Raw genomic sequence first — 140,848 nt, 5'->3', positions numbered from 1 at the left:
AATACACATTTCATGACATGGAGACCTAACCCTCTACTTTGGCTGAAGAAAGCAGTACAGTCAGGAAACCGTCCTCATATACGTGCAGAAAAGGCGATTCCAGCACTTCAGAAGAACGCAAAGGCTTTAAAACGGCGGCAAACGCCATGCAGTAAACTGATAATGTGACAACCTTGGGATAATTATAAAAAGACATTTCTGACATGAATCACAGTTGCTATGTCATAAAACTGAAATAAATACACATTTTATGACATAGAGACCTAACCCTCTACTTTGGCTGAAGAAACCAGTACAATCATGAACCCGTCCATAGATACGTTCAGAAAAGGCGATTCCAGCACTTTACAAGCACGCAAAGGCTTTAAAAAGGACGCCTACGCTATGCAGTAAGCTCATAATGTGAAAACCTTGGGATGATTGTAAAAAGACATTTCTGACATGAACCACACTTGATATGTTATGAAACTGAAATGAATACACATTTTTTGACATAGAGCCCTAATCCTCTAATTTGGTTGAAGAAAGCAGTACAGTCATGAAACCGTTCATATATACGTGCAGTATATGCGATTGTAGCACTTCAGAAGCACGCAACGGCTTTAAAAAGGCAGCAAATGCCATGTACTATGTTCTTAACGTGAAAACACTGGGATAATTATGACAGACATTTCTGACATGAATGACAGTTGCTATGTCATAAAACTCAAATAAATACACATTTTATGACATAGAGACCTAACCCTCTACTTTGGCTGAAGAAACCAGTACAGTCATGAACCCATCCATATATACGTTCAGAATCAGCGATTCCAGCACTTTACAAGCACGCAAAGACTTTAAAAAGGCGGCCTACGTTATGCAGTAAGCTCATAATGTGAAAATCTTGGGATAATTGTAAAAAGACATTTCTGGCATGAATCACAGTTGCTATGTCATAAAACTGAAATAAATACACATTTTATGACATAGAGACCTAACCCTCTACTTTGGCTGAAGAAACCAGTACAATCATGAAAACGTTCATACATACGTTCAGAAAAAGCGATTCCAGCACTTCAGAAGCTTTCAAAGGCTTTAAAACTGCAGCAAATGCTATGCAGTATGCACTTAACGTGAAAACACTTGGAGAATTATAACAGACATTTCTGACATGAATCACAGTTGCTATGTCATAAAACTGAAATAAATACACTTTTTATTACATAGAGACCTAACCCTCTACTTTGGCTGAAGAAACCAGTACAATCAGTACAAAACTAAAGATTGGTTTACTTAACATAAGATCTCTAAATTCAAAAGCAGTAATAGTGAATGAAATCATAACTGATCAGAAATTTGATGTGTTGTGCCTCACTGAAACCTGGATTAGACCCGCTGAATATTTAGCATTAAACGAAGCCACCCCTGCAGGCTATAATTATATACACAACCCCAGATAGTCCGGTAGAGGAGGCGGGGTCTGCATAATTTTTAGAAATTCCCTAGCTGTCAATCAGAAACACTATGATAATTTCACTTCTTTTGAGCTTCTTTACATCAATATAATTAATCCAATTACAAAACAGAATGCATTTTCTTTAATTAATATTTACAGACCACCAGGACCCTATGTAGAATTTTTAAAAGAATTTAGTGATTTCGCTGCAGATTTAGCAGTTTGTAGTGATAAAGTAATTATAGTAGGAGACTTCAACATTCATTTTGAAAAAGTTGATGACTCATTAAAAAAAGGCTTTTGCATCAATTCTAGACTCAGTTGGTATTGCTCAAAATGTAACAGGACCTACGCATTACTGTAATCATACTCTGGATCTGGTTTTGACCCTGGGTGTTAGCATAGATAACCTAGATATTCTTTCTCAAACCTCAGTAATCTCAGATCATTATCTTATTTCTTTTAAACTTCATCTTAGTCATAATATACGTACATCCCCCAGCTACTCTATGAAACGTTCAATAACGCCCTTTACCGCTCAACAATTTACTGATAACCTTCCTGATTTATCAACCATAGTGTACTCTCCAGGTAACCCAGCAGATCTAGACAAACTAACTGATTGTTTAGAAAATACCTTCCGTTCTACTTTAGATGGTGTAGCACCACTTAAACACAAAAAAGAGAGACAGAAAAAACTTGCGCCGTGGTATAACGACCAAACTCGTACTTTAAAGCAATTAGTACGAAATTTTGAGCGAAAATGGCGATCAACCAAACTGGAAGTATTCCACTCTGCTTGGAAAGACAGTATTGTTGAATATAGAAGAGAAATTAATAAAGCCCGCTCAGAGTATCTGGCCTCTCAGATCGAGATTAATAAAAACAACCCTAGAGTTCTCTTTAGTGTTATTTCTAAACTGACTAAAAATCAGGCAGGTACTGATCCTCAGATTCCAGCAATCCACACTAGCAATGCTTTTATGGACTATTTTGATAATAAAATCGAAAATATTCGGGACAAAATTCAACAGATAAATATCACATCTTGTCTGTCATCTGGTGTGGCTGATATAGAACAAAATCCAGCTACCGAAGTCAGGTTGGAAGTTTTTAACCCACTACATCAGTTAGAACTGGAGAAAATTATCTCCTCATCAAACTGCACAACCTGTACACTTGATGCAGTTCCCACAAAACTATTAAAACAGGTATTACCAGACATAATTAAACCACTATTAACAATAGTAAACTCATCATTAAACCTGGGGCATGTTCCCAAAGCCTTTAAACTAGCAGTAATTAAACCTTTGATCAAGAAACCAAATCTTGATCCTAGTGTACTATCTAACTATAGACCTATTTCAAATTTACCATTTATTTCTAAGATTTTAGAAAAGGCCGTGGCCCAACAACTTGGCTCTTATCTGCAAAGAAACCAGATCTATGAAAAATTCCAATCTGGATTTAGGCCTCATCATAGCACTGAGACAGCTCTAGTTAAGATAACAAATGATCTGCTTCTTGCCGCTGACCAAGGCTGCGTTTCTTTACTGGTACTTCTTGATCTGAGCGCAGCTTTTGATACAATAGATCATAATATCCTCCTAGAAAGATTAGAGAAAATGGTCGTTATAACTGGAACTGCCTTATCGTGGTTCAAATCATACTTGACCGATCGTTTTCAGTTTGTGAGGGTAAATAATATACCCTCCAATTATACAAAGGTTAGATATGGAGTTCCACAAGGCTCTATCTTAGGACCGTTATTATTTACGTTATACATGCTCCCCCTGGGCAAAGTTATTAGAAAACATAATGTTAATTTTCATTGTTATGCAGACGACACGCAGCTCTTCATATCAGCCAAACCTGATGACAAACAGAGAATAAAGAAAATGGAGGATTGCGTAAAAGATGTGAAATCATGGATGTCACACAACTTTCTTCTATTAAATAGTGATAAACCAGAAGTTCTTCTATTAGGCCCTAAAGCTGCTAGAAATAAATTATCACACCTAATGTTGAATCTGGCCGACTTCTCAGTCACACCTGGTTCAACAGCTAAAAATCTTGGCGTTATCATAGATTCAGATCTAGCATTTGATAAACACATATCTAATGTTACTAAAACAGCTTTTCTACATCTCCGTAACATCGCCAAGCTAAGAAATGCTTTATCCTTACATGACGCAGAAAAATTAGTACATGCCTTCGTTACGTCAAGGCTAGACTACTGTAATGTGCTACTGTCAGGATGTTCTAGCAGTAACTTAAATAAACTTCAGCTAGTTCAAAATGCTGCAGCCAGGGTCCTTACTAAAACTAGAAAATTTGACCATATTAGTCCAGTCCTATCAGCTCTTCACTGGCTTCCAGTCAAATTCCGCATAGACTATAAAATTCTCCTGTTAACGTATAAAGCCCTACATGGGCTCGCTCCTGAGTATCTGAGAGACCTTATCTCCTATTATGAACCACCACGATTACTTAGATCACAGGGTGCTGGCTTCCTAGTAGTTCCCAAAATTCAGAGAAGCTCTGCAGGAGGAAGAGCTTTCTCTTATAAAGCGCCCCAACTCTGGAATAATCTCCCCGATAATGTTCGGGACTCAGACACAGTCTCAATCTTTAAGTCTAGACTAAAAACTTACTTGTTTAGTTTAGCTTTTGGTAGTTAATGTTAATTCCCTTTAGATAAGGCTGCAGATCCAGGGGTTCATGGACATAGTGAATTGTGGGTAAACTGAGATGCTGGTGCTGCTGTCACTCACTACATGCAGTCACTCAGGTTTGTGGACGGTGGAGTGGGTGAATGCCAGTGTCTCAGGGAGCCTCCGTGTCTATGTTACCTTCTGGCTCTCTCCCTTTAGTTAGGCTGTTATATTCAGACCTGCCGGAGTCATTAGTCACACTCTGATAATTTTTTACATTTTCTGTTCTTCATAAATCCAGTCTAAACTAATTCCTAAATCTTTCCTTCCTCCGAGTTACTGACTGTCCACCGGTCCGGCCCAATACTGATGGATGTCCCACCCTCAAGTCCCCCTGTCCCCCTGATTGACCAGACTGATGGAAGTTTCTGGAACGCAGCTTCTCCACTACAGATCACATCCAAATCTATATGAACTCTAATTGTTTCCACTGTTGATTATACACACCTGAATATATTAGAACTGCGTGGATGTAAAATTGACTTTTCAATGTTTAACTTATAAGTTGTCTGACCAGTGGTAGGATGGTCCCCCCTTTAGATGTGAGTCTTGGTCCTCCCGAGGTTTCTTCCTCCTCCAGCTCTGAGGGAGTTTTTCCTTGCCTCAGCGCTCACGGGGGTTCTGTATATTCTGTATATTCTGTATATTATGTTCAGTGTTTTGTCTGATTCTCTGTGCTGTGATTCCCATTTTTGTAAAGCTGCTTTGTGACAACATCAGTTGTAAAAAGCGCTATATAAATAAATTTGATTTGATTTGATTTGAATCATGAAACCGTTTTCATATACGTGCAGAAAAGGCGATTCCAGCACTTCAGAAGCACGCAAAGGCTTTAAAACGGCGGCAAATGCCATGCAAAAAGCTGATAATGTGAGAACCTTGGGATAATTATTAAAGACATTTCTGACATGAATCACAGTTGCTATGTCATAAAACTGAAATAAATACATATTTTATGACATAGAGACCTAACCCTCTTCTTTGGCTGAAGAAACCAGTACAATCATGAAAACGTTCATATATACGTTCAGAAAAAGCGATTCCAGCAATTCAGAAGCACGCAAAGGCTTTAAAACGGCAGCAAATGCTATGCAGTATGCTCTTAACGTGAAAACACTTGGATACTTATAACAGACATTTCTGACATGAATCTCAGTTGTTATGTCATAAAACTGAAATAAATACACTTTTTATGACATAGAGACCTAACCCTTTACTTTTGTTGAAGAAAGCAGTACAATCATGAAAACGTTCATATATACGTGCAGAAAAGGCGATTCCAGCACTTCAGAATCACGCAAAGGCGTTAAAAAGGCGGCCTACGCTATGCAGTAAGCGCATAATGTGAAAACCTTGGGATGATTGTAAAAGACATTTCTGACATGAACCACACTTGGTATGTCATGAAACTGAAATAAATACACATTTCATGACATGGAGACCTAATCCTCTACTTTTGCTGAAGAAAGCAGTACAGTCATGAAACCGTCCTCATATACGTGCAGAAAAAGCGATTCCAGCACTTCAGAAGAACGCAAAGGCTTTAAAACGGCGGCAAACGCCATGCAGTAAGCTCATAATGTGACAACCTTTGGATAATTATAAAAAGACATTTCTGACATGAAACACAGTTGGTATGTCATAAAACTGAAATAAATACACATTTTATGAAATAGAGACCTAACCCTCTACTTTGGCTGAAGAAACCAGTACAATCATGAACCCGTCCATAGATACGTTCAGAAAAGGCGATTCCAGCACTTTACAAGCACGAAAAGGCTTTAAAAAGGCGGCCTACGCTATGCAGTAAGCTCTTAATGTGAAAACCTTGGGATGATTGTAAAAAGACATTTCTGGCATGACTCACAGTTGCTATGTCATAAAACTGAAATAAATACACTTTTTATGACATAGAGACCTAACCCTTTACTGTTGTTGAAGAAAGCAGCACAATCATGAAACCGTTTATATATACGTGCAGAAAAGGCGATTCCAGCACTTCAGAAGCACGCAAAGGCTTTAAAACGGCAGCAAATGCTATGCAGTATGCTCTTAATGTGAAAACACTTGGATACTTATAACAGACATTTCTGACATGAATCACAGTTGCTATGTCATAAAACAGAAATAAATACACTTTTTATGACATAGAGACCTAACCCTTTACTTTTGTTGAAGAAAGCAGCACAATCATGAAAACGTTCATATATACGTTCAGAAAAAGCGATTCCAGCACTTCAGAAGCACGCAAAGGCTTTAAAACGGCGGCAAACGCTATGCACTATGCTCTTAACGTGAAAACACTGGGATAATTATAACAGACATTTCTGACATGAATCACACTCGCTATGTCATGAAACTGAAATAAATACACATTTTATGACATAGAGCCCTAATCCTCTAATTTGGTTGAAGAAAGCAGTACAATCATGAAACCGTTCATATATACGTGCAGAAAAGGCGATTCCAGCACTTCAGAAACACGCAAAGGCTTTAAAAAGGCGGCCTACGCTATGCAGTAAGCTCATAATGTGAAAACCTTGGGATGACTGTAAAAGACATTTCTGACATGAACCACACTTGGTATGTCATGAAACTGAAATAAATACACATTTCATGACATGGAGACCTAATCCTCTACTTTTGCTGAAGAAAGCAGTACAATCATGAACCCGTCGATATATACGTTCAGAAAAGTCGATTCCAGCATTTAACAAGCACGCAAAGGCTTTAAAACGGCGGAAAACGCTATGCAGTAAGCTCATAATGTGCAAACCTTGGGATGATTGTAAAAAGACATTTCTGACAAGAACTACACTTGCTATGTCATGAAACTGAAATAATTACACATTTTATGACATAGAGACCTAACGCTCTACTTTGGCTGAAGAAAGCAGTACAGTCATGAAACCATCCTCATATATACGTGCAGAAAAGGCGATTCCAGCACTTCAGAATCACGCAAAGGCTTTAAAAAGGCGGCCTACGCAATGCAGTAAGCGCATAATGTGAAAACCTTGGGATGATTGTAAAAGACATTTCTGACATGAACCACACTTGGTATGTCATGAAACTGAAATAAATACACATTTCATGACATGGAGACCTAATCCTCTACTTTTGCTGAAGAAAGCAGTACAGTCATGAACCCGTCCATATATACGTTCAGGATCGGCGATTCCAGCACTTCAGAAGCACGCAAAGGCTTTAAAACGGCAGCAAAGGCTATGCAGTAAGCTCATAATGTGCAAACCTTGAGATGATTGTAAAAAGACATTTCTGACATGAACCACACTTGGTATGTCATGAAACTGAAATAAATACACATTTTATGACATAGAGACCTAACCCTTTACTTTTGTTGAAGAAAGCAGTACAATCATGAAACCGTCCTCATATACGTGCAGAAAAGGCGATTCCAGCACTTTACAAGCACCCAAAGGCTTTAAAACGGCGGCAAACGCCATGCAGTAAGCTGATAATGTGACAACTTTGGGATGATTGTAAACAGACATTTCTGACATGGATCACAGTTGCTATGTCATAAAACTGAAATAAATACACTTTTTATGACATAGAGACCTAACCCTTTACTTTTGTTGAAGAAAGCAGTACAATCATGAAAACGTTCATATATGCGTTCAGAAAAAGCGATTCCAGCACTTCAGAAGCAAGCAAAGGCTTCAAAACGGCAGCAATTGCTATGCAGTATGGTCTTAACGTGAAAACACTTGGATAATTATAACATACATTTCTGACATGAATCACAGTTGCTATGTCATGAAACTGAAATAAATACACTTTTTATGACATAGAGACCTAACCGTTTACTTTTGTTGAAGAAAGCAGTACAATCATGAAAGCGTTCAGATATACGTTCAGAAAAAGCGATTCCCGCACTTCAGAAGCACGCAAATGCTTTAAAACGGAAGCAAACGCCATGCAGTAAGCTGATAATGTGACAACCTTGGGATAATTATAAAAAGACATTTCTGACATGAATCACAGTTGCTATGTCATAAAACTGAAATAAATACACTTTTTATGACATAGAGACCTAACCCTCTACTTTGGCTGAAGAAACCAGTACAATCATGAAACCTGTACTGTTCATTAAGAAAGGCTTGTGTTTATATTCTGTTGATTTACCACCCCCTTGTGGTCGGATTTGAGTTAGGTTTCGTTTTTTGCTGAAAGTCAGTCAGTCGAGCATTATCGCCTGCAGCAGAGAGACAGTGTTTCCAGCGTTTTTAAGCCTTGGAGTATCTTTGTCCGTAAGTTGACTACTGTTATTATATGAGAACGTTGTTTTGAGGAGGAACAATTGAGATGTTGTGTTGCTATGCATAATGTTTCTGTGTTAGCCGTAACTTGGCCGAATATGTTTCTAGCTGCCTTAACAGCTATTCAGGTAAGCTAATGTTAATAAGTAATGCATAGATTGCTAACAGGCTTCTGTAGGTGATTGTGTGAGCAGGAATGGGTAAATCTGCATCATGTTTAGTTGACAAGGTTCACACACTTTGTTTAATTCATGTGTTTATTTAAAGACCGTAAAATTTGAGCTGTGCGAAATGTTGATGTATATGTTTATGTTTATTTTCCTAGTTTTACATAAAAGATGAAAATGCACGCAACGCCTGAAGTCTTTTTTGTCAGCTATCTGTCTAGCATGGTCCAGAACGCTTGTGCGAGGACAGAATAAAACCGTTTTCATATACGTTCAGAAAAGGCGATTCCAGCACTTTACAGGCATGCAAAGGCTTTAAAACGTCGGCAAACGCTATGCAGTAAGCTCTTAATGTCAAAACCTTGGGATGATTGTAAACAGACATTTCAGACATGAATCACCATTGCTATGTCATAAAACTGAAATAAATACACTTTTTATGACATATAGACCTAACCCTCTACTTTGGCTGAAGAAACCAGTACAGTCATGAACCCGTCGATATATACGTTCAGAAAAGGCGATTTAACAAGCACGCAAAGGCTTTAAAACGGCGGAAAACGCTATGCAGTAAGCTCATAATGTGAAAACCTTGGGATGATTGTAAAAAGACATTTCTGACATGAACCACACTTGGTATGTCATGAAACTGAAATAAATACACATTTTATGACATAGAGACCTAACCCTCTACTTTGGCTGAAGAAACCAGTACAATCATGAATCCGTCCATAAATACGTGCAGAAAAGGCGATTCCAGCACTTCAGAAGCACGCAAAGGCTTTAAAAAGGCGGCCTACGCTATGCAGTAAGCTCATAATGTGAAAACCTTGGGATGATTGTAAAAAGACATTTCTGACATGAACCACACTTGGTATGTTATGAAACTGAAATAAATACACATGTCATAACATAGAGACCTAACCCTCTACTTTTAATGAAGAAAGCAGTACAATCAGGAAACCGTCCATATATACGTGCAGAAAAGGCAATTCCAGCACTTCAGAAGCACGCAAAGGCTTTAAAACGGCGGAAAACGCTATGCAGTAAGCTCATAATGTGAAAACCTTGGGATTATTGTAAAAAGACATTTCTGACAAGAACTACACTTGCTATGTCATGAAACTGAAATAATTACACATTTTATGACATAGAGACCTAACCCTCTACTTTGGTTGAAGAAAGCAGTACAATCATGAAACGGTCCATATATACGTTCAGAAAAGTCGATTCCAGCACTTTACAAGCACGCAAAGGCTTGAAAACGGCAGCAAACGCCATGCAGTAAGCTGATAATGTGACAACCTTGGGATAATTGTAAAAAGACATTTCTGACATGAATCACAGTTGCTATGTCATAAAACTGAAATAAATACATATTTTGTGACATAGAGATCTATCCCTCTACTTTGGCTGAAGACAGCAGTACAATCATGAAACCGTTCATGTATACGTTCAGAAAAGGCGATACCAGCACTTTGCAAGCACGCAAAGGCTTTAAAACGGTGGCAAACGCTATGCAGTAAGCTCATAATGTGAAAACCTTGGGATGCTTGCAAAAAGACATTTCTGACATGAACCACAATTGGTATGTCATGAAACTGAAATAAATACACATTTTATGACATAGAGACCTAACCCTCTACTTTGGCTGAAGAAACCAGTACAATCATAAAACCGTCCATATATACATTCAGATAAGCCGATTTCAGTACTTAAGACGCAATAAAAGGCTTTAAAATGGCGGCAAACTCTATGCAGTAAGCTCTAAACGTGAAAACACTGGGATGATTATAAACACACATTTCTGACATGAATCACACTTGCTATGTCATAAAACTGAAATAAATACACATTTTATGACATAGAGACCTAACCCTCTACTTTGGCTGACGAAAGCAGTAGAATTATTAAACTGTCCAAATATACGTTCAGAAAAGGCGATTCCAGCACTTCAGAAGCACGCAAAGGCTTTAAAATGGTGGCAAATGCTATGCAGTAAGCTCATAATGTGAAAATCTTGGGATGATTGTAAAAAGACATTTCTGACATGAACCACAATTGGTATTTCATGAAACTGAAATAAATACACATTTTATGACACAGAGACCTAACCCTCTACTTTGGCTGAAGAAAGCAGTACAATCATGAAACGGTCCATATATACATTCAGAAAAGGCGATTCCAGTTCTTCAGAAGCACGCAAAGGCTTTAAAATGGTGGCAAACCCTATGCAGTAAGCTCATAATGTGAAAACCTTGGGGTGATTGTAAACAGACATTTCTGACATGAAACAAACTTGCAATGTCATAATCCATGTAATACAAACATATTTTATGACATAGAGCCCTAATCCTCTAATTTGGCTGAAGAAAGCAGTACAGTCATGAAACCGTCCATATGTACATTCAGAAAAGGCGATTCCAGTTCTTCAGAAGCACACAAATGCTTTAAAAAGGCTGCAAATGCTATGTAGTAAGCTATGAATGTGAGAATATAGTGATTATTACAAATAGACCTTTCTGAAGTGAAACACACTTGATATGTCACAAACCATGTTATAAATACACATTTTATGACATAGAGCCCTAACCCTCTAATTTGGCAGAAGAAACCAATAGAATCATGAAACCTTGCATAATTACGTTCAGAAAAGGCTATTCCAGCACGTCCCATGCACACAAACGGTTCAGAAACATGGGAAACGCTGTGCAGTAAGCTCTTAATGTGAAAACAGGATGATTATAAATAGACATTTCTGCCAGGAAATACACTTGATATGTCACAAACCATGTCATAAAAACACATTTTATGACATAGAGACCTAACCCTCTAATTTGGCTGAAGAAACCAGGAGAATCATGAAACCGTGCATACTTACGTTCAGAAATGGCTATTCCAGTACGTCCCATGCACACAAACGATTCAGAAACAAGGGAAACTCTGTGCAGTAAGCTCTTAATGTGAAAACTTTACGATGATTATAAATAGACATTTCTGCCATTAACCACACTTGATATGTCATAAACCATTTAATAAATCACAGTTAATGACATAGAGAACTAAATCTTTAACCTGGCTGAGGAAATGAGTTTAATCCTGAAACCGTCATTATATGCACTCAGAAAGCCTGAAAAAAGGATGCCAGCACGCTACAGGAGCGCCCAAACGCTTTAAAACGGCAACAAACTCTATGCAGTAAGCTCTAAACGTGAAAACACTGGGATGATTATAAACAACCATTTCTGACATGAATCACAGTTGCTATGTCATAAAACTGAAATAAATACATACTTTATGACATAGAGATCTATCCCTCTACTTTGGCTGAAGACAGCAGTACAATCATGAAACCGTTCATATATACGTTCAGAAAAGGCGATACCAGCACTTTGCAAGCACGCAAAGGCTTTAAAACGGTGGCAAACGCTATGCAGTAAACTCATAATGTGAAGACCTTGGGATGATTGCAAAAAGACATTTCTGACATGAACCACAATTGGTATGTCATGAAACTGAAATAAATACACATTTTATGACATAGAGACCTAACCCTCTACTTTGGCTGAAGAAACCAGTACAATCATAAAACCGTCCATATATACGTTCAGATAAGGCGATTTCAGCACTTAAGACGAAATAAAAGGCTTTAAAACGGCGGCAAACTCTATGCAGTAAGCTCTAAACGTGAAAACACTGGGATGATTATAAACAGACATTTCTGACATGAATCACACTTGCTATGTCATAAAACTGAAATAAATACACATTTTATGACATAGAGACCTAACCCTCTACTTTGGTTGGAGAAAGCAACCAAAAAAAGGCGTACAATCGTAAAACCGTCCATATTTACGTTCAGAAAAGGCTATTCCAGCACGTCCCATGCACACAAATGGTTTAGAAAAAAGGGAAACACTGTGCAGTAAGCTCTTAATATGAAAACATTAGGATGATTATAAATAGACATTTCTGCCATGAAACACACTTGATATGTCATAAACCATTTAATAAATCACAATTAATGACATAGAGAACTAAATCTTTAACTTGGCTGATGAAATAAGTTTAATCATGAAACCGTCATTATATGCACTCAAAAAGCCTGAAAAAAGGATGGCAGCACTCCACAGGAGCGCCCAAACGCTTTAAAATGGCGACAAACTCTATGCAGTAAGCTCTTAACGTGAAAACACTGGGATGATTATAAACAACCATTTCTGACATGACTCACAGCTGCTATGTCATGAAACTGAAATAAATACACATTTTATGACACAGAGACCTAACCCTCTACTTTACCTGAAGAAAGCAGTAAAATCATGAAACCGTTCATATATACGTTCAGAAAAGGCGATTCCAGCACTTCAGAAGCACGCAAACCCTTTAATAAGGCGGCCTAAGCTATGCAGTAAGCTCATAATGTGAAAACCTTGGGATGATTGTAAACAGACATTTCTGACATGAAACACACTTGCTATGTTATAAGCCATGTAATACAAACACATTTTATGACATAGAGCCCTAATCCTCTTATTTGGCTGAAGAAACCAGTATAGTCATGAAACCGTCCATATATACGATCAGAAAAGGCAATTCTGGCACTTCAGAAGCATGCAAAGGCTTTAAAACGGCGACAACCTCTATGCAGTAAGCTCATAATGTGCAAACCTTGGGATGATTGTAAAAAGACATTTCTGACATGAACCACAATTGGTATGTCATGGAACTGAAATAAATACACATTTTATGACATAGAGACCTAACCCTCTACTTTGGCTGAAGAAAGCAGTACAATCATGAAACCGTTCATATATACGTTCAGAAAAGGCAATTCCAGCACTTCAGAAGCATGCAAATGCTTTAAAACGGCGGCAACCCCTAAGCAGTAACCTCATAATGTGAAAACCTTGGGGTGATTGTAAACAGATATTTCTGACATGAAACAAACTTCCAATGTCATAATCCATGTAATACAAACATATTTTATGACATAGAGCCCCAATCCTCTAATTTGGCTGAAGAAAGCAGTACAATCATGAAACCGTTCATATATACGTTCAGAAAAGGCGATTCCAGCACTTCAGAAGCACGCAAACGCTTTAAAACGGCGGCAACCCCTATACAGTAAGCTCACAATGTGAAAACCTTGGGATGATTGTAAACAGACCTTTCTGACATGAAACACACTTGCTATGTCATAAGCCGTGTAAGACAAACACATTTTATATACGTTCAGAAAAGTCGATTCCAGCAATTCAGAAGCACGCAAACGCTTTAAAACGGTGGCAAATGCTATGTAGTAGGCTCATAATGTGATAACTTTGGGATGATTGTAAACAGACATTTCTGACATGAAACTCACTTTTTTATGTCATAAGCCAAGTGATAAAAACACATTTTATGTCATAGATCTCTAATCCTTTAATTTGGCTATAAGAAACCAGTACAGTCATGAAACCGTCCATACGTTCAGAAAAGGCAATACCAGCACTTTACAAGCACGCAAAGGCTTTAAAACGGCAGCAAACGCTATGCAGTAAGCTCATAATGTGAAAACCTTGGGATGATTGCAAAAAGACATTTCTGACAAGAACCACAATTGGTATGTCATGAAACTGAAATAAATACACATTTTATGACATAGAGACCTAACCCTCTACTTTGGCTGAAGAAACCAGTACAGTCATGAAACCGTCCATATGTACGTTCAGAAAAGGCGATTCCAGCACTTCACAAATGCTTTAAAACGGCGGCAAAGGCTATGCAGTAAGCTCATAATGTGAGAATATAGGGATTATTATAAATAGACCTTTCTGAAGTGAAACACACTTGATATGTCACAAACCATGTCATAAAAACACATTTTATGACATAGAGCCCTAACCCTCTAATTTGGCCTTGGCTGATTAAATAAGTTTGATCATGAAACCGTCGTTATATGCACTCAGAAAGCCTGAAAAAAGGATGCCAGCACTCTACAGAAGCACAAACACGCTTGCTATGTAACAAGCCATGTAATACAAACACATTTTATGACATAGAGCCCTAATCTTCTAATTTGGCTGAAGAAACCAGTACAGTCATGAAACCGTCCATATATACGTTCAGAAAAGGCAATTCCGGCACTTCAGAAGCACGCAAAGGCTTTAAAACGGCGAAAACCTCTATGCAGTAAGCTCATAATGTGCAAACCTTGGGATGATTGTAAAAAGACATTTCTGACATGAACCACACTTGGTATGTCATGGAACTGAAATAAGTACACATTTTATGACATAGAGACCTAACCCTCTACTTTGGCTGAAGAAAGCAGTACAATCATGAAACCGTTCATATATACGTTCAGAAAAGGCGATTCCAGCACTTCAGAAGCACGCAAACGCTTTAAAACGGCTGCAACTCCTATGCAGTAAGCTCACAATGTGAAAACCTTGGGATGATTGTAAACAGACCTTTCTGACATGAAACACACTTGCTATGTCATAAGCCGTGTAAGACAAACACATTTTATATACGTTCAGAAAAGGCGATTCCAGCAATTCAGAAGCACGCAAACGCTTTAAAACGGTGGTAAATGCTATGTAGTAGGCTCATAATGTGATAATTTTGGGATGATTGTAAACAGACATTTCTGACATGAAACTCACTTTCTATGTCATAAGCCAAGTGATAAAAACACATTTTATGTCATAGATCTCTAATCCTTTAATTTGGCTATAAGAAACCAGTACAGTCATGAAACCGTCCATACGTTCAGAAAAGGCAATACCAGCACTTTACAAGCACGCAAAGGCTTTAAAACGGCGGCAAACACTATGCGGTAAGCTCATAATGTGAAAACCTTGGGATGATTGTAAAAAGACATTTCTGACGTGAACCACACTTGGTATGTCATAAAACTGAAATAAATACACATTTTATGACATAGAGACCTAACCCTCTACTTTGGTTGAAGAAAGCAGTACAATCATGAAACCGTCCATACATAGGTTCCGAAAAGGTGATTGCAGCACTTAAGAAGCACTCAAAGGCTTTAAAACGGCGGCAAACGCAGTAAGCATAGATCTCTAATCCTTTAATTTGGCTATAAGAAACCAGTACAGTCATGAAACCGTCCATACGTTCAGAAAAGGCAATACCAGCACTTTACAAGCACGCAAAGGCTTTAAAACGGCGGCAAACGTTATGCGGTAAGCTCATAATGTGCAAACCTTGGGATGATTGCAAAAAGACATTTCTGACATGAACCACAATTGGTATGTCATGAAACTGAAATAAATACACATTTTATGACATAGAGACCTAACCCTCTACTTTGGTTGAAGAAAGCACTACAATCATGAAACCGTCCATATATAAGATAAGATAATCCTTTATTAGTCCCACAGCGGGGAAATTCACAGTATTACAGCAGCAGCAGAGTAACAGGAGTAAGGCACTCAATAGTAGAAACAGGAAACAGTATAAACATTATCAACATTGTAAATAATAAAAATTAAAGCTAAATCTCTAGACTATTTACAACAAAATAAGGATAATAATAAAATAAAATAAAATAAGAGTTGCATATAAATCTGTATTGCACTTAGCCTATTGCACAATGAAAAATGTTCGCATTCTGAATGTAAGTGTATATTGTATTGTATGTGGTCTACTGGGAGCAGTGCTGGTTGTACAGTCTCACAGCAGCAGGAAGGAAGGACCTGCGATAGCGCTCCTTCACACACTTGGGGTGAAGGAGCCGGTCACTAAAGGAACTGCCCAGTGCTGTCAGAGTCTCACGCATGGGGTGGGAGTCGTTCTCCAGCATGGATGCTAGCTTGTTCAGCATCCTCCTTTCTCCCACCGCCTGCACTGGGTCTAGAGGAGTCCCTAGGACCGAGCCGGCCCTCCGGATCAGTTTGTCCAGTTTCTTCCTGTCTGCAGTGGAGATGCTGCCGCCCCAGCAGACCGCTCCATAGAAGATGGCTGATGCCACCACTGTGTCGAAAAAGGTCCTCAGGAGTGGCCCCTGCACTCCAAATGACCTCAGTCTCCTGAGCAGGTAGAGTCTGCTCTGTCCCTTCCTGTAAAGTGCAGCTGTGTTGTCTGACCAGTCCAGTTTACAGTTAAGGTGCACACCCAGGTACTTATAGGAGTCCACTTTTTCAATGTCCGTTCCCTGGATGTTCACTGCTGGAGGGGGATGTGTGCGCCTGCGGAAATCCACCACCAGTTCTTTGGTCTTCCCTGCATTGATCTGTAGGTGATTCCGCAGACACCAGTCCACAAAGTCCTGAATCAGTACTCTGTACTCTCTGTTGTCCTCATTTGTGATGCGGCCGACGATCGCTGAGTCATCAGAGAACATCTGTAGGTGGCAGTTGGGTGAGTTGTACATGAAGTCTGCAGTGTACAGGGTGAAGAGGAACGGTGCTAACACCGTCCCCTGTGGGGCCCCTGTGTTACAGACCACCATGTCGGACACACAGTCCCTTGTCCTCACATACTGTGGACGGTTGGTGAGGTAGTCCAGGATCCAGTGTGTTAGGTGATGGTCCACCCCTGCCTGTTCCAGCTTGTCCTTCAGGAGCCCAGGCTGTATGGTGTTGAAAGCACTGGAGAAATCAAAGAACATGATTCTCACAGTGCACCCAGGCTTCTCCAGGTGAGAAAGAGCTCCATGCAGCAGGTAGATGATGGCATCATCCACCCCAATGCCAGGCTGGTAGGCAAACTGAAGTGGATCCATAGATGAGCTCACCATAGGGCGGAGTTGTCTAAGGACCAGCCTCTCCAGTGTCTTCATCAGGTGTGACGTCAGTGCCACCGGCCTGTAGCTGCTGAGGTCCTTTGGGTGCTGTGTTTTTGGCAATGGCACCACACAAGATGTTTTCCACAGTTGTGGTACTCTCCCCAGCTTCAGGCTTGTGTTCAGAAAAGTCGATTCCAGCAATTCAGAAGCACGCAAACGCTCTAAAACGGTGGCAAATGCTATGTAGTAGGCTCATAATGTGATAACCTTGGGATGATTGTAAACAGACATTTCTGACATGAAACTCACTTTCTATTTCATAAGCCATGTGATAAAAACACATTTTATGACATAGAGCCCTAATCTTCTAATTTAGCTGAGGAAACCAGTACAGTCATGAAACCGTCCATATATAGGTTAAGGCGATACCAGCAGTTTACAAGCACGCAAAGGCTTTAAAACGGCGACAAATTCTATGCAGTAAGCTCTAAACGTGAAAACACTGGGATGATTATAAACAGACACTTCTGACATGAATCTAGACACTCACTTTCTATGTCATAAGCCAAGTGATAAAAACACATTTTATGTCATAGAGCCCTAATCCTCTAATTTGGCTATAAGAAACCAGTACAGTCATGAAACCGTCCATACGTTCAGAAAAGGCAATACCAGCACTTTACAAGCACGCAAAGGCTTTAAAACAGCGGCAAACGCTATGCGGTAAGCTCATAATGTGAAAACCTTGGGATGATTGCAAAAAGACATTTCTGACATGAACCACAATTGGTATGTCATGAAACTGAAATAAATACACATTTTATGACATAGAGACCTAACCCTCTACTTTGGTTGAAGAAAGCAGTACCGTCCATATATAGGTTCCGAAAAGGCAATTCCAGCACTTAAGAAGCACTCAAAGGCTTTAAAACGGCGGCAAACGCTATGCAGTAAGCTCATAATGTGAACACCTTGGGATGATTGCAAAAAGACATTTCTGACATGAACCACACTTGGTATGTCATAAAACTGAAATAAATACACATTTTATGACATAGAGACCTAACCCTCTACTTTGGTTGAAGAAAGCAGTACAATCATGAAACCGTCCATATATGGGTTCCGAAAAGGCGATTCCAGCACTTAAGAAGCACTCAAAGGCTTTAAAACGGCGGCAAACGCTGTGCAGTAAGCTCATAATGTGAAAACCTTGGGATGATTGTAAAAAGACTGGTGAATTTGATCTTATTGATTCTATAGTCGTAACATTAATTTCTATCATATTGGGCCTGGTTGAGTTTATTTAGTGGGACCTCAGGGTTTCAGTGGAAGCTGATACAGGAGGCAGCTGGACAGGAAAGGGGCCCCCCTGAATGATAACAAATGCTATATATGGGGGTTAGACGACCGGAGCCATTCTGGAGAAGAATGTATGTTTATACCTAATTTGGCTTGAGAGGAGCCATACATCGGACTGAGGCTATCTTAACTGAAACCAGATGTGGGCTATACGTAAACAGCGGGTACAAAACCAGGAGCTGAAATGTATGTGTCAGAGACTATTGGCTGTTCTCTCCAAGCTGTTTCGCGAAGGCTTGTTTGTGACTTCGACCTCTCCATGCTAATAAACATCTTTATATGCAAGAGACGTGTGTCACCGAAGACTTTGTTCCTACACCTTCACAGCATCACTACTAAAGAAACCACAAGAATTTGGCGTCACGAACCTCGGACGTGCTGTGGCCTGCAGGTGCAGACGACTGCCTCGACGCATCTACCTCCGCTCCTATTGTCGACAGAAAAGGGTGAGTTTTTCTCACATGTGTGAGCGCTGGTCCATTCGGTGAGGCTGTGCTGTTCTGTTGTGCTGTTTGGTCGCACCGTTAAAGAGCTTTGTGTGGGTGTGCCATGCTGCCTTGGTTGTGGGTTTGCTTCTTCGTTCTAAATTTTGTTTTGTTGCGTTGTATTACGCAGCAACAGGGGGGAGTATGGTAGAATAAAGGGAAAAAGAGTAGAAAAGAGTAAATAGAGTTAAGAAGAAGTTAATACCCTAGGAGAAACACTTTTGGGATTGATTGACACCATGCAAGCGTAACGCAGATTAGGGCCCTTTTTATCTTGTTAACAGTAAGTCATGTGTTTTCCATTCGCCACAGTGTGAAACTTGGGCCTTGAGAAATAAGTGTAATAGTCTAAATTTGGGGGAGAACACCCTGGGCCTAGGGAATTCGGTAGTTAAAGGTAATAGAGAAAAGTGAAGGAACAAAGAGAAGAAGTAAAGTGAAGTGTAAAAAGGAAAATGAAGATATAAGTAAAGTGTAAAGAGAAATAAGGAAAGGAAAAAAGTAAAGGGAAAAGGGGCTGCAAATGGGGAAATAAAGCCCTCTTGTAAGAGATTGCAATAGGCAGGCCGATAAAAACCTTGATTATTATTAGTTGATTCCAAGGTCAGTTTTATAATGAGTTTATAAAACTGGAGGTTAAAGTTGCAAATCCGGCGTAGAAAGAAGCCCCTCGCTTGTTGTTGGCCACTCGGGACTGATGCTGTCTTGTCGTTAGGATAACTTTGTCTCAAATGTAGCATATATTTAGAGTTTTTAAAGGATATGGAAAATAAAGGGAATGCGGCCATAAAGCATATGCTTCTGGTTGTATGAATGAATGGGAAATATTCAATCCCTGTGTGAGAGAATTTTTATGTTGAATTTGTATGTGTTTTGTTGAAATAATGTGTGTGTTGTGAAAAAAACTAGTCATTCTTTCTCTCTCTCTCTCTCTCTTTCTGCGAAAAAAGGGGGGGCAATTAACTTGTGTGTGTGTGTTCAAGGCAGTGTGTGCCTCCTCTGCTTCTTTCTCAGTGTGTGTGCTGCTTGAATTGTTGAAACTTTATGAGCCTCCAAGGGGACAGTTTAGAATTTGTTAATGTGTACTTTATGAATATGAATAAATCTATGAGCCTTTGTAGGGGACTTGATAGAAATACATTTATGAGCCTCTTATAAGGAGGACATAGTGAGATTAAAGTTATAAGCCCCACAAAGGGCGTATTAGGAGTTTTCATGAGCCCTAAGGACTTTTATTGTTTAGGGTAAATGAGGAGAGTATTTGTTAATAAATTAGGAATAAAAACCATGAGCTTTCAAGGGGGATTTGATAGAAAATGAGCCTTTTTGAAAGGACATGTAAGTTAAGTGATCCCTATAAGCCCCTGAGAAAGACTATTTAAAATAGGGTATATATGTTTGTTTGCTGGTTAGTAGGAGAGTATTTGCTAATATAGGTGAAAATAGTATTGGGCTGGTGCTGGGTCTGTTGTCTGTGTTCGTGCCTGGTCATCTCTTCTTGAGCTTTTTCTTTTCTGGGGTGCTGTGCTGTGTAGCTTTTGTGCCTCTCTCAACCTGATTGGGGTGACTCTTAAACTGCAGAAATCCTAAGACAGTCTCAATATACCCAGGGCTTGAGTACGGTCTCCATGGGAATGGTCCCAGGGGGTTCCAATGCTGGGGTTACTGTACTTGGGCTGGTCATTTTTGAGTATGCTCTGAGGGTGACCACTGAAAAGTGGCCCCTGAGGGTTCAAATTTGATTTTGCTCGGGTCTCTAATTGCTGGCTTGGTGCTATTCTGCAGTCACTCTCTGTCATGCTGTCAGGGGGGCGAGCGGGCTTCACGGTGGGGTGCCGCTGAGTGGGGAGTTCTGGAGAGTATGTTCAGGTGTGGATGCGAGAGTGGACAAACCTTTGTACAGTTCCAAAAGTTTAAAATATACCTTAGGGTTAAAAGAGGAGATTTGAGAATTATTAGGGTTGTGTGAAAAGTTTTGTTCTTGAAAGTTTGGAAACAAGGGCAGTGTGGAAGTGATGTGTATGAGAAATTGTGGGTGCATGAGGTATGCTAAGCCCCTGTTTTATGAGTGGTATAGAATTGTTTAACTGTGGAGTTGTGGGAGTGTGCTTGCTGTGCATGAATTGGAGGGTTTGTGCTGATGAGACTGAAGTGGTTGGTTCCGTTCTGTGAAATGTACTGAAGTTTTTGCTTGTTCTCTGCCTTATATGTATGCTAAATGATAATTGCTGTTTCTGATACACATTTTACTAGCTTTTGTGGAAAATAATAATAGCATTTTTTAGTTTGGGTTTAAATTGCACATTCATTTGTTCACATATGAGTAACTTAATGTATGCTGTAGTAGTAATTATGTTGTAGTAATTATTACAAAAAAGGGAGAAAATAAAACACAGAGACTTGGCAACAGACTGAGCTATCCTATTTGAGGTATTGTTTGGTTCAAGGTTGTTGGTGTGAGCCTGATTGTTTAATTTGTTGGGGTTTTAATTGGATTGAAATTTCGCTGGAGGTATTGGTATTGTCACTACTTGGCACTTATTGATGGACTTTTGATTCTTCTGAGGTTGGCAAGTTCCGCAGTGTGAAAGAAGGTACACAATGTGTACACAAGTGAATGTACACAAGTACACAAATAGAAGGGTTAAGTAGTTTTAAAATAGTTTAAGTAATATACTCTGAACAACTAGTTTTTAATTAGAAGGAGTATAAGGGGGCTGTTACAATGTCAAAACAGGTTACTCAAGTTTCAAAGGTAATTACTCCTGTTGATGTGGTACAGAAAAACAATCCTTTAATTAAAGGTATAACAAAGGTATCAGAGAAATGGTATAAGCGTTGGCCTGATATTGACCAACCTTGGCCAGTAGAGAGGACACTTAATTTAGATGTAATTAAAACAATGCAGGTGCTTGTGTCTACATACAAGGCAGATCAAAAGAAGGGTAAAAAAGGGGAGAAGCGTAAAGAAAAGAGACAGGTAGAGCTTGGTATGCTACAGCTGTTTGAGCATGAGGGACAGAAGCGGATGAAAGCTGCGCAGGAGAAGAGAAAGGGAGGTGAAGAAGAAATAGGGCAAAATACAAGAGAGACAGAAACTAATGGCAGAAGTTAATATGCCTTTTTCACATGTGGACATGTGGAGGAAGTGAAGTGTGAGGATACCTATCCCCAGCTTCCTGTGATCAGTCAAGAGGGCAACTATCATATTAGAGATGTGGATGATCGAACAATAGAAACAGGATGAGCGGAAACAACTATAAAGATGTATCCAACCTCCAAAAGCAAGAAAAAACAGAGACGTTTTGAGACAAAGGGTAAATTAAGAATCAGGAGGATGGAATCTGGAGATGAGGGTGATCAGAGTGACTGTGAGATCAAAGGTGGATATGACCCAGCAGTGAGGCGGATACTGGCTAGAGCGGAAAAAAGAGGAGACATAACTTGGAGGAAAGATGATTCAGGAAACGACAGCTCTGATAAAAGTGAGAATGGAGACAGTGATGAGGATCCAGAAAGTGAGGGATTTTCGTCATTTTTTCGTCAGGCATTTTTTCCGGCAACATCCAGTACCAGAATGGAGGAGGACAGACAGAGAGCCGTAAAAGAGGTTGAAAGAAGTATAGAGCAATGCCTTTCATATTTGGACAAATCTACTGGATTTGAAAGCCGAAGAGCACTGGAGAACCAATTAGAAGGACTGCAGAAGAAAAAGTTGCAAAAAGAAGGCTCTAAAAAATTTGATATGAAATATGTGCTGTGCTCCAGAAAAGGGAAGACACCTGAGAAGATGTGTCCAGTGGTCATTCGGGGACAGAGTTTGGAGTATAAGCCTTGGCAAAATACAGATATGTCAGATATTCTTGAGAAGCTGCCAACTCTCCAGGATGGAGCATATCCTTGGATTTCAAAGCTGGAGGAGATTATGGTGGGGACACAGCCTGCCATAAGAGATATTAAGATACTTTTAGCTAATCTCCTAGGTGTTCCAGCTATGGAAGAAATTTTACAGAAAGCTGGACTTAATCGATATGTGGGGACTGCTGTGAATGATCCAGAATTGTTCTCTGCGATTAGAGGTCGGATGTGGAGAGCGCTGAGGGAAACGTTTCCAACCAACGTGCATCCCGATAATATCTTTATTGAGCCATTGGGACAGGAAGAAAACCCAAGAGCGTATGTGTCAAGAGCTCATCATGTGTGGAGAAATGTTACAGGAAATGATGCAGATTTGAATCAAATGGAACAGTCAATTCTGAGAGCTAAGATACAGAAGGGTTTGCCCCTGTCAGTGAGAAGTTAATTGGCAGAAGTTGTTGGACTTGGAAGTATGGCCAAGGGTATATATACGGATCATATTGCACATCAAGTGGAACTGTATAGGAAAAAGGAACAGGAGAAAAAAGAACAGGACCAAGAGACTTTGAGGAAACTCACTCAAGTTCAATTAACAGACAGTAAGAAGAAGGAGAAGAATCAAGCAGTAGTAATGCAGAGTCAATTCTCAAGAAACCAAATAGCATCACAGCCACAGCCAAATCAGGGCCAGCCACAAGTGTTTCAACCATCGTCAGTAGTTCCAGTTGTTCCCAATTCACAGCCAGTCTTTGGTCAGGAACAGACCTGGAGAGGAAGAGGTCGAGGAACCTTAGGAAGAGGAAGAGGAGGACGGTTTAATGTGAATTTTCAACAGTTTTCAGAAGTATGCTACAATTGTGGAGAGTTTGGCCATTTCGCCAGGGAGTGTAATAGACCTGGAGGAAACTTCAGAGGAAATTTTAGAGGGAATTTCAGAGGAGGATTCAGGGGCCAATCAAGGCCATCTGCAGGGCCGGTGAACCTTTGTAGGGGTCCGGAACTGGGGTTTTAGGGGTGCCCAGAGAATCCGGAGGGGAGGTGTCAGCTGGTAGCGTCAGGGCCGGAGAAAGATCCAACGATAAAAGTGAAAGTAAATAACCAATCATTGGAAATGATGGTGGATAGCGGAGCTGCTTTCACATGTATTCGGCCTGAAGATGCTATACATTTCCCTATGTCTGGTCAATGGATTCGGACAATCGGATTTGAGGGAGTGAAACAGCTGATTCCTCTCACAGAACCAACTGAGCTCTGCTATAAAGATCAGAAAATTACAATACCCATACTGGTATCAGAACATACACCTATGTGAGGCCTCCAGAGTATCATTTTCATTGTACACTCAAGTATTTTAAGGATACTACTAAGTCAAACCCAGAGGAATGGTTGAGTCGTCAACCAGAGTGGACTCAACTACGGTCATGTTGTATAATTTTGGGACCACAAGGTGCTGCTATGAAAGTGGACAGAGATGACTATATGCAAGAGTAGTTTGATGTTGAGAGCAGTGTACCACATGTCACTCTGTGGGTGTCTGAGGAGTATGAGCAGAAGCATATTGGACAAATGATGCTAGAAGCAGAAGAAGCTGTTTTCATGCCATTGAAGGAGAATCATGCTATATGGAGAAGTGAGGATCAGAGATTTATTAAGATCATGATTACTGCTCAAGGTCAAGGGCAGCCGCAGACTGTGAGAATGATGCATGAAGCAATTTGTAGTGCTAAGGAAGATTTTGATCCTAAAAGAGAGAAGATGTTGCGGGAAGTTCCTGAGTGTTTATGGTCTCAACACAGCACTGACATTGGGCTTGTGAAGTCAGCTCATCCAGTGAGGGTTGAACTTCGGCACGGGGTTAAGCTTCCCTGGAAAAGTCAGTATCCATTGAAAGAAGAGGCAATTCGAGGGAGTGAACCACAAATTGAAGGACTTTTGAAGGCAGGAGTACTGAAGATTGCACAGAATCCACAGTGTAATACGCTGTTGCTGCTTGTGAAGAAGCCAGATGGAACGTATCGCCTGTTTCATGATTTGAGAGCAGTCAATGAAGTAGTAGTAGATTTTCCTGCAGAAGTGCCAGATCCGCATACTTTGTTAGCTCAAATTCCTTCAGAAGCAACACACTTTACAGTGATAGATTTATGTGGCGCATTTTTTAGTGTTCCACTTAGTGTAGAGAGTGAAGGTTTGTTTGGGTTTACGTATAACGGACGGTTCCATGACTACCAGAGATTGCCACAAGGGTTTAAACAAAGTCCTCATATCTTCAATAAAGTATTGAAGGATGATTTGACAGGAATAGATCAGATAATAAAGAGTACAGTAATTCAATATGTGGATGATATAACTGTTTGTTCACCAGATGAGAAAACATGTCAAGAGGATTCAATTAGGTTGTTACAGATATTGGCAGAAAAGGGACATAAGGCGTCTCAAAAGAAGTTGCAGTATTGTCAGGAGAAAGTAGTTTATTTGGGACAAATTATAACACTGGGACATAGGAGTATTTCTGATAGTCAGCTAGAGGCTATTTGTAAAATACCTAAGCCCAGGACAGTAAGGGAAATGTTGATGTTTCTTGGCATTGCGGGTTATTCTTCGGCATGGATAGAAGACTATGCTAGTTTAACGGGGCCTTTAAGAGCAATGGTTAAAGATACTGGGAGTGCTCAGCTTCACTGTAACCTTGTTTGGACGCAAGATGGTCTTTTAGCATTTGAGACGATCAAACAGAGATTACAGGAAGCCCCAGCATTAGCACTTCCAGATTACTCTAAGAATTTTTTGTTGTATGTGTCTACTTCTACAGGGGGTAAATATGCATGTGCAATTCTTTGCCAGCCAACGGGCACAGGGACAAATCCTCAGCCTATTTCATATTACTCAGCTGCATTTTCAGATGTAGAAATGGGGTTGCCGTTGTGTTATAGAGCAATGGTGGGAGTTTTTTTGATGTATGATAAGGCATCTTCTGTCACGATGGGTTATCCGGTGACAATTCTTACCCACCATAGCCTTAGAAATCTTTTGAACTATGGTAAATATATGCTGCCTATGCCTAGACTTATAGACTATTATAGGCTCTTAGAGCAGGAAGATGTTACCCTAGTGAGATGTGTCACAGTTAATCCGGCGGAGAATTTGCCAACTTCAGAGGATGGTGAGCCACATGATTGTGTTCAAGAAGCAGAGAGATATTCAAAGCTTAGGTCAGATTTGCAAGCTCTTCCGTTGTGTGAGCCAGATTTGGAATTTTGGACTGATGGGTCCTGTTATCGTGTGGGGGACACATTAATTGCATGTTATGCAGTGGTAGAAGCTCAAGGAGAAGACTTTGTTGTAGTAAAGGCTGGAGAGGTGCCACAGCCTGCTTCAGCACAGTTAGCAGAACTAGTGGGATTGACAGAAGCGTGTTTGTTGGCGGAAGGTAAGAGAGTGACAATATATACCGATTCTGCATATGCACATAATGTCTGTCATTTGTTTGGAGCGGTGTGGAAGAGCCGAGGGTTTAAGAAGACAGATGGATCTCCCATACAGCATCATGCTCAAATAGTGAAGTTGTTGCAGGCTATGATGAGGCCTAAAGAAATAGCAATAGCAAAATATGCAGCACATCAAGCAGATATGTCAAAGGTTACACGAGGGAATAAAGCAGCTGATGAAGCAGCAAAAGCAGTTACAGGAGCGAATAAATTGGGTAAGGTTTTCTTGGTTACTCATGAAGTGAGTATCGCCATGTGTTCTATGGGAAGCAGGAAAGGCAGTAATGCGGGGTAAAATTATTTCTTACTGCGCACATAAGAAAAATAAAGAAAAAACACATATTAGAATTGGAACAGTAAATTAAATCTTTAGAAAATGCCTATGCTGCATCACCACAAGAAAATATAATTAACAGCCTGAGGAAACTTAAATTGGAATTAAATGAAATACTTGATAAGAACACACAATTTATGTTGCAGAGGTTGCATCTGGAAAACTTTGAACATGGAAATAAATCTGGAAAATCCCTGGCCAATCAGTTAAAACTGAATAAAGAACAGCTATTCACTCTATTAAAGACTCGGTCGGTAATATTACTCATGTCCCACAACAAATAAATAACTCCTTTAAAGACTTTTATGAAGCCTTATACTCATCACAGATTAATCCATCTGATGCTGAAATTGAAGAATTTCTTAATGACATAAATCTTCCTAAATTAAATGAGGATCAGATTACAACTCTTGATTCACCGTTTTCATCATCTGAATTCTATAAGGCAATACAGCACCTTCCAATTAATAAAGCCTCAGGCCCAGACGGTTTCCCAGAATTTTGGCCTGTGTTAGAACCTACTTTTTTCAGGATGGTGACTCAAATCAAGAATAACCACACAATCTCTCCAAACATGAACTCGGCCAACATTAGCCTGCTTCTTAAACCAGGCAAAGACCCAACACTTCCATCTAGCTATCGCCCAATCTCTCTTATTAATGTAGACCTTAAAATTATTTGCAAAGTTCTCGCAAGAAGATTAGAAAAAATCACTCCATATATTATACATTCGGACCAAACAGGTTTTATCAAGGGCCGGCACTCGGCCGATAACACACGCCGACTAATAAATATAATAGATTTCTCTTCCATTAACAAATTAGAAAAAATAGTAGTCTCTTTAGATGCAGAGAAAGCATTCGACAGGGTAAATTGGAAATTTCTGTTAGCAGTTCTACATAAATTTGGATTTGGCCCATCCTTTATAAACTGGATCGAAACATTATACAGCTCTCCAAATGCACGGGTTAGGGCAAATGATCTTATCTCAAAAAGCTTCAGTCTGAATGTAAACATCAAAGGAATCCAAACAGAAAATACAGACCATAAAATAAGCCTTTATGCTGATGATGTATTACTTTTCCTCGGGAACTCACAAACCGCTCTTCTAAAGACAATCACACTTATAGATAAGTTCTCATCTGTATCAGATTACTCCATTAATTGGAGTAAATCAACAGTTTTGCCTCTGAATTGTAAATTTCAGAACATCATAACTACATCACTACAGTCGGGCAACATTAGATATCTAGGTATAATTTTTTCTCCCAGGCTGTTATATCTGGTACGACTGAACCATATTCCTCTACTAAAAACAATAGAGGACGATCTCAAACATTGGAACTCTCTACCTATATCTCTCATGGGGAGAGTTGCCACAATAAAAATTATGATTCTGCCTAAAGTAAATTATCTGTTCTTAATGATCCCTAATAAACCTTCTATTGCTTGGTTTAAGTCGCTAGACTCATATATTTCTAAATTTTTATGGAAAAGTAAAACATCTAGAATAAGCTTGAAGACTTTACAAAAGCTAAAATGCAGCGGTGGTCTAGAACTACCAAATTTTTATCACTATTTTTTAGCCAATAGAATACAGTATGTTTCAAGGTGGATGAAATCAAACCGTTCAGACAGTCCATGGCTGGATCTGGAACAAACACTCTGTGGGAAATTGAAAATATCTGACTTACCTTTCATTAGCTCCAGCATTAAACATTACAATTGCTTTAAAAGCCTTACAATAAGCACCACCCTGATAGCCTGGTGGGAATTCTTAAAGATGTCTAAGTCTTCACTAATCCCTTGTAAATTAACACCCATTTGGAACAATCCCGATATTTGTCGGAAAAAGACAGTACTGAATTTTTCAGAATGGCAAGAAAAAGGAATAAATAATTTAGAACATGCTATTCATGATGGGACCTTTATTTCATTTGAAGATCTTATTTTAAAATATGAAATTAGCAGTAGCAAATTTCTGGAATATCACCAATTGAGGTCCATCATACAGGCAAGATCTAATCTAAATAATCTAAATCTAGAAATCCCTGTGTGGATAACAGACTTTCTAAACCTCTATACCCCTAAACTGTTATCAAAAATATACAAGTTAAAAATTAATGATTCAATATCCCTTCCAATTACAAAATGGGAGAGAGATCTTTCCATCATCCCGGATGAAAACTTCTGGACACAGATATGTCTAAACACTTTTAAAATGACTAAAAATCCAAATTTACAACTTATACAATACAAAACTCTCCATAGAATACATTAAACAGGGCACAGAATGTTCCAAATGGGCCTCAGAGAAACAAATATATGCACTAACTGCACAGGTAATTATACTGAAAATTATATGCATGCTATATGGTCTTGCATGCCTGTTCAGAGATTTTGGCAGATGATATGTGAAGACTTATCCACATGGTTCCATTGTGATATCCAAGTCTCACCAAAATTGTGCATTTTAGGTGATATAAGTGAATTAAACATAGAAACGAATATATCACATATAGTTCTTACTGCCTTATGCATCACCAAGAAAACTATCCTCATGAAGTGGAAATCAAAAAATGATTTATGTATCACTCACTACAGAAACCTACTTTTAGACCACATTAGTCTGGAAAGAATGTCTGCTACCACTAAAAATCAATTGACTACATTTGAATCCCTCTGGTCCCCACTGATCAGCTCCATCACGTGATGGGGTAACCGGCTGTAGTCTTGTCTTGTGGTGTACCCAGCAGGTGGCTGGGGGTGGGCAGGGGGATTTGGGTGTCTGATGGCTCTTGGACTGGAGATGGGGGCTGCCGCTCTGCGGTTTCTGTGTGCAGGCCCTGTTGTTGATGGTGGGGGGCCTGGATGTGTGCGCTCACGGTCTTGGGGTGGGGATCTGGGGGCCCGTGGGGGTGGGTGCTGGCCCCGTCCGGGGGGCTGGCCTCCTCTGTGTGGGCCGGGGTGCGGGGTCTAGGGCCTTGGCGCCTGGGGTCGCCCGTCTCCCGTTTGGGCTCCTCCCTGCGCTGGAAGGGTCTGTGCCCCCCTGTGCGCACCGCCAGGTGGTGGGGGGTTTGGGGCGCGCCGGGGTGTCTGTCTGGCATTCCGGGATTCTGGATGCCTCCCGGGAGGAGGGGTGGGGCACTCAAGTAGGGGGACAACCACATAGGGCCGGTTGGTTCTGGACCCAGGACCACTGTGTCTGCGTGTATATGGGTGGGTGTGAAGTTTGTTGCGGGTGAGTGTGTTTGTGTTGGTATGTATGTGTGTGTGTTTGTATGTGTTTGTATTGTAATTGTGAGTATGTGCATTGTCATTGTGAGTATGTGTATGGTAATCGTGAGTATGTGTATGTGCGATAATTGTTGTCTCTTGTGTGCGTGTGGGGGTGTATGTTTTGTGCTGTGTCAGCTGTGTGGGCGGGCGCCGGCCTGGAGCGCGGTGGTGTCCTGGGGGCGTGGCCGCTTCGGGCCCTGGGCCGGCCTTCCCTGCGCCGCGGCCGGGTATAGGAAACCGGGGTGCCTAGTGAGCTAGCGCCAGCTGGCTCTCTTCCTCCGAGGGGTAGTTCTCTGCCTCTCGGTCTTTCTTATCCTGACCCTTCCCCTCCTCCCACTCAGTCAAACATCACACTACACATGGGGGTTCTGGGGGAGGGGGGCCCATGCTGCAGTGAGTAGAGCCACCTACCTGGCTCTGCTCGCTGTGATGCGTGATGTCCCACTCCTCCCCTTTTTTCCCCCCTTACAATGACACATTTCATGACACAGGGGGTAGGTGTGTCACTCAGTGGATGGTGGGTGGCGCTGCTGAGGTGACCTCACTTATCTGCTCACTGCTACCTGCCCCTCAATTTTATTTACACATTAGACATTGAGGGCCTTGGGGGGCAGTGTGTCAGTGTGCTGTTATTCAGTACTGCATTGCCTCTGTCCCTCCAATTTTAATTGCACTGTAGCTCGCACACATTCTTTTCATTTCGCACACATATTGAGGGGGGGGTGGGCGGGTCCTCTCACACCCCGGTTTGGTGCACCCTGCCTGGTGGGGGGACTGGCCGGTCGTTCGGGGCCGGGGTGGCTGCCTCCCTGGGTTGCCGCTGGCCCGGTGCTGGTGTCCGCCCGCCGACACTGTGAGTCCATGTATGTTCCGTGTGTGTGCATGAGTGGGTGACTGGCGTGTGTGAGTGTGGGTGTGTGTGGGTGCATATGAGCATGTGTGTGTGGACAGTTGGGCCTGGGTCTATGACTTGCTGAGCCTGGACATCTGTGGTACATGGTGGTGGGCAGGAGTTACCCCTCCCCGCTGCTTGCCGACTCCGCCCGCCCCCAGGGTATGGGTGTCCTGTGGGTCCCTGGGTGCATGGCTGGACATCTTGGCATGGTCCCTGCCCTGCTCCCTTGGCGGTTGTGTCCTGGGGGTGGTTTGGGCCTCTTTGGCATGGGGGGGGTCCTGCCGGGGGTCGGCCGGTCTTGGGCGCCGGGGGCCGCATGCTCGGCTCATGCTGGGGATGTTGGCCTGCCGGGGGGGTGGGCTGCTCTCTCCGGTCACTTGCCCTTTGTCTGTGGGCGCTCTGTCTGGGGCCTCCATTCTTCGTCCTCTGGGGTGTGCACGCGGTGGCCGTCGGAGCGTGTGGCCTCAGGTCTCCTGAGTTCCTAATGGGCTGTGGATGGTCCGGGTCCCCCGGGTCCTTCCCTATCTGTCTCTGGACCACGGGGGCATGGTTGCGGCTTCTTGCCCTCATTGCTGAGCACATTCCATGACACATGACACGTGGACGCGTACACACACATATACACATTGCTGCAAACAGTAGAATTGTGTGTGGTGGGTGGGTGTATATGTGTATATGCATATGTATAGATATGTAAACATGTGTATGTATGTAGCAGCAAATAGTAGAATTATGTCTGGGTGTATATATGTATAATTGTTTTTTTCCCCTTCTCTTTTTTATTTATTTATTTATTTTTATTTAGTTGTCTGTTTATTTACTTATGTTATTTTTTCTCTTTCTTTCTTTTTTGTTTCTTTTATTTATTTATTTTTTTTCTATTTATTTATTTACTTATTTAATTATCATTATTATGATTTCTTATTATTATTATCTTTTTTTTTTTTTCCTCCCTTCTTCTCTTTCTTTCCTGTCCTCTTTTTTATTGCCTGTCAGGCCTGGCCAAACAAATAAAATACAAACTTTAACAAGAATAGGCTTTAGTAACCTATAGAGCTTTTCTTGTGAAAACAAATATGTTTGGTACATCAGTACATTCGGATAACCATTCCGATTGCAAAAATTGCCAGACATGACAGGTTTAAAAAAAAAAGAAAAAAAAAAAAAAAAAAAAGAAGGAAGTGTTATAATGAACGACGTGAAGGACCGTTTGAAGTTGTTCGCAGTACAGGAACCGCAGTCCAGGTTAAAGGGTCTCTAACGTGGTATCATTTCTCACATTGTGTTAAAGCACCAAGCGATGAGTTGCCATGTTTGCAGAGTCATGATGAGGGTTCAAGACAGTCAGAAGGGAATGCAGAACGATGTGAAGAAGTCGAAATGCATAAAGATTTCCAGAGTCAAATTTCAGAAGGTGTGATTGTCCATGGGGTGGAAGATGTTGATGATGTTGTGTACATTTCTGATGATGCCAGAAGTGACTCTGCAGTTAATGGACAGGAAGAAGGTTTGGTGACATTGACTTCCAATATGTCCCAGAAACAGCAGAACCTATTTCAGTGGAGTGTGAAGCGTCAAAGGCCACAAAGGGCAGTAACTCAACTGGAGGAGCATTTGGGGGTTCAGTTAGAAGGAGGAGTCCAAGGCCAGTTCGGAAAAGAGTTAGACCCAAAGGGTACGAGAATTGAGGGAGAAAGGATTTTAGATAATTTAACTCTGCTAGATGAGTCATTTTCAACTACAGAAGCTTCTCAGATAATTTTGACAACACCAGATCCTTTAAAGACGGTAGTTAGAGCTAAAATAGGAAGAGGGGTTTATCTTCCCTGTCGATGTGAGAGATTTAATGTTGGTGGTAATAATCCTCCTCAGTGGAGAAATAGTCGTGGTGAAGATGTGCTGCTAGAGGGACCTGAAGTTGATGCAGTTCCTCATGATAAGAGGAAGTATCTTTTATATAATGCTATGAGGTGGTTCAAAGTTAAGAATGATTGTTCGCTTTTTGTGCGTAATGTCACATGGGAAGATCAGGGAGAATATACATGTACTTATTTCAAGCCACATTTTAAGTTTGTGCCATCTGGTAATGGGTGGAGAGAAGGCTACATAACTCATAAGGTGGTAGTTGTGTTAAAAGATGTCCTACTGGAGTACTTACAGCTGTGAAGAGTGTTCAGGGGGAATTACTTACAGCAACCACTCCAAGGGTGAATAATACACAGATGAGAGTTACTATTTTAGCTCCGGAAATAACTAAGAGTGTTAATACATCAATACAGGCTACTACTTTAGCTATGTCTCTGAAGGGGTTGAATGTTACTACAGCAATGGTGACAGCCTCTACTATTGTCACTTCAGGAAACATTACAAGTGAAGTTTGGACAAGGCTAATTTTGGCTAATGAAACAGAGACAACATCTTTGTTGCCTATGAACTCTGTAAATGTGACCCAGACATTTGATATGACATCATTAAAATTTAAAGAGGGGGTAAATGTAACTCAGAAGTCTATGCTAAAGATAGAGTCTAGTGTGAAGACTGGTAATGAGACTTTTGAAATTAGAGAACCAATGGTGGATGATGAGTTTTTTTATTCTGATTGGATATCAGAAGATATGATTGACCATTATCATGCATTACAGAAGAGAGAAGCTAAGTGGAAAGCATATGGATTTGATCCCTCAGCAATGAAAATAGCAGACCCATTTGCGGGGAGAAATTTATGGTTTCAGCAGTTGACTCATTCTGTGAGATCAGTGAGTAAAGTGGATGGTCCATGTGTAGTGAAGATTCCAGCAGCAGGTTCATGGTCTTTAATTTTAGAAGCGGTGCCGGAACCATTAGCCATCAAATGTCAATATTATGTAGTATCGTGGTTGTTATACCATCAACACTCGCCACATAATAGATGGATGGCTATATCATCGAATTTGTTTAGACCTCAGTTAGAATGTGCTTGGTTAAGCACATTGGTACTTGCCATACATAAATTTACTTGATCAGCATGAGGATGTGACGACGGCGATTCCTGATGCAATAGAGGTGAAACCAATGCAGGCTGACAAGTGTTTTTGCTCAAATAACACTCGTGGAGGTCCAGGGGTGTTTATGGGAATATCAGAGTGTAAGACTTATATGATGACTTTGGGTGATCGCACAAAGTATCCTTGGGAAAACTTATATGAAGTGGTTTTTCATTTACCAAAGCGAAAGTCGAGTGTAACTTTAATGGTAAGAAATCAAATTTCACCAGGAAATGTAACTATTGGGAATTTTAAGGACATTTGGTGGGTTTGTGGTGATAAAGCTTATATATTTTTGCCATATGGATGGACAGGTTGTTGTTATATGGCAACATTAAAGCTACCGTATGAAGTTTTTACTGTAGGGATAGGACAAGCTCCTCATGAGAACTAATACTCAAAAGAGTCATAGATTGACATTGTTGAAACATGATATGCCGCTTGATTACATTTTAGCTAAACAAGGAGGTCTTTGTGTGGCTTTGAATTTGACAGGAGACGATTGTTATACTTTAATTCCTGATAGCACTGATAACATAACTAATGTTATAGATGCATTGAAACATATACGAGATGCATTTGGTCCTTCTGAGGGAGCTGGATGGTCAGCTAATGCTTGGTTGCTAGAGAAGTTGGGTCCGTTGGGGTCAGCTATAGTTCAGGTTTTGATAGCAGTGGTTACATCATTGTGTGCAATGTTTTGTTTTTGTACGCTGATATTGACCTGTGTGAAAGCTATGATATTGAGATGGGTAGGAGTTGTGATGCCAGGGGAAAATGGTCAGTTGTCAGTCTAACAGATGACTGATATAGAAGAGGAAGAAGTGATAACACCTAAATTGATGGATAAATATCCAATTTGAGTATTGAGCTTATTATAATCTTGACATTTATTCTTGTCTTTTGTCATTATGTAATGGGATAATTAATTTCCATTTATTTGATTTATATTAACTAATATATTAATCAATATATTACTGTATGTCTGTGGTTTTGCAAAAAGATACTGGCTGGTGCTTTCTTTCTTTCCTCTAGTATGAGAAAAAAGGGGGGAAAGGCCACAGGGAATGCTGAAGGAACTTGTCCCGACAGAGAAAATAAAATGGACTGGAGGATGTTCATATTCACGACATCATTGACACCACGATGCTGGGATGACTGCCCAGAGTCAAGGAGGAGCTTCAGTGTGACACATTCTTATGTGTTATATATATACCTTTACAAGTATTTGTTTGTGTTCCATTATGTTATAATTGGTGATATTCTGTTTATTGTACATGTTTGAAGAATGATGTTTCTGTTATGGGGTAAGTACATTGGGACCTCAGATGTTTTTTTTCTTTTCTCGATGGCTAGAGATATGGTTGCTAGGCAGGGATAGGTCTGCTGGAAAGTCCGATGGGTTGACCAGCTGGAAGGTGGACATTTTTGATTTTATTTTCTGAGGTTTCATATGTATTTGCTAATTACATTTTAAGTGATTCCTTATCATCCTTTTAAGATTGACATGGAGTACAATAGGTGGTTGCTCAGGGCAGGAGGACCGTGAGAGACTTTTTCCTGTCTAGATTGTTTGATGGACATTTAAGAAAGAAAGCTGCCTGACAGGTTTTTCGTTGTGGCACTCCATGTACTTAAAGTATGCAAGTAAGAGCCTTTCCTTGGTTTTTTGAGACGTACATGTCCCAAAAAAGGTGGGAACTGTGGTGAATTTGATCTTATTAATTCTATAGTCGTAACATTAATTTCTATCATATTGGGCCTGGTTGAGTTTATTTAGTGGGACCTCTGTGTCCAGCTGGACAGGAAAGGGGCCCCCCTGAATGATAACAAATGCTATATATGGGGGTTAGACGACCGGGGCCATTCTGGAGAAGAAAGTATGTTTATACCTAATTTGGCTTGAGAGGAGCCATACATCGGACTGAGGCTATCTTAACAGAAACCAGATGTGGGCTATACGTAAACAGCGGGTATAAAACTAGGAGCTGAAATGTATGTGTCAGAGACTATTGGCTGTTCTCTCCAAGCTGTTTCGTGAAGGCTTGTTTGTGACTTCGATCTCTCAATGCCAATAAACATCTTTATATGCAAGAAACGGGTGTCACCGAAGAGCTTGTTCCTACACCTTGACAGCATCGCTAGTAAAGAAAGCACAAGACATTTCTGACATGAACCACACTTGTTATGTCATGTAATATCTTTATGCCCTCTACTTTGGCTGAAGAAAGCAGTACAGTCATGAAACCGTCCATATATACGTTCAGAAAAGGCGATTCCAGCACTTCAGAAGCACTCAAACGCTTTAAAAAGGCGAAAAACTCTATGCAGTAAGCTCACAATGTGATAACCTTGGGATGATTGTAAACAGACATTTCTGACATGAAACACACTTGCTATGTCATAAGCCGTGTAAGACAAACACATTTTATGCCAGAGAGACCTAATCCTCTAATTTGGCTGAAGAAAACAGTATAGTCATGAAACCGTCCATATATATGTTCAGAAAAGGCGTTTCCAACACTTCACAAGCACGCAAATGCTTTAAAACGGCGGTAAACGGTATGCAGTAAGCTCATAATGTGAAAATATTAGGATGATTATAAATAGACGTTTCTGACATGAAACACACTTGATATGTCATAAACCATTTAATAAATCACAAATAATGACATAGAGAACTAAATCTTTAACCTGGCTGATGAAATGAGTTTAATAATGAAACCGTTGTTATATGCACTCAGAAAGCCTGAAAGAAGGATGCCAGCACGCTACAGGAGCGCCCAAACGCTTTAAAACGGCGACAACCTCTATGCAGTAAGCTCTAAATGTGAAAACACTGGGATGATTATAAACAACCATTTCTGACATGAATCACACTTGCTATGTCATAAAACTGAAATAAATACACATTTTATGACATAGAGACCTAACCCTCTACTTTGGCTGAAGAAAGCAGTAGAATCATGAAACCGTCCATATATACGTTCAGAAAAAGCCATTCCAGCACTTCAGAAGCACGCAAACGATTTAAAACGGCGAAAAACTCTATGCAGTAAGCTCACAATGTGAAAACCTTGGGATGATTGTAAACAGACATTTCTGACATGAAACACACTTGCTATGTCATAAGCCGTGTAAGACAAACACATTTTATGCCAGAGAGACCTAATCCTCTAATTTGGCTGAAGAAAACAGTACAGTCATGAAATCATCCATATATACATTCAGAAAAGGCGTTTCCAGCACTTCACAAGCACGCAAATGCTTTATAACGGCGGTAAACGATATGCAGTAAGCTCATAATGTGAAAAAATTAGAATGATTATAATGTGGACGAAACCAGTCCTGCGTGTTCGTTGATGCAAAATAAATGAGACGAGTAGATCAGACTGAAGTGAAACAAACGGTTTTATTACAGAATTCTGGAGAGGTTACAAACAGAGAACATGCATCATGTATCTCCCAAGTAAGCTCTGACCCCTTCTCATCTGACTCCCTTCTTATAGTCGCATGACCGCTCCTTCCTTACCCAAGATATCAGTAGACTCCATCAAGCCTCCAAATGTGTGTGTTAGGCCATCTCACTAATCCACATCATAAAAGTTTAAGGATGCGCTCGAGACGTGAGCGCGTCTGCAAGGTCAGCTTAAGGTATTCCCTGTGTTTACCAACTCCCCCCATTTTCCAGACAATGGCTCGGCTTATCTGACCAGATGAACCACATGTGTGGTGTGCTAATCCCAGTGTCTACTACTATTAGCTTCGAGGTATTTCCTGTTATCTAACGTCCTTGTGTATTCCAACATTAGTCAGCACACAGCCTTATGTGCTGACTCTTAGCTCTTAGAATTGTACAATATAACCATTAAGCGTTCAATGCTAAACATAATACATCTTAAAAAGTAATATGAACAATACTAAGGCTAATAATTCCACAATTCCCCCTTTTGACCTTTCACCCGAAAGGTCAACATTCAGACATAGCATCGTAACCTCTATATGTTGAGTTCTGACCTGCGCAGTTAATGACAAATCAAATATCCATGCTGTGGAGCTGCCTAGGGTGTAGTCTAATTGTATTCCCCCATATCTACTAATACAACGGTCTTTGTTCGTAGTTGATCGTCTATACACCTCATATTCCCCCCTTCGTGGCTATACAGGGCCTCAAAAAACAAAAGATGAACATGAGTGCGACTACACATATAACACATTACATTTGCTTAACAACTGGACATTGTCTGGAGTGTGAGAGCGAAAAAACCTGTCAGGCAGCCAACCTTCCTGAAATTTCCATCAAACAATTTGGACAGGAAAAATTCTCTCACGGTTCTCCTGCCACAAGCAACCTCCTTTATGGAACTCCAGTCCAACGTTAAAAGAAAAATTCAATATGTATGAAGGTGACTTAAGCTAATACATTTGGAACCCCAAAAATAAACAAATTAAAATAATGTTCGTTAGCGGGCTAGTCGACCTGTCGGACCCGATAACAAACCTAAAACCCATTTCCCTAACTCGTAAAAAGAAAAGAAAAGAAAAGAAAACACATCTGAGGTCCCAACGTACTCAAGCAAAGACATATGAACACATCAGTGTATCAGACTGAAACTCTTCCACATGTCGACTCCCCAAGTGGTGTTGATGGTGTTGGGTGTAGACCTTCTTATTCATAGTCTCTCAGTCCATTTTTATCGTCCATCCGTGAAGGTGTGCACCCCTTCAACGCATCCCGATCTCCAAACACTAAACCTCCCCCCTTTCTTTCTAAAAGGGAAAGAAAACAACAGCGAGTCTTTGGCAAAAACAACAGACACATCATATGCGAATCACAACTCCATAAGATAATGCCAGATCCACTAAGAATGAATATAAAATGACTAAATATTCAAAAAGAATATTCTTCCACCAGTTCACCTTCTTCCACCTCATCCTCGTCTTCGTCATTAATGTTAATGGGAGTGCTGCTACCCAATTTAAACCTGTCTGCTGACAGATTTTGGCAATGCGATTTTTCAAACTAGCATTCATTTTTTCACAATTCCCTTGACTTTATGGGTGGTAAACTGCTCCAAGATGTTGTCTAATCCCCAATTTTGCAAAATCATTCTTACTATCTTATCCACAAACTCTTTCCCATGATCTGAGGAGATCTGGAAGTCCCTATCTACCTATGACTTCTTTACACAAAATTTAGGTACTGATAAAGCTACTACCACTAATAAATATCTTTTCCCTTCAACTGGTTTTATGATGCCAACAAAAATCCACAACAACTCATGCATAGGACCCCTTGGAGTCAGAATGTGACCAGGAGGAACTATCATACCCTTCCGAACATTATTTCTCCAACAGATTGTGCACCTACCTATGACATAATCAATCTACTCAAGTAAGTATGGTGCCCAAAACCCATACGCCTTTGTGATTTCACTTCTAACGTCCCCTTTTGCAACATAAGCTAACCCATGTGCTTCATCAGAGCATGCAACAGCTGGAGGTATCAATGATAGCTGAGATAGTTAGAGCTGAACCTGACTCAGCTATTGTTGTGATGATAGCTGATTTAGCAGAGACTGACTCTATTTGACCAAAGCCTGCTTCTTCTCCTTCTTCTTGTCATCCCCACCTGGTTGGCTATATGATCTGTATTCACACCTTTTGCCATACTTCCAAGGCCAACCACCTCTGCCAGTTTGCTCCTCACTGGTAGGGGCAACCTCTTCTGTATTTTGGCTCGCAAAATGGACTGTTCCATTTGATTCAAATCCGGATCATTTCCTGTAACATTTCTCCACACTTGAAGGGCTCTTGAAACATAAGCTCTCGGGTTTTCTTTCAGTCCGAGTGGCTCAATCAGAATATTATCAGGATGCGCATTTGTCGGAAATGTATCACTCAATGCTCTCTACATTCGACCTCAAACTGCAGAAAACAGCTCTGGATCATTCACAGCAGTCCCCACATATCAATTTAGTCCAGCTTTCTGTAGAATCTCGTCCATAGCTGGAACCCCTAGGAGATTAGCTAAAAGTCTCCTGATACCTCCTATGGCAGGCTGTGTTCCCACCATAAACTCTTCCGCACAACATCAACTGGAGTAATTACATTTGACACCTTAGTTTGCTTTTTTGTCTTTTTAACAGTTCCCTTATTAACCCTTACTGTTAATTACAAATTTCTTTATTCATCAATAAATGAACACACACTGAAGATTTATAAACAGTGCTAGCTAGAATTAAATGCACTTACATCTAAATACTAATTTCTAAGTTTGTGAAAGAGTTTGTGGATAAAACAGTAGCCTCTTAGTCACCCACCGATGTCTTCAATGGAGCTCAGGTTAGGTAATGCACTGGTTCTCCGCCCACAGTCATCTGGCTCTCTCCTGCTCATTCAAACAAAAGTGAGTATGACACAACTAAGAGTTAATCCCAATCCATTCTTTTAACAATGCACACATTTATACACTTATCTGTCAGCACACTGGTTATTTACTTCCTCAACTATTCTGTCCTTTCTTGGGAGCTCATCTCATTTATATATATTTTATCGACGTCTCTGAAAAGAGGTTCATAGATTTTACTTAACTCTTAGATGTCCACGATATAATCAAAGGTCCTCTTTTGTCTCCCAAAGAAGACTCATTGTTGTTTATAACCATATAAAGGTAAAACAAAACATAGGACTCCTTATCCATATGACTTTTCCTCCTCACATTAATAATATTCAAATTTTATAAACATTAGTTACTTTAACTAGTGATTCTAAGTTTAATTGTCCTCCATATAAGACGCTCATAAATCTATTTATTTATTTATTAATTTTTTCAGCAAAGTCCCCTACAAAGGCTCCTTAAGTTTTAACTATATAAAGCAAATATCATTCCTTATCAATCCTCAACTCTCATAAAGTTACTCTATAGACACACAGCAGGTCAGAGAACATAAACGCTTCACCCCCAGAAAGAGAAGAGGGAGGGGTGGCGCTCAGACACACACACAGACCCATATCTGCACACACACACATTTCTTACTCAGAAAAGGAGGGGGCTGACACACAGACGAAGTCCAGCTTCGTGTACACACACACACACACACAACGCACAGAGAGGGAGAGAGAAAAAGAGAGAGAGACCAATCCCCCTTTCTCTTCCTTTTTTCTCTAAGAACGAAAAACTATACAACACACACAGAACGAGCTCAGCATTTTCCTTAAAGTCGAACTCATTCATACATTACTATAGCATGCTTTTGCCACCATTCACTTTTCTTTATTAACTTTATCTACCAAATTCCCTGGGCCCGGGGTGTTCCCCATATTTTATCAAGCCAAATCCGACTATTTCTCAAAGCCAATTTTCACACAGTGGCTAATCTACAGATATCTTACCATTTAAGAAGCTATAGGCCTAGTAATTGTTCTACCCATGCCAAGGCGTTACTTATTAAGTGAGTACCATTATCTGAGTGAATTCTTTTGGGAAACACGTGTTGGGGAATCCAGTGATTGATCAACATTTTACGGACTGATTTGCTATCTTTCCTCATAGTGGGGAACGCTTCCACCCAATCCAAAAATACGTCCACGAACATTAACAGATACCTGTACTTCCTGACTGTCTGAATCATATCTGTATAATCTATCTGAATGCCTTAGGGAATTTTCCTACCCCTGGTTTGCAAGTTTTTTGCCACATTATGTACATTACATACTTCACATTCTTTTACATGTGTGGCTATCATAGCGGTTAGAAATGGATGCCACCATCCTTTCAAGTTTTCCCTCATCTGTACCTTTCCTACTTGTGCCAACCCGTGAGCTTCTCCCAGCCCTGCTTTTACCAAAGTCCAGTGGGACCATCCCAGACTAATTCACTCTTTCTACCACCTTTATGCAGCCACATAGACTTTTCTTCTGGGCTAGCCTGGTCCTGCACTTGCCTGAGCTTTTCTCCTGTCGGAATTGGTTCCCATGGTTCACCTTCCTTCAACACCATCTGCCAACTTCGTTCTTTTATAACCTGCTGCTTCCTTTGCTGCCTTGTCTGCTGCCTCATTACCTCTTTCCACCAATGAGTCCCCTTTCTGATGTCCCTTGCACTTTATGATGGCAACCTGTTTTGGTAGTTGTATCGCTTTCTCTGGTGCTAAGAACTCTTCCTTGTGTTTTATGGGTTTGCCTGCACTGGTGAGATAACCTGTCTCCTTTCATGGTGTAGTCTGGTCTAGCAAGGTCAGCCGCATGCACTAGTTCCTGCTTTAGTTCAATGAACGCCTGCTCTAGCTCAGGTGTCCGTGTCAAAATGCCTGGCGTTAGGTTATCATAGGAGGGTGGGGATACTTGGGGATACTTACCATTCTATCCAGGTTGCCATTATATGTGCACTTCAACCTTCTGACCTTAGCTATTTCCTGTTCTGCATCTGATAACCTCTTCCTGGCTTTTCCCTTCTTAAACATTCCTGCCTTTTCATGTTCTGCCTTAGCCTCGTCTAATTCCTTTATTGCTCTAGCTGTAAAATCATTTAACGCCTGTCCCAAGGAAATCTGGTCATGGGGAGACAGTTCTTTATCCAACATCCATTTTCTCAACAGTTTCTCCGTTTCTGCCTTCACTTTTTTCCACTTTTTTTGGGTCTATCTCTAAGTCATAAACCGCTTTAGCCAAAATTATTATCTGTCTCTCCAATGTTTTCCATTGCCAATTCCCCACTCCAACTGTATTATCCAATTCTTTTCTAAATCTCTTTTACTGTATTCAGCCATGTTGATCAAAAACTGGTACTCACCAAGACGTCTTCGAAGTTTTACTTGCTCAACTCACAATGCTCAGTTGTCACCGTTAGGTTTGCTGCATGTGAGGAACTTCAAACTTATCACGAATGGGCGCTTTAGAGGACCACCCTCAGGGACTCCAACCCGGTACTTTAGAGGACCACCCTCAGGGACTCCAACCCGGTACTTTAGAGGACTCAAACCTCAAGGACTCCAACCTGATACTTTTAGAGGACTTGAACCTCAGGGTCTCCAACCTGGTACTTTAGAGGACTTGAACCTCAGGGACTCCAACCCTGTTTTAGGCAGAGCCAATCCCAGGGACTTTCAACCCAGTCCTTATCCCATTCACTCGTCAGATGACGGGAGGGGTTCACCAATTCCCGGCAAAAAACAGAGCACAGAACACAGACCCAATACCTTATTAATCACTCAGTATATTTTTACCTTATGTTTGTTCCAATTCAGTCCTTTAAATTTAATCACCTGATCCAACCTCTTTTACCCATCCATAATTTAGCAGTTGTCAATATGCAGAATTTATTTAAATAGGTTTCTGCCAACCTGAGTAAATGGCGCGCCTGTGATGAGTAATGGAGGAGAAAGATCAAGCCTGTTTTTCCAATGGTCTCCTTTGCATCACGTCGGGGTCATCAAATTGTGGACGAAACCAGTCCTGCGTGTTCGTTGATGCAAAATAAATGAGACGAGTAGATCAGACTGAAGGGAAACAAATGGTTTTATTACAGAATTCTGGAGAGGTTACAAACAGAGAACATGCATCATGTATCTCCCAAGTAAGCTCTGACCCCTTCTCATCTGACTCCCTTCTTATAGTCGCATGACCGCTCCTTCCTTACCCAAGATATCAGTAGATTCCATCAAGCCTCCAAATGTGTGTGTTAGGCCATCTCACTAATCCACATCATAAAAGTTTAAGGATGCGCTCGAGACGTGAGCGCGTCTGCAAGGTTAGCTTAAGGTATTCCCTGTGTTTACCAACTCCCCCCATTTTCCAGACAATGGCTCGGCTTATCTGACCAGATGAACCACATGTGTGGTGTGCTAATCCCAGTGTCTACTACTATTAGCTTCGAGGTATTTCCTGTTATCTAACGTCCTTGTGTATTCCAACATTAGTCAGCACACAGCCTTATGTGCTGACTCTTAGCTCTTAGAATTGTACAATATAACCATTAAGCGTTCAATGCTAAACATAATACATCTTAAAAAGTAATATGAACAATACTAAGGCTAATAATTCCACAATAAATAGACATTTCTGACGTGAAATACACTTGATATGTCATAAACCATTTAATAAATCACAATTAATGACATAGATAACTAAATCTTTAACCTGGCTGATGAAATGAGTTTAATCATGAAACCGTCGATATATGCACTCAGAAAGCCTGAAAGAAGGATAGCAGCACGCTACAGGAGCGCATAAACACTTTAAAACGGCGACAACCTCTATGCAGTAAGCTCTAAATGTGAAAACACTGGGATGATTATAAACAACCATTTCTGACATGAATCACACTTGCTATGTCATAAAACTGAAATCAATACACATTTTATGACATAGAGACCTAACCCTCTACTTTGGCTGAAGAAAGCAGTAGAATCATGAAACCGTCCATATATACGTTCAGAAAAGCCATTCCAGCACTTCAGAAGCACGCAAACGATTTAAAACGGCGAAAAACTCTATGCAGTAAGCTCACAATGTGAAAACCTTGGGATGATTATGAACAGACATTTCTGACAAGAAACAGACTTCCTATGTCATAAGCCATGTAAGACAAACACAATTTATGCCAGAGAGACCTAATCCTCTAATTTGGCTGAAGAAAACAGTACAGTCATGAAATGATCCATATATACATTCAGAAAAGGCGTTTCCAGCACTTCACAAGCACGCAAATGCTTTAAAACGGAGGTAAACGGTATACAGTAAGCTCATAATGTGAAAGTATTGGGAAATTATTAATAGACATTTCTGACGTGAATCACACTTGATATGTCATAAACCATTTAATAAATCACAATTAATGACATAGAGAACTAAATCTTTAACCTGGCTGATAAAATGAGTTTAATCATGAAACCGTCATTATATGCACTCAGAAAGCCTGAAAGAAGGATACCAGCACGCTACAGGAGCGCCCAAACGCTTTAAAACGGCGACAACCCCTATGCAGTAAGCTCTAAATGTGAAAACACTGGGATGATTATAAACAACCATTTCTGACATGAATCACACTTGCTATGTCATAAAACTGAAATCAATACACATTTTATGACATAGAGACCTAACCCTCTACTTTGGCTGAAGAAAGCAGTAGAATCATGAAACCGTCCATATATACGTTCAGAAAAGGCGATGCCAGCACTTCAGAAGCACTGAAAACGCTTTACAACGGCGACAAGCGCTATGCAGTAAGCTCTTAACGTGAATACACTGGGATGATTATGAACAGACATTTCTGACATGAAACACACTGGCTATGTCATAAGCCGTGTAAGACAAACACATTTTATGCCAGAGAGACCTAATCCTCTAATTTGGCTGAAGAAAACAGTATAGTCATGAAACCGTCCATATATATGTTGAGAAAAGGCGTTTCCAGCACTTCACAAGCACGCAAATGCTTTAAAACGGCAGTAAACGGTATGCAGTAAGCTCATAATGTGAAAATATTAGGATGATTATAAATAGACATTTCTGACGTGAAACACACTTGATATGTCATAAACCATTTAATAAATCACAATTAATGACATAGAGAACTAAATCTTTAACTTGGCTGATGAAATGAGTTTAATCATGAAACCATCGTTATATGCACTCAGAAAGCCTGAAAAAAGGATGCGAGCACTCTACAGGAGCGCCCAAACGTTTTAAAACGGCGACAAGCTCTATGCAGTAAGCTCTTAACGTGAAGACACTGGGAGGATTATAAACAGACATTTCTGACATGAAACGTTCAGAAAAGGCGATTCCAGCACTTCACAAGCACGCAAATGCTTTAAAACGGCGGAAAACGGTATGCAGTAAGCTCATAATGTGAAAACCTTGGGATGACTGTAAACAGACATTTCTGACATGAAACACACTTGCTATGTCATAACCCATGTAATACAAACACATTTTATGACATAGAGCCCTAATCCTCTAATTTGGCTGAAGAAACCAGTACAGTCATGATACCGTCCATATATAGGTTGAGGCGATACCACCACTTCAAAAGCACGCAAAGGCTTTAAAACGGCGACAAATTCTATGCAGTCAGCTGATAATGTGACAACCTTGGGATGATTGTAAAAAGACATTTCTGACATGAACCACACTTGGTATGTCATGAAACTGAAATAAATACACATTTTATGACATAGAGACCTAACCCTCTACTTTGGTTGAAGAAAGCAGTACAATCATGAAACACTTTAAAACGGCGGCAAAAGCTATGTAATAAGCTCATAATGTGAGAATATAGGGATTATTATAAATAGACATTTCTGAAGTGAAACACACTAGATATGTCACAAACCATGTACTAAAAACACATTTTATGACATAGAGCCCTAACCCTCTACTTTGGCTGAAGAAAGCAGTACAATCATGAAACTGTCCATATATACGTTCAGAAAAGGCGATTCCAGCACTTAAGAAGCACGCAAACTGCTGCTTTGTTTAAACAGGGCCTGAATGGCTCGTAGCAAAGAGCCATGTACCCCGTACTCCCAAAGCACCTCCCACAGAATACCCCAGGGAACACAGTTGAATGCCTTCTCCAGATCCACAAAGATAGATAGATAGATAGATTCAACTTTATTGTCATTACTCAGTACAAGTACATGGCAACGAAATGCAGTTTGCATCTACCAGAAGTGCAAATAGTAGCAAATAGTGCAAAAAGAGAGTGTGCAAGTGTGCAATAAATAGGTATAGTGCAACATTACAGTATATAGAATAAATTACTTATAGATATGCAAAAAAATAGATTCTAGGTGTGTAGATATATACATGAACATGTTGGAGATGTACACTGTATAGAATAACTGTTGCGATGTGTTATTTACATGGCAGTAGAATGTTACATTTGTGCGATGGTAATAATAATGAATAAAACAACAGCTCTGTTGAAGGACCATGAAAGGTCTGCCGAGATGTGGATTCCCAGGAACCTAAAGCTGGACACACGTTCTACCTCTGCTCCATTGATGTAGACAGGAGAGTGTGTGCAGCCCTTGGTTTTCCGATAGTCCACGATGAGTTCTTTGGTTTTGCCTGTGTTCAGGATGAGGTTGTTGGTGGTGCACCAGGAAGTCAGGTGCTGGATCTCCTCCCTGTAGGCTGATTCATCGTTGTTCCTGATGTGGCCAACCACTCTGGTGTCGTCTGCAAACTTGATGAAGATGTTAGATGTGTGCAGAGGAACACAATCGTGGGTGAACAGGGAGAAGAGCAGAGGGCTCAGCACACAGCCTTGCGGCACACCAGTGTTCAGGGTGATGGTGGTAGACATATGACTGCCCAAACTCACAGACTGGGGTCGGTCTGTCAGGAATTCCAAAACCCAGTTACACATGGGGGTGCTGATTCCCAGGTCGCTGAGCTTGGTGACCAGCCTAGTTGGGATGACCGTGTTAAAAGCAGAGCTGAGGTCGATGAACAGCATGCGGATGTAGGTGTTCCTTTCATCCAGATGGGTGAGGGCAGAATGAAGAGCAGTGGAAATTGCATCCTCAGTCGACCTGTTTGCACGGTATGCAAACTGGTGGGAGTCCAGGGATGGTGGGAGCACTGTCTTTAGGTGGTTGAGGACCAGTTTCTCAAAGCACTTCATCACAATGGGGGTGAGTGCGACTGGGCGGAAGTCTTTAGGACATGCAGCAGATGAGCACTTTGGCACCGGTATGATGGTGGATGTCTTCCAGCATGCCGGAACAGCAGCCTGGGCCAGTGATAGGTTGAAGATATCGATGAAGACCTTGGCTAACTGTCCAGCGCACGCTCTGAGGACACGTCCAGGAACGCCATCTGGACCAGCAGCTTTGCGTGCATGCACCCTGCTCAGTACAGACTGTACATTATCAGTGGAAAGTGTGAGGGGGCTTTCATTGTGGGGAAGACCACTCCATGTGCTGTGTTGGTCATTCCTCTGGTCGAAACGAGTGTAGAACTGATTAAGCTCATCTGGGAGAGAGGCACTGCTGGATGAGGGGGTCAGGGATGGAGGCCTGTAGCCAGTGATTGCCTGAATGCCCTTCCACATGCGGCGGGGGTCAGAGTTGTGGAAGTTCTCCTCAACAGACAGTTTGTAGGTGTACTTGGCTTTCCTAATCCCTTTTTTCAGGTTTGCCCTGGCTGAGCTGTAAGCCTCGGCATCACCAGATCTGAAAGCAGCATCACGTGCTTTCAGCAGTAGGCGAACCTCTGCATTCATCCAGGGTTTCTGATTAGGAAAGATTTTCAGTTGTTTAACTGAAGTGACGTTGTCTACGCATGAGTTGATGTAACTCATGACTGCTGAAGTGTACGTGTCCAAATCTGTGTGAGATACTGTGGTGGCTTGAGAGGAGAACACACTCCAGTCAGTGTTTTCAAACTGACGCTGTAGTGTAGAGATGGCCCCCTCTGGCCATACCTTAACAGTCTTTGTTGATGTTTTCACACGTTTGATGAGTGGCACATACTTTGGGAGCAGGAACAATGAGAGGCGATCAGACTGCCCCAGGTGGGGGAGGGGTACAGCCTTGTATGCCTCTGTGATATTTGTGTAGACATGATCCAGGGTTTTGTCTCCTCTTGTTGGGCAGGAGACATTCTGATGAAATTTTGGCAGTACAGATTTCAGGTTGGAATGATTGAAGTCCCCCGCAACAATAAAAAGTCCGCCTGGATGCGCAGTTTGTTGTTTACTGATTGCCAAGCTCAGCTCCTCCATAGCTAGTTTAGCATTGGCATCAGGAGGGATGTAGGCAGCAGTAATAATAGCGGCTGAATGCTCTCTAGCCATATGAAAGGGGCGACACTTTATCATCAGGTATTCTAAGTTAGAAGAACACCGATGTTCAGTTTCTGTGGAGTCCTCAGCCACTCTGTCCGCTCTGAACATGCTGCGCCCGTCCAGCTCCACCGCGGTGTCGGGAATGTCACTGTTCAGTCACAATTCCGTCACAATCATGACGTTACACTCCCTGATCCATCTCTGTGTAGTGGTCCATAGTCGTAGCTCGTCCATTTTGCCCGCTAGAGCCCGGACATTGGCAAGAAACAAGCTGGGAACCAGCGATCGGTGGGGGCTTAGCCTTAGCTTAGCACGTAGCCCCCCTCGCTTACCCCGCTTTTGTTTGCGTTCTGCGGCTGCGCTCCGTTGGGGGAGCAGGCTGCGTTGCCCACGGTACTGCTGAGATTTCCCGAGGGAGTTCTAGATGGTTCAAAACTCCGTTGTTGCAGGTGAAACCAATGTTCAACAAAGCCTGTCGGCTGTAGGAAATGTATGCTGGGCAGTTTGTGGTAAAAAAAGTTGAAACCAGTAGACAGATAACTACTAGAAAGCGAAATCCGGAGAGACGCTGGGCCTCGCGTTGTGCACGCGCCGCCATCTTCTATACACCTGTGCACATGTGGACTGGTTGGGCAAACTCCCATGAACCCTCTAGAATCCTGGAGAGGGTGAAGAGTTGGTCCAGTGTTCCACGACCACTGCTCCTCCTGGATCCGAGGTTCGACTATAAGCCGGACTCTCTTCTCCAGTACCCCTGCATAGACCTTGCCAGGGAGGCTGAGGAGTGTGATTCCCCTGTAGTTGGAACACACCCTCCGGTCCCCTTTTTTAAAAAGAGGCACCACCACCCCAGTCTGCCAATCCAGTGGCACCGCCCCTGATGTCCACGCAATGTTGAAAAGGCGTGTCAGCCAAGACAGCCCCACAACATCCAGAGCCTTGAGGAACTCAGGGCGGATCTCATCCACCCCTGGAGCCTTGCCACCAAGGAGCTTCTTAACTACCTTAGCTACTTCGGCCTCAGTAATGGACAAACCTATTCCCATGTCCCCAGACTCTGCCTCCTCACCGGAGAACGTGTCGGTGGGATTGAGAATGTCCTCAAAGTATTCCTTCCACCGCCCAATGACGTCTTCAGTCGAAGTCAGCAGCACACCATCTCCATTATATACAGTGCTAGTGGCACACTGCTTTCCCCTTCTGAGTCGCCTGACGGTTTGCCAGAATCTTTTCAGAGCCGACTTAAAGTCACTTTCCAAGGCCTCACCAAACTCCTCCCATAAATAAGGGTTTTTGCCTTGGCGACGACTGAAGCCGCAGATCGCTTGGCCTGTCGATACCTGCCAGCTGCCTCTGGTGTCCCACTGGCCAACCATGCCCGGTAGGACTCCTTCAGCTTGACGGCATCTCTCACCTGGGGTGTCCACCACTGGGTTAGAGGATTACCACCCCGACAGGCACCAACTACCTTACGGCTACAGTCAGCCGCTTCAACAATGGAGGAACGGAACATGGCCCATTCTGAGTCAATGTCCCCCACCTCCCCCGATATCTGGTCAAAGTTCTGACGGAGGTGTGAGTTGAAGATCAATCTGACAGGTTCTTCTACCAGATGTTCCCAACAAACCCTCACTATACGTTTGGGCTTGCCTGGTCTGACCGGCATCTTCCCCCACCACCTGATCCAACTCACCACCAGGTGGTGATCAGTTGACAGCTCAGCTCCTCTCTTTACCCGAGTGTCCAAAACACATGGGCGCAAGTCCGATGACACGACTACAAAGTCAATCATTGAACTGCGGCCTAGGGTGTCCTGGTGCCATGTGCACTTATGGACATCCTTGTGTTCAAACATGGTGTTCGTGATGGACAAACTGTGGTTTGCACAGAAGTCCAAAAACTGAACACCACTCGGGTTCAGATCAGAGAGGCCATTCCTCCCAATCACATCCCTCCAGGTCTCACTGTCATTGCCCACGTGAGCGTTAAAGTCCCCCTGTAGGACAATAGAGTCTCCAGGAGGAGTACTTTCAAGCACCCTTTCCAAGGACTCTAAGAAGGCTGGGTACTGAATTGCTGAATTGCTTGCATTAGCACAGACAGCAGTCAGGACCCGTTCCCCAACCCGAAGGCGTAGGGAAGCTACCCTCTCATCCACCAGAGAAAACCCCAACATACAGGCACCGAGTCGAGGGGCTATGAGAAAGCCCACACCTGCCCGTCGCCTCTCACCATGGGCAACTCCAGAAAAGAATAAAGTCCAGCCCCTCTCAAGGAGATTGGATCCAGAGCCCAAGCTGTGTGTTGAGGTGAGCCCAACTATATCTAGCCGGTATCTCTCAACCTCGCGCACCAACTCAGGCTCCTTCCCCGCCAGTGAGGTAATGTTCCAAGTTCCAAAAGCCAGTTTCAGCAACCGAGCATCAGAACGCCAAGGCCCACGCCTTCGGACACTGCCCGATCCACAAAGCACTGAACCCCTACTACTACCCCTCCCACTGGTGGTGGGTCGATGGGAGGGGGAACTCATGTAACTCCTTCGGGCTGGGCCCGGCCGGGCACCATGAGTAAATGCCTGGCCACCAGACGCTCGCTGGCAAGCCCCTCCCCCAGGCCTGGCTACACAAATCTTGTTCATGTCTTTTCATAGGGGTTATTATGGATCACACTTTGTCTGACCTGTCACCTAGGACCAGTTTGCCATTGGAGACCCTACCAGGAGCTTTTGCTCCAGACAACATAGCTCCTAGGATCATTCAAGCATGCAAACCCCTCCACCACGATAAGGTGGTGATCCATGGAGAGGGAAACTGAAATAAATACACATTTTATGACATAGAGACCTAACCCTCTACTTTGGTTGAAGAAAGCAGTACAATCATGAAACCGTTCATATATACGTTCAGAAAAGGCGATTCCAGCACTTCAGAAGCATGCAAACGCTTTAAAATGGCGACAAGCTCTATGCAGTAAGCTCTTAACGTGAAAACACTGGGATGATTATAAACAGACATTTCTGACATGAATCGGTAACACTTTATTTGAAGGCTACCTATATAAGGGCTTCATAACGCATTCATAAGCACTGAATAATGTATTTATAAAGCACTACTTGAATATTTATGAAGAGCTTATGCCAGTACTCGCAACATGGCATAGGATGTTTTATGAAATAAGCTTATGCCAGTACTCACAACATGACATAGGATGTTTTATGAAATAAGCTTATGCCAGTACTCACAACATGACATAGGATGTTTTATGAAATAAGCTTATGCCAGTACTCACAACATGACATAGGATGTTTTATGAAATAAGCTTATGCCCGTATTCACAACATGACATAGGATATTTTATGAAATAAGCTTATGCCAGTACTCACAACATGACATAGGATGTTTTATGAAATAAGCTTATGCCCGTATTCACAACATGACAGAGGATGTTTTATGAAATAAATTAGATTTTATTGACATGATATGAATAAGTGTTGAACATATTTACAGCACTATACATATTTAAAGCACTATACATAATTATCTGTGTCAGCATTCTCAAGATATCATTGTATTGACATTTGGTAAAATATGCATGGAAACCATCCCCTCTTCCCTTCATGGTATGTAATACATAAAGGTTGCTTTTTTACAGTTTATATATGAGTTTGAACTTAATGTCATTCTTTTTCCCTCTTAAACCAGGTACATGTAGTCTTGGTGACACTACTGTGAGACCAGGACAGTGTTTACCTGTTACGAAGTACGTTTGACAGCTTCATGAAGGAATTTGATGCCCTTAAACTAAAGTGATGGATATTTACTTCATTTATAACACTGTTATGAAGTATGATTCCCACAGGATGTAGAGTTTATAAGACAGATGGCTATTTATGAATACTACATATCTGTTCTATGAATGATTTTAAGGCCCTCAAACTAAAGTGGTAACACATTTTCCATTCATAACACCTTTATTAAGACAAATTCACTAGACATGATAACTGTGAAAATGAAGATAATGTTAAAATGAAAAAGAAAAAAGACAACAAATGGAATGCTACAACTTTGTTTATATCAAACAGATAAATGTCACAAATACAGCTCCAAGTCACATCCTTATCCATATTACCGACTACAATGGGCAGCAAAATACACACAATGTGACTTTCGAAAACAAATATATGCACCTTATACATTTTGCCTGTATATTTCTGACCTTTGCAACAACAACAACAACAAAAATAAAACCAGCAGCATCAAGCTCACAACTGGTACCTTTTACTGGTTATAATAACTGGTTAATTTGCACAAAAAAAACAGCAAATGGAGAGCTATAACCTTATTTATAAGTGACACAGCAAAAAAAGAAAATATTAGTTGTAGTTTGGTTAAGCCACGTTCTGAACTGTATTAGAAATTTGACACAATGTAACAGTCTTCCAAAACAAGGACATTATGCTTAAGAAGACAAGAAATAGTCCTTATGAATATACTGCCACTAAAACAAAAAAAGGCAGAATTACAAGCTCATGCTTCTACATTTTTTACTTCTGTGAATAAACAATTGGTAGAAGCTCCCCTTTGCCTTTCATCTCAGCTTTTCTTGTTTGTCATTCCATGGTAGAAGGCTGGCAAAAACATCTGGTGAGGCAATGCTAAGTTCTGCGATGGGTGCAGTACGAGCAATCGTGTTCCTGTCCACACCCAGGCGGTCAAAAGCTCTCTTCATTGATCCAGCCTGCTTGTAATACTTTAGGGCCTTCTTGTACTGGTTTATCACACCAGTCATAGTCTTCACTGCAAAATAAACTTATGTTAATATATAAAGGAAATACCTTAATGGTTACCTATTAAAAATAAATAAATAAGATTTAATTTGTAATTAAACTTTTTTCTAGAAGTACAATCTGCATGTCTGTAAGAAGGTATTACAACATTAAGCCCACAATACAGCTTTTAAATTAAAACAATTAGAAATAATAGTGCAGATATTCATATACGATGATTAAACCAACACTATGTAACAATTTTACACATGTATGTGTACAGCTCAAAGCGTACTTATGACAGTGGTGTAAATGTAAATTACACATTGCAACTGAAGGGGCAAAAAAATACCAGATCTTGCATAATGCCGCTTTAAATAAATCTAGAATTGTAGTGTCATACTTTTCAATAATAATGCTGACATTTGGAGTATTAATCCGAACTATTTAGACTGCTATTGTCCATGTGATTTCTGACTTTAAGTGCAAACTCAGAGAAGCTGCCTTATGAAATGGTGACACTTGGTAATAAGGTAATTAACTGGCTTGTTAAGTTGTTATGTTTTGTGAATATTATTAACATTTGCTTTATTTGTTAAAAACACAATGTATAAAATGCTTCATACGAAGATCACCTTTAAAGCAAAGATTCATTGTGAGTTTGACATGTGTTCAGGATAGTCCCTCCAAATTTAGACAAATAACTCAAACCAAAAGAATTATTTTGCCTCAGAACATAATAAGAAAATGCTTATTGAAATATTAAGTATTATAGCATTGGAAATTAGCTTATAGGCTATAGGGGATTGGTGGCTTTCCTGTATTTTATCAGCCATCTAATGTCATTCTGATACCAAACATATTAGTTTGCATGAAAACTGATGCACAAATATTTAGGCTTTTTATCATCATCTTAGTTTGATAAGTTTACAACACCAGTTTATGGCCATCACCAATTTGTAGCCAGCAAGATACTATGAAAGAGAATGCTGTACATAAAATCTAAAGCATGTCACCATGCACATTATGGACAAACTACTCAAACTCACTTCTCATCCGTGGGTTGTCGTAGTGGGATGACTTCTCATTTTTCACACGTGGTTTAGCCTCTTCATCAGATGGCAGCGAAAAGTTGAAGGACCCAGCAGACTCTGAGTCAGAAGATATCTTTATGCTGGAAGACATGGCTATAGCATAGACCAAGATAACAGAATCAATAATTGTTGTGTTAATTCATTATTATTATTATTATTATTATTATTATTATTATTATTCTGTGATAAAGAAAAGAAAGAAAAAACATGTATTTGCAAAACAGTAAGCAAAACTGTTTTGTACCAAGTAATTCTGTACCACTTCAAGCAAAATAAAATAGAGAAATTGCGTTGATGTAAGATATTTTATTTGTGTGCAACTACTTTCCAATTTATTGTCATTAATATTTCTTTCAGTGCAATGCAAGTTGTAGTCCTCCCCTAGGCAAAACAAATGCTGCAGCTGTTAACAACCGCTAGCTAGCTAGTGTAGTAGGTCTAGCAGATTTCCTGTGTAACATAGTATATTTAGCTAATTACTTTGTTAAACCTTCTACATATAAATGTGTACATGAGCTGTATCTGTTTGACACTACATTCATCTGTTGAAAGCATTGGATCAGTGATATGTCTGTGCAAACAGCAACAAAAAATAACTTTAGATGACTTTAGAACTTTTTGTGTCAAGGATAAAATGTTATACATGTATAATATACATACAGCTAAGCACAAACATACAGAAATTTATACTGTACAACATATGCATATCTCCTCTCCATGGATCACCACCTTATCGTGGTGGAGGGGTTTGCATGCTTGAATGATCCTAGGAGCTATGTTGTCTGGAGCAAAGCTCCTGGTAGGGTCTCCCGTGGCAAACTGGTCCTAGGTGACAGGTCAGACAAAGTGTGATCCATAATAACCCCTATGAAGACACAAAAACGGGACTTGTGTACCCTGCCCGGAACAGGGTTACCGGGGCCCCACCCTGGAGCCAGGCCTGGGGGAGGGGCTCGCCAGCGAGCGTCTGGTGGCCGGGCATTTACTCATGGTGCCCGGCCGGGCCCAGCCCGAAGGAGTTACATGAGTCACCCCTCCCATCGACCCACTACCAATGGGAGGGGCAGTAGTAGGGGTTCGGTGTGTTGTGGATCCGGCAGTGTCCGAAGGCGTGGGCCTTGGCGTTCTGATCCTCGGTTGCTGAAACTGGCTTTTGGAACTTGGAACGTTACCTCACAGGCGGGTAAGGAGCCTGAGTTGGTGCGTGAGGTTGAGAGATACCGGCTAGATATAGTCGGGCTCACCTCAACACACAGCTTGGGCTCTGGGTCCAATCTCCTTGAGAGGGGCTGGACTTTATTCTTTTCTGGAGTTGCCCATGGTGAGAGGCGGCGGGCAGGTGTGGGCTTTCTCATAGCCCCTCGACTCGGTGCCTGTATATTGGGGTTTTCTCTGGTGGACGAGAGGGTAGCTTCCCTACGCCTTCGGGTTGGGGAACGGGTCCTGACTGCTGTCTGTGCTTATTGAACAGCAGTTCAGAGTACCCAGCCTTCCTAGAGTCCTTGGAAAGGGTGCTTGAAAGTGCTCCTCCTGGAGACTCTATTGTCCTACAGGGGGACTTTAACGCTCACGTGGGCAATGACAGTGAGACCTGGAGGGGTGTGATCGGGAGGAATGGCCTCTCTGATCTGAACCCGAGTGGTGTTCAGTTTTTGGACTTCTGTGCAAACCACAGTTTGTCCATCACAAACACCATGTTTGAACACAAGGATGTCCATAAGTGCACATGGCACCAGGACACCCTAGGCCGCAGTTCAATGATTGATTTTGTAGTCGTGTCATCGGACTTGCGCCCATGTGTTTTGGACACTCTAAAGAGAGGTAAAGAGACAGCTGAGCTGTCAACTGATCACCACCTGGTGGTGAGTTGGATCAGGTGGTGGGGGAAGATGCCGGTCAGACCAGGCAAGCCCAAACGTATAGTGAGGGTTTGCTGGGAATGTCTAGCAGAAGAACCTGTCAGATTGATCTTCAACTCACACCTCCGTCAGAACTTTGACCAGATATCGGGGGAGGTGGGGGACATTGACTCAGAATGGGCCATGTTCCGTTCCTCCATTGCTGAAGCGGCTGACTGTAGCTGTGGCCGTAAGGTAGTTGGTACCTGTGGGGGCGGTAATCCTCGAACCCGGTGGTGGACACCCCAGGTGAGAGATGCCGTCAAGCTAAAGAAGGAGTCCTAACGGGCATGGTTGACCTGTGGGACACCAGAGGCAGCTGGCAGGTATCGACAGGCCAAGCGATCTGCGGCTTCAGTTGTCGCCAAGGCAAAAACCCGTGTATGGGAGGAGTTTGGTGAGGCCTTGGAAAGTGACTTTAAGTCGGCTCCAAAAAGATTCTGGCAAACCGTCAGGCGACTCAGAAGGGGAAAGCAGTGTGCCACTAGCACTGTATATAGTGGAGATGGTGTGCTGCTGACTTCGACTGAAGACGTCATTGGGCGGTGGAAGGAATACTTTGAGGACCTTCTCAATTCCACCGACACATTCTCCAGTGAGGAGGCTGAGTCTGGGGACATGGGAATAGGTTTGTCCATTACTGAGGACGAAGTCACTAAGGTAGTTAAGAAGCTCCTTGGTGGCAAGGCTCCAGGGGTGGATGAGATCCGCCCTGAGTTCCTCAAGGCTCTGGATGTTGTGGGGCTGTCTTGGCTGACACGCCTTTTCAACATTGCGTGGACATCAGGGGCGGTGCCACTGGATTGGCAGACTGGGGTGGTGGTGCCTCTTTTTAAAAAAGGGGACCGGAGGGTGTGTTCCAACTACAGGGGAATCACACTCCTCAGCCTCCCTGGCAAGGTCTATGCAGGGGTACTGGAGAAGAGAGTCCGGCTTATAGTCGAACCTCGGATCCAGGAGGAGCAGTGCGGGTTCCGCCCTGGTCGTGGAATACTGGACCAACTCTTCACCCTCTCCAGGATTCTGGAGGGTTCATGGGAGTTTGCCCAACCAGTCCACATGTGCTTTGTGGATCTGGAGAAGGCATTCGACTGTGTTCCCCGGGGTATTCTGTGGGAGGTGCTTCGGGAGTACGGGGTACATGGCTCTTTGCTATGAGCCATTCAGGCCCTGTACAAACAAAGCTGGAGTTTGGTTCGCATAGCCGGCAGTAAGTCAGACTCGTTCCCAGTGAGAGTTGGACTACTCAGGGTCACATCGCTGCTGTTTGCAGATGATGTGGTCCTATTGGGGACATCAGGCCGCGAACTTCAGCTTTCGCTGGATCGGTTTGCAGCCGAGTGTGAAGCGGCTGGGATGAGAATCAGTACCTCTAAATCCGAGACCATGGTTCTCAAACGGAAAAGGGTGGAGAGCCCTCTCTGGGTCGGGGATAGGCTCTTGCCTCAAGTGGAGGAGTTCAAGTATCTCGGGGTCTTGTTCACGAGTGATGGTACAAGGGAGCGGGAGATTGACAGGCGGATTGGTGCTGGGTCAGCAGTGATGCAGGCTCTTTACTGGTCTGTTGTGGTAAAGAAAGAGCTGAGCCATAAGGCAAGGCTCTCGATTTACATTCCCACCCTCACCTATGGTCATGAGCTTTGGGTAATGACCGAAAGAATAAGATCGCGAATACAAGCGGCCGAAATTAGTTTCCTCCGCAGGGTGTCTGGACTCACATGTATTCCGTCTTGTCTCTACTGACCTTCATTCCTCTCCTCTCAAGTGCAAACCTTCACCTTTCCAGATGCTCTTCCACCTGCTCTCTACTCTCACCACAGATTACAATGTCATCTGTAAACATCATGGTCCATGGAGCTTCCTGCCTGACCTCATCTGTCAACCGTTCCATCACCATTGCAAACAAGAAGGGGCTCAAAGCTGATCCCTGATGTAACCCTACCTTCACCTTGAAACCATTTGTCACTCCAACTGCACACCTCACCACTGTCTCACTATCCTCATACATGTCCTGCACCACCCTAACATACTTTTCAGCTACACCTGACTTCCTCATACAGTACCACAGTTCCTCTCTTGGCACCCTTTCATGTACCATCTTTAGTTTCAATATTTAGCATAAAAAACACAATACAATGGGTTTGGTGTTTTAAACTAAATGTAAATGAACTGTTTAAATAAAATCCACACAACTTGTCTCCTAAATGGAATCACTGTAGTACTGGAATTTTTAAACAAACAAAAGACTCGGCATACCTGAACTTGAAGACTGGCCTTTCCCTTGTGATGTCAGCTGGCTCTGTAGGAAGGCTTTATCAGCTTGAAGCTCTTTAACCTTCTCTTCAAGAAAAAAACACTTTGTCTTTTCAATCTGGAGCTGGGCCTTCACTTTTTGCAGCTCCAGAACTGCAGATGGAGAATCTGACATGGGGAAAATACTCGTAAATGTAGGTAATAATGTGAAAAGACACTGCCAACCAACAAATTAGAAATAAGAACATCAGATAACCAGGCTAACACATGGTGCCAAGCTCAGTGAAATGCCCATAGCACTAAAGGCAAAAGTTAAAAAGCTGTTGGTTAAGGCATTTCTGGACTGCAGTGTTAATAAATATAACTTTTTAAACTGATATTTACTAGAAAGACTAATAAATGGGACAGAGAGCAAAGTAATTTTGTTATTTTCAGCACACAAACCTTTAGTTTTAGCAAATGACTGGTCTGAGGCGGTGGAACTTGCTCCCGCTGCAGCTCTCGGTTCAGCCTCTGGCTCAGCCAGAGCTGTGGTGGACCTTACATAGCGACGATTTCGGGTATCCATCTTCGACTGCTCTTTGAAATAAACACGTTGTTTAACGTTAATAAGGATTCTTTGAAAAGTTTAGCTATGAACTAGGAATGTTTATGGGAATCTCAGATTGTGATAAGTATATGATGGATTTGAGGGAGCCTAAATATACGACTAAGGATGGTTTGTATGAGGTAACTCTTTATGTGCCGTATCTTAAAAAGAATGTAACATTGAAGGTGCAGAATCAAGTTTTGCCTGGCAATGTGACAATAGGAAATTTTAAGGATATCTGGTGGGTTTGTGGTAATAAAGCATATATATTTCTACCGTATGGATGGACTGGGTGTTGTTATATGGCAACATTGAAGCTTCCATATGAGGTCTTTTCTGTCTGGAATGACACTGATGAAGTTCAATCTAGTGCTGCTTCAGGAAGTAGACAGAAGAGAGCGCTTGCACATTTTCACACTTTGGAGGCCTACCATTGGAGGATAAGTCTAGGAGAAAAGTGGGGTATAGGAATACTTCCATGGTATGGTGTGATATTTTTGGCAGACCATATTGATAATATTACTTATACCCTACAGGGTTTTGCGAATGAGACAATTAAGGGGTTTGAATATTTGTCAAATACTCTAAAGAGTCACAGATTGACATTATTAAAACATGATATGGCCCTTGACTATATTTTGGCCAAACAAGGTGGACTTGTTGTGGCTTGTTATACTTTGATTCCTGATGGTTCTGATAATATGACTAATGTCATAGAAGAAAGACTATAAGAGATGTGTTTGGGGCATCAGAGGGTGCTAATGCTTGGTTGCAGGCTAAATTAGGATCAGTAGGTGCAGTGATAGTTCAGATTTTGGTAGCAGCTCTTTTAGCACTGTGTGTAATGTTTTGTTGTTGTACATTGCCGTTGACTTTTGCGAAAGCAATGATATTGCAATGTGTTGGAATAGTGATGCCTGGAGAATCAGGTCAGCTGCCACTACTATGAAGGACTGACACAGACGAAGACGAGGATGAAGTGGTAGAAAGTGAACTGGTGGAGAAATATCCATTTTGAATATTTAACCATATTATATACTTTTTATTAATTTTTAGTTATTAGTTATTATTAAAACAGTGTATCTCACAAAGAAAGAAAGGGGGGAGATTGAGTGCTTGGAAATCGAGATGCATAAAGGGGTGCACACTTCCATGTGTGGAGAATGAGAAAATGGATTGAGGGACTTTGAACAAGAAGGTGTACACCCAACGCCATCAACACTACTTGGGGAGTCGACATGTGGAAGAGTTTCAGTCTGACACATTGATATGTGTTTATATGTCTTAGTATATGCATTGATAGGGACAAGGGGTTTTTAGGTTTGTTACTGGGTCAGATGGGTTGACTAGCCCGCTAACGAACATTATTTTACTTTGTTTTTTTTGGGGTTTCCTATGTATTTGCTTAAGTCAATTTCATACATGTTGAATTTCTTTCTTTTTACATTGAACTGGAGTTCCATTGTTCCGCTTGCGGCAGGAGGACCGTGAGAGAATTTTTCCTGTCTAAATTGTTTGATGGACATTTCAGAAAAGTTGGCTGCCTGACAGGTTTTTTCACTCTCACACTCCAGACAAAGTGTAGTTGTTATGAAAATGTATTTTGTTATATTTGTAATCACACTTATGTTAATATTTTGTTTTTCGAGGCTCTGTATAGCCTCAAAGGGGGGGAATATGAAGTGTATCAGGCTTGATAAAATGGTATATATGATATTGATATGATATTGGGCTGTTCCTTATAGCATGAGTATAAGAGTGAGTGTTCTTGACGAATATCCTGGTGTGAGTTGATAACACTTTCATTTGCCTTTTTTATGGGACTCCAAATTATGGTCTGTATAGAACCGAATGGACACTTTTCACAAGTTTGCTATCCCATTACTCCAAATATTGACAGTAACATCACTTGTTCCTCATAACATGAGTACATGAGTGAGTGTTCTTCAGTAACATTTTGGTCTGATGTGATAAAACTCTGATTTACCTGTTTTAGGGGACTTCAAATTGTGGTCTATACAGAAATTAATTCACACTTTTCACAGGTTTGCCATCCCGTGACTCCAAATTCCTATAGTAATATCACCTGTTCCTCACAAAATGATTATATGATACAGTGTTCTACAGTGTTCTACAGTGTGGTCTGATATGATAACACTCTGATTTACCTGTTTTATTGGACTTCAAATTGTGTTCTGTAGAGAAACGAATAGACACTTTTCACAAGTTTGTGTCTCATTAGTACCATGAGTACAAGATACAGTGTTCTTCAGGAATATCACTTAGTGATATCATAACACTTTGGTTGGCCTATTTATGGGTCTTCAAACTGTGGTCTATACAAAACCGAATTCACACTTTTCACAAATTTGCTATCCCATTACTCCAAATTCCTACAGTAAATGCACTTGGTGCTCATACCATGAGTACAAGATACAGTTTTCTTTGGGATCATTGTGGTGTGAAAAGATACAACTCTGATTTGCATTTATATTTGACTTAAAACTGTGGTCTTATTTAACTAATTGGACACTTTTCGTAAGTTTGCCATCGCATTTCTCCAAATTCCTAGAGTAATATCACCTGTTCCTTATAGCATGAGTACAGGAGAGAGTGTTCTTCACGAATATCCTTGTATGAGTTGATAACACTTTGATTGGCCTTTTTTATGGGTCTTCAAAGTGTGGTCTATGCAAAACTGAATTCACACTTTTGACAAGTTTGGTATCCCATTATTCCAAATTCCTACAGTAAATGCACTTGGTGCTCACACCATGAGTACAAGTTACAGTTTTTTTGGGAACATTGTAGTTTGAGAAGATAAAACTCTGATCTGCCTTTTTTTGTGGGACTTTAAATTGTTTTCTTTATTTAACCAATTGGATACTTTTAATAAGTTTGCCTTCACATTTCTCCAAATTTCTACAGTAAAAGCACTTCCTCCTCATACCATGAATACAAGAGAGAGTGTTGTTTTCGATTATGGTAATCTGACATAAAAACACTTTGATTTGCCTATTTTATGGCACTTCAAATTGTGGTCTGTACAAAACCGAATTCACACTTTTCACAAGTTTACCATCCCATTACTCCAAAGTCCAACAGTAATATCACTTGTTCCTCATACTTTGAGAACATGATAGTGTGTTCTTCAGTAACATGGTGGTTTGATATGATCACATTCTGATTTACCTGTTTTATGGGACAAATTGTGGTGTATATAGAAGCATACTCACACTTTTCACAAGTTTGCCATCATAATATTTCAAATTCCTACAGTAATATCACTTGTTCCTCATAACATGAGTACAAGAGATATGGTTCTTTAGGACTGTGGTGGCCTAACACTTTGATTTGCCTGTTTAATGGGACTTCAAATAAAGGTATTTACAGAATCACAAAGACACTTCTCACAAGTTTGCCATCCCATTACTCCAAATTCCTAAAGTAATACCACTTGTTACTCATAGCATGAGTACAAGAGAGAGTGTACTTTGGGGTTATGGTGGTCTGACATGATAAAATCTTGACTTGCCTATTTTATGGGACTTCAAATTGTGATCTGTATATAGCCGAAAAGACACTATTCACAAGTTTGCCAACCAATTTTGTCAAATTCCTACAGTCATATTAACTGTTCCTTATATCATGAATAGAGGAGAGAGTTTATTTGATGAATGTGCTGGTCTGAGTTGATGACACTTCAATTTGCCCGATTTACAGGACTCCAAATTGTGGTCTATACAGAATCAATTTCACACTTTTCACAAGTTTGCCATCCCATTATTCCAAATTCATACTGTAATATCACTTGTTCCTCATACCATGAATACATGAGAGAGTGTCCTTCAAGAATGTGGTGGTCTGATTTACCTGTTTTAAGGGACTTCAAATTGTTGTCTGTAGAGAACCGAATAGACACTTTTCACACGTTTACTGTCCCATTACTCCAAATTCCTACAGTAAACGCATTTGTTACTCGTACCATAAGTACATGATACAGTTTCCTTTGGCAATATTGTGGATTAGATAAAACTCTGATTTGCCTTTCTTATGGGACTTCAAATTGTGGTCTATACAAGACCGAATTCATACTTTTCACAAGTTGGATATCCCATTAATCCAAATTCCTACAGTAAACGCACTTGGTGCTCATACCATGAGTACAAGATACAGTTTTCTTCGGGGTCATTGTAGTATGACAAGATAAAACTCTGATTTGCCTTTTTTATGGGACTTCAAATTGTGGTCTTTATTTAACTAATTGGACACAATGGGATGTAATGAGTAATTGGATGTGAAACAAACATGTGAAAAGCGTGTTTTTTTGTACATACCACTATTTGAAGTCCCAGAAAATAGGTAAATCAGAGTGTTACCATATCAGACCACCATGATCCTGAACAACACTCTCTCATGTATTTATGATATGAGGAGCAAGTGATATTACAGTAGGAATCTGGAATAATGGGATGGCAAACTTGTGAATAGTCTATTCAGCTCTAAACACACCACAATTTGAAGTCCCATTAAAAAGGCAAATCAGAGTGTTTTCTTATTAATCCACCATATTCCTGAAAAACACTGTATCTTGTTCTCATGGTGTGAGTACCAAGTGATTTTACTGTAGGAATTTGGAGTATAAGGATAGCAAACTTGTGAAAAGTGTCTATTCGGTTTTATACAAACAACAAATTCAAAGTCCCATAAAACAGGTAAGTCAGAGTGTTATAATAATTAGACCATGATAATCCTAAAGAACTTCCTCTCATGTATTCATTTTATGAGGAAGAAGAGATTTTACACTAGGAATTTGGAGTAATGGGACGGCAAACTTGTGAAAAAGTGTGTATTTGGTTCTCTATAGACCACAATTTGGAATCCCATAAAACAGGCAAATCAAAGTGTTATCAACTCAGACCAGAATATTCCTCAAGAACTCTCTCTCTCCTGTCCTGATTTTATAAGGAACAGGTGATATTGCTATAGGAATTTGGAACAATTGATTAGCAAATGTGTGAATAGTGTCTATTTGGCTCTATACAGACCACAAGTCCCATAAAATAGGCAAATCAAAGTGTTATCATATCAGACCACCATATTCCCAAAGAACACTCTCTCATGTACTCAAGATATGAGGAGCAAGTGCTTTTACTGTAGGAATTTAGAGTAATGGGATGGCAAACTTCAGAAAAGTTTGAATTCGTTTCAGTATAGACCACAGTTTGAGGTCCCATTAAATAGGCAAATCAGTGTTAACGTATCAAACCACAATATTCCTGAAGAACCCTCTCTCATGTATTCACTTTATGAGGAAAAAGTGATATTACCGTAGGAATTTGGAGTAATGGGATAGCAAACTGGTGAAAGGTGTCTATTCGGTTCTATACAAATCACAATTTGAACTCCCTTAAAACAGGTAAATCAGAGTGTTATCATATCAGACCACCATATTCCCGAATAACACTCTGGGAGTAATGGGGTGGCAAACTTGTGAAAAGTGTCTGTGTGATTCTATATATACCACTATTTGAAGTCCCATTAAACAGGCAAATAAAAGTGTTATCAAATCTGACCATCAAATTCCTGAAGTATAGTCTCTCATATACCCATGTTATGTGGAACAAATGATATTACTGTAGGAATTTGGAGGAATGAAATGGCAAATTTGTGAAGTTTGAATTCGATTCTGTATAAACTAAAATTTGACGTCCCATAAAAGAGGCAAATCAGAGTGCTATCATATCAGACCCCAATGTTCCAGAACACTCTTATATTCATGTTATGAGGCACAAGTGATATTACTCTAGGAATTTGGAGTAATGGGATAGCAAACATGTGAAAAGTTTGTGTGATTCTGTATAAACCACAGTTGGAAGACCCATAAAACAGGTAAATCACAGTATTTTCATATTCCTAAAGAACACTCACTCATGTACTCAAGTTAGGAGGAGCAAGTGATATTACTGTAGGAATGTGGAGTAATGGGATGGCAAACTTGTGAAAAGTGTGAATTCATTTCATAGACCAAAATTTGAGGTCCACTGAGATAATGACACTTAATTTTAGCTCAAAGTTATTTTTATTTCTAAGTAAAGGTTGGGTTCAAAACCTGACTGCAACTTCTCATATTAGTTAGTTTCTAACATGAGACAAAACCAAGGGTTCTCATAGATTTGTATACACTAGCTGAAGCTGGAGGCCTGTAGAGGTCTTGTAAAGGAATTCATTAGAAAATATAATCAAGTACATGTAGACTTCCAATGAATTGTCTTAGGCCTTCTTATGAAACAGTAATATACTGGAAAATATAGTGCAATATATTAAATAATACAGTTCCATATATGGGAAACTACTGCATATATTTTCCAATATAATGTAATATTATATTACATTTAATATCTACATAAATGATATGCTACCTCTGCTTCAACCTCAGACTGCAAAATTCACCTTTATGCAGATGACACGATTTTATATTGCTCAGCTGATTCTATTCATGCTGCAACAAGAAAATTACAGCGCTCATTTAATGCTCTGCAGGTGGCGTTATATAAGCACAAACTAGTTTTAAATGCCACAAAAACTAAGTTCATGCTGTTTTCCAGATCTTTTAATACTGATTTTAGTACTGTAAATATTATTACCCTGGCAGGATCCACTATTGAGAGAGTCATGGATATAAATACCTTGGCATATGGCTGGATGATAAACTCAGTTTTAAACCACACATAAATAAACTAGTCAGTAAATGCCGACAGAAGCTGGGTTATTTTTATAGACATAAGTCCTGTTTCCCCATGCACACCAGAAAAAGACTAGTTGAAGCAACTTTAATTTCAGTGCTGGACTATGGCAACGTTATCTATAAATATGCTCCCTCCAGCTCTCTCAAATTACTGGACCCCGTGTATCACTCTGCCCTGAGGTTCATCACTGGAGATCCGTACAGAACTCACCACTGTGAGCTGTATGCAAAAGTTGGGTGGCCCTCTTTAACGGTACGAAGGGAAACACATTGGTTGATTTTTATTTATAAGACACTCTCAGGTCATTTGCCAGAATATATCACTTCATTGATGATTACAAATAACAGTAATTATCAGACTCGCTCTAGTAATTGGATCAGCTGCCAGGTACCAAGAGTTTTTACTGAACTGGGAAAATCTGCTTTTTGTCACAGTGCACCAGTGAGCTGGAATTCACTACAGAAAACACTAAAACTCAGGTCACTGGTGTCACTCAGTCATTTTAAACTTTTAATATCAAACCACCTACAGACAGCCTGTACCTGTTTTACTTAATTATATTTATTCGTAATTTTTATTTTTGTATTAGTTCTCCTTAGTTTTTTTATCTCTTTTTATTTATTTATTTATTTATTTATTTCCTCTCATTTTATTTTAAGTTTTTATGATTACTTTTTTAATTTGTGATATTGTACTATTACTTTACTAATTTCTTATCTATTTTTGATCTTAATTTCTTACCATTTAAATCTCAAGTTCTATTTTTTATCTACTTTTATCTTTTATTCACTGTTATTTTAAATTTTCTTTTAATTTAAAATGATTAAATGTAGTTATTATTTTCTTTGTCATGTCAATCCCTGTTTTTGTAAATGCTCGGCTACATTGAAAATGAGGGTTGCCCTCAATGTACTTCCGAGTCAAAATAAAGGTTGATTGATTGATTGATTGAATATATGCATGCACCATATCTGTCTATGTATTGATACATATAAAATGTATTGCAATTAAAGACAAAGACTGCACTACAATTTTACATGTAATCATTTTATTGAAACTGTATATCTCTTGTATCTTGCTCTTTCATGAATTTTCATAGTTCAAGTTTACATAAAGCTGAACAGATATTCATAAACAGTAAATGAATTTTGTTTAAAACTGTTCACTGAAAACAAATTTTAGGATTTCATGGACATTTGGATGCCTTGTTAAAGTCATTTTGGCAACATGGCAGGAGGAAAAGGACATTTGACATTTATACCTTAATGGACTGAACACTCATTTTCAAATTTATGCCTTTTTACACACATTTACACTTGTCAGTGCACCCTGAGAAAGGCCTGTGGACCTCCAGTTTAACCAAGCAAGAGAGCATGAAACACAGCCATCCACCGGAGTGAGACAGAGATACAAAAATCAGTGACCATTGTCCACAGGCCAGACCAGATTTCGGATTACATTTTCCTTTGAACAACGTCATAACAACTGTGTGTTTATTGCCCCACAATATTCTTTTTAGATCAACTGCATTTTCAATATTAATCAATGTCTATCTTTAAGTCATGACACTTCTGGATCAATAAATGACTTAAAATATGCTTGAATGTGACCACAAATATCCCTGATATTTAGAAATGTACATTAAATGTACAGCATCTTTTCTTTCCATACAGTGTTGCAAATGGTTTGACAAAATCTACAACCAGTTTTTCTATATCTTTTTAACTGTTATATTAATGTCATTGCATAGTAAGAACATAAATGTGACAAAGATTAACCAGAAATGACATTTTGTGCTTTGGCCCAGGAGCTACATAACAGTATTATGTACAAAAAAAGACACTATTTTTGGTTCTAAATGACATCTAATTTGTCCTTAAAGGGGAATTCCATCTATTTTTCAAAATTTGGGTTAATTCAGTGGTTGAAATATAAAGTCATTCAGAGTGGTTTGATGTGATTAATTTCCTGATAAACTTGTAGATAAACTTTACAGTGGTGGTGATAGGAACCAGGGGTTACAATGTCTACAACATGGGTATATCCATGAGAGCTTTTTAAAGCATTGTCACTAGCATGACTGAGATTTCAGGATCCTCAGGACATCACCCCTCCTTCTTGCCAGCAATTAGCAGGACCATAAGTCAACTTTTATTATGTTAATTCACAGAGAAGCGCTGAGGCAGCAGCTCTGTGGTGCATCCAGAAAGCCTACTAGTACAACCTCTTTCTCTCTCTTTCTCTCCCTATGTCTGTAAATATATAAATATATAGTATACTGATTGTTGTTTGTTGTTGTTAGTGTAATATCTCCATATCATAATGATCATTGGCATGGCCAACAGTACATTTTCTTTGTCACAGCACTTGCAGTAACATAGACACTCGGGTTGCAACTTCAAGTTCACCTTGCAGTTGTGTCACGTTTGGTGCTTTGGGAGCTGTAGGAGCTTTCTGTGAGCATAGGGGTTGGTGATTCCAACGCATTCCATATCATTACCAAGACAATAGGCATTAATCGCTTCACAGCAGGGCTGGTTTCCCTTATGAAAATTTGTGGTGGGATATGTTAAAAGGCCAATACTGGAAGTCACCCTCAACCACTGGCTCTATGGGGCTGGGATCCCTTGGGCTTGACTGTCACCATTCTTATCTATAGAGGGTCAGTGTGTATCCAAAAGCCCCTCAGTATAACTAACTGACAGTGTTTGTTATAATTGAGATGCGTGGAAGCACAATGAGCTATGATCATATATCATCTTTACAGCATGGCAGGCTGAGCTTTGCTTGACCTTCACCTTATTTGTTAGAGTATAAATAGATAAGTGAAAAAAAAATGTTTGTTTTACCTGTTGTTATTTAGAGTACAATGGCTCATTCTGCAGGCCTACACTCACTGGGCACTTTACTGGAAACAGCTACCTTATAGGTCTATTTTGTTTGTGCAGTTTGCATGCACAGTTGTTAGCTATGGTACCAGCACCACACTCACTGCTACGTCAGTGTCGCTGCTGTGTTGAGAATGTTTTATTACAAATTTTCTTATCAGCATAGCAAGTGGAAATTAGATTTTTTTAAACATTCACATTAATTTCAGAAGTAAGTATTGGGTGCAGCAGTTTCCGCTTTTGCTTTAAGGAGCATGCACTCTAGCTGGTATGGACTCCACATACCAGCCAAAGTTTGTCCAAATGCCCCTGATAAGGAGATCAGACCTACCAGAGAGTTGTCCAAATTTTGTACAAAGGCCTTTGCATGGTGGACATCACAGATTTGTTAAAATTTGCAGTGATAGAGAAATCATGCAAATCTGCAGTTTTTTTATTTTATTTCTTGTAACTTTTCAAAAATTCTAAAACTTTATTTCCAGGTTTAAAAGAAAAAATCCTAGGTTTTCAAAGTTGTCTCAAACTTTTGAAAACCACTGAACAAAACATGGCTTTTTCCTGCCATTTTTAATGCATAATTTTGGTTTAGTTTAACATATAAAACATAAATAAAATATAAAATGTCCCATAACTTTTGCACAGGCCATATTTTACTGCTTAGACATTTTGTTTAGGTTGACAGAACATTCATTTGACAAGTTAAGAGCTAAAGAAGGCAACAGAGCAGGCAAAGGGAGGATATTCCACATTTGTTGTAGATGCATCTTAATCATTGTTAGTGTTAAAACAATCACTTATCATAGCATACCCTAAAATAAAAATTGTAAATATCCAATATTCAAACATTAATTCAATTATATAATAATAATACATTTAAAGTCCATCATAGAAGGACTTTAAATGTATTCCTTAATAGAATTTATCTCTAAGGAAGACAAAAGTAAATGGTAAAAATCCCTCAACTATTATTTCTAGGTAAGTGCTGCCCCCTCATGGCATCCCACAACACTACAATTATCTTACTCATTCTAGTCAAGACTTAACTTTTACAGACAGACCAGTTAGTGTTGTAACTAGGATTGTATAGACCATAGCGCAAAAAAATGGCCCTCCATTATTATAATAACTTTAAATGAATAAAAATGACAATGTAATTTGCTTGGTCACCCAGTTGCATCACCCATCAACAAGCTGATGCTCTCAAGGAATGACACTCAACCCACTAATGTTTGTTAGATTACGTATTTAAGAATTTAGAAATATACATAATAAATTGATCATGTTGCAGGTCATTAAGAACCTAATTGAAAATGGTCACTATCTCATGGATGCATCTCAAGATAGACATAAACTAGTGAGGTATGTTGTTAAGTAACTGAATCTTTCTGTGAGTCATGGGAGTATCCGTATCTATTTGAGGAGCCCAATAAGATGCTTGGGTGGCCTAGTCACTGCACCATGAGCATCCATGTGATTGTCAACTGTCACCATCCCTCCAGAAGATATGTCACTAAGGACAGTGCTGTAGTAAAAATACACAAAGCACAAAGTTTCATAACAATCAGGTATGTTTTGTTTTTTTTTCCTTCTTTTTTTTTTATTCTGACACAAAACAACACTGTGAAACATTCAGTTATAGTTCAGTCACAGCAGTGGATGTAGTGCTCCACATGGCATTGATCACAGCAGCTGCAAGATCCCTGATAGTCACTCCCACTTCCACTTCTCCTTCAGTCTGCCTACTCTGTTCACACTGGTGTCCGCCCTGGTTTGTCATAGCAAGTGAAGTCAATGAGTATACATTTACTTGCCCTTTGTGAAAACAAAAAGCATGCCAAGTATTTTACGAAATTCTATGAAAAAGGCTTATGTTTTATACTGTTTTCATTCATTTCTCAGTCATAACTTAATACTATATGTTTATCCCATATTGATGCTTGAAGAATCAAATTAAAATGACTGCGTGAAACACATTCTGAACCATTCCTTAATAAAAAAAAAAAAAAAAACACAACAACATTCCATCACCTTTGTTATGAAGTTCTATAATATATGTAATAATGTAATAAACAACCACACAGAAAATATAAATGTGGATCATGAATATTATAACATGGGATGCCTCAGTGGTCTTTTCTAGCTACCAACGTTCTGTACCTTTGTTCACACTGGAGCATGACTGTCCCAGCGCTAGTGTCGAAAGATACAGCAACTGCTATGATGGAGCTTATTTTACTGTTTCAGCACCTTTAAGGAAAGCTGAATGCCTATGTGTGCTGTTTCTCGCAGGACGGTTTAACTGTTATAGGTTTGCAAAATATCGATCCCTGTTTTCAAAATCCCTGTAGGCAAACTTGGCGTCCTTCTTGCTGTGAGGGATGCGGCCGAATGGGGTGTGGTCATTGAAGCAGCTGTCAAACACTTCATCCACGACTTTCTCCGCCTCTTCTTTGCTCACCTTCCGCACGGCAAGGATGGAGCGCAGAGCACGGCCCCGCACACACTCCTGCAGGGGGTTAGGGGAGATGCATGATATTTTGTTGCTCATGTACTACATGGTGATCATCTATATGAGGAAGGAAAGTGGTCAGATTGCCCCCTGCTGTTTGCATTCAAAATATAATACAGTTCTTCTAAACATACGGTCAGGAGAAGTTACAGTAGTGTAAAGAATTGTAAGGCAACTTAAGGTGGCGGGGTCCGTAGCAGAATGGCAGACATGTATAATGACAAGTACAGTTGCTCCCTTGATGCATTCCACAATTTGTAATATATTCATTATTTATAATTCAGTGTTGTTTCTGCAATTTTTACATTTTATTCCAAACTTATAACTCACTTGCATGTTTAAACATGTATGGAAGCCCACAGAGAGAAAGAGCAAATAAAAAGCTTTCAGATAAAGGATTTTTATCGGTCTTATGTTTTCTTCATGACCATGTTGCTTACTGGATTTGCTATATTTATGTACAGACAGAGCCAAGCAATATGATATTTATCGTTATCGTGATAAATTAGGTGACAATACAATGTACTTTGCTGAGTGAATCGTGGATATTGTCAGTACATGTGGAACACTGACAAACTGCAGGATTCATTATAAAGAGTGCATTTATTAGTCCTGTTTACTTAGATTTTGTGTAACGTGAGATTAAATAATGAACTTGCATTTGAAGAACACTGACTGACTGCACTTTTAATTATGATGAAAAAACATTGGTCTTATTTAACTAGATTTACTGTAGCATAGTACGTTTTATTAAACCTCACAAATATTTTTGAATATTTTGCTCACCCTTAATACACAGTTTTTGATAGTATTTTTAAATGTTGTGTTCTTTGACATTTGTTCGGATTAGCTGTCTGAAAAAATAACTATTGTGTGTTGTGAAAATATCTTGAATTATTGTGATTTTATACTTTTGCTGGACCCCCCCACCCCTGTGTATAACTGTATAAAAACACTAATTATTAACAATATGCAATAAAGTTTCTGTTTGGCTGAAAGGAATTCTGTAATGGGAAGTCCACGTAAAGAACGAGAAATTTGTTATTTTCAGTTCATTGAATATACATATTTTTGCATGTATACAAGTGATAGATAAACTCACACTTGTATAAGCAATGCATGAAACATGCCATGTCACAGGGGCATCTGAAGGCTAAGCCAGAGGTTTGTTTAGATATGTCTTGTGAATGTTTAATTATACTGTTGAAATCTGAATGTGTAGCTTTTTTTTAATAAAGTGTTGTTGCTGTAGTATGTAAACATATAGTACATCATCTTCTCTTCTTCTTCTTCTTCTTCTTCTTTCGGCTGCTCCCTTTAGGGGTCGCCACAGCGGATCATCTGCCTCCATCTTGCCCTATCCACTGCTACTTTTACACCAACCATCTCCATGTCCACCTTCACTACATCCATAAACCTTCTCTGAGGTCTACCTCTTCTCCTTCTACCCAGCAGCTCGATCGCCAACATTCTTTGACCAATATATCCACTATTCCTCCTCAACACATGTCCAAACCATCTCAACCTGGCCTCTCTGGCTTTATCTCCAAACTGCTCCACCTTCACTGTCCCTCTGATCTGCTCATTTCTAATCTTGTCCATCCTTGTCACTCCCAACGAAAATCTCAGCATCTTCATCTCCGCCACCTCCAGCTCAGCCTCCTGTCTTTTAGACAGAGCCACAGTCTCCAGACCATACATCATAGCAGGACGCACTACTGTCTTGTAAACCTTCCCTTTCACTCTTGCTGCTATCCTTCTGTCACACATCAGCCCTGACATCTGTCTCCAACCACTCCATCCTGCCTGCACCCTGTTCTTCACCTCTTTTCTACACTGTCCATTGCTATGGATGGTTGACCCAAGATATTTGAAGTCATCCACATTTACGACCTCTGCTCCTTGCATCTTCACCTTTCCACCTGTCTCCCTCTCATTCACACACATGTATTCTGTCTTGTCTCTACTGACCTTCAATCCTTTCCTCTCCAGTGCAAACCTCCACCTCTCCAGATTGTCTTCCACCTGCTCTCTACTCTCACCACAGATTACAATGTCATCTGCAAACATCATGGTCCATGGAGCCTCCTGCCTGACCTCATCTGTCAACCTTTCCATCACCATCAAAAACAAGAAGGGGCTCAAAGCTGATCCCTGATGTAACCCTACCTTCACCTTGAAACCATTTGTCACTCCAGCTGCACACCTCACCACTGTCTCACTATCTTCATACATGTCCTGCACCACCCTAACATACTTTTCAGCTACACCTGACTTCCTCATACAGTACCACAGTTCCTCTCTTGGCACCCTTACATATGCCTTCTCTAGATCCACAAAGACACAATGTAGCTCCTTCTGACCTTCTCTGTACTTCTCTACCAACACTCTCAATGCAAAAATTGCATCTGTGATACTCTTTCTGGGCATGAAACCAAACTGCTGCCCACTGATCTGAACCTCTCGCCTTAGCCTTGCTTCAACAACTCTTTCCCATACCTTCATGGTGTGACTCATCAACTTTATACCTCTGTAGTTACTGCAGCTCTGCACATCACCCTTGTTCTTAAAAATGGGGACCAGTACACTGCTTCTCCACTCATTAGGCATCCCCTCACTCTCCAGGATTTTGTTAAACAACCTGGTTAAAAAGTCCACTGCCTTCTCTCCTAAACTTCTCCATATTTCCACAGGTATGTCATCTGGACCAACTGCCTTTCCATTCTTCATCCTGCCCTCACTTCCACCTTACCAATTCTCTGCACTTCCTGATCCACTATCTCTCCCCCGTTGTCCTCCCTCTCTCTCTCGTTTTCCTCATTCATTAGTTCTTCAAAGTACTCCTTCCATCTACACAACACTCTCTGTTCACTCACTAGTACATTTCCCTCTCTATCCTTTATCAGCCTAACCTGTTGTACATCCTTTCTACACCCGACACCCGCTCTATCTCTCTGTTTAGCCAAACGATACAAGTCCTTTAGTCCTTCTTTACTGTCCAGCATCTCATACAGCTCATCATAGGCCTGAGCCTTTTCCTTTGCCACCATTCTTTTCGCTATGCGACTAGCCTCACAGTACTCCTGCCTACTTCCTTCATCTCTCTGGTTATCCCACCTTTTCTTAGCTGCCTTCTTCTTCTGAATACTCTCCTGGACTTCCTCATTCCACCACGACTTTCCTTGTCTTCTTTCCTCTGAACTGCTGCAACCACCCTCTTCTTCAGCTTCCACCATCTAATCTTTGGATCTGTCTTCACTCTCTTCCTCTTCTTTGTTTCTAATCTCATTCTACAGACGACCACCCTATGCTGCCTTGCTACACTTTCCCCTGGCACCACTTTACAATCTCCAATCTCCTTTAGGTGGCATCTCCTGCTAAGGATATAATCCACCTGTGTGCACCTCCCTCCACTCTTGTATGTCACCCTGTGTTCTTCCCTCTTCTGAAAATACGTGTTAAAGAAAAGAGTTTTTATTCCATGCTATTTTTGAGCATTTCTATTAATTCATCATTAAATGTTCATGCAATGTAACAGACAACTGCTTTGCTCAGATGAAATAGAAAAATAAAAATCAATAAAAATGGAAGTATATAGTTTTTGGGACAGTGATGACAAAGTTTAAAAGTCTATAAATCAAAGCAGTAATATAAGCTTGTTTTGAATTCGCCTATGGCAGTTTAGTTCTGCATATTCATCACCTATAGGTATTAAGGAGTGTTTCCGTCTAGACTGCTTTTTGGATGAAGCACAATAGGGTATGGCAAATCAGAACAGAAGCCATTTACATCAGTCTTAAAGGCAGAGTAACAAAAAAAGCATTTTAATTCTAAGAGAGGTTGGAAAATGGTCATGTAAAAAACTAATGATTACAGTTTTGGGTAAAACAATACAGATGTCAATGAACCTTGGGGAAGTTAACAAAATAAAAGAAAAACTGAGAATAAGGCTCTCCATGACGATTTTTGACCATCAGAAGATATATATCATCAACTTTTAAGCAATTTAACAAAAGTAATTTACATGTAAACACTTTACCTGATGGTGCTGTTTGAGGCCAAAATTAAACCTGGAGAGTTCATTGGTGAAGGAGCAGTCTCCACTCAGATTAGCTGCACGAATCTAAAGAAAACATGACAAGTATTTGGATAAAGTGCCACTGCAGCTTAACAGAATGTCTCAGGCAAGTGAAAAAACTGTTACTGCAGCTTCCCCCCTCACCTCTGAGCAGGCCAAGTGCTTGAAGTTATTGAACCAGTCGACATGTGCATGACAGTGGTCAAAGGCATGAATGAGCTCATGCGTGACCACTCTATTCATATGAGCCTGCTGGTGAATGTTGTTTTGACATAAGACAATCTGCAAAAGATACCAATTTCTTTTGTTTTTTTTTGCAGGAAACCTCTCTCATTTATCATTATGTAACAATATGCATTATAGAATGGCATATTCACAGTTCTTTAATTATCACTGAGGGCTACTTGCCCTGAAGCATGCACAAGATCATAGCTGAATTAAAGTAAAGTCAGTCCACATTTACAGACATTGAAACTGACATTTACATCATCATTAGTCATGACACAACTCCTACCTGAGACGTTGTAGCATCAAAGCCACCACTGACAGTTCCATCACAGTCTTCACAGGAGAAATGCCTGTCTTTGTAGACTGTACTAAGGAGATAAGAATCAAGATATTGCTAGTGACATACCACTCAAAATTTACATGTGTAATGACATAGATGACTAAGTAAGTCAATGATGGCAGTGACTATAACTGTACACACCAGCCTGAATTCTTCATCGCTCCAAGGAGAAGTTTTGCATATGGACCTAAATGAGGAAGCAGCAGAAAGACCTGGTTTCAGGTTTGCATTTTAGACACGTGATGTTTATATGCCTGGACATTTTTTCATTCAGACACGCCTTGCTGACTGTATTAGAGAATACTGTAGTGAACCACATTCACCAACAATCAACAATAAGCGTTACACCATAGCCCAATGGTTTTCAACCCTTATGCTGGAAGCCACCTGTCCTGCATATTTAAGTGCTTCTTCATTTTTTTTTTTAATAATAGCCCCTAACAGTTCACACTTGCAGCTGAAGCTGAAAGATAAATACCTTTAATATTGAAATCACAATTTTAATTTTCCAAATCGTAAGAGCTGCAGTTTTAATTATAACCTACATGTGGAAAAAAAATATCCTAATAACATGGAGCTTGTGAACTGTCTGTAGATGTGTTAGACCAATCAGAAGCAGCCAAACACCAACAACTAACAGGCCTGACCCTTAATTTAAAGGAAATACTCACAGTTTAATCCACAATCACAATAATGGTCAGTCAATCACAATTATAGGTCTTTTCCAAATTACTCAGCCATACATGCAGATTTTGGTTTTGTCTAGACGACACTAAGGTGATGTATTTCTGAGCTTATCAAAAGTGTACAGGCACAACCAAGTTTGAGTTTAATGTGGCCTTATGCTTTTGGATGCTTGATAAAGGTGACACACTTGGACACATACTGGAAAACACATGAACACACACACACGTACACTTGTTAGTTAGCTGACTGGTTATATCAGAACAGGGAAAGGAGTACAATGTAGAACAAGATGGTACTCCAGGATCTGAGTTTTAGATACTGCAAGTAAACCATCTGTAATATAATGCTTCCTGGCCTATCTTAACGTTTTATCAATAGCAACATTGTAAAGCAGGGAAAAGGACCATACTACAAACACAATCTGTATTTGTTAACTAATGTTGTTTATGATTTGGGAGGCTACCACACCGTTTATACAGAAGTTACTGCATTTGCTGCATTTTTCAAAAGTGCAGCCACTACTGTTGCTGCAAAAATGCATCAGCATATCTAACGACTGATCTCCAGATCACATCTTTTTCACTTTACTGAAAGCGTGAATAAAACGATATGTGGATATAGTGCCATACTCTGTCTTAAAAGCAGCATCAGTCCTTCTCTTCTCTTTCCTCCTTCTTTAATATATGCACAACTGTCTCTAGAGAGAGATTTAATCATTCTTAAAGAACAGACCCAGTATCATGATGACCTCTGGAGCTGCAATGTGGGTCGAAGGTCTTTCAGTTCCAGTTTTAACCCTAATGGCTCTAACTGTATTGTAGGAGTCCAGATCAAAACAGGCCACCAGACACTTTGTTTACATTAAACGCCAGCGCACTTGATCGTGTGCAGCGTAACTCAAACGCGCTCACGTTATTAAACGAGCACGTATGTTTGGTTAACACAGCGTGAGATCAGAAAGCACTGTGCCGGTCTGACTATCAGGGCTGTTTCGGTCTAAGGGCGCGGTCAGAGACCGTAGGTGTGTCGGGGGAGAGCTCAGAAATAAATAACGTACTTGTCTCGATTGCGAACTGCAGCATAACCTGACATTTATGGTTGAAAGTGAACAGACTCTCTCCGATGGAGCCTTTCTTGTATTTGCTCTTCTTTCTGTCCGGGAACAGGTTGTATCCGTAGTCCTCGTCTTGTTCTTTAGTCTGATCCATTAATCCATCTAATGTGTCCACACGCCGACATAAAAGTGCTCAGCTCTCAGATGCGAGCCTGGGTACACATACAGAAAGGGTCATTTTCGGTTCTGTTGATCATGTGGTTAACAGGAAGCTAAAGGTTAAAGGCGATGATGCACAGAGAGGGAGGGGGAGACCACAGAGCCTTAACGAGAGCGCGGGGATGAGACCCGAGAGCTCGTGCTGAGAAGACCAGCCTGCTGGGCTTAGCCCGATCCGTAGCTCATGGCCTCACTGAATATACTGACAGAGTCGACCAGCTTGTGGGTCCACGTGGTTATGTGATCAATAAAAGTCAAGGAACGCAGCAGTAGTGCTGTGAGTCGATCCCTAAAATAATCGATTCCCTGATCCCATTCGAGAGCCGAGGCACTATTAAAGCTGTGGACTCGATTCCGTACAGTAAACGAGGTGTTTTTCGCTTAAAAAAAGCTAAGAAAACTAACCTGTACGTTTGTTTCTACAGCACATGAGTTTTAGGCAGCAGTTATGAACGTACATGAGGCGCCGTTTTTAACTTTAAGTTAAAAAACACCCAAAATATAACATAAATTAAAATATTGTGTACCGTTCTGTGTTTGGCGTATTATTTTATATTACACATGTTTCAGCATTTATAAACTATGATTTTGTTCAAACGCTCGATATCCCATTTATTTTTTACTCAAGAGCGCCCTCTAGCGTTTGAGAAACCCGGAAGACAGTGCAGAGCGGTAGCTCCCATCTCTATGTTGGCCCGCGGAATTAACTGTGGTGTGTATTGTAGAAAAACGACATGCACGAGAGAAAAAACATTTGAACTGGAAACTTTTAGCGAAAATTAGCCGTACAATCAGACAACACTGTTAGCGCCAAAACACTCAGCTGTAGGACCGAGAAGAATCAAGTAAAGTTTAGTCAAGTGAATTTAGGTAGCGTTAGCCCCTCAAATGTCCTTGTTAAGGTTACATATAATTGAAGAGTTATATTCCAAAATGCTCTATATTTATTTGTAGCTATTTAAAAAATTTTAAGCAAATGACAATTGTTGTTAATAGAAAAAAAATATTTCTCTAATAAAGGTGACATTTATCGTAATAGAGCATTTATATTACTTGAACGTGTAAAGCATGCACCCTAAATGTAAACAAAAAAAAACCTGTATATGGTCTCTAAAGCATTTGAGAACGAAATTAGTATGGTGCTGTTTTTCCAGATGTCCTTCTCTACGTTTCGGGTTTTGGAATCTAAATTGTTGTGCTGAATCGACTCTTCGCGGCGCTCCAGTTCTCACTAGTACTATCTAGAACGTCCGGCCTGTCTACCGCCGACCGTGCGCCGTTAGTTCAGCAGCGCTCGGTTCATGTTTGCATCATCTCGGTGCTTTTCACGAACATCTTTGTTCAGGTTCAAGCGCAAAGGCTGCTGGTACTCGGCTGTCATGGCGCCGAACCCAAACAGACTCCATCAACGTGAGTCCTGAATCGTGGTGAGTTAAGTGTAAGTTCGCCATCTGTTAGTATCTAGCGGCGAGTTTGAGAGTAACGTTACTGGTTTGTTCGTTTATCAGTATGTTCTTAGTGTTTTTCTTATTTCTTTTCGTTTTCTCCAACCCATGTGAAGGAATAGGCTCGTTCAGTCCTGAACCGTCTGGACTGCCTGGAGGACTTTACATCTATTGATCGCCTGTTTAATCATTTGTTTAAGTTAGTAACAATATGTGACATTGTCGTTATTAGACCATTTATTTGCTCGGTTTAAGGCTGTCTTTGTTTTTCCATGGTCTCCATCTCGTCATCTGCTGAGAAGCTTCTAGATAAATCAGAGACTGACACCTCCAGTGTGGAACAGAATGAATAATAAGAGCAGAGCTGAGGCCCTTTGCTTCACGTTTACTGACACATACACAGACCGGACACTTCGTTAAGTACATCTCTATTTTTACACTTTTATTAGCTCCCTTTACCAGACAGGAGCACTTTGTAGTTCTACAATTACAGAATGTAGTCCATCTGTTTCTCTGCGTACTATGTTAGGCCCTTTTCACCCCGTTCTTCGGATCTCAGGACCACCACATGACCACCACAGAACAGGTGTTATCAAAGTAGTGGATCATTCTCAGCACTGCAGTAACACTGATGTGGTGGTGGTGTGTTAGTGTGTGTTATGCTGGTCTGAGTGGATCAGACACAGCAGTGCTGCTGGAGTTTTTAAACACTGAGAATAGTCCGCCAACAGTATCTTGGCAGCATCCTATGACCACTGATGAAGGACTAGACGATGACTAACACAAAACAAAGTGGACTACTGTTTCTGACTTCACATCTGCGGGATGAAGCAGCAAGGTACGTGTGTCTTATAGAGTGGACGCAGTGTTTTTAAAAACTCCAGCAGCACTGCTGTGTCTGATCCACTTGTAACAGAACAACACACATGATCATCCCACTTCCACATCAGTGCTGAGAATGATACATCACCCAAATAATACATGCTCTGTGGTGGTCCTGATCACTGAAGAATGTAATAAAGTGTATAGAGAAACAGATGGACTACAGTCTGTAATTGTAGAACTACAAAGTGCAGCTGTATGGTAGCTGGAACTGATAAAATGTACAGTGAGTGTAGATCCAAGGACGTGCACCTAATGATGTGACTGGTTGGTGTATGTTTACTTATAAATGTTAGTTGTGTACAGAAGTAAGTCTTCGTAGTCACTCATATTTATATATAACACTTAACATGTGTTTATTAAATAGGGCCACAGTTAATGATTATTTAAAAATCATTTAATCAATCCAGGCCAATCAGTACTATTTTGGAGGTAGGTTGTACAGAAACTTTACATTTATATTCAAATCATTTCTGCTTTAATGATAAAACACATTAGCACATAAGCAACCCCGACAATTGTTTAAGTGTAATTTAGCGATGCAATTAAGAGAGTTTAAAAATGTAGCTTATCCCATCAGAAAAATTATTCAAGTTGCTAAACCAAGACTGAGCTAGCTGAAAAGAATTGGTAATGTGAATTCAAGCAGTGAGCATTCTCTCTGCCTCCGCCAAATCAAGATTCATCTGTCATACTGCCAGATGGTGAATTCATCACTGGGGCAAATGTGTTTCCTCTGTTGACAGCTTTAACACAATCCCATTCTGTGAGCTTGTGTGGCCTGCTGCTTCACGCTGAGCTGTTGTTACTCTTAGATGATTCCTCTTCACAGTAACAGTGCCGTGTTGAAAGTCACTGAGTTGTGGTGATTGCATGACTGCATGCACCTGTTTGGCATAGGATGAGACCAATACAACCAAATCCGCTAATTAGGAGTGCCCACATGCATTTGGTCATGTAGTTTGTCTTAACATATATTTTACTACTAAAGCTTTTTGTGTCATTTGTTCTTTCTGAATTGGCCCATTTCAGATTAAGAGAAAAACACGAGCATGTCAGGGGGCAATAAAGCCATTGAACTGCAAGTGCAGATGCGTCAGAATGCGGAGGATCTCCAGAACTTTGTGAAGGAGCTTGACAGTTGGGAAGCAGACATAAAAAGGAAAGATGAACAGCTTCGTGCAGGAAACCTGACAGAACCTCAGGTGTGTGACTCATCTTTCTGTGTCCTGCTGTCTAAGTTCTTCAAACACTGAGAGAGATTGCAGCTTTTTCTGAAGGTTCCTTTTTTATACCATAGCGAAATCTCCCACCTGTGAGAAACAAGGATTACAAGAAGAAACGGAGGGTCAAAAGTAAAGTCCCTAGCAAGGGTGGCCAAGAGGAGCAGAAGCCAGCCCAGAGAATCAAGTCTTATGATTATCAGTCGTGGGACAAATTTGATGTGGTAATGATCTTTTCATTTGCAACTCATTACGCTTCGATCTGAGAACATGGAATTTGGGCTGTTGTTATTATTGATTTTATGAATGTTTTTTGTGTTATGATACAGGAGAAGGCCCTTGAGTCAACTGACAAAGAAGAAAGTCCAGAATCGAATGACTCTGACTTAGAGGAGGTGCAGGTGGACAAAGACCTAGCAATGAAAGAGAAAGAAAAAGTAAGAACACTTTGTAACAAATTATTACATTTCTTGTAAAACCACAGTCAAAGATTTTACATGTTCAAAACAGCACTGAATTGTCTAATTTATTAAAGAAAGATGCATGTTAGAGGTCTACATGGGCATGTCTCCTTTAACCACATAATGCACCTGCTAAATCTAGCGCCATTCTTGCTCATATGGACCCGCTTAAACCATATATGATACCTGCCTACACCCACTTTGTCACTTCACTGGTGTAGATTGCCTATACCAACACTCTCAACCTTTTCCACCTCAAGGGTCTAACTGTTTATCACTAGAAAGCATGAAGACCCACAGGGAAACTTTGGGAAATTGTCAACATAACAACAAGTTCTTGTTATATTTCTTCATTTAAATATTATCAAGTATCATGTAATAATTATTAACCTATTTTCTGTGTGGAACAGTTTTATTTGTTTATTTGTTACCCACCTATCCACTTCCACAAGCAGCCAACCCAAGCAACCTCTTGGCTGTTTGCTGGTCACAAAAATAAATCCCTCCTGCAAATTATTTTGCACATCAAGTGAGATCCAATTAGGTAAACCTGCCTTATACAGATCTCTAGTGCAGTTTCTTTCGCAAAAAAAAAATCACAAATAGCACTCACAAGAACCTGTATTCTTTCTTATTGCAAAACAATAATTATCAATAAAATAAAAACTCAATAATTAGGAGGGGTCCTCCTAATTGTGTCCTCATACATTTTGCTATGTAGTGTATGTTGATTACTGTAATTTGTATTTAAAGTGGCCGTTTCCTCTGATATTTCAGGGTAACCAGTTCTTTAAAGATGGAAAGTATGACGACGCCGTTGAATGCTATACCAGAGGAATGAGTGCTGACCCATACAACCCCATTCTGCCCACAAACCGAGCAGCCTGCTTCTTTAGACTTAAAAAGTAAGACCACCTGCAAGTTCCACTCTGTTCGAGGGGCATTGTGATTCACAAAGTTCAGAATTCAGGTCGATACTATGCAGTGGTGTCTCGGTTCAAAACATTTTCTTTCTAGAACACAAATAAGCAGTGGTTGAAATGTGTCTTTCATTAATATGTTAATGTTTCCATTTTAAGTTTATTATAGCATTCAACTTTATAAATTTACTGCATTTATTAGTGTACCTTTGACATACTAAAGAAACTTCAAGGTAATAAAAATACACTATTATTATTAATAAAATCTCCCTTCAGTAGGACAAACCTGAGCTTACAGTAATTTTAAAAAGTTTATGTAAACATAACTTTCCCTCTTCTCTTGTTCAACAGTATTCTTTTTATCGAGTGGAATGTTGTGTTTTCAGGCATCAAACAAGTTCTTGGTTATTTTACAGTTTCTTGATACCTGACATGAACATTAATTAGAAATTGCTTGTCTAACAGAAATGTCTCTTAGAAATCACAAAATATTTCCAAATATTTCACTGTTTGTCTTATGTTGCTTAAACTATTTGATCGAGTCTGCAATGATCACAGAAGGAAGAAGTACAACTGTGGTTTTTCTCACTGTTTATTGATTTTGTTGTCATTCAATTGATGTACTAAATTTAAGATTTTGACTCTACATTGTTTTTTTTCCCAGCCAACTTGCCTTTTTGCTTGAAAGTGCCACTTTTAATCATTTTCAGCCAAAATGTTTTGGTGGGCGAAATTTTGATTCATCCCTAAAAGCTTTGCTTTATAGTGTCCTGATCTAAGGCTGTACCAAGACACAGTGACACAAAACAACATTATTGGTATAAAGCGATGCATTACATCCCTGCACTGATGTGCATATTGTAGGTATGCTGTTGCAGAGTCTGACTGCAACCTGGCTATAGCACTGGACAGCAAATACATTAAAGCCTATGGTCGAAGAGGAGCTGCCCGTTTCGCCCTTAAAAACCATCAAGGTGCTCTAGAAGGTAAGGGGGTTTAGCTAAGCCCATCATTTTGAACTGAGCTAAAGTGTCCTTTTCTTGTCGTAAGTGTGGCACACTGACTCATACACTGAATCATACATTGATTCAAGAGGCTTTTTGTGCTGCATTAAATTTTTATGTTGAAAAACAGGTCTTCTTCCTGAGTCATCACATTTTAATCATCTATTTTATTTTTTATTTTACTTCTTTGCACTCTTTCATAAAGATTATGAAATGGTTCTGAAGTTGCATCCTGAAAACCTAGATGCTCAAAATGAGATAAAGAAGGTGAATCAGGTTGGTAAATTCCTTCCTCATGTTACTTCTTGTATTTTTGCCATTAATGGTTAATGGTGGATAAAGATTACTGATTGAGCTATTACTCTGTTCTGTGATCGTCCTGCCAGGCTTTAGCATCCCAAAGGCAGACTGAAGATACGGTGGAGAAGAATCTGGCAGAAGTCAGGCCTGTTGAGGAAGCAAAATCAAAGAAGGTTGAGGAGGAGCAGCAGAGAAGACAGGAGGCCGTAGTGCAGAAGGACAGGGTGAGTTCATCCTTGGTTTCATCTGCACATGCAGAAAGCTTCAGTCACTAATCTCTGCAAATGGTAGGCCTGGTTTTGATACTTCAGTAATAAACTGTATTTGCAAAAACATACACATATCAAACTCTCCGTTAGCAAATACAGAGCTGTGTCTATAAAGCAGGGTTACTTGCATAGCCAGCTAACTTAATGCTTTGTTTGATCTAACTCTAGATTTTCTCTCTTAATACAGTGGATCGCTTTATATTGGGTTGCATTACCACAGCAGCTTCAGCTAACCTGTTTCAGGGCAAGTTACGCTCTTGGACCAGTCAGGGCTAGGCTTCTGACCCATGAGGAACAGCCTTTTAAAAATCCTGTTTTTATTTTATTTTATTTTTGACCTTTGTGGCATCAGTAAACTTCTCACTTTTCAGCGAAGGAAGCAAATCTTAATACATAGATATCAAAAATGTGAAGCAAAAGTCCTCTAATATGCAGCATTGTTGCTTTTCATAAATTGAGCTTCATAAGTCCCCCTGTGTTGGTCAAATGTTGATTTGTGTTGTATGTCTTTTGTAGGGAAATGCTTACTTCAAAGAGGGAAAGTATGAGGCAGCTGTGGCATGCTACACTAAAGGAATGGAGGTGGACACCACAAATGCTTTGCTTGCTGCTAACAGAGCCATGGCTCATCTCAAACTTGAGAGGTTCGTTCTCATCTTCTTTAGCCATCCAGCATCTAGACAGTGCACAGTATTGCTGGAAATTGTGTACCAAGAACTTTGTAATTGTAAGAAAGGTATGTGTTTGTACATTAAAACAGCTTTACATTTGAATTACACTCTTAAGAAAGATGGTTCTTCAAGGGTTCTTTAGTAACGGCAGTGGTTTACCTTTTTTTTATTAAATTTACCTTATTTTTATTAAAGCTTTTTTATTTGACCTACAGTAGTTGTAAGAAAGAGTAGTGCACTCTTATCTGTAATACACAGACCATAAAGTGATCTATAGTGAGAATTCCACCTATTTTTAAATTTGCTACGTAATTAAATGTTTAAGATGTAAATATGTCAATCATTCAAAATGTTTTAACGTGAAATGCTCCATTATAGAAAAACTTCAAATTATTCACAGTGGTGCTGATAGAAATGTTTAATGCAGGGGTCAAAGTGCCAGCCCGCAGGCCACATCCAGCCCGCGACGCAGTTTCATACAGCCCCTCATGGGTTAACAAAATAAGCATAAATCTGGCTTGCAATTCAATTTAATTATTTATGCTTTATTATGTTAATTTTTATATTTTATCTTAACTTGTATTTTGGTGTGTGTGTGTGTGTGTGTGTGTGTGTGTGTGTGTGTGTGTGTGTTTTTGCTTATGCAGCGTTGCCTGGTGATTAGCACCAGGCAACGCTGCGTAAGCCCAATCCACTCGTAGGCTGCACGTCTCTACGCATATGTGCTCACCATTCCCGGCAAAAACATTGTTAGCCAAAATGTCTCTTTTGAAACTCTCAAAATCGATTATTTAGTTGTTGAGTTTAACACGACCGCCACTTGTCTGATATGCAAGGAGAAAGTTGCCGTGCTTAAGGAGTACAATCTCAGGCATCATTATACCACTAAACATGCCGAGCAGTACGTTGGGTATGAGGGAGAGGAGAGGGAGAGACGAGTAACTCAGCTTCGCAAAGATCTTTCCCTGCTGCAAAACTATTTCCAGCGAGCAAAAAGAGAAAGTGATGCTGCAGTTGAGGCAAGCTATGTGGCGAGTGAGCTCATCGCCAAAGCAGGGAAGCCATTTACAGAGGGACAGTTTCTGAAGGACTGCATGCTTCAGACTGCCCAGAAAAGGCGAGTTTATTCAGAAACTTAAGTCTCACTGCGAATACTGTAGCTGAGCAGATCAGTGAGTTGTCTGCTGATATTTATGATCAGCTGTGCACCAAAGTGCGAGGATTCAGTGCATATTCACTAGCGCTTGATGAGAGTACAGACGTGAATGATACTGCTCAACTGGCTATATTTGTCAGAGGAATAAACGACCAGGTGACCGAAGAGAAGTTTCTGGTAGCAAGCACTGAGCAAGCACAAAGCAAGCACTGAGCAAACACTGAACAAAATGTATTTGAATTTCTGTATGTGTACATAGTTATTATATATTACAATTGTTGATTTTTCCTTTTCCCCACTGCTTTTTGTCACGATCCTTTAATCTGGCCCGTCATCGAAAACACAGCCTGGTTAGTGGCCCCCAGGTAATTTGAGTTTGAGACCACTGGTATAATGACTCTTAAAGCTCCCTCACAGTCATCACATGAAATAGTTAAGTATACATTGCCCAAGGCATTGTTTTTTAACAATGTCGAAACATAATAATCTTATGGTGAAAAGGTACATGCAAGGTGTTCTAAAGCAAAATAGTCCTCAAAGAAAATATATATTTTTTGTAGATTTACCACTACTTTGCCATTATCAACATTACATATAAAAACCCAGAAGATACGTGTAGGTTGACTGAGTTTTGGATAAGAAATAAAATGGTTGTAGACATTATGTAGACAATAAAATTAGTGTTGTAGACATTATGACCCCTGATTCCTAAAGAGAACTGACTCAATACATTTTTAGCAGTGAACTATTTCACAACAGTCCCCTTTAAATGACTTTTTTCACATCTCAGCAATTGAATTGTGTAGAATTTTTTTTAATTCAGAAGAATTATCTTTTAAAAGTGCTGTGCTCCACTCTCATAGTCATGGTGTTTTCTGACACTGTGGTGTGAATGTTGGGCAGGTATGCTGAAGCAGAAGAGGACTGCACTAAGGCCATTGCCCTGGACAGCACCTACACGAAAGCTTTCGCCAGACGGGGCACAGCCAGAGCTGCTCTGGGCAGGCTTTCTGAAGCCAAGGAAGGTCTGGTTCCATCTGTCTGTCTGTTATACTGTAGATCAGCATGCCAGTAATTGCAGCCGTACTTATCAAATTTGCATGACTGTATATTTTTTTCAGAAACCAAGCATTATTAAGATAAATGGGTAACTACAGCAAGCATTTGAGCGATTTAAACATCTTAAACATTAATGCTGTGAAAACAAATGTTACACCATTTCTGCAAAATGCTTATATTCGTACTGCTTGTAGGTCAGGTCAATAGCAGTCAAATCCAGTACTGTTATGGTAGTTGATATACTTCATGTCACATTATTGTTCATGTTTAGATTTTGAGCAGGTTCTGAAGCTTGAACCAGGAAACAAACAGGCGATGAACGAGCTGAAAAAGCTCACCATGGTAACCTTTCATCATTTTGTCATCCTTTTTGTCATAAACTCTATTGTAGCAATGAATAATGCTGCCAAAAACTGTTATTGTGTTTACACTTTACTATAGGGTGCTGTTCTTAAGGCTACATGACAGCTACATAAGCTTGTACTAACAACTGACATAACCCTACATAATTGTTCATAAATGTTTATTCCAACAGACATCATCTGCTATAAAGGTTACATTTGCCAATTTTGATCAAAGTCAACTAAAGTAGCCTTTATGACAGATAATGCCTGTTGGAATAAGCATTTATAAACAGTTATGTAGGGCTATGTCAGTCGTCATGACAAGCTTATGTAGCTGTCATGTAGCCTTATGAACAGCACCCTACAGTAAAGTGTTATGAAACTTACTGAGTCAGAAATATACACACCATGGTGGTGATGGGAGCCAGAGATTAAATGCCTCTAAAAGCTTCCTCAAATTAGATTATTACACACAATAATTATGGATATGTTGCTGGATGCTTGAGGCATTTTGTGATAACATAAAAATGCAAAGGAAACTTTTCAGATTTGCTAACTACAGAGATCATGATTTTATAATAATAAATAAATAAAAATAGTTCTGTGATTTTGCTGTGTCTGTAATCAGGAGATGACAGCTAGTGGGCTACAGCAGGCAGATGGCACTCAAAGAAGAGCAATTCAACCAATCAGCAAACCGGAACATCTCAGATCTACGGTGAGTCAGTCCTAATTAATCACATAACCTTTTTCCCCAACAAATTCAGCTTTTTCCATTCAGCAGATTTTTTAATAGCATATTAAAATTTATTAGCATAACCCATTGTGTCCTATCCAAAAGACAAAATTCTTGTTTTTCTGTAGTCTTTGATCAGAGTGTAATGACTTTTTTCCTCCTCTAAATGCCTCTAATGTTTGGTTACGTCAGGGGAAAAATTATTCAAACCAGTAATATCTTGTAGAATCTATAGCATGTTTAGTAATTCTCTTACAGCATTAAAGTCTGAACCTGTTCTGTCTCTGCTGTGGTGCTGCAGAAGCCACTGAGGAGAATGGAGATAGAGGAAGTTGGTGGAGAGCTTACAGCTCCACAGAGACCCAATGGAAGCCCTGCAAGCCCTGGGCCAGTGCCCACTGTGTCACCTTCTTTTTCAGAGAGAGCGGCACAGGGTGAGACTTCACCACTCTCGTCTTCCCCCTCTGCCAAGATCCAGAAGATAGAAGAGCTATCAGACTGTCTTTCAGAGCCACCAGTCAAGTAAGGGTCTGTTGTTAAGGGATGCAATGACACAATGGGTCAAATTACAGTACACGTGCATAACACCAGAATGACATATATACTATATACTTGTATACTGTATTATACTATATAAAGCTTATATACAAAAGCTATTGCAGTTTTCTATTTCTGTTCCAACAGCATTTCATTGTATTTCTTATTGCATTCTTTTTGCATCTCTTGCATTCACAATAAAGAATGAGGCTTTTGCTGCTTGAACGTTTTGCTTTTACTTTAAAAGAGAGGTTAGTTAGATTGCAAATTTGGTCAGAGAATCACTAATCATAATTTATTGCTTCTTATTTCTTCATCGCAATATCTGGCATCACATTTTATGTCTGTATAATGCTGCCTCTCCGTAGAGCCCTCACACGTGTGTCATAATAGCTCATAATTAAGTGGTTGCTATTCATGAGTCATTCTGAAGAATGCATATGTATGACCATGTATATATTCAACTTAATTTGTTGCATTTCAGAGCTCCTGACACAGATTCCTTGGGAAAACAGAAAGTATTGCAGAAAGAGGAAAAAGTAACCAGTAGAATGGAGCAAACCTCATCTACATCCTCCTCTTCTGTCCAGCCTGAAGTAATTCCTCCACCTCCCACAAACAGCTTTCAGCTGGAAGCAGACCTGAGGAAAATTGGGGATCACCTTGAAGTCAGCTACAAGTATTTAAAGGTGGGTGCTACACCATACAGTTACGAAGTCTTCTTGCTGGTTGTTGATCACATGATTTAGAAAAGTGCTACAAATCTTTGGAAATTTAGTGAAATATGATAATGATCGTTGCATATCTTATTTCAGCAAATTCAGCCGGAGGCCTACGAAAAGATTTTCCAAAACTCTCTGGAGCCTGACATTCTTAACAAGATTTTGAAAGTACTTCAGAGCTTTTACATCAAGTAAGTGTGGTGCCTATCTGAAGTCTGATCCAAACTCTCATGGAAAAATATTGTAGTCTTGCAGATATGTCTGTGAGTTTGCTTGAGCTGTGTATGTACATTCTTCTGATATTTAAAGTGTTCTGTTATCATTACTTTTCAAATGTCTTCATATTTCTAAATATTTTCCTTAATCTCCTGTCTGCAGAAATGAGGAGCCATCAGTCATACTGGCTATATTGAAAAGCTTGTCAAATGTGAGAAGGTTTGATATGGCTGTCATGTTTATGTCATCTGTTGAAAAGAAAGGTATGCTGTCTCTGTATGTTCATTATTTCTTAATTTGTCAGTGCATTGCAAAAGTGGTATCTTGGCAAGTGAAGTGATCTTTAGTCAGTCTATGTATTATTTTTCATGTCGCTATTGTTGTGAGCTCATCATAAGGTTTATTTGTAGACATTTTCTTGAAGTCATTTTATGGTTACTCTATCACTATATATAAGAAATAGACTTGAAACAAGCAAAATTATCTGCCAGTATAGTGAAATCATTTTACTTGATAAAATTACTTAAAAAGTTCAACATTTCTAGAAGTTACAACAGAAGTTTATTTATATTTTATTTTCTTAAATATTATAGTAGCTTACAGTTTTCTTTGTTTAATCATTACATCATGTAATATTCTGACAGTCCGTCACACTGAAGCTTTGCCACCTTCTCAGAAGTCAGAGGCCATTGTTTTTCATGCTGTGATGTAAGAATGTGGAAAATATAGTTTTCCTTTGATGCCGCTTTCTGTACAGGCCCTGCAGCACTGAGTGTGTTTAACCAGTATAGCTGTTTTTCTAGAACAATCTATATTACGAACAATAATCTTGGGTACAATAAATGTAGTATTGTAATGTTTGATATCACATAATCTGGGTGTTTAAAAGTTTGTGTGTGAATACTGCTAGTGTGCTATGATTTACACAAAATAAATAAATAAATCAGCATTTTTTTTTTTCTGGTGGCACATCAGTATTTACTCTCACTGGGGTCCGTTACTGCAATGACTAAATTAACCATCACTGAGCACAGGCCTACATCTGACCAGTTGTTTGCAGACTGCGACTATCCAATTAAACAAGTGGAATCATCAGTCCTGCTTTGTTGAAATAAAAACCTGCAGCCACATCTGGCAGACATTTGTGGCAGACAATTTCATCTCTGTCAATGAAAAAATGAATTGAAAAGGTCTAATCTAAATCTAATGTTATTCTCAAGCAGTAGGCCTCCATAGTGCTCTCTAGGCTGGCATCTAAACAGTTATTTTTTTTATTTTGCTCCTCGGGGTAATTAGTTCATTCATATTCACACTAATTGTCTGGTCATCAATAGCTTCGTACATGCATGGCATGATTCTGTGTTCTGTGATGATGTTAAGGTTTTTACCTACACAGTGTAGTCGTCACTGTATTAACATTTTGTATACTATTTCAGTGAGAAAGCAGGAAACTGAATTTTTTTTTCTTTCAGTATTACAGGAGCTCTTTGAATGTATTTCACACGCTGGACTGGAGAATGACTCAGTACGAGTTCTAAAGAAGAAATATGGAGTATAACCAGTACTGGACTCACCTCTGTATTAGTGGTCAGTTTATCAAAAAAAGGAGAGACTGTATTCCCAGACACACCGGCTAATTCAGTATCTGCTGTTTAGGACCCGATCCCTGACATCTCCAAACTAGTGCTGGGTTGGTGACTTTAAGCAGGTGTTTAGCAGCAAATCAAAAGCAAGTTGTTCCTGGCTGTATTTTGATTAATTAAAATGTTTAAATGTAGTCTTTGAATGGGCTGGAGAGTGGTTAAATGTGTACAGTGTCTCATAAGAATGTGTTGCTGCCATAGTTTCACAAGTCTCACAAATAAGAACATAAAATAAATTAGTCAGGGTCCAATTTTTTGTTTAAAGAAACACTCATGTACTTATTCTATTTTTTTTATGAAGGAACTGGCATTAAAGAGCTACGTTATGCATCTGAGTTAGTCATGAATAAGTGCTCTCAAGTCAAATTACTGACTTTCAACAGTTTATTGTGATAGTGGGTAAGAGAGTAATTGTATGTTAAATAATGCATCATTTGTGCACCTCTTAACAGATTTCTAAAGTGATGCACTAATCTTTGAATGCATCTTAGGTTTTCCACTGAAACTTAGTATTTTTTAATGATGTATTCAATATAAAAATGTCCCAAGAATATAATAATATTCATAACTACAAGTAAATATGAACATTTTAGTTATTTCTGGACAGGATTCTCCATGTTATGTTGCCTGATTCTAACATAGCTTGCATGCTTTTAATCTTTTCTGGACTAGGAAAATCTGGATGTATATAGATAAAACAGGAATTTCAGAAAGCAAATATATATGGTTAGTTTGGGAAGGTTGGAAATCTGTGCTGTATAAGAGCAAAGGCATTCTGACAGAAACATTTTCGTATTGTTTCAGAATAATGAATAAAATCATCATAGTTCAGTCAATGTTCTTCTGGTGACACCGGCATGGATTTCAACGTGTAACTCAGCAGACTTTACCTTTGAGTGTTCTAAGTGTGTCTCACCATCCTGGCAACTCCTGCACCACCTTAACAGCTGCAGGTGTAGTCTGTTTATATGAAGTATTGTCTTGAATTTGCTGTATGACTTGGAAACGCTTTTAAAAGATTCGGTGGTCTTCTATGTTCAGTTTTATGAAGACCTGGGGTGTGTTTTTTGTTTAAAAGATTCGGTTTCATTATCATCAAAATCATGAGACACACATTCCAAGCACAAGCCAAGCAGTTACTATTATACACACATAAGGTAAGTTTCTCATTGCCTTCTTTTAGACGTGATCTGCCTCTCATGCCAGAAGAGCAGACCTCTGATTTTGCTGTGTTGTAGTCATCAACCCAAATAAGGAACTCTGGGTCTCTAAAATGTTCCAAAGCTAAAATGTTTTTCTACAGGAACATTTTTTTTCTAACATTCTTGAATAATCTCAATTATGAGGTCATTAGGCAGTTGAAACACAGATATTGCTACCTGAAACCTAGAACCGCTGTGCATTCACTTGACATCATAACACCATTCAGTGAAAAACACAGCTCTCTTTAATCAATGTAGTTTATTAAAGTTGAACTGTCTTTTTAATTGAACACGTTAGATTAGGATTTATTACCATATTAAGACAGCATGAATACAATTCTCAATTAATGTGGCAAAGTTACACAGTATTGCACATTTTTTTAAGTAGAAGGAATGACAATAATGTATCAAATGAAAGTTTTAAAAAAATGAAAAAGGAAAATATAAATTTTATTTGTAGTTTCAAGTCCTTCTTCTTACAGACAAAGTAATGCAATGTTCCATCCTTTTGCATCCAAATAATTGATCTGTAAGAGTAAATAAAAGTTAAAATAAACATCACATATAAAAAGCACCCTATATAAAGTTAATTATGTGAGAATACAAGAGGTGCATATCCCAGCAAAGCCAATGCTCAGGAACTAGACATTTCTTGGCTATGTATGTATTATTTGCGTAGTATTGGTATAGAGACAAAATACATATTGTTCTTGAAATGCTTCAAACCCTTTTGAAAAATTCTAGATGGGTTTTGCAGAAAGTGTCATGTATTATGAACCTGATATGATGATCTTTCACTTTCAAATGATTTATCCCGGTTTGTTTATCAGAGTTGATTTCAGTCATGTTATGTTTGTAATAACAGTAATGAGGCACATTCAAAGAGAAATCTAACTCACCATAGTGAAGTCCTGATACTCTTTACTGGTTCATGGTGGAATTACTGCTAGTAAAACTGACACGAATGCAAACGGCAGTTTTGGCAGCAGCTCTGCGTCTTCTGATAAGGACCTGCCATAGTTTCCTCAAAGAAACAAAAACAAAAAACATCAGAACTACTTTAAAACAGTCAACATCAAATCTTATCGTACTGTGCCTGAATACAAACAAAAAAACTTTAGTTTGAAATGGTGCATTCCGAAATCTGCCTAGTAACTGAACTGATGTAATGAACAGCGTAAAATATTAAACATGTCTGTATGAGACCAAACTTGTTATATTAAACATCCACCAAAGATTGAGTGAAAAATGTAAGATATAAATATAATAAAACACTGTTTAAAAAACACTGATCAGACCTGTCTGAGAACTGTGGGTGTGGCTAATGAGCAGTTTGATTGACAGCTCTTTCTCTGTCCAACACTCCTAACCTGCTCTGCCACTCATACAGAACTGAAATCAATATTTGGCTTTTATGAGACTCTAACTGGACAGAAAGTCATGGACGAACTCACAAACAAACAAAGCAACATGTGAATGAAGGAACTGGCGAGTGAACAATGTTTGTGTTTGGATAGATGAATGAACAGGCCATAGGCAGCTACAAACAGGTGGTCTAACTTGCTAGCTTTTGTTTATACTGGATTAGCTTTAGCTTGCTAAGATTCTCTGACCCCGAACCTGTTTTGTATGGGCGGAGTAAGAGATCTCAGCCTTGAGACTGATAAGGGGAATGCTTATGGAACCCAAGATTAGGATCACACCGTTTACATCAAGAGAAGAAAAATATGGTGAGCTGTATTGATCATTAATACATGTTTATACAGATTTAAGTTCCCAGGGTCTTCAATGTACATTCATGCATGAAAACAAAAAATGCTTTAGGCCTAAACCTCATCTTAAAGCTATATTTCATGTAATAACTTTCTGTGAGGGAGCTTTTAGAGGCACTAAACACTTCAAATGTCCGTTCATCCATCCATTTTCTAAGCCGCTTCCATTCTCATGGTTGAGCAAGCAAGCCAAAAATTATTAAACATTTTTTATTATGGCAGCACATTTTTTTACAGTTTTCTACATCAAAAAGGTGCAGCTGTTTTATCTCAGCAAAGCTGTCTCTGTATAGAGGTGTGAATTTTTTCACAGCAAGAGGATCTCATTCCTCCCTTTTCACCCCTCATTGCTCACAAGCAGCTTAAGACAGAGTCAGGCTCCTGTACACAGAGAGCCAACAGTGTCCTAGTTAATATGTTAAAGTAAATACTATATTGATAATATTAATCAAAAATAGGCAGAAAGTCATCTAGGGGCCTGCAGAAAGTAGCTACTCTGATTTTTTTTCTTTACCTAAGAATCCAAAAATAACACTGCTTGTTATCCACAATGCAACTCTTTTTACCGAAAAAACATTGACACTTATTGTACTTGAAACAGCTAGTTTTTGCATTGCTGTAACAAACAATCCAGACATGCTGTTTGTGGCCTTGCAGATCAGGGTTGATGAGGTGACCACTGTAGATGGTCTGATGACCACCTCATTTCCAGAGCCAGCATCTGGCACTCCATTAATAATCCAGGTGTAGTTACAGGAGGGCCTGCAGGTGGCAGTGCACAGGAACCGCTCAGGTTCATCTGAAGTGAGGTTGTGTGGGCCACTGATGGAGACGTTTACTGGCCCCTCTGGAAAAAACAGCAGTTACTATTTATTTTATATCTTGCGTGGAGAAGTGAGTGGATCCATCTGCTATAACGATCACAATGACTTCATACCCAAAATCTGAAGTGTCTTGGTGATGCTGGAGGAACGTCCAGAAGCAGCGTTTTTAGCAGTGCAGGTCATTGTTTTGGAGCTCTCCCACTGCTTTGAAGTAAAGGCCAGCTCATTGCCCTCTTTGCTCTGACCATCAACACTGATTGTATAACTGCATTCAGGTGAGCACTGAGCCAAGCACACAAAGCTACAGGGCACGCCCACTGTGACCGCAACTGGACCATAAATGGTAAGACTCACTGGTCCCTCTGTTACATCCATCCATCCATCCATCCATTAGCTTCCGCTTCTCCGGGGTTCGGGTCGCGGGGGCAGCATCCTAAGCAGTGAGGCCCAGACCTCCCTTTCCCCAGCCACTTCCACTAGCTCTCCAAGGGGGATTCCGAGGCGCTCCCAGGCCAGCTGGGCGACATAGTCACGCCAGCGTGTCCTGGGTCTTCCCCGGGGTCTCCTCCCAGGTGGACTTGCCTGTGACACCTCCCGAGGGAGGCGTCCAGGAGGCATCCTAATCAGATGCCCGAACCACCTCAGCTGACTCCTCTCGATGTGAAGAAGCAGCGGCTCTACTCCGAGTCCCTCCCGGATGACCGAACTTCTCACCCTATCTCTAAGGGAGAGCCCAGACACCCTGCGGAGGAAACTCATTTCGGCCGCTTGTATTCGCGATCTTATTCTTTCGGTCATTACCCAAAGCTCATGACCATAGGTGAGGGTGGGAACGTAGATTGACCGGTAAATCGAGAGCCTTGCCTTATGGCTCAGCTCTTTCTTTACCACAACAGACCGGTAAAGAGCCCGCATCACTGCTGACCCAGCACCAATCCGCCTGTCAATCTCCCGCTCCCTTGTACCATCACTCGTGAACAAGACCCCGAGATACTTGAACTCCTCCACTTGAGGCAAGAGCCTATCCCCGACCCAGAGAGGGCTCTCCACCCTTTTCCGCCTGAGAACCATGGTCTCGGATTTGGAGGTACTGATTCTCATCCCAGCCGCTTCACACTCGGCTGCAAACCGATCCAGCGAAAGCTGAAGTTCGCGGCCTGATGTCCCCAATAGGACCACATCATCTGCAAACAGCAGCGATGTGACCCTGAGGTCACCAAACCGGACACCCTCCATCCCCTGACTGCGCCTAGAAATTCTATCCATAAAAATTATGAATAGAATCGGTGACAAAGGGCAGCCCTGACGGAGTCCAACTCTCACTGGGAACAAGTCTGACTTACTGCCGGCCATGCGAACCAAACTCCTGCTCTGTTTGTACAGGGCCTGAATGGCTCGTAGCAAAGAGCCATGTACCCCGTACTCCCGAAGCACCTCCCACAGAATACTCCGGGGAACACAGTCGAATGCCTTCTCCAGATCCACAAAGCACATGTGGACTGGTTGGGCAAACTCCCATGAACCCTCCAGAATCCTGGAGAGGGTGAAAAGTTGGTCCAGTGTTCCACGACCCGGACGGAACCCGCACTGCTCCTCCTGGATCCGAAGTTCAACTATAAGCCGGACTCTCTTCTCCAGTACCCCTGCATAGACCTTGCCAGGGAGGCTGAGGAGTGTGATTCCCCTGTAGTTGGAACACACCCTCCGGTCCCCTTTTTTAAAAAGAGGCACCACCACCCCAGTCTGCCAATCCAGTGGCACCGCCCCCGATGTCCACGCAATGTTGAAAAGGCGTGTCAGCCAAGACAGCCCCACAACATCCAGAGCCTTGAGGAACTCAGGGCGGATCTCATCCACCCCTGGAGCCTTGCCACCAAGGAGCTTCTTAACCACCTTAGCGACTTCGGCCTCAGTAATGGACAAGCCTATTCCCATGTCCCCAGACTCTGCCTCCTCACTGGAGAACGTGTCGGTGGGATTGAGAAGGTCCTCAAAGTATTCCTTCCACCGCCCAATGACGTCTTCAGTCGAAGTCAGCAGCACACCATCTCCACTATATACAGTGCTAGTGGCACACTGCTTTCCCCTTCTGAGTCGCCTGACGGTTTGCCAGAATCTTTTCGGAGCCGACTTAAAGTCACTTTCCAAGGCCTCACCAAACTCCTCCCATACACGGGTTTTTGCCTTGGCGACGACTGAAGCCACAGATCGCTTTGCCTGTCGATACCTGCCAGCTGCCTCTGGTGTCCCACAGGCCAACCATACCCGGTAGGACTCCTTCAGCTTGACGGCATCTCTCACCTGGGGTGTCCACCACCGGGTTCGAGGATTACCGCCCCGACAGGCACCAACTACCTTACGGCCACAGCTACAGTCAGCCGCTTCAACAATGGAGGAACGGAACATGGCCCATTCTGAGTCTATGTCCCCCACCTCCCCCGATATCTGGTCAAAGTTCTGACGGAGGTGTGAGTTGAAGATCAATCTGACAGGTTCTTCTGCTAGACGTTCCCAGCAAACCCTCACTATACGTTTGGGCTTGCCTGGTCTGACCGGCATCTTCCCCCACCACCTGAACCAACTCACCACCAGGTGGTGATCAGTTGACAGCTCAGCTCCTCTCTTTACCCGAGTGTCCAAAACACATGACCGCAAGTCCGATGACACGACTACAAAGTCAATCAATGAACTGCGGCCTAGGGTGTCCTGGTGCCATGTGCACTTATGGACATCCTTGTGTTCAAACATGGTGTTCGTGATGGACAAACTGTGGTTTGCACAGAAGTCCAAAAACTGAACACCACTCGGGTTCAGATCAGAGAGGCCATTCCTCCCAATCACACCCCTCCAGGTCTCACTGTCATTGCCCACGTGAGCGTTAAAGTCCCCCAGTAGGACAATAGAGTCTCCAGGAGGAGCACTTTCAAGCACCCTTTCCAAGGACTCTAAGAAGGCTGGGTACTCTGAACTGCTGTTCGGTGCATAAGCACAGACAGCAGTCAGGACCCGTTCCCCAACCCGAAGGCGTAGGGAAGCTACCCTCTCGTCCACCGGAGAAAACCCCAACATACAGGCACCGAGTCGAGGGGCTATTAGAAAGCCCACACCTGCCCGTCGCCTCTCACCATGGGCAACTCCAGAAAAGAATAAAGTCCAGCCCCTCTCAAGGAGATTGGACCCAGAGCCCAAGCTGTGTGTTGAGGTGAGCCCGACTATATCTAGCCGGTATCTCTCAACCTCACGCACCAACTCAGGCTCCTTCCCCGCCAGTGAGGTAACATTCCAAGTTCCAAAAGCCAGTTTCAGCAACCGAGGATCAGAACGCCAAGGCCCACGCCTTCGGACACTGCCCGATCCACAAAGCACCGAACCCCTACTACTGCCCCTCCCATTGGTGGTGGGTCGATGGGAGGGCCCTCTGTTACATTACAGTATATATTAAAAATCCCCCCAACCCATAATACAACTCTTGAGAAATGATTTCTTAGGAGATTCTTGGAAGATCTATCCTGATCTATATTTAATGTTGTAATAAATTGTAATAATTGTTCCATGCATAGTAGTGTTGTAGTCAAGGCCAAGACCTAGACACATTGAGTTCAACTCAAGACAAAGACTTGGTAGTAGTCGAGCCTGACTCAAGACCGAGACCAGTTTCAGACACAAAAATAACGGAAATTTGTTTATAGTTAACTGTATATTCATTATTATTCATTATACATGATATATATGAATAATACATTTGTTAAAATGCAACATTAATAATTTCTAGCCTAAAAATATTTATATTATAGTCTGAGTCCAATGTTGCATTTAAACTTTTGGAAGCAGATGATGATGAGGTTATTCTCTTTGTCTTCTTCTCTAAAACTAAAGTAGGGCTGAAAGTTTAATATCACCATTTTAAAGATTGAAAATTTTAAATCACAAGAACTGCAATTTTTTCAGTTATAGCCTAAGTTGTGAAAAATATTGTCTTAAGTTTTAAAAGGGGAACTTTAACCTAATAACACTTGTAGTTGAGTTATATACTGCCTGTAGAGTTTGACCAATCAGAGGCAACAAAATGTATGACCTCACAGCCACAACTTACTGTGTTTCTGGCACACTACATTAAGGGGTCAAGCATCAAGCCAGAAAGAAGTGGATATTATGGTCTTCTTAGTTAAAATAAAACTGGTCTGAACTTCAACTTATATTGCAAATAATTGCAATTTAAATCAAAGTTGCAATATTAGAAAAATCATGAATAAATAGTTAACATCTAGTTACATCCCTTATTATTAGGGTTCAAGCACGAAGTGCAGGAACCCTATTGTTTTTGCTCGGATTTTTCTTCTTCTTCTTCTTCTTCTTCTTCTTCTTCTTCTTCTTCTTCTTATTATTATTCTTTTTCTCCTACAAAAATGGTTGTGGAGCAGAGACTGTAAGTGGTAGAGACACCAAACTTGGTGGGTAGGTGTAGTTTGTGTGCATCTCGCCAGCGACAAAAAATGACCCCGATTGGCCAAAGGATGGCGCTATAGAGCAGCAAAACACGTTTTGCTTCATAACTCCTACACCATGAAGTCTAGAGTGAAAATTCTTTTTTTGTGTGATTCCTTGCATCAAGCCAAACAACTTTGCCATTTGGACCATTTAGCTCCGCCCAATTAGATTTTTTGCTAATTTGCATAATATGCAAAACCTACTTTTGCAAACTAGTTCAAGGGTTTTCAAGCAATCCTCATGTGTCTGATATCAAAACGTTCAGAAGAGTCTGCTCATCAATAGTTATTAACAATATGTTGACTTCAATGAACAAGATGGCTGCCATATGCTAATTAACACTTCTGACATAGATTATAATTTATTTAAAACTCTATATGTGGAGAATGCTTCTGCCTTTTACATTGAAACTTGACATGCCCATTTGGGACCAGATTCTGTGGTTGCTTATCAATTTTGGTGTGCATATGTCATTAGGGGGCGGGGCCATTGCCCATTAACTGTTTCTCAGCATCCGTGCATCCGATTGAGCTGAAACTTGGCAAGTAGGAGCTACTGGACAGACTATAAGTGGATCTTGAAGGACAATTTGAGAGATTGGAATTTAAGGCCGCCATTATCCAATCAGTATTCAGAAGGCTTTTGACAGACTTAACAATGACCAATCATCATGAAACTTGAATGTTGGCTCTAGGTTGCAACTTCCTAACAACCAGTCAAGTTTCAATGGATTTGGCCACTGGGTGGCGCTATTCAGAAAATTATCATGTTATTACATGTTATTACAATACTATTACAAATTTCACCTAGGGTCGAATGTACTGCATCATGACAAACTATTTTGCCAATATATGTTTGTTAAAAAAGTGCATAGTTTTTATGTAGTCAATAACTGTTTGAAAACACTCCTTTTCAAACTAGTCTCTGGATTTTAATCCAAACTTTTCAAATTTGGTCTAGAATGATTCTGGGGCCTCTCTAGGTAAATAATTATTAAAAACATTTGGACTTTTCTACTCTGGGTCATGTGGATCAGTCAACAAATTACTGGGGTCATGCTATTTGTAGCTCGATTTGCTATAACTCAACAGTCATTGGCCAGATCATCTGAAAATGTGAAACATGTTAAAAGACTGAGAGTCTTAGGGTGTGTGCTACGTTTGGTCCAGATTGGCCTTTAAATGTCACTTCAGCACTCAAAAACACTTAATAAACAACTAAATTGTTATTACAATGTTATTACAAGGTTGATCAATGCACACGTGGTGCCATATGACTCAGTTCACTCACCTGAAAAACTTTCTGATTGCATATCATGTCAAAAATTGTACGGCTTGTCTGGTATTCTGTCTTATTTCTTCAAAGCTTTCACTAGACAAAGGCTCATTATACAAAGGTCAAAAGGTCATTCTGACCAAAACCTGGTGAATGTCTATGGTTTTAGTCCGTGATTAATACTGATATCATATTGAGGCCTTTTGACTGATTCTGACCCAGTTTCACTGAGCTGCTCTACACCTAAAGGGCCCATTATGACTGCATTAGGCCTCTCTATGGCCTACATCAAGTCAATGGGTTAAATACTGAACCAGTCCACTGTGCAAGTGGTACTATGTGAGAAATGCTGCCAATGGTCAGGTAGTTCTGACATCTATGTTCTACAAACCAGTGTAGCTCAGTACATATGAATGGAAACTTATAATGTGGGTAAAGACCTCTGCTTGCTGTTTATGGCAAATGAAGGCCTTTTCATGATCTGAGCTCCCTTCAGTTCTATTCACTCTGCCTGCGAACAAACAGCTTGAGGCCTTTTTACGCCTGATGAACTAAACTGCTGAGGGGCTGGTACTGCTTGTGTGTGCTTGAACCCGCTCATCGCCGCTTGCGGCTATATTTATTATTATTATTATTATTATTAAATGAAAATGTTCTAAGAATAACACTCTGATCTGCCCTCAGAGGATGTTTTAGTTCTGGAACTAATGAACATCAACAAACAAATTAAAGCCAGTTAAGCATCATGAAAAGCATTGATTAAATTGTGAACCACCAGTGAACAGATTTTATTTAAACCTGTAGATAAAGGAGTGTTTTATTCTCTTTGAAGGTTTTGTTGATATCAAGTGATAGTTCAGTTTCCAGTTACTTCAGTTGGAGGCATTGCACTTGGCTGGTCTCAAGAATAATTTCGACTTTACCCCAAGACCAAGACAAGACTGAGTCCAAATGACGTTGAGGCTGAGGCTAGATTGACACTGTTAGGCTCTTAAGACCAGACTTGAGCACTACAACACTAGAGCGTAGTGTAGAGTACTCCTGAACGAGTGGATTCCAGGTCTTGTAACTTCCTAAAGAGGTTTAGATGCAAGACAGCAAAACCCACAAACAATAATATATATTTAATATAAGTGATATAGATTCTATAAGTGATAAGAATAGTATAGGCACAACACATAACACACATAATACTTGCCTGTAATACTTTAGTGTATACTGTGTTTAAAAAATGTTTTTTCATTAATAAGTATTTCACTGTATTCTTTCTTAGGTAATGTATGCAAACAGCACAGTGAAAAGATACAAGCATCATGTGGATGGGAAATTTATACATTAAAATGTATTTTTGTGAACAATGCATGTTTTGTAGTTTTGTTTTGAAACCCTGCTCTGTGCTGGTCCTGAGGGGGTCCTGACCATTGAAGACCAGAGTAAAAGGGGGCTAACAAAGTATGCAGAGAAAAAGACAGATTACAGTCTGTAATTTTAGAACTACTAAGTGCACCTATATGGTAAGTGGAGCTGATAAAATGTTCAATGAGCATAGAAACGAGGGGGACATTTCACTTCACATTTAGTGAAGCTGATATTGAGTCAATATAATGAGTATTGTATGTTACTATGCTGTAAACATTATAATTGTCGCCTTATTAAATTTTTTGGTGATAAATATAAACACATGGCAATGTAGCCCTGCCATGATTAACACCTGAATATGACATCTGGCTACTAAAACCTATGAATTCAAAGATAATATGATTTGTTATGCAAAATGCAACTCTCTGCTGGAAAAAAAGGTTAGCACTTACTGAGCCCACTTGAAGCACCTAGCATTCGTACTGCTGCAGCAAACAATCCAGACACGCTATTTGTAGCCTTGCAGATCAAAGTGGCTGAGGTGGCCTCTTTAGATGGTCTGATGACCACCTCATTTCCAGAGCCATCCACTGGCTCTCCATCAATAATCCAGGTGTAGTTACAGGAGGGCCTGCAGGTGGCAGTGCACAGGAACCGCTCAGGTTCATCTGAAGTGAGGTTGTGTGGGCCGCTGATGGAGACGTTTACTGGCCCCTCTGGAAAAAACAAAAAGACAGCAGTTACTTGTGGACTGATGGATATTTATTTTGTATCTTGCATGGAGAAGTGAGTGGGTCCATCTGCTATAACGACCACAATGACTTCATACCCAAAATCTGAAGTGTCTTGGTGATGCTGGAGGAACGTCTATTGACAGAGTTTTTAGCAGTGCAGGTCACTGTTTTGGAGCTCTCCCACTGCTTTAAAGTAAAGGCCAGCTCATTGCCCTTTCCGCTCTGACCATCAACACTGATTGTATAACTGCATTCAGGTGAGCACTGAGCCAAGCACACAAAGCTACAGGGCACGCCCACTGTGACCGCATCTGGACCATAAATGGTAAGACTTACTGGTCCATCTGAAACAGACAGAAGTCAATTTATTTCAGTACCTATAGCGACAATAGCCCTACTATATATTAATTAGGTGTGTATCTTCATCATAAAGCACATCAGAGAAATTATTTCCCAAAAAAAGATCTGTCCAGATTTTTATGTAATGCTCTAACAGTTGAGATTGTTCCATATCTCCACATAGAGCCTCTGATCAAATTACATGTTTTATTTATTTTTTTCTAAATATAAAAATAAGTTAACACATCCTTTATGGAGAACACATTTTAATGAACATTTAATTGCTGAATTTCTGAGGAAAAAATTAAACATAAAATGTGGCCTGTGCAAAAGTTGTGGCATAACCTGTGCAATGCCACACTCAGGTTTGTTCTCTGCAGAGGATGTGTTAATACACTTAGAAAATCAACAAAACATGTAATTTGACCAAAAGTGTTCAAACTTTTGAATACAAGTGTAAGGCACAGGAATTTGTCCAACAGCTTCCCTCATGCAGTTTCCTTCTAGTAATACAGTGTTGCTGTTGGTTTTATTCTAGAATCCTTGCTGCACTTATAGCTACAGAGAAGCCGAACTATACATATGGAAGGTACTCGTAATTTGTTAATAAACAATGAAGCTTGTGATTTCAAACACTACTTTAAATGATAAAATGATGTAAATTCTACAGGGAAATATAAGCCTGTAGCACTCAGTATATGACTATTGAAAAATCGATTCATAAAAACACCCAAACACACACATAAGTACAGTGGGGTCCAAAAGTCTGAGACCAGACTGAAAATTGCATTTAATTACATTTACACCTGGAAATAAACAACAGAAAGTTTTAGAATCTTGAAAAATTCAAAACAAAGGGAAGTTATGACAGGTAATATGAAGAAGAAATAGTTGAAATGTCAAGTTCAATATTATGAATTTTTAGTTTTATTCCTTCCATTGAAACACATGTTCAGACACCTCTCAGGTGGATTCGATCTACAGATCAGAGGCTTTTGCATAAACATATGAAGCCAATGAGCGCATAGTAGGACTTGGTAAATACTAAAACATTAGGACATTCATGTTAACATTAATAGATTCTACTTTATGTTTAAATTGATGTGCTAGAAATACCATTTGTAATGAAAAGGTTTATATTAAAATAAAAATAAATGCAAAAAAAAGGATTTTCACCAGTGGTCTCAGATGTTTGCACCCATATTCAAAATGCACAGTAATGTAGATGTGAAAATTTATGTAATGTTTGATCAACTATCCCATTACACAATCTAATGTGAATGAACAGAAAATGTTGAAATTGTACAATTGCCATGATGTTAATTTATCCTGGATTTACTTTGATTGGAAAATAAAGCTCATATTTCAATTAATTGTTTTATGACAAATGTAAACATGATAGAAAGCAATTGTGAAATGCTCCAATTTTAAAACCATGTAAAACCCTGCTGTTGCATTGACCTTACTGTCTACAGCGACTAACTTGAAGCTCATGTCATTGTCCTCCTTGTATAAATTTGCTGGTACTCACATGGTTGGTCAGCAGTGGTCTGATAGGTAGTAAGAATTTCCTTTTCTGCCATATCTGTGCTCTGAGCTGTAGGTGAAATGGGCATAAAGAACATGGTGCAGGATGTAGTGTTAAATCGTCAGTATAATAAAGAAAAAAATACCTGTCCAGTCTGAACTGCAGAAGGGTATCATTTGATTCAATGTCAGATACTGTAATAGCTTATAGAGCTTTACGTGTTTGTGTTAATATAACTGTACAGTTTTGCTTTGCTGCTGAACAACAACAACAAAAAAAGATATTTGTTTGGCATCTATAGTCAACCATGTGTTGCAACCATTCCTGTGAAGTGCTAGGAATCTTTGGTTTTCAGAACCCATGCGTTGATGGTGTGACTTACATGGAACTCTTAGTTTTAGAATTGCAATAGCAAACAATCCAGATACGCTGTTTGTAGCTTTGCATAAGAGGGTCCCTGAGGTGACCTCTGAGGGTGGCCTAATGACCACCTCATCTCCAGAGCCAGCAACTGAATCTCCGTCAACAACCCAGAAGTATGTACAGAAAGGCCTGCAGTGTGCAGTGCAAAGGAAGCGCTGAGTCTCAGCTGGAGTGAGAGTGTGTGGGCCGCTGATGGAGACGTTTACTGGCCCCTCTGGAAAAAACAAAAAGACAGCAGTTACTTGTGGACTGATGGATATTTATTTTGTATCTTGCATGGAGAAGTGAGTGGGTCCATCTGCTATAACGACCACAATGACTTCATACCCAAAATCTGAAGTGTCTTGGTGATGCTGGAGGAACGTCTATTGACAGAGTTTTTAGCAGTGCAGGTCACTGTTTTGGAGCTCTCCCACTGCTTTAAAGTAAAGGCCAGCTCATTGCCCTCTCCGCTCTGACCATCAACACTGATTGTATAACTGCATTCAGGTGAGCACTGAGCCAAGCACACAAAGCTACAGGGCACGCCTACTGTGACCGCATCTGGACCATAAATGGTAAGATTTACTGGTCCATCTGAAACAGACAGAAGTCAATTTACTTCAGTACCTATAGCGACAATAGCCCTACTATATATTAATTAGGTGTGTATCTTCATCATAAAGCACATAAGAGAAATTATTTCCCAAAAAAAGATCTGTCCAGATTTTTATGTAATGCTCTAACAGTTGAGATTGTTCCATATCTCCACATAGAGCCTCTGATCAAATTACATGTTTTATTTATTTTTTTCTAAATATAAAAATAAGTTAACACATCCTTTATGGAGAACACATTTTAATGAACATTTAATTGCTGAATTTCTGAGGAAAAAATTAAACATAAAATGTGGCCTGTGCAAAAGTTGTGGCATAACCTGTGCAATGCCACACTCAGGTTTGTTCTCTGCAGAGGATGTGTTAATACACTTAGAAAATCAACAAAACATGTAATTTGACCAAAAGTGTTCAAACTTTTGAATACAAGTGTAAGGCACAGGAATTTGTCCAACAGCTTCCCTCATGCAGTTTCCTTCTAGTAATACAGTGTTGCTGTTGGTTTTATTCTAGAATCCTTGCTGCACTTATAGCTACAGAGAAGCCGAACTATACATATGGAAGGTACTCGTAATTTGTTAATAAACAATGAAGCTTGTGATTTCAAACACTACTTTAAATGATAAAATGATGTAAATTCTACAGGGAAATATAAGCCTGTAGCACTCAGTATATGACTATTGAAAAATCGATTCATAAAAACACCCAAACACACACATAAGTACAGTGGGGTCCAAAAGTCTGAGACCAGACTGAAAATTGCATTTAATTACATTTACACCTGGAAATAAACAACAGAAAGTTTTAGAATCTTGAAAAATTCAAAACAAAGGGAAGTTATGACAGGTAATATGAAGAAGAAATAGTTGAAATGTCAAGTTCAATATTATGAATTTTTAGTTTTATTCCTTCCATTGAAACACATGTTCAGACACCTCTCAGGTGGATTCGATCTACAGATCAGAGGCTTTTGCATAAACATATGAAGCCAATGAGCGCATAGTAGGACTTGGTAAATACTAAAACATTAGGACATTCATGTTAACATTAATAGATTCTACTTTATGTTTAAATTGATGTGCTAGAAATACCATTTGTAATGAAAAGGTTTATATTAAAATAAAAATAAATGCAAAAAAAAGGATTTTCACCAGTGGTCTCAGATGTTTGCACCCATATTCAAAATGCACAGTAATGTAGATGTGAAAATTTATGTAATGTTTGATCAACTATCCCATTACACAATCTAATGTGAATGAACAGAAAATGTTGAAATTGTACAATTGCCATGATGTTAATTTATCCTGGATTTACTTTGATTGGAAAATAAAGCTCATATTTCAATTAATTGTTTTATGACAAATGTAAACATGATAGAAAGCAATTGTGAAATGCTCCAATTTTAAAACCATGTAAAACCCTGCTGTTGCATTGACCTTACTGTCTACAGCGACTAACTTGAAGCTCATGTCATTGTCCTCCTTGTATAAATTTGCTGGTACTCACATGGTTGGTCAGCAGTGGTCTGATAGGTAGTAAGAATTTCCTTTTCTGCCATATCTGTGCTCTGAGCTGTAGGTGAAATGGGCATAAAGAACATGGTGCAGGATGTAGTGTTAAATCGTCAGTATAATAAAGAAAAAAATACCTGTCCAGTCTGAACTGCAGAAGGGTATCATTTGATTCAATGTCAGATACTGTAATAGCTTATAGAGCTTTACGTGTTTGTGTTAATATAACTGTACAGTTTTGCTTTGCTGCTGAACAACAACAACAAAAAAAGATATTTGTTTGGCATCTATAGTCAACCATGTGTTGCAACCATTCCTGTGAAGTGCTAGGAATCTTTGGTTTTCAGAACCCATGCGTTGATGGTGTGACTTACATGGAACTCTTAGTTTTAGAATTGCAATAGCAAACAATCCAGATACGCTGTTTGTAGCTTTGCATAAGAGGGTCCCTGAGGTGACCTCTGAGGGTGGCCTAATGACCACCTCATCTCCAGAGCCAGCAACTGAATCTCCGTCAACAACCCAGAAGTATGTACAGAAAGGCCTGCAGTGTGCAGTGCAAAGGAAGCGCTGAGTCTCAGCTGGAGTGAGAGTGTGTGGGCCGCTGATGGAGACGTTTACTGGCCCCTCTGGAAAAAACAAAAAGACAGCAGTTACTTGTGGACTGATGGATATTTATTTTGTATCTTGCATGGAGAAGTGAGTGGGTCCATCTGCTATAACGACCACAATGACTTCATACCCAAAATCTGAAGTGTCTTGGTGATGCTGGAGGAACGTCTATTGACAGAGTTTTTAGCAGTGCAGGTCACTGTTTTGGAGCTCTCCCACTGCTTTAAAGTAAAGGCCAGCTCATTGCCCTCTCCGCTCTGACCATCAACACTGATTGTATAACTGCATTCAGGTGAGCACTGAGCCAAGCACACAAAGCTACAGGGCACGCCTACTGTGACCGCATCTGGACCATAAATGGTAAGATTTACTGGTCCATCTGAAACAGACAGAAGTCAATTTACTTCAGTACCTATAGCGACAATAGCCCTACTATATATTAATTAGGTGTGTATCTTCATCATAAAGCACATAAGAGAAATTATTTCCCAAAAAAAGATCTGTCCAGATTTTTATGTAATGCTCTAACAGTTGAGATTGTTCCATATCTCCACATAGAGCCTCTGATCAAATTACATGTTTTATTTATTTTTTTCTAAATATAAAAATAAGTTAACACATCCTTTATGGAGAACACATTTTAATGAACATTTAATTGCTGAATTTCTGAGGAAAAAATTAAACATAAAATGTGGCCTGTGCAAAAGTTGTGGCATAACCTGTGCAATGAAATTTGCATAAAATGCCACACTCAGGTTTGTTCTCTGCAGAGGATGTGTTAATATACAAAATCAACAAAACATGTAATTTGATCAAAAGTGTTCAAACTTTTGAATACAAGTGTAAGGCACAGGAATTTGTCCAACAGCTTCCCTCGTGCAGTTTCCTTCTAGTAATACAGTGTTGCTGTTGGTTTTATTCTAGAATCCTTGAAATTTTACAATTGTCCATCCATCCATCCATCATCTTCCGCTTCTCCGGGGTTCGGGTCGCGGGGGCAGCATCCTAAGCAATGAGGCCCAGACCTCCCTTTCCCCAGCCACTTCCACTAGCTCCCTGGGAAGGATTCCGAGGCGCTCCCAGGCCAGCTAGGCGATATAGTCACGCCAGCGTGTCCTGGGTCTTCCCTGGGGTCACCTCCACGGTGGACTTGCCTGTGACACCTCTCAAGGGAGGCGTCCAGGAGGCATCCTAACCAGATGCCCGAACCACCTCAACTGGCTCCTCTCGACGTGGAGAAGCAGCGGCTCTACTTTGAGTCCCTCCCGGATGAGCAAACTTCTCACCCTATCTTTAAGGGAGAGTCCAGCCACCGTGCGGAGGAAAGTCATTTCGGCCGCTTGTATTCGCGATCTCGTTCTTTCGGTCATTACCCAAAGCTCATGACCATAGGTGAGGGTGGGAACGTAGATCGACCAGTAAATCGAGAGCCTTGCCTTATGGCTCAGCTCTTTCTTTACCACAACAGACCGGTAAAGAGCCCGCATCACTGCTGACCCAGCACCAATCCGCCTGTCAATCTCCCGCTCCCTTGTACCATCACTCGTGAACAAGACCCCGAGATACTTAAACTCCTCCACTTGAGGCAAGAGCTCATCCCCGACCCAGAGAGGGCTCTCCACCCTATCCCGCGTGAGAACCATGGCCTCGGATTTGGAGGTACTGATCCTCATCCCGGCCGCTTCACACTCGGCTGTGAACCGATCCAGTGAAAGCTGAAGTTCACGGCCTGATGTCCCCAATAGGACCACATCATCTGCAAACAGCAGCGATGTGACCGTGAGGTCACCAAACCGGACACCCTCCATCCCCTGACTGTGCCTAGAAATTCTATCCATAAAAATTATGAATAGAATCAGTGACAAAGGGCAGCCCTGACGGAGTCCAACTCTCACTGAGAACAAGTCTGACTTACTGCCGGCTATGCGAACCAAACTCCTGCTTTGTTTGTACAGGGCCTGAATGGCTCATAGCAAAGAGCCATGTACCCCGTACTCCCGAAGCACCTCCCACAGAATACCCCAGGGAACACAGTCGAATGCCTTCTCCAAATCCACAAAGCACATGTGGACTGGTTGGGCAAACTCCCATGAACCCTCCAGAATCCTGGAGAGGGTAAAGAGTTGGTCCAGTGTTCCACGACCAGGGCGGAACCCGCACTGCTCCTCCTGAATCCGAGGTTCGACTATGAGCCGGACTCTCTTCTCCAGTACCCCTGCATAGACCTTGCCAGGGAGGCTGAGGAGTGTGATTCCCCTGTAGTTGGAACACACCCTCTGGTCCCCCTTTTTAAAAAGAGGCACCACCACCCCAGTCTGCCAATCCAGTGGCACTACCCCCGATGTCCACGCAATGTTGAAAAGGCGTGTCAGCCAAGACAGCCCCACAACATCCAGAGCCTTGAGGAACTCGGGACGGATCTCATCCACCCCTGGAGCCCTGCCGCCAAGGAGCTTTTTAACTACCTTAGCGACTTCGGCCTCAATAATGGACAAGCCTATTCCCGTGTCCCCAGACTCTGCCTCCTCACTGGAGAATGTGTTGGTGGGATTGAGAAGGTCCTCAAAGTATTCCTTCCACCGCCCAATGGCGTCTTCAGTCGAAGTCAGCAGCACACCATCTCCACTATAGACAGTGCTAGTGGCACACTGCTTTCCCCTTCTGAGTCGCCTGACGGTTTGCCAGAATCTTTTCGGAGCCGACTTAAAGTCACTTTCCAAGGCCTCACCGAACTCTTCCCACACCCGTGTTTTTGCCTTGGCAACGACTGAAGCCGCAGATCACTTGGCCTGTCGATACCTGCCAGCTGCCTCTGGTGTCCTACAGGCCAACCATGTAGGACTCCTTCTTCAGCTTCATGGCATCTCTCACCTGGGGTGTCCACCACCGGGTTCGAGGATTACCGCCCCGACAGGCACCAACTACCTTGCGACCACAGCTACAGTTAGCCGCTTCAACAATGGAGGAGCGGAACATGGCCCATTCTGAGTCAATGTCCCCCACCTCCCCCGATATCTGGTCAAAGTTCTGACGGAGGTGTGAGTTGAAGATCAATCTGACAGGTTCTTCTGCCAGACGTTCCCAGCAAACCCTCACTATACGTTTGGGTTTGCCTGGTCTGACCGGAATCTTCCCCCACCACCTGATCCAACTCACCACCAGGTGGTGATCAGTTGACAGCTCAGCTCCTCTCTTTACCCGAGTGTCCAATATACATGGCCGCAAGTCCGCTGACATGACTACAAAGTCAGTCATTGAACTGCGGCCTAGGGTGTCCTGGTGCCATGTGTTCAAACATGGTGTTCGTTATGGACAAACTGTGGTTTGCACAGAAGTCCAAAAACTGAACACCACTTGGGTTCAGATCAGAGAGGCCATTCCTCCCAGTCACACCCCTCCAGGTCTTCCTGTCGTTGCCCACGTGAGCGTTGAAGTCCCCCAGTAGGACAATCGAGTCTCCAGAAGGAGCACTTTCAAGCACCCCTCCCAAGGACTCTATGAAGGCTGGGTATTCTGAACTGCTGTTCGGTGCATAAGCACAGACAACAGTCAGGACCCGTTCCCCAACCCGACGGCGTAGGGACCCTCTCGTCCACCGGGGAAAACCCCAACATACAGGCGCCGAGTCGAGGGGCTATGAGAAAGCCCACACCTGCCCGCCGCCTCTCACCATGGGCAACTCCAGAAAAGAAAAAAGTCCAGCCCCTCTCAAGGAGATTGGACCCAGAGCCCAAGCTGTGTGTTGAGGTGAGCCCGACTATATCTAGCCGGTATCTCTCAACCTCGCGCACCAACTCAGGCTCCTTCCCCGCCAGTGAGGTAACGTTCCAAGTTCCAAAAATTGTCATGATGTTAATTTATCCTGGATTTACTTTGATTGGAAAATAAAGCTCATATTTCAATTAATACACATACGTTTTATGACAAATGTAAACATGATAGAAAGCAACTGTGAAATGCCCCAATTTTAAAACCATGTAAAACCCTGCTGTTGCATTGACCTTACTGTCTACAGTGACTAACTTGAAGCTCATGTCATTGTCCTCCTTGTATAAATTTGCTGGTACTCACATGGTTGGTCAGCAGTGGTCTGATAGGTAGTAAGAATTTCCTTTTCTGCCATATCTGTGCTCTGAGCTGTAGGTGAAATGGGCATAAAGAACATGGTGCAGGATGTAGTGTTAAATCGTCAGTATAATAAAGAAAAAAATACCTGTCCAGTCTGAACTGCAGAAGGGTATCATTTGATTCAATGTCCGATACTGTAATAGCTTATAGAGCTTTACGTGTTTGTGTTAATATAACTGTACAGCTTTGCTTTACTGCTGAACAACAACAACAAAAAAAGATATTTGTTTGGCATCTATAGTCAACCATGTGTTGCAACCATTCCTGTGAAGTGCTAGGAATCTTTGGTTTTCAGAACCCATGCGTTGATGGTGTGACTTACATGGAACTCTTAGTTTTAGAATTGCAATAGCAAACAATCCAGACACACTGTTTGTAGCTTTGCATAAGAGGGTCCCTGAGGTGGCCTCTGAGGGTGGCCTAATGACCACCTCATCTCCAGAGCCAGCAATTGAATCTCCATCAATAACCCAGAAGTATGTACAGAAAGGCCTGCAGTGTGCAGTGCACAGGAAGCGCTGAGTCTCAGCTGGAGTGAGAGTGTGTGGGCCACTAATGGAAACGTTTACTGGCCCTTCTGGAAAGAAAACAGTGCACAATATAGCAACAGTTAGCATTACAAAACTCTGAAACCATTTACTGAAAAACAATATGCCACTTTCCCAGAGTCAGGTTAAGCCTAAGCCTAGAATAAAAGAAATTTCCAATAATGATTTGCAACAAGGCCTGCAGTTTAGTCTAAAACTAGGCTTAAAGCATGTCCAAGAGACCAGCCCAGCGGAACAGTCTCTGTCTGATGACTCTAATGACATCGTACCCAAAATGTACAGAGTTTTCCTGACTATTGAGGAACTTCCAGTGGCAGAGTTTTTAGCAGTGCAGGTAACTGTTTTTGAGCTCTCCCAGTGCTTTAAAGTAAAGACCAGCTCTTTGTGCTCTATGCTGTGGTCATCAATGCTGACTGTGTAACTGCATTCAGGTGAGCACTGAGCCAAGCACACAAAGCTACAGGGCACGCCCACTGTGACTGCATCTGGACCACGAATGGTGTGACTCACTGGTCCATCTGAAACAGAAGAACAGTATTAACAAATCTCTTCACTCTGAAAATGTTCTCTTGGTTTTCAGGATGTTTTTTGTGCATTTTTTCTGCACAATACATTACATTAAATCCCCAAGTGGATGAATCTGATGAAAGTAAACATGTTGAAAGAATATTCAAAGAAAACTTAGTCAAACTCGGTGAGTTATCTTCTGTAATCATCATAGCTTTATCAGTTTAATGTTGATTTTGTATTTGAGACCTAAACATTGAAGCCTTCTTTTTGATACTGACATACAATGTTGACCTGGAAACTCCTGCAAAATCCAACCCATCACTTTTAATGTGACTTTTAATTTATTTCAGGCTTTGTGGGTAATATGTGCACACAGAGCGTGTAGCATGTTTTTTTTCCTCCTTCCGTTAGTAGTGCTACATCTTTCAATTTTAACAAAAGAAAACTTACATAAACAAATATTAATGCAGCACTATTACATATTACATGTTAAGTCTCAAATTCTTATGTATGTGTATTAGTACATCTAGTAGAGTGTCATCATGAAAATTTTTGCATTTAATGGCAAAAAGTGGCTAGTAATCTAGTCACTCGGGGCAGACAAATTAAATGTTAATTTGGAGTGACTAATAATGATGAACAGCTCATTTGATTATGATATTATATTGTGAAATATATTTGTAATATATACTAAATCAAAATGTTACACCAAGTTAATATTTAAACTGAAAATACTTCTCAACAGTAAATTCAAAGTTCCTATATAACATATTACTGTGTAGGTCTTGTTCTCTTATCAGGAAACACATGTTGCTTGGTGATAAATGCGCAGCCGTTGATAGTAACAAACCTTCCACTGAAATCCCATCTAATGATTTAATTTCATAGTTAAATATAGGCCTAATAAGCCTTTCAGTGTATTAACACAACGTGAACGCTCATTTATTGAAGCATTTCACCTTTTCTGATCTTGCTGTGTGAATTTGTTATTACTTACATGGTTGTTGTTCGTTGGCCATGGTGAATGTGGAAAAATCACTTTCTGCCACATCTGTGCCATGAGCTGATAATGAAACCAACACACAAAAGAGCTTAAATTATAGTATTATGGTGTGCATAATGCTTCTTAACTGTTAAATTGGAGTAGTTTCCTATTACTTAAATGACTTTATACATGCCTACCATATATGTTACAAAGCAAATAAGTTCAGCCACAGCACATTTTAGAAACAGGAATGGTTTATAAACTGGTAAACATACCTGTAAAATAGAGGAGTTGTAGAAGCAGGCTAAGTGAAACATGGATGTAGTCCATGGTTGGAAAACAGTAGCGAATGTGAAATGCAGGGAATTTTGAGATAGCAGTGGCTGTTTACCACAGTGCATGAATAATAAAACAAACACTCCTTATCAGAGAAACCAACCAACAAGCTATTCTCTTTCTCTCTTCTACTCTTTTTTTCCCTCCCTACTCCAACCTCTCAGACTTTCTATCTCCCAGTCTTTCATAGACTGTAGTATTTTGTCACAAAAAAAATTGTATATTTGTACAAAAAAAAAGTCTCTATAATTTTCAATGTTTAATTTTTCTACATCACAGCAACCATCCAGCACATTTTATTAACACTTTGTGATGAATTGACCAACTGAAATGCTCCAAAATTACTTGGAATAAAACCTCACATTCAGAACATTTCGCCTTCTCCTGTAAATTTGACATGTTTGACATATCAGCTGTTTTTCACTCCAAATGTCAGTCATTTGCTTATTCTGCAGTTTGTTTTTTGTCCTTACATGAATACAAATACACAAGCAGCATAACAAATAGAGCATATATATAGCGCATATAGAGAATATAGATGTCAAAATCATAGTTGGAACGAGTAAAATTTTCAAATCGCAAGAGCTGCAACTTTTATTATGGAACACATTATCAACAATGTTGGCTTAGTAAGTTTTCAATGAGGAAATTTAACCAAATAGCCCTGGACTTCATTCACCAACCAACCTTAAGAGGAAATTTCTACTTAAAACACAGTTTTCACAAAGATTCTGACATTCATCAATGTTTTTTCTTTTTTGGGATTTGATTAGATAAGAACAGAATGTGCACACACTCAAGAGCACAAAAGTGTGAATTCTGCGCTTTAAGTACACATGATGAATGAATTTTTCACTCATTTTTCACTCATGTTCTGTAGATGTGACTTCACAGCCATGACGACTAAGTGGTAGTTTGAACCACTCATCATTCAGGCTTTATATCAGTAAAAGAGGACGTTCAGAGCTGGAAAGTAATTTGTAAAAAGTAATGCATATAAAGTGTTTGAAGTGTTAAAACAGACTAAATATACTACTGCTCAAAAGTATGAAATCACCATTGAAAGATCTGGAGTCACTGTTTTTAATAATATTATACCAACATTGTTGCAGGTACCTGCATAAAATGCTTCTGATGCTAATAAACCACAAGTTTAAAGGTTTCAATTAGTTTGCAGAAAGCTGAAATTAAATTTTACATGCGTCTAATATGATCAGAGCTGTGGACAATTCTAAAACTATTTAACATTGAAAATGGAGTTACAATAAAGTTCATATCCAGAATACCTTGTATTTCAAAAGTAATCAAATCTCAAGGCAGTAAATAGATCACAGTGTATTATTCATCATTTAATAACTAATTGTGCCCCCCCCCCAAAATGTTTTAAATATTGCACAAACCATATTAAATACCCTTCTCTCTCCTGTTTATACCATATCAATCGGCATTGTTTATCATGGACTAAAACAGCAGCAATTGTTAATGTGATAAGTAATTCCAAACTCTTTGAATAATGAGTTTGTGTCTTTTAGCCTTAATATTTCACCTCTCACATACTTGAAAGTCTAACACACACATTCATGTAGCACACAGTAAGATTCGCTCCAGAAATCTAAAGACATTCATAAATTTACCAGCTAAATCTTTGACATTCACTGGTGAAAAGTACATGTTCATTTCTAGACACACCCCAGATAGATTACATTTGCACATTTAGGTGTGGCATTTGAGTGAGCTCATATCATTAGGCTTTGTGTGCATGTTGAGGTGCGGTGTGTGAGAGTGTGTGGCAACACTTCTTTTTATTGGAAGAGATTGTTTAATTAAGCAAATCGGATTTCCAGTAAATCTGTTTCTTGTAACATTATTGATATTACAAATACACTAAACTTACAAAACCAACTTTGTCTAGCCTCAAATAAGTTAAAGGATACTGTAACGGTGCAACCTCCAAAAGAAGAGGCACCGGGATTTACGCACGGCCAAATTGGCGCTATGGGCGTGGGTGTGGATACGAGGAGGCGAGACTCCAAGTCCAAGTGCACACGTACTTATTTTATTAGACTCAAAACAAAAGAAAAACTGAATTAAACAGAAATAAAACAAAAGATAAACTTGAGATTTCGCCGCAAGGCTAATCCTCACCACAGGTTATTCCCAAACTGTTACAAGCAGCTAACAGCCTCGTACCGGGATTAAACCTCTCCTCCCACAGGTAGCTGAGAAAAAACCCCCTGTTGAAAGAACATCGAGCGTTCTTATTGTCGAAGCCCCGCCCCGACTAAACTAATAATTTGCTTTAAGGGACGATGTCCCAGGGCTCTAATCTACATTCACACACAAACATATATACACACCCATATATACACATCTACTGACTAGTCGTGACTAATATATACATATTACCGGTAAGTATTCCTTAGTTAACTAATTCATTCCTTTGCAGGTTTTTCACTTTAGGACACTGAGGCCCCTTTCCTTCCCTGAAGGTGGATCCGCCCAACAGGGACAAGAAGCCTCGGTCCACTTTACCTCCCATTTGCCCTCATCCCCTTCTACACAGGACATCAAGGTAGGTACATACAATATTCCTATTAATTTCAGTGATGGGCATACACTGCACCATCACACACCCCCCCCCCTTACGTCAGTCACTGTCCTCGTGACGTGAGAGGTAGTCCGCTGTCACATTGTCCTGTCCCTTGCGGTAGCGAACCTGAAACCGAAAGGGTTGCAAGGACAAATACCAGCGAGTGATCCTGGCATTAGAGTTCCGCATCTGCCGCATCCACTGCAGCGCCCGATGATCAGTCTCTAACACAAAATCATGACCCATCAAATAATACTTCAAAGAGTCTAAAGCCCACTTGACTGCCAGAGCCTCCTTCTCTACTGTGGAATAGTTACGCTCCCTCGGAAAAAGCTTCCTGCTAATATATAGAATGGGTTTACGGTCTTTTTCCTCGCCTTGGAGCAAAACCGCCCCCAGTCCATTTCCCGACGCATCAGTCTGCACAGTAAAGGGTTGGCTAAAATCAGGGCTTACTAAAATCGGGTCAGAACACAAAGAGTCTTTAAGGTCCTTAAAAGCCTTATCGCACTCCTCAGTCCATTTGACTCTTTGCGGCTTGTCATTACGGGTCAATTCAGTCAATGGGGCCGCACGGCTTGAAAAGTTAGGAATAAAACGACGATACCAACCAGCCAATCCTAAAAACGACCTCACCCGTTTTTTTGTAGTAGGTATCGGACTATTCCTAATGGCCTCTACCTTATCCACTTGCGGCCGGATAACTCCTCCCCCCAAAACATATCCCAGGTAGGAGACAGATCCCTTGGCCAAGTGACATTTTGAAGAGTTCACTGTCAAGCCAGCCCCGCGAATCCGCTTTAGCACTTCTTCCATGTGCTGTAGGTGGTCCTCCCAGGTTTCACTGAAGACCACCACATCATCCAGATAAGCGGCCGCGTACTGTTCCGTCTCATGCAGCACTCTGTCCATCAGCCGTTGGAATGTCGCTGCCGCTCCATGGAGACCGAACGGCATGGCCGTAAAATGGAATAAACCATTCGGCGCCCTGAACGCGGTCAATTCCTTTGCCTCCGGGCTGAGTGGCACTTGCCAGTAACCCTTACACAAGTCAAGAGTGGATAAAAATACAGCTTTTCCCAACCTCTCGATGATTTCGTCGGTCCTTGGCATGGGGTATGGGTCGAAGACAGACACCGCGTTCAACCTTGAAAAATCCACACAAAAGCGCAGTTCACCGTTCTTTTTTGGAACCAACACCACAGGACTACACCATTGACTTGTTGATGGCTCTATGATTCCTGCAGAAAGCATTTGTTCCACTTCAACCTTGAAGTCTGGAATCAGCCTAGCTGGCACTCGGAAACTCGTTTGTCTGATCGGCTCGTCTTTCAGCAGACGGATGGAATGCTCAATCATTGTAGTCCGACCTGGCTCTCGGCTAAACAGACCTGCTGGTATTACGCCCTTGAGCGCCTCCACTTGCGCTGGTGTAAGGTGTCCCAGTTGTAAAACCTCTGATTGGGTGGTATTGGATGGAAAGTACTGCTCCTCACATTCCTCCTCCTCTCCAACTGCTTGCACCCACAGGTGTTCCGTGGTGTCTTTATCTCGTTCTTGCCACTGCCGCAACATGTTTATGTGAAAAGACTGCTCGGTTTTCTTACATTCAGGACGTAACAGTTCATAGGTGGTCTCATTCACCCTTCTTAGCACTTCGTAGGGCCCGTGCCATTTTGCCAGAAGACTTGTGTCAGACGTCGGTAGCAACACCAGCGCCTTATCACCTGGTGTCAGTGCCCGTTTCCTCGCTGACTTGTCATACCAGCTCTTCTGCTGACGTTGCGCTTGCTCAAGGTTCTCATATGCTATCTGTGTTGCTTGTGCAAGCCTCTCTCTCATCTTGAGCACATGGGAAAGGACGTTCAGTTGTAAACCGGGGCTCTGTCCTTCCCAAGTCTCTTTCAGGACATCCAATGGGCCCCGTACTTCCCTCCCGTAAAGTAACTGGAACGGAGAAAATCCAACTGATGCCTGGGGCACCTCCCGGTAGGCGAACAGGACATACGGCAACCACGTGTCCCAATCAGATCCAGTCTCGTTCACAAAACGCCTCAACATCACCTTCAACGTCTTGTTAAATCGTTCCACGAGACCGTCAGTTTGCGGATGGTACGGAGTGGTTTTCAAGCCCTTAATGCCCAACAAGCTAAAAACATCTTTAAGCTGCTTTGATGTGAAGTTAGTGCCCTGATCAGTTAGAATTTCTCGGGGTATTCCTACCCGTGAGATCAGCTGGATAAGAGCGTTAACCACCTGCCTGGTCTTTACGTTACGTAAAGCAAACGCTTCTGGATACCGGGTTGCGTAATCACACAAAGTGAGGATATACCTATTACCCGAACGGCTACGGGGCAAGGGGCCTACAATGTCCATCGCTATTCGCGTAAAAGGTTCATCTACTATTGGCAGATTAATTAAAGGGGCTCTGTCTGATTTATTCGATGGGGCCGTTAACTGACATTGTGGGCACGAGCGGCAATAACTTACGACATCTAAGTGAAGCCCAGGCCAATAAAACCTCGCCAAAATGCGGCTTAACGTTTTGGCTTTCCCCATATGGCCCGCCCACTGTTCAGAATGTCCCATTTTTAAAACCTCTGCTCTAAGATCTTTCGGCACTACTAGCTGCTCCTGCTCCCCTTTCTGCCTATACAAAATCTGATCTCTGATGACAAACAAACTCCCTCTGTCGAGTGTACCCTGCACTGCTTTGAGAAATAATGACTGTAAGGTTGTATCGTTCTTCTGCAGCTCCGCAAGGCTAGGGTTCGTCAGGCCAGAGCCGAGGTCTGCTACCGCTACAGGCTCCGTAATTTTGGTGCCGCGCACCTTAGCTTGTCTCCGCTCTCGCTTAGACTTTTTAGCTTTAACCACATCGCTAAATGGCAACTCACTCAGGGTCCTTCTGTTACCCTCCTCAGCACTTTTAGCTCTTTGTCTGGTTGCGACTAAAACTTCTGATTCATTCTGCCTGTCCGTCAGCAAATCTATCAGCACTGGCACGTCGCGACCCAGTATAACCTTATACGGAGAATTCTGCATTACCCCAACCGTTAGCAGGTAAGTTTGCCCTTGTATTTCCATGTTTACCTCTGCTGTAGGATAGACTACCTCATCCCCGTGCACGCACTTTACTTTCAGTCTACCCGCTAATTTTAACATGTCATCCGGCAAGCAGTTGTTTAGAACGAGTGTCTGGCTGGCTCCCGTGTCTACCAACGCTTTCAGCTTTTTCCCTGCTATCTTAACATTGACTGTCATTTCTGTAGGCTTCTCAACCAAAGACACATTATCGCTAATTCCGGGGCTAATACCTAGCTGACTGGTGCCTCTAGCGAGCCTAGGACACACACTAGCTTTGTGACCGGGTTCGTTACAGTTAAAGCATTTAAAAATGCGCGATGTGCCTGGTTTGTCTAAGCTCCCAGCAGTACTTTCAGCCGTTTTAAAACTCTGGTGTCCCCTACTAAAGGGCTTGGAAAGTTTAGGCTTAAAACCACTTCGAACCGCCCACTTTGACTCACCGGTCTCTTTGAAACGCCTGCCTTCGCTGTTGCCTCCGCCGAGCTGGAACGGTCCCTCCGCGCGCCTTGCCGTGACGTAGGCCTCCGCCATTTTGGCTGCTTCGGCCGCGGACGACGGACCCCTTTCCAGTATCCAGCTCCTTAGGTCGGGGTTGACAACTTTCAAAAACTGTTCCAAAATGATGGTTTCTCCTATTTGTTCTTTGGTCTTGGTATTCGGCAGCATCCATTTTTCATAGAGACCTTTGATACGGACGTAGAGTTCTCGTGGTGATTCATCTTCGCCCACTACATCATTACGAAATCGCAGGCGATATGTCTCAGGACTGATCTCAAATTTCTGAAGGATAGCGTTTTTAACACACGCATAGTCCAACGCGTCTCTCGGCTCCATGGCAACATAAGCTGAACGTGCCTTCCCATCCAGCAATGGTACTAAATGTATGGCCCACAGCTGCTCAGGCCATCCAGCGGCCGTTGCCAGCCTTTCAAACACAGTCAAAAAATGCTCAACATTGTCCGAGTCTTTTAACATGGGGAGTCTAGGTGTCGGCCAGGCTGTGACGGGCGGCCCGAGTTGCGCATATGCCGTTTCCTCGGCCGCTGACGCCATCCGGAGAATCCGCGTTGAGCTCGCTCTCTCCGTCGCTGCAACATTCTCACCGGCTACTTCACCCTCGGCTCCGCGTTCCGACCTTTCCTGCCACCGCGTCGTGCTAACTTGCTGCTGCAGCAAGCCAAACTGGTGCTGCATAGCGCGCCACCGCTGTTCTTGCCTGTCGGCCTCTTTACGTTGCAGCTCGTCCTTCTGTCGCTGCTCTTGCATGAAGCCGCTGAGCATTTTGCACAGTTCCTCGACGCTCGCAGACCTCGGGCCGGACGTCCCGTCGGAGGTAGAAGGTAAGTCGCTTTGTTGCTCCGTCTCTGTCATCGGCACCTGCTTCTTGGGCGCCATCACCCCCTTTTTCCCACAGTACCCTATCGCTGTGCTGGTCTAACTGCAGGGGCACCCGATGCGTCAGGCGCTGGGCGTCCGCAAGCCTTGCACGCTGCTCCGTACTTCTTACACTGCTGCCACCATTTGTAACGGTGCAACCTCCAAAAGAAGAGGCACCGGGATTTACGCACGGCCAAATTGGCGCTATGGGCGTGGGTGTAGATACGAGGAGGCGAGACTCCAAGTCCAAGTGCACACGTACTTATTTTATTAGACTCAAAACAAAAGAAAAACTGAATTAAACAGAAATAAAACAAAAGATAAACTTGAGATTTCGCCGCAAGGCTAATCCTCACCACAGGTTATTCCCAAACTGTTACAAGCAGCTAACAGCCTCGTACCGGGATTAAACCTCTCCTCCCACAGGTAGCTGAGAAAACCCCCTGTTGAAAGAACATCGAGCGTTCTTATTGTCGAAGCCCCGCCCCGACTAAACTAATAATTTGCTTTAAGGGACGATGTCCCAGGGCTCTAATCTACATTCACACACAAACATATATACACACCCATATATACACATCTACTGACTAGTCGTGACTAATATATACATATTACCGGTAAGTATTCCTTAGTTAACTAATTCATTCCTTTGCAGGTTTTTCACTTTAGGACACTGAGGCCCCTTTCCTTCCCTGAAGGTGGATCCGCCCAACAGGGACAAGAAGCCTCGGTCCACTTTACCTCCCATTTGCCCTCATCCCCTTCTACACAGGACATCAAGGTAGGTACATACAATATTCCTATTAATTTCAGTGATGGGCATACACTGCACCATCACAGATACTTATAGCTATGTATAAATTATGTGTTAAATGTGTTACATCATGGTAGTTATGTAAAGGCTCATGCTACTGAACGGACTTCCAAAATGTTTAAAACTTGTCAACATGGTCAGAATTCTGAATTCAAATGGCTTGTTGAAGCCTCATTAACTTAAACCAAAAGTGCTGTTAAACTGGTATGTGAGAGATTATGGTGTTAATCTGAAGTAATACCCAATGACATTGTTGGTACTGGTAGTGATATTTTCTTAGTCGCAATACATTTAAAAAAGAAAACGTTTACGTTTTAATCTCCAATTCATAAATATAACTATGCATTTACAAAATCCCAAACTTTATTCTTTGAGAAATGCATAACCTGGCATTGTCATAACTTTACTTTCTAGCAATGAGGTAGGCTGTTGCTTTATTTACATTAGAGTGTTACGATCAATACAGTCCTTTTCATTGCTAAAACAACAATTTTACAAGATGTTAATTAATACTTTTTTTGTATAGCAACTGCATTTGCCAGAATGACCATCGAACTCCCATGTCTCTTTTGTCCAGCGTTGTACTCACTGGAATGGTTGCATACATTAGTTTTATTTGATCTGGTGGTACAGTTAATCTACGTGGGATCGGTTGGTGGCAGAGCTTCATCACATTAAAATCACCTGTATTTTGGGTCCTACTAGATAACTTTGCTAGCTAATGCATAAGCTAATAGTAACAGTAATTGAGACATTTAAACAGAGGGTGCATTTACACTGTGTGCACAATTATTAGGCAAGTGAGTATTTTGACCATATTATCATTTTTAGGCATATTTTCTAACTCCAAGCTGGATAAACTTGAATGCTTAATGGATTTAAGCATAGCAGTTGATGTGTATCTGTGTAATGAGGGAGGGTGTGGCCTAAGGAGGTCAACACCCTATATCAAGGTGTGCATAATTATTAGGCAGCTTTTTTCTTTAGGCAAAATGGGCCAAAAAAGAGATTGAACTGACTCTGAAAAGTTAAAAATTACCAAAAGTCTCTCAGAGGGATGCAGAACTCTTGAAATTGCTAAGATATTGGGGCGTGATCACAGAACCATCAAACGTTTTGTTGCAAATAGTCAACAGGGTCGCAAGAAATGTGCTGAGAAAAAAAGACGCAAATTAACTGCCAAGGATTTGAGAAGAATCAAGCATGAAGCTACCAGGATCCCAGAAACCAGATGGATGGGCCCGTGGCTGGATCAGTAACGGGACAGAGCTCCACTTCGAATCAGACGCCAGCAAGGTGGAGGTGGGGTACTGGTATGGGCTAGTATTGTTAAAGATGAGCTGGTTGGACCTTTTCGGGTTGAAGATGGGCTCAAAATCAACTTCCAAGCCTGCTGCCAGTTTTTAGAAGACACTTTCTTTAAGCAGTGGTACAGGAAGAATCTGCATCTTTCAAAAAGACAATGATTTTTATGCAGGACAATGCTCCATCACATGCATCCAAGTACTCTTCTGCATGGCTAGCCAGTAAAGGCATTAAAGATGAAAAACTTATGATGTTGCCCCCTTCCTCACCTGACCTGAACCCAATTGAGAACTTGTGGGCAATTCTTAAATGGGAGATTTACAGTGAAGGAAACCAGTACACCTCTCTGAACAGTGTCTGGGAGGCTGTGGTTGCTGCTGCACAAAAAGTTGATCGTCAACAGATCAAGAAACTGACAGACTCCGTGAATGGAAGGCTTATCACTGTTATTGAAAAGAAGGGTGGCTATACTGGTCACAATTTTTTTTAATTTCTAGAAATGTTCATTGGAAAGCTTTGAGTTGTTTGTTTATAATTCTCACTTGAACAGATGAAAATAAAAAAGTGAGATGGGAAAATGTTTTTCATTTAGCTTCATAATAATTCTGCACCATTATAGTTGCCCAATAAATGTGCACATATAGATATTCTCCTAAGAAAAACAAAACTTCACTTTTACTTTCTTAAACATTCATGTTTGAGGTTTATTGACATTTTGGATTAACCGAGAGCACTGTAGTTGGTCATTAATAAAAATAATCCTCAAAAATAAGACCTGCCTAATAATTGTGCACACAGTGTATACTGAGAGGATATTGTTCATCTTTTATCTACTAGGACTGTGTATATTAATACTATTATGATCAGTGAGTCACTCTTATCTTAAACATTCTGAGAGCCACAGGATATTATTGTGATAATGAGAAGGGTGTGTATGTTTGTGGGCAGACCTGGATCATTACAGGGATTTTATGGACACATGCTCAGGGTCAAACAGGGTCTACATGAAGAAATATGTCAAAATAGTACAAAAGTTGCCTTTTTATCTTAAGGCCCCATTTATAGAGCGTTACAAAAACACTTGTTTTATTTGACAGAAAATAAAGTGTCTCTGTAGTTACTCTATAGTGTCCTCAGGACAAAGGGCCTCTAAACTGCTTCATCTCAGAAACTATTCATTACTTTAGCTTAATGCAAAAATTTGTTTTCAGACTTATGTTGTAAAATAATTTGACACTACTGGATTCAGAGATATGAGACCTGAAATCTAACTGTGTTGTCCAGAATGTGTTTGTAAGCTGTGCAGTTTGGTGACATGTGACATCACATATCTGGAGCAAAATAAAAAAGTAACAATGCATGTCAGACATATTTACACAGTTTATTGGTTATTTGAATTCATTTCTCCAGCTGTGTCTTCATCTTCCTGCCGGCATATTCATGTCACGATTGGCCCCATACTGTCCTGTTCATGTGTTTTGGTTTAGCCCATGTGCGTTTTGTTTTGGTCCAGCACCCTTGTTTCATGACTCCACCCCTGATTGTTTCCACCTGTCCCTCATCAGCCCTGTTGTATTTAAGCCCTTTGTTTGCCTTTTTGTCTGGGCTGGTCTTTCTGTAACGGGGAGCGAGTAGGCGGACGCATATGCGGAGATAAGCAACGTTTATTAAGGGTCCAGGGTCATAGTCGTAACAGTCCAGGGTCATAGAGCCAATACGGATTGATCGGGGGGCATACATGACATAAACCAGAATCGAACATACAAACAAAGACCAATACAACCAACACAGCAGATAACATAGACCAGCCCAGACAAAAGGACAAACAAAGGGCAAATACAACAGGGCTGATGAGGGACAGGTGGAAACAATCAGGTGGAAACAAGGGGGCTAAACCAAAACACAAACACATGGACAGGACTGGGAGGGGCCAATCGTGACAGTTCAGCTCAACCTGTGTGTTGAGATGATCTGGAGCTACAGAACGTTCTGTTATGGACAGAATGAAACAGTGGATGAAATATAGATCTGACCAATGTACAGTTTATACAGACATTTCTAAATGAGCAGAGCTTCTCACCTGCTTACTCAACCACCTCTCCAGATACACAAGTGAGTCTCTGAGCTCAGCCTGCCTGTCTGATAGATACATAGGAAAATTTCTTTAGTGCTCAAACTGTGTCAGTCTGTTTAACTGAAAGCTAAACTGATAATAAAGCAGCTTAATAATTATTTAACATTTCACTTTAAGTATTTTTTTTTTTGAGCCGTTAGATGAACTGCTTACCCATATAGAGCTGAGAAGGGACCAGGAGGTGAGTGTTGAGCACTCTGAGGGATTGATGTCAGGTGCACAGCGGTCAGTACAGTAGTCTTTCCTCTGGTGGGCAGGCTGGGCGACCCCAAGCTCACTGCATCATGATCCTACGAGTCTGAGTGGGGTTTTGGGTCACAGGTTTAAAAGGAAGGGGGTGTGGCAGGTCCAGGGTGATGAGTTTCCTGCCACCAAAGCCAAATCTTCCTCCGTCATTCCTTTGCTGTGCTCTTAGATAAGACGTCAGCATGATCCGGTTCCGGCCCTTTGGGGATGATGGGGACCACAGGCAGTGTCTTAACCCGGCGAATGGTTCTGATGCTCTTGTTGTGTTTGTTGATGTTTCGGGTGTCAGGCTCTCCAAATCCTGATAAAAAACCTCACCCTCTACACCTGCTTTCTCACACAACCAAGAGTAGTTCTTTACCCCATCAGTCCTCTTCTCACTAGAGCTGTTCTCCACTGTTTCTGGTGCATTTCCAGATGTTGGATTCACTGGAACAGACTCAAGAGGACGCGCATATTCTTCACAGGTTCGGCAGAGATTAGCAGGTGCAGTCTGCGATTGGTCCAGCCTTTCTTTGATGTTTTTGGTTTGCTGGTGGGGGGCTGTGGCTTTCTGATAGAAGATTGTTGCTGCTCATATATCTTTTGGACTCCATCACTTCTCTCTTTTCTTGTGTCAGGGGTTCCAAGCAGCCCAAAGACGTGTTTACGGAGGTTCTGAGGTTCTGTGATCCTCCAGGAGGCTCCAGCAATTGTGGACTCTGCATTCACGCACCTGCTCAGGCAGTGCCTTTGACTCTTGGTCACTGAGCTTACTGGCTCGGCATCTACCAGCAAGGGGGTTAGAGGGATGTTCTGGAATGTTCCTCAGTTCAGGAAGGAAGGTCTTCTTTGTAGGGTTTTCACCTCTCCTCATGATGAATGCAAAATAAATACATCAGAAGAAAAATGATTATCTCAAGAATTACTAAATTATACATGCATACGCAAACGTTTAAACACAAACACACCTCGTCAAACTGAATATTAGTTGATATTCTCAGTGAAAGTCAGTTACACATTGTCTACAGACATTCATTGTGCCATTTTTGTACTTTTTTTTTGCCTAAAATTTAACATGAAAAATATCAAATATAAAATCTAAAAAATGCCATAGGCCTGTGCCATTTACACAGGCCACATGCTTTACCTTTTCCCAATAAGTTGTTCATTACAATGTGCAGAAGTATGTTCTCTGTAGATAAAGTTATTTTCACTTAGAAAATCAAGAAAACATGTTACCTGACCAGGGGTGCACAAACTTTTGAATACAGGTTTATGTACAGGTACATATATAGATTTCTCATGTTGGATTCTAATATTTTAAAGGTTTTAACCAATTTGTATGTCTGGAAAAGGCACAGCGTTGAACTGCGACTGTTAACGGTTAGAAAAAACTACGGAGCCGTTTTTCGTTAGGTGATACATGACTCGTCTACAAAGGAGGAATCATTTCCTCTAATACCTTTAACCCGCTGCTATGTTATTACTACACAGACTAGTTCATGTTGTAATATATATTACTCTGAGTAACTCTGAGATTCATTCAGTATTCTTCCCAATACTGTGTACAGTGATCAATGTAGAAACAAATTAGTAAAGTGCAGCAATATTCCAACATCTTTGTTCACATTAAATACCGGCCAACATTCTGATTCTACACATTTCATTCAGAAACTGCTTAATGTCTTTCTAAAGTATTTAATAAAGATATACAACCTACACAAAAAACAAGAACGAAAAGTAAACTAAACTGTTCCAGAGTGATTCTGCTGTTTTAATGACATATGAAACATGACAAAAAGCCTTGTGCACTCAGAGAGAAGTCTCTTTGGAGTCTCTGAGCTCTATGAGTGGAGGCTGGAATAAGAGGATCTCTGTAAAGGTGTGACCTGTAGAGGGAGACAGAGAAGAGGAGAAAATGTGAACTCATGTCTGGCAAGATGTGGCATTTGGTTCCACTGCTGCCATCAGTTAATCATCTCTCTTTAATTCACTCTCTCTTCCTCCATCTGCCACTCTTTTTATCACCCCTCTATGTTCTCACTCATACTATCTGTCTTTACCAATCTCTCATACAATCTGATTCATCAATCTATTCATCTCTCCCTCTTTGCTTTTTGCTTTTTCTTTCTTTTGCTTCCTTGATTTCTGCTCCCCCTCCCCACTCCTTACATTTCCACTGCTCCAGAGGTAGGTCAGTGTTGTCCATGGAATGATCATAGGGTAGCGCCTCTGTCTCCTCCTCTGGCTCTCTGAACTCTGAGAACATTGAGAGCTCCAGAGCTTCAGCAGCACTCACATGCCTGTCAGGGTCCAACACCAGCATCCGTTCCATGGCACTTACCACTGATAGATAGATTGATAGATAGAACTATACTATAAATATTTTCTGTAAATTTTACAGTAAATTACTGGCAGCACAGATGTTACAGATACCAGTATAATACTGTACAGTTACTTTACAGTTTCTAATTTAAATATACATTGTGCTACTGTATTACCTTATTACAGTATAATTACTGCATTGGCTTGCCGTTCACAGCACACCAGACATTATTGTAATTTTACATAATCTAGTCATTTTAAGAGGCTGTTACTTTATACATATTTCCAGGCAAATTAGGCAAAAAAGATATTACGTTACTCAAAACCTACTTTATTCTATTTTAATCAAATCTACAGTGATACATATTTTATCTGGAATCTGATGAAATATTGGATCTGGAATAATAATAATAAAAAAAAAAACATCTGAGACAAAAAAACAAAAACAATGTTTACTGAAAAAAAAACAAGTGCTCAACAATAGCCCACTCACACTATCACTATGGGCAACAGCAACTGAAAATTCCCTCTTTGATTTTCATCCAGGTCTGTCCTGTCCACCCTGGAGCTTGAAAATAATAGACAAGAATACACAATAATAAAAAATCTTTCCTTGCAAATTAAATAGTCCAAATTGTTTCAGTACAACTACATCGCCAGCACTTCTCTTAACCCACATACAGACCTTAATTAAGGTCTATTTAGGACAAAGTATAAATCACTGACCTATAGAAGTGAACAAAAACTTACTGTATAGCTGAAAGCTGTTGCCAACCTTTGTACACAATGCATCTGAAGCATTTACACCTCAGGAGGAGCGCTTATCTAAAAACAGTTTTAGTGACAATGAGCATCATAAACTAAGGAACTTGATCCAAATTTGGTCCTCCAAATTTACTGACTCCTAAAAAAAAAAAACAATCCTGCCAGTATCACTGCCTATACTTTTATATTTCACAGTAAACTCTACTCTGTTGCTTAAGAAGTATTCTTCTTTATTGGTTATGTGCAACAGAGCTAAAACAAAAAGAAAAGAGTAAAAAAATAATAATTGTAGCCTTTAGTTGTGTGAATTTTTCCAAAATTACTGTTCATAAGAAATCATCTTTTGTTATATATTTCTTGTTACTTTGGGCTAAATTGTTGTTTTATATTTATTTTTTCTAAAAAATACTTGATATATTAATACTCTCTTGATTCTTGATGTATTAATACTATGTGTAAGTTCAATGTGTGAGTTTGAACTACAATTCTCTGCTGACATGTGTGCAACTGCCAAAGCTTGCGTTTTCTGTTAATTTTGTCCCTTCACACTTCCCTTACCCCCAGCAGTGCTGGAGGTAAGTTGTGTAGAAAAAGCTCTGTGAATAATCTCATATTTTAGGAACATATATGTACTTCTGAGATGAATTTTTCCGAGCATCATCTGTAACAACAGTCATAGTGCTTATTCGTTTTGGGCAGTTGCAGCAAGCATAATCTTAAAAATGGATTGTGTGTGTGTATGCAGGAACAATAAAGACACAGCAAGAGAGGGAAGCCACTGAGTCAGTCATTTTCTGTGTGCCCGTCGCTTTTTAACGCGAGATCTCCGGTATCACCTACCGTTACATATGCTTCTTTTTATTTACACTTTGCTTTTCTGCGTTTACACTCCTCTTTTTGATTTATGCTCCTCTTTTTCTGCATTTACACTTTTTTTAAATTTACACTCTTCAGTGCTCTCTATGCTCCTCTGTTTTTGCTGTTTTTATTTATGCTCTGCTTTTCTGTGTTTATGCTCCTCTTTCTTTCTGTGAAATTCAGTTTTTAATGCCAATTTATAGGCATGTTGTATACATTTCACATCATCAGCTGGAGCTGACTTCAGCACAAAATGGCTGAATGCTTACAGTAAGAGAAGGTTTGAGTTAAAGTTTATCTCAAATACAGTATATGGCCAAAGTTAGTGTTCAGCGGCTCATCCACAGCACACAAGTTGTGTTTCAATCCTGTGTCCCGGCCCCCTGAGTTAGAAATGGGTCAACACCGAAGCACAAAGAAAGGAGTGCAAACAAAAAGCAGAGTAAATTAAAGAGTATAAATGCAGAAAAACAATGTAAATAAAAAGAAGTGTGAAACAAAAAAGAGGTGACTAAGTAGAAAGATGACCGTAAAAGCACAGGGTAAATAAGAGAGAGTAGTAAATACTCTGGATGTAGCGTAACTATTTAAAGGGAATAAATAAGCAGCAACAGGTACCTCAGATGAAGTCCCACTCAAATGATGTAACTTCTTCATCAGGGAACAAACATGGATTGATGGCCAAAGCCTTTTTTTGAAATAGCGGCATGCTTCTCTTGCTTATTACTTTGCCTCTGCCTGCCTTTGATCCTCTGTCTGGTTTGATTCTGAAGAAATTTCTGGAAAAAAGAAAGAAATAACATACACTGTTATGAACTAAAAATAAAACCAGAGCACCATGGAGCTTACATATCGTCACTGTCCAAAGAAAAACATGTATCTCCATGTTTGTGGATTTTTAGTTTATTACATCATTTGAACACAGCAGCTGTCCTTCACTTTCTGTAAAGATTTCATGATGAATGGACCAATAGAAATGTTTGGAGATACATGTTTTTCTCTAGACAGTGACTATATGCGTATTGCTTATACCAGATATTTGATTGTTTTCAAGGGAGCAGAATAAACAATTCTGCCGGCAGTCTTCTGTTCAATTTTTCAAAATTTTGCTGCAGAAGAATAAACCTGATATTGATTTTTATGGAAATACAGGTGAGGACACCTAGCAAGCCCAGGTGAGCCATTCAGGTAAAACAAAATCCAAATGAATCAAAAACTCACTGCTAACATCTTTTAGTAAGTTTTTGCAACACCAACATGTAAATGCGTTATTATGAGGATTGCACTGTAAAAACTGCAGAACCACTTAAACATCAGCACAGTTTAGTCAAAAGCTCTAATGACTATTCAAGGCTGGGAGGTTGAGGGCTGAATAATTACTGTTATCACCATGACTTGAACTCCTCCCCCCTGTGAAAATAACATCAACTTTCTCAATGAAATAAATAAATATTTTGAAAGGTTTGAGGCACTGAACACCACTCCTGTGGTGAAATCTACTCCTCACCCTGATGAGCAGATACTCTGCCTGGATAAGGCGGCTGTCTGAAGAACCCTGAGGAGAGTAAACACTCGGAAAGCGGCGGGCCCCAACAACATACCCGGACAGGTCCTTAAGGAATGTGCCGATCAGCTGGACGGGGGTTCTCACTGACATCCTCAACACGTCGCTGAAACAGGCTGTCATACCACCATGCCCAAAGACTGCCACAATCATACCGGTGCTCAAACCTATAATCTCCTCCCTCAATGATTACCGCCCTGTAGCATTCACCCCCATCATGATGAACTGTTTCAAGAGGCTGGTAAAGGACTACATTACCTCCAAACTCCCTTCCACATTCAACCTGTACCAGTTTGCTTACAGACCAAATCGCTCCACAGAGGATGCACTTCACCTGAGCTTAGAACACCTGGAAGGAAAGAATACACATGTGCATGCTGTTTCTGGACTTCAGCTCAGCGTTTAACACAATCATCCGACAACATCTGATAGGCAAACTGGCCCAGCTTGGCTTCAGCACCCACCTGTGTAACTGGCTGCTGGACTTTCTAACAAATAGACCTCAGTCTGTGCAGGTGGGCAACAACATCTCTAGTGTCATCTCTCTGAGCACCGGCTCCCATCAGGGCTGCATCCCTGCTGCATCACTGCTGTTCACCCTGATGACCCACGACTGCGGGTCCAGGTCCACCAAGAACCACATCGTGAAGTTTGCAGAAGACACAACAGTAGTGGGCCTAATCCAGGATGACAATGACCTGCACTACAGAGAGGAGGTGAACCATCTGGTTGACCTGGTCCTGAATGTTGAGAAAACCAAAGAGACACAGCAATGGAGATAGTCAGCAAAACCAAGTTGCTGGGGGTACAGATGATGGACACTTTGACCTGGTCCGCCCACACTGAAGCTCTGGTCAAAAGAGCTCAGCAGCGCATGCACTTCCTGAGACGGATGAAAAGAGCATACCTCCCCCCTCCAATTCTCACCAACTTCTACAGAGGCACTGTAGAGAGCATACTGACCAGTTGAATCTGTCTGGGCAGGAGCCTGCAGCGCCTCTGACTGGAAGTCCCTGCAGAGGGCGGTTAGGACAGCAGAGAAAATTATTGGGACTTCACTTCCTCCAGTGCAGGACATTGCGAAACATTGCTGTCTGACCAGAGCTAAGAACGTAAACAGAGACCCCTCCCACCCCCACCATGGACTGTTCTCGCTGCTGGCCTCTGGAAGGAGCTTCCAAAGCAGAACACCGAGGTTCAAAAACAGCTTCTTCCCATATGCCATAAGGTGAACTCTAAACTGGGCAAGTTTGGTGTGTGGCGAGTAGTAAATCTCTTTTTCACTCTCTTGTACACAGTCATGTGTATCATCTTTTTCCTTCTCACTGACTGGCTTATTTTTGTGGCTAATGGCCATGCACTGTGGACCAATGCACAGTTCAATATTAGAATACTTAAATCGGGTTCTATTATTAGCTCTCCACACACAGACCGGCCCACACACAGACTGGCCCACCGGGAATTGTCCCGGGACTCCCTATGGCCAGTCCATCTCTGCCAGCTGTCACAACGTGTCTTGACAGTGTTTATAAGATGTCTTGAGACATTTTCTTCAAATGGTGACGAACACTGAGCTAGAAAACCTTTTTTTTCTTTTTAAAATTTTCACAAATACAAACATTAGTGAACAAAATAAAATAATATTGGTTCTGTGTAACAGCAAAAATAACAATGTTGCCGAGCAGAAACTGAGCAACCTCCTCATCCCTTTACATAGCTTTACATGGCTTTACAGGTCTCTCGATAAAGCTAAAGCTTTATATCTCCCAGCTTCTTATCTCCCAGTGTCTTTTTGGAATTTTCCCGTTCCCAATTAAATGGTGCAGCAGTTGCATTTTGGCTGCAACAATTAGGGAGGAACGGGAAACTTTAAACAAGAAGCTGGTGAACAGGAAGCCAACTCACAGAGATCTCTGTATCGTTGAAACATCTCACCGCTGTTAGCATGGCTCCTTTCTTAATCTTTGTTCTTCACATTTCTTCTTTTTTGGCTGTTTCTCATCCGTCTCTCCAATTAGGTGATGCGTGGAGTCCACTCACACTGAAGCTCTGGTCAAAAGAGCTCAGCAGCACATGCACATAGCCCCCCGACAATGAAATAGCATTCCAATTTATAGAGCCTGGCCTGTGTATGAACACCAGATTATTTTCCAGCATGCACACAGAATGGCCAGCTGGTGGGCCATGAGGGGATATTTACTGAATTTCACAAAAGTGTATTGGATTAAAATTGCTTACTGTGCCTTTCAGGAAATCTTATTAGTAGGCTACTTAAAGGGGAATTCATAATTTAATTGTAGAGAAGCTTACAAACTTGGATGTCTTTACAGTGGTGGTGATAGGAACCAGATGTCAATGTGTCTACAATACTAATATAGGCATTTTATTTTACAATCCAAACTACCAGTGAACCTACACAAGCCTTCTGAGTGTTAGCATGGAATACTGATGGTAAAATAATGGTGAATCTAAAAAAAATGGTTTCTTTGGAGACTAGTTTGCCTCACTCACCATGCATATTCCTCTGTACCATGAATTGTAAAAGGCCACCTTTTCAGAACTAGCATAAAGTGATTTCCTGTTTCAGCTGTCTGGTTCCTATCACCACCACTGTGAAATATTCTGACTCTAAGTTTCTCTAGAACAGAGCATCTCACACCAAACCACTCTGAATGACTCTGTTTACATCTTAACCATTTAATTATGCAGAAATTTAACAAAATAATCAGTGGAACTCTCATATAAATATGGTCATCTGTAAGAAATACAAATCCTAACTTGTTAAAAACTTTGATAGCTGTGAATGCTAGCTTAACATCAAACTTTTAACAGCTCTAGCTGAATTTTTCCAAAGCAAGCCAGTGGTCGTTCATCTAACTTTATGCATTAGCCAAGTACTACGTAAATGCCACTTATGCTAGGCTAAATAACAGAAAACTGACTTTAAAAGCCTATTATACTAACAATTTGACAAAGTACTAATGCAATTTCCGACTGGCCGACTGGCCACAAACATAAACATTACTAATCATTAACTCTTTTCTAAAAATATACATCTTTAACACAATTGAAACAGATCAACTCGCAACAAATACAGAAACATGGACATTATTATCAATAAGTGCTACTAAAATATAGCACCAACACTACTTACAGTTAAGAACAGTTTAATCAACTATTACTGATGCTGAAAACAACTCCAAATAAGTTATGAGCCGGCATTTCCAATGTAGCCCTCGTGTGGCAGCATTTGGAATTGCTTGTCATGATCTTTACAGTAAAGAGAAAAGGGCACATTGTTATTGGCACGTTAATTAGGTAAAGATAGGTACATGAATGAATGGCTTAATCAACTAGTAAGTTAATGAACAAATGTGATAATGAATGAAACTGATAAAGCTGTATGCACCTGTACATTCCAGGTTGAGCTTGTATGCTATTCTCATTATTTCCTTGGAATTTCCATAGCACATCACATCACACTCTTCACATCCCAGTTTTTGATATGACGTTTTACTGTAGTGCATAGTTAACCGTTTATAATATACACTTAGAATTAGAATACAAAGTTTTTATGTTAACTTACACTGAAAGGTTTTTGCTCCTGCCATAAAACTACTTTTTGGCTCTGCAATGTTCCAACAGTGACATTATATAATGCACACTCTGAATAAATGATTAGCAAGTGTGGAAAACATTTTGACTGCCACCAATGTTTGTGTCAAACATCACTATTTTAACTGAAAATTTAGATGACTGCTAAAATTTAAATGAGATTGCTATAAATGGTACAGTAAATACATTATGTAATGTCACTGTTGGAATAAAACCTTACATTTCCAAAAGGCTAAAAGTAAAGCTAAAAGTACACTACCAGTTTTACAACACCCCAATTTTTCCAGTTATTTATTGGAATTCAAGTTGTTCAACTCCAATGAATAGCTTGAAATGGTACAAAGCTAGGTGCTGAACTGCCAGAGGTAAAAAAAACTCAAAACTGAAAAATAATGTACATTTCAGAATTACACAAAAAGGCCTCTTTCAGGGAACATGCAATGGGTTAACAATTTAAAGCTGTTCTGCAGCAATGAAGGTTGATCAAGCCTTGAAAGCTGGTGCTACTAATTCCTACAGGTGTTCCAACTTTTCTTGATAGCTTACAACCATCTCTGTCTGCATAAAAGCATTGTTGGAACACACTGTGGTATCATACCCTCAGTTGAACAAGTACTGTACTGCAGAAAGTAGCGTGTTGCTACAAAAATGGTGAGAAAAAGGCAATTAACAATGGAAGAGAGACAGACCATCGTAACACGAGGTCTGGCAAATGCAAAGCCACAACTGAATCGGGGGACACATTTCTGAGAGTTAACAGCTTGCTTGGTACGCGGCTCACAGGACAAGAGCTTCAAGCACAGCTTAACAGCGGTCGTAGTAAGCAAGTCTCAGTTTCACCTGTGAAGAGAAGACTTCGAGCTGCAGGTTTGACAGGATGAGTTGCAGCAAGAAAGCCATTGCTAAGACATCAGAATAAGACAAAGAGGCTTGCCTGGGCCATGAAACACCACCATTGGACTCCTGAAGACTGGAAGAAGGTATTATGGACTCATCATGCAGGATCTTTGTATGCTGTCGAGTAGGCGAAAGGATGGTTCCACAGTGTGTGACATCAACTGTCAAACATGGAGGAGGAAGTGTGATGGTCTGGGGCTGTTTAGCTGGGTCGGTGACTTGTACAGAGTGAGAGGCACCCTGAACCAAAAACAGCTACCACAGCATTCTGCAGAGTCATGCAATACCCTCTGGTATGCCCCTAGTTGGTCAGGGGTTCATCCTACAAGAAGATAATGACCCAAAACATAAGTCCAAGCTTTGCCAGAACTACCTCAGGAAAAAAGAACAAGATGGTAAGCTGGAGGAAAACATGGAGTGGCCAGCACAGTCTCCAGACTTAAACCCCATGCTGGTTTGGGATGAACTAGACAGAAGAGTGAATGCAAAGTAATCTATAAGTGCCACACATTTATGGAAATTCTGCAACAGATTTGGGAAGAACTTTCTGAAGAATATTTGATTTGTATTGTAGAAAGAATGCCACGAGTGTGTTCAGCTATTATATCTGACAAAGGTGGCTACTTTGAGTCAAAAGTCTATAAATTGATTCCATGATTTCTTTCTTTAACTCCGAATGCTTATTTGTACTATGCTTTCATTTCAGAGTGCAATGAGACATTAAACTGAATAGTTTCCAGTAAAAAACTGGAAAATTTGGGGTGTTCTAAAACTTTTGACCGGTAGTGTAACTTTACAGCAGAAGGAAAAACCTTCTTAACTTTCAGTGTAAGTTCATGTAAAAACATTTTAGTCATTTTGGACCATTTCTGTTGGTCTGTTCATCAATTTTAACATTTCATAAAAGGTAGCTGGCTTTTTAAAATATACAAATATGAAACTAAAAGGTGTATAGGTTCATTCTTGCAAATGCAGCTTTTATAATCTCCATAGAAACCATTTAAATAGAGGAATACAGTGTAAAATATTAAAAATGCTTGCATGATCCTAAATTTGAGTGTCATATTGAACATCCAGGAAAGCTTGAATTAAACAAACAAAAAACAAGACAAAAATATAATACCTACCCAAGAACCTTCTGCCTTCTGAGTGTGGCCACAACATTCTGATTGACACTTAACACTCCCCACGTGCAACAGTGGGAACAGCTGTCTGGTTGAATAGACTAATGGACGCATGGAGAATCATAGTACCAAGCCAAACTGTGATGAACATCATTAAAAGTGATGCACACCAGGAGAACACGAGATGCAGGGTTGGGGAAAATGTGAATCTGAATAGATAATCGTACAAAACCTGAAGACCTCAACATTCCTGATTTCTCACTTATCTGTAAAGAGTAAGTGAAACCATTTATAATATAATTGATTTATATTGTTTATTTACTAAAACCAATTACAGGTTGACATCTCTGATATGAAGCTACAGTGAAGTGTAACATTTTTAAGGGGCTACATCATATGCAATTGATTGCTTCTCATTGTGTTTATTGTAGTGCATAAATGTTGCTTCCTCTTATTCTCCAGGATATATTTCCATTTTTCCATCTGAATTTACACACCCAAATTATTTAGTAACTGCATGAAATAAATGTGAAGCGTGTTTATTTTTTGTAAAAGCTCCCCTCAAACTAACAGAAGATGTGTTTTATGATCTACACATATCGCTATATGCTTATAATTTACTGCTGAAAGCCCAAAAAATTTAGACTGTTATTTTTACAGAGCAGATCACTGAGGACGCCGTCTGTTTATTAACATTAAGAGACCCTTATTAGTCCCACAACGGGGAAATTTCACCTCCGCATTTAACCCATCCATGAAGTGAAACACCACATACACACTAGTGAGCACACACACACTAGGGGGCAGTGAGCACACTTGCCCGGAGCGGTGGGCAGCCCAATCCGTAGCGCCCGGGGAGCAGTTGGGGGTTAGGTGTCTTACTCAAAGGACACCTCACTCATGTGCTGTCGGCTCTGGGGATCGAACCGGCGACCTTCTGGTCACGAGGCTGGATCCCTAACCTCCAGCCCATTTATAGTTTATAGCCCAGATTTGTGGAAAAATGGGTCGACTTTCAGTAGAAAAAAATTCGGCTTCTTTTATTATAAGGGTTTAAAATGACATTATCTATTTGACTGGAAAGAAGATGCTACAGCCTCATGTGACACCCACCTTCTGAATGTAGCTTATGAAATATGAAAGTTATGAAGAATATGACAAATATTTCAGAGTTAAAAAGATTGTTTCAATACAGTCCTTTGTCCATATAATCTATATATAGAAATTAAGCTGAATTACATTTTTGAGAATCTCTGTTACAGTGTTTCAACTTTGTTTGCTTTTTTGAATGACAGCAGCCAATCAGAACTGAGTGAAAGCACACAAGTAAAAAACAGCCTGTTTAATTAGAATGCATAATAAATGAAAAAACGGTCATATAAAAATAAATTATGGCTTTTTTATGCTTAACTTCATGAAGTGGACCTCAGGTAAAACAATAAAATACAAAAATAAAAATAGGATGGGCCATTTAAAGCAACAGTGCAAGCCTGCACAGTACACTTTATATACAGATCACTGTTTACATCTCTTTTTGCACCACTAGTACTTCTGCATTTACTGTACTGTACTGCAATTCACCATGCACATTTCTGTCTATTTATCTAAAACACTTGAATATCTGACTATGCACATACTGTCTATACGTCCAGTATACCTGTTATAACCTTTGCCTATGCACATTTTGTCTACGTTCGATACTTAAGCTTACTATTTTGTCTTTTCTCTTACTGTGTTTAGCCTGATAGTGTTTCATTATACTGTACTACCCTGTATTGTACACTGCTCAAAAAATAAAGGGAACACTTAAACAACACAATATAACTCCAAGTAAATCAAACTTCTGTGAAATCAAACTGTCCACTTAGGAAGCAACACTGATTGGCAATCAATTTCACATGCTGTTGTGCAAATGGAAATTAAAGGAGTTAATAAAGGAGTGGTTCTGCAGGTGGGGACCACAGACCACATCTCAGTACCTTTCTGCTTTCTGGCTGATGTTTTGGTCACTTTTGAATGTTGGTGGTGCTTTCACACTCATGGTAGCATGAGACGGACTCTACAACCCACACAAGTGGCTCAGGTAGTGCAGCTCATCCAGGATGGCACATCAATGCGAGCTGTGGCAAGAAGGTTTGCTGTGTCTGTCAGCGTAGTGTCCAGAGGCTGGAGGCGCTACCAGGAGACAGGCCAGTACACCAGGAGACATGGAGGAGGCCGTAGGAGGGCAACAACCCAGCAGCAGGACTGCTACCTCCTTTGTGCAAGGAGGAACAGGAGGAGCACTGCCAGAGCCCAGCAAAATTACCTCCAGCAGGCCACAAATGTGCATGTGTCTGCACAAACGGTTAGAAACCGACTCCATGAGGGTGGTATGAGGGCCCGACGTCCACAGATGGGGGTTGTGCTCACAGCCCAACACCGTGCAGCACGCTTGGCATTTGCCAGAGAACACTAGGATTGGCAAATTCTCCACTGGCGCCCTGTGATCTTCACAGATGAAAGCAGGTTCACACTGAGCACATGTGACAGACGTGACAGAGTCTGGAGACGCCGTGGAAAGCGATCTGCTGCCTGCAACATCCTTCAGCATGACCGGTTTGGCAGTGGGTCAGTAATGGTGGCATTTCTTTGGAGGGCCGCACAGCCCTCCATGTGCTCGCCAGAGGTAGCCTGACTGCCATTAGGTACCGAGATGAGATCCTCAGACCCCTTGTGAGACCATATGCTGGTGCGGTTGGCCCTGGGTTCCTCCTAATGCAGGACAATGCTAGACCTCATATGGCTGGAGTGTGTCAGCTGTTCCTGCAAGATGAAGGTATTGAATCTATGGGCTGGCCCGCCCGTTCCCCAGACCTGAATCCGATTGAGCACATCTGGGACATCATGTCTCGCTCCATCCACCAACACCACGTTGCACCACAGACTGTCCAGGAGTTGGCAGATGCTTTAGTCCAGGTCTGGGAGATCCCTCAGGAGACCATCCGCCACCTCATCAGGAGCATGCCCAGGCGTTGTAGGGAGGTCATACAGGCACGTGGAGGCCACACACAATACTGAGCCTCATTTTGACTTGTTTTAAGGACAGTTGGATCAGCCTGTTGTGTGTTTTTCCACTTAAATTTCGTGTGTGACTCCAAATCCAGGCCTCCATTGGTTAATAAATTTAATTTCCATTGATTATTTTTGTGTGATTTTG

General features: G+C 40.8%; 3 protein-coding genes and 3 long non-coding RNA genes across 12 annotated transcripts; 2 read left to right on the top strand and 4 right to left on the bottom strand.

Annotated features, from left to right (window-relative positions):
- Positions 1–8,348: 8,348 nt before the first annotated feature.
- LOC119264358 lies at positions 8,349–36,155 on the top strand. The gene is made up of 3 exons (XR_005130982.1): positions 8,349–8,426; positions 19,026–19,144; positions 35,093–36,155. It is a non-coding gene; the product is annotated as an uncharacterized LOC119264358 (long non-coding RNA).
- Positions 36,156–37,946: 1,791 nt separating this feature from the next.
- Positions 37,947–41,277, bottom strand: LOC119264256. Of its 2 annotated transcripts, none has more exons than XR_005130915.1 (2): positions 40,381–41,277; positions 37,947–38,827 (listed from the first exon to the last, which is right to left on the bottom strand). It is a non-coding gene; the product is annotated as an uncharacterized LOC119264256 (long non-coding RNA). The 2 variants fall into 2 exon arrangements; XR_005130914.1 differs by having other exon boundaries at positions 38,978–41,086.
- Positions 41,278–70,648: 29,371 nt separating this feature from the next.
- On the bottom strand, positions 70,649–78,387 carry atp23 (ATP23 metallopeptidase and ATP synthase assembly factor homolog). Of its 3 annotated transcripts, none has more exons than XM_037542395.1 (6): positions 77,993–78,379; positions 76,390–76,435; positions 76,195–76,276; positions 75,825–75,962; positions 75,642–75,725; positions 70,649–71,599 (listed from the first exon to the last, which is right to left on the bottom strand). In XM_037542395.1, exons 1-6 carry the CDS (start codon positions 78,141–78,143, stop codon positions 71,396–71,398), a joined length of 705 nt encoding a protein of 234 aa, XP_037398292.1. In that variant the 5' UTR covers positions 78,144–78,379; the 3' UTR covers positions 70,649–71,395. The 3 variants fall into 3 exon arrangements, with proteins under 3 accessions (XP_037398292.1, XP_037398294.1, XP_037398293.1); XM_037542397.1 differs by having other exon boundaries at positions 76,195–76,271; positions 77,993–78,059; XM_037542396.1 differs by lacking the exon at positions 75,825–75,962 and having other exon boundaries at positions 77,993–78,387.
- A 1,152-nt stretch (positions 78,388–79,539) lies between these two features.
- On the top strand, positions 79,540–92,126 carry rpap3 (RNA polymerase II associated protein 3). 4 transcript variants are annotated; one of them, XM_017687394.2, is made up of 17 exons: positions 79,540–79,635; positions 81,568–81,740; positions 81,836–81,982; positions 82,088–82,195; positions 82,997–83,124; positions 84,004–84,125; positions 84,349–84,419; positions 84,530–84,667; positions 85,229–85,356; positions 87,443–87,564; positions 87,870–87,940; positions 88,571–88,660; positions 88,980–89,200; positions 89,700–89,904; positions 90,031–90,128; positions 90,316–90,416; positions 91,626–92,126. In XM_017687394.2, the coding sequence occupies exons 2-17, from the start codon at positions 81,588–81,590 to the stop codon at positions 91,709–91,711; spliced, it is 1,989 nt and encodes a 662-aa protein (XP_017542883.1). In that variant the 5' UTR covers positions 79,540–79,635; positions 81,568–81,587; the 3' UTR covers positions 91,712–92,126. The 4 variants fall into 4 exon arrangements, with proteins under 4 accessions (XP_017542883.1, XP_017542884.1, XP_017542885.1 ...); XM_017687395.2 differs by having other exon boundaries at positions 79,558–79,646; XM_017687396.2 differs by having other exon boundaries at positions 79,582–79,618.
- A 1,130-nt stretch (positions 92,127–93,256) lies between these two features.
- On the bottom strand, positions 93,257–114,995 carry LOC119264445. Its single transcript, XM_037543095.1, has 15 exons — positions 114,906–114,995; positions 114,643–114,708; positions 113,405–113,653; positions 112,910–113,164; positions 112,531–112,596; positions 108,590–108,838; positions 108,222–108,476; positions 107,843–107,908; positions 106,068–106,316; positions 105,700–105,954; positions 105,321–105,386; positions 103,546–103,794; positions 103,169–103,432; positions 93,898–94,022; positions 93,257–93,525 (listed from the first exon to the last, which is right to left on the bottom strand). The coding sequence occupies exons 1-14, from the start codon at positions 114,958–114,960 to the stop codon at positions 93,928–93,930; spliced, it is 2,439 nt and encodes an 812-aa protein (XP_037398992.1). The 5' UTR covers positions 114,961–114,995; the 3' UTR covers positions 93,257–93,525; positions 93,898–93,927.
- A 10,869-nt stretch (positions 114,996–125,864) lies between these two features.
- Positions 125,865–131,218, bottom strand: LOC108435831. The gene is made up of 5 exons (XR_001858471.2): positions 131,068–131,218; positions 129,320–129,394; positions 126,427–128,847; positions 126,220–126,278; positions 125,865–126,128 (listed from the first exon to the last, which is right to left on the bottom strand). It is a non-coding gene; the product is annotated as an uncharacterized LOC108435831 (long non-coding RNA).
- Positions 131,219–140,848: the final 9,630 nt, after the last annotated feature.

Source organism: Pygocentrus nattereri, chromosome 11, assembly GCF_015220715.1.
Source record: "Pygocentrus nattereri isolate fPygNat1 chromosome 11, fPygNat1.pri, whole genome shotgun sequence".
In the NCBI taxonomy this organism is placed as follows: domain Eukaryota; kingdom Metazoa; phylum Chordata; class Actinopteri; order Characiformes; family Serrasalmidae; genus Pygocentrus; species Pygocentrus nattereri.
The sequence above is the reverse complement of the archived record's forward strand: the minus strand, read 5'-3'. Positions and strand labels throughout refer to the sequence as shown.

Excerpts from the sequence above, each read along its gene's own strand:
- atp23 (XM_037542395.1), bottom strand. The coding sequence starts at position 78,143 with ATGGATCAGACTAAAGAACAAGACGAGGACTACGGATACAACCTGTTC. Across the intron at positions 76,277-76,389 it reads GCGATGAAGAATTCAGGCTG|TACAGTCTACAAAGACAGGC; the intron begins GTGTGTACAGTT and ends TTATCTCCTTAG. Across the intron at positions 75,726-75,824 it reads AGCACTTGGCCTGCTCAGAG|ATTCGTGCAGCTAATCTGAG; the intron begins GTGAGGGGGGAA and ends TGTTTTCTTTAG.
- rpap3 (XM_017687394.2), top strand. The coding sequence starts at position 81,588 with ATGTCAGGGGGCAATAAAGCCATTGAACTGCAAGTGCAGATGCGTCAG. Across the intron at positions 83,125-84,003 it reads TGCTTCTTTAGACTTAAAAA|GTATGCTGTTGCAGAGTCTG; the intron begins GTAAGACCACCT and ends TGCATATTGTAG. Across the intron at positions 87,941-88,570 it reads AGCTGAAAAAGCTCACCATG|GAGATGACAGCTAGTGGGCT; the intron begins GTAACCTTTCAT and ends GTCTGTAATCAG.
- LOC119264445 (XM_037543095.1), bottom strand. The coding sequence starts at position 114,960 with ATGGACTACATCCATGTTTCACTTAGCCTGCTTCTACAACTCCTCTAT. Across the intron at positions 114,709-114,905 it reads ACAACTCCTCTATTTTACAG|CTCATGGCACAGATGTGGCA; the intron begins GTATGTTTACCA and ends TTTCATTATCAG. Across the intron at positions 107,909-108,221 it reads TCTAAAACTAAGAGTTCCAT|CTCAGAGCACAGATATGGCA; the intron begins GTAAGTCACACC and ends TTTCACCTACAG.